Raw genomic sequence first — 109,157 nt, forward strand, 5'->3', positions numbered from 1 at the left:
GGTGGAATTAGGGGGTAGGATCAGGACAATCTCTTAAAAATTATTGTTCTGTATATAAATTAAAAACAACAGTTCCCCGTGAAGTAGGGGGATCGGCACCCTCTCCCCGTAGATACATGTGTCTTTTACCAATTAATACATGTATATAATTTTTAATCATCAATGAGTCCAAAATTAAGCATACTAGTATAATATCATACTATCAATGCTTTCTCTCATTAAATATCATAAATGAATAGATATTAAGAATACTAAACCCTATCGCCTTAAAAAATACAAACAATTAAAATACCTTTGCATTTGCGGGATTTCTAAAACACTGAGCCACATTGGTTCGTTTTTGCGTGTGAAACACGATTTTCATTAATACCTTTATCCGAGCAATATTCATTTTGGTGGTTTGAAATGAGATCCATGATCTTACAACTCCACAAGTCGAGACTTTGACACAGAATCAATGGAATCGATTGGAATTAACTCTCAAATAAGACAAATTTGATATCAAATGACAATAAGATAAGACTAGATTGTTGAAGTAAGAAAAACTAATTACTTGGCTTCTTTGTTCAATCTGATAGCGTTCTGTCAACAAACAAATGTAGAACCATTATGTCGACTGCTAAACTTTATTAGTGTTGTATTCAAGTGTACGTTGTTTGTTTGTAATTTTGTTTGTTTGTTCCATGCGCGGATCTATAGAGAGGGTAGGGGGTCCGCCCCCCCCCCCCTTGTGAAATTCATATTTCTTTAAAATTCTTTAAAATCACCAAAAATATGCCTCGGACCCCCCCCCCCCCCGGCAAACTCAAATAACCGTCGGACCCCCTATCTCCCCAGGAAAAAAATTCTGGATCCGCTCATATGTCGGATGAGCATTGCATGTTGACAACGTTTCAATTTATGTACACCTGGTACCGGTAAATGTACACGTAATACCCCCATCCACAACAATATCCTTACCATCATTCTATAGCTGTAGCTACGTTTGATCTTGCGTCTTGCAGTATATCTACATATAAAAGAGGATTAGACAGAAAGAAAAAGGCCAGTATGCAACTCGTTTGTGCATAATCTTATACATTTTACAGGAGAAATATAAATCATACATGCACATTCTAGCGTTGTATCTAGTAACTTCAAATAAATGTCATGTTTTTTTTTTTTCATTTTTCTGTAGAAAATCAAAAAGACACTCTTTATTTAATGAATTACATTAGATATTCTTAAACCATAACCAAGCGTATATAATGTATTTTTGGTGTATAATTAAATAAGTTATGAACATGAGACAATATACTCGATTGTGATAAAATTCGGCTGTTGAATATTTGGACCTTGTGAGCTGAAGCTCACTGTAGGAAAACCAACATGCAAATATATTCGCATTTTAAGTAAATATTTAATTAAGTTGTTTAACTGTTAAGATAAAAAAGGGATGGTTTGACTTAAATTTCTAAATGGCTGGATCTATCTTAAGTCTAACTCCTTGGCCATTTTCTGATATCCACAGAGGCAGTGAGCGTTAGACAGGGATCAGTATACTAGGTATATGTACATGGGAGATAAATTATTGGGAATATCTCCTACCGGAAAGCTGTCAGTTATCTTTGTTCAAAATAGAATACTAAATTCCCAAGGCTTTATTATGTCTCAAATCAGAAAATTGTAAGTTAAGTTATGTATCTTTTCATCTTTGTTTCAATTTCAATTTATTTATTGGCGGCACAATCAGACACCGGCATACTGGACTTCATGAATACAACAATATTGCGTGAGGCTAATTTCCTCAGACTCACAGTTTTATTGATATACAATACATGTAGATTATAAAAGAAACATAGCTGAATCTAAATTAAAAAAGGTCTTAAAAAACCAAAATCCCTAATCCAATAAATGATAAATCTTTCTTATAAATATTAATAAATCCTCCTGTATAGCCCGACGTAAAATGAAACAGCTTTAAAAAAGAACAAGAGTATGAGTGACAGCAATATACATATACGATTGGGTGATCTCTTTACCCCAATGGATCAAGGTATATAACAATGTCGTGCCACCTATTGGGAAGGTCTCGTAAACGTTAACATTAGAGGCTCGACAAACAGCTGATATATGGTCCCCGAGTTCCGATCAATGCTGAAGGGTTATCAGTTAGGAAACATTCAGAATTAATTTACAACATCTTAACATCGATCCAAGCAATACGCTCAGACAAGGTAAGGTCTAAGATGTTCATTTAATTATTAGGGTCTCTTCACCATCTCTCACTCTTTCTCACTCTATCCGCCCATCTGTCTGTCCGTCCGCCTGTCCCCCTCTTCCTCATGCTTATGTCCCCTCTCTTTAATTTATTCTCTCTCTCTCTCTCTCTCTCTCTCTCTCTCTCTCGTCCTTCTATCTGTCTGTCTGTCTGTCTGCCAGCCTTCTAACACTCTATATTAGATTTTAGATAGCTTTCTATTGTGAAAAAAACCTCAGAAAATTTACTGAATGCTGGGGCCTCTTATTGAATTTTTATTTTCCAAGGGGGGGGGGGGGGGGTCAGAACCCCCCCCCCCCCCCACCCGTGACCCCCTCTATATCCGCATATGGATTTGTCTGTGCCCGTCTATCATTTTTTGTTTGTCATCCGTCTTTCTCTCTTTCTTCAACAGATAAAAAGATAATATAAAAAACACTGCATTTCTTATACATTTCTTATATCTACATTCAACGTACATTTCTATTAACTCTGTTTCCCTTTTAATTTGTTCTGGGTTTTAATTATACTATGTTTCAATATAAAAGCACAATGGCTAGAGTGACGGCCTCATCTTTCCATCTATAGACTATAAGCTACATTCGTTAATAACGACTTTGAATAGAATAACTTCCTCCTTACAATAAAAGAGACCAGTTTCCGTTGTGATTCCAAGAGATCTTCGGATTTGCAAAGCCAATAACAATACGAAAAGTATAACTACTGTATGCCATCTCAATTGAAGGGTCTCATAACACACAACGCTTGTATCGGAATGAAAACAGTGTATGTTTTTGTTTGCTGAATATTTATTGTTTTATCATTTGGCTCATATTATCATTTTATTATTTTCTGTCTTTACCGAAGAGATAAGTAAGCAAATCTCAACCCACGTCAAGTGCATAATCAGACAAGGTTGTTCATGTTTCAGCATTTCCAATGAATTCTTTCAAAAGGATCCGAATTCCCTAGATGCACCTCAGAAACAGCTAGCCTCTAATTTTCCGGAGAATTTAAGCAAAATTGTACGTTTTAAAAAAATAGCTCAGGGACAAACTGTCGAAAGATGATACAAATTTATCATTAAAAAGGACAGATGCACCATTTATTAAAATTACATGTAATGGTATATCTATGAGAAAATTCTTTCCGAGTGAAAAATGCGGGTAACACCCCCTGCACCCTCCTTTGCAATATGGAGCGAGTGAGAGGCCGTTGGACTGATGAGAGAGAGAGAGAGAGAGAGAGAGAGAGAGAGAGTCATACTAACAATTGGCTCTAGAGAAAAATACAATTCAAAGTTTACCTATGTGTACATTTCAGTTTTCATAATGTCATAAAGTCACGTTTTAGAAATTCAAGAACTATTATTTCCACCACGGTAAAGTATCCATGCCGTCGGCGATGTATAGAACCTCTGAAATATCAGAAATGTAGATCAGTATTAATAGCAAACATGTTCTATGTATCGTTTACACAATGACAAAACGAATCCACAAACCACAGATCGAGTTACGTTATTAAAGTCAACAGTATCCTTTGCAAAAAAACTTAATAAGCAATAAAAGTTTTGCTGGTTAAAATCTAAAAATAGAGCAATGACGTCACAAAAGCCCATTAATAAAAAACTAGAATTAAAATTATGCATATTTCGATTGGGAAGAGCCGTTAAATAAAAACATCTCATTAATCATCAAAGTAGTAGTTTAGTTGTAGGAATTAAGGTCTGTTTACGAATAGAAAACGTTTCCTAGTTTTCCTGTTTGCTTGTCATATGAGACGAAACGACTTTCATTGTCCCAGGAGACAGAGTGAGACAGTATATGGGGCGAATTGTGTGAAATATGCAACGGGATTTAATTTGGGAAAAAAGCGGTAGTACCGCTTACGTGTATGATATGAAAAAAAATTCCGATGCACTTGACAACTGACGAAAGAAGTAAAAAAAGAAAAATGACACTCCATTGTAACTTTTTTTTTTAGAATTCGCGTCGAGTAGTGTTGTTGTATATATCTGGATTAAACACGCCGTACAATGTATGTATGTATATATAATTACAAGTACACATAAGTATCGGTGTCCTATGTTTACATTCAGTTACTGACTTCTAGATGACCCTTTAGCTACACCGGCTGAAAAATTAAAAACGCTTTCGTTTGATTAGATAAAAACCGCGCGAGAAAGTGAGAGGGGTTAGACGGTCAATTAATACAAGCTGTGGATTTTACCACGCTAGCTGTTCATAGTAACAAAAGAAAAGAATCTAATTAACAATGGACGAGCATCAACTTTCTATTCTATCTAACATGTAGTGTTTTTGTGGACACGGATAGAATTTTTTTTTCAAATTTCTAATGACATGCTTTAAAGACGTACATCGTAAACAGTGCACAAAGGTATGACAATGTGTGTGTGATTTCTAACGTAAGGAAACTAATTGGATTTTAATTCACCAGGATTCAAGTAAGTAAACAGTGTTATAGATTTGTGACAGGGGATTTTGAAGCAGGGTTTATGGGGAACAGCTATAGCTGGGGCAAATTTCTTGTTGGTGTCGGGTAAATAAGACTTTTAAAACTTTACGACTGTCGTTTACTTGAGAGGGGTCAAGTGTAACATTGGCGAAAAATTAGAAAGTGTTTCCACACAATTCTTATCAGTGATGCATTTCGAGAACCAACCGCGGTTTTTCAAATTGTGAAATTAAAAAATCAAATTCAAACATACTTGACGAAAAGAAGTTCATTAGTTTTGAAATTTGACTTAAACGCATGAAAATCTTTTGAAAGAAGTTAAATTAGTTGAGGAATTTGAATATTTTTGGGTGGGCATGAATATAACTGCGTTAACTACCTGTATGTTTATCTCCTTTTGAAAAAATAAGTTTTTGAGTGACAGCTTTCAGTCTGTGATGGATTAATTTCCCTTCCGTCTGTGATTAACTTTACAGGTGATACAAATTAATTCATTGACAACGGATATACAATATAATGAGATTGAACAAATAAGCTAATTAATATACAAAACGTGGGGGGTGGGGGGTGAATGGGGTTTGGAGTTGGATGATATACTTGTATTTATACACGTACATATGTACGTATCCTTTCTATATGTACAGTTGTTATCTGTTCTGTTCAAACTTGTTTATATAGTACAGTTGTTTATTTTGTACTGATGTACTGTTTGATGTACTTGACCACACGAGAGAGAGAGAGAGAGAGAGAGAGAGAGAGAGAGAGAGAGAGAGAGAGAGAGAGAGAGAGAGAGAGAGAGAGAGAGAGAGAGAGATCACACCCTTTCCAGAAATCTTACCTCCTTAGAATCCATGAATTTGACTCTGTAATTATACGTAAATGTATATCATTATATCCAGACAGTCATTTAAAAAATACTTTTGAATTGTTCAGATTTCTCATTATGTCATCAAAGTAATACATCCAGATCCCATTCCCTGAAAAACTGCAGAGTCACAAAATATTTGTCATATCATATATGATTTAGTACGCATACATTTGGAACAAACAGTTATACTATACTATGTTATGCTTTTGTAACAAAAGAAAATTTAAAACAGGAGGCGAGGCGTTTGCATATAGCTGAAATTGAGGTCCTGTGTTACAGGTATTCTATACAGGTATTCTATACATACACAAACAAGTATCATTCACATGTAGAAACAAACAAACACTATTATATAATAACTATTATATAATTTGTATGATTGGTGTCTTATGCAAGATGTTTAAGGTGTTTGTAAAAAAATAGATGCAAACCCTTTTAAGGTAATAGCATTTGTTGTGATGATGGATCTTATCGTGTCTGAGTTTTTTTTAAAGAAAGCCACTACAAATGATACAACTGTGTGTATACAAAAACACAACGAGATTAATTTTCGTTGCAAACAAAGCAAACGGGTATTATAATGAATGTCGTGTAAATGTTAATACTATATATACATAATAAATGACAGTGATTTTTTTTCATTTTGTATTATACACAAGACAATAGCAAGATAGAGTGTATCTAAGTGAAGCAGTTCTCTTGCAGTTGTCTCATTCATTTAAATGGCAAGTTTTTGTATGTTGCTGATAAAAAAAGAATTTGTAAGTGTTATCATACTGTTAAAGGAAGCACAGATGTAAAAGTCTCGCGAAATAGCAAGCGCTTTACAAATTCTGATGGGCACTTGAATTGAGGAGAGCATGTCGTTGTGTTTTTGCTACAATTAATTTTCCTTGTCCAATTTGAACGACTTTTAACAAATTTAAAACTATGTAGTGGCCAATAGTAACCTTGGTAACGGTAGCCATGACAACCTTAATTATCACTTTGTCAGACCGCTCCATAGCAATACAATAATGAACAGAAAGCAGTAATAATCAATAGGAATTAGAATTTTAAAAGTGATTTGTTAAAAAAAAGTTCATGCTGTGCATAACCTTACAAAAATGATCCCATGATGTTGATTATATTTGAAAGCTTTGTTTTAAAATTTCTTTTCTTTATTTTTGTAAAAGTTTGAACCACTTAAAACTGCAAACGTAAACAGTATTTGCGTACAAAGTTGTGAATTCCACACCGAATCGAATATTTGCGTGGTTCATTTGTTTCTTTGCCTTTGTTTCTTTATTTAACTCTGTCAGGTAATCACGTAGAATTAATTAACACTCCTCATTAACAGGGGGGTCTAGTCTCCTACCTTTAAGCCATCATTTCCGGGAAATGTTTTCTTTTGATCTGATGTTCTCTTTCTTATGGGTCTTACACGAGTTTTATTGTCGTTAGAGTATAGGTCAAGGTCATACTGTCAGGGTCAATGGCAAAAATAGAAACAGGATTATACATTGTCGCTTCTGTAAATTGGGTTAAAACTTGCATTCCCTACTAAACACCAAAGCTAATATCATAATTCGTCGTGTAAAAATTATACATTTTGTATTTTGTCAGCAGCATTTCTTATTTCGTCCAAGGTATGCCATTTTTTCTTATTTAATAATTTTTTTTTTTGTAATTCATCATTTGCTGTTTGGTTGCCATACATGTATTTCAATATTTGAATAAAAAAGAGTATGCCAAATATTTATTTTAGATATGTACAATTTTGATAACTTAAAGATGAATCTATCTCTCTGCACTCTTATACAATCAGGATTTTTTTTTTGATTTGCGTTCCTTAAAAAAATTAATGCATTATTCATTCCGCAATATTAATCCCTTCTCGGGGGGATTTTACGTCGGAGATTTGGTTACGGAATATTGTAATAGAAACAGAATGAATAACAAACAGATGTTTTAAGCTCAGGAAAATGGGTTCATCTGACTGCATACGAAGTACAATAGAGAGATTTCATTCTAAAAATAATTCCCAGATTCCCAGATTCAGACAATAATAAAATCCGATGCACGCGCGTACAATTATTGCAGACAAGAAAAATAAAAGCCATGTTGCATTCGAAATGGCGCTTAAATTGTATGATATCAAACACAATACTTTAAAACGTACAAAATCCAAATTGAGTTTTTACCGAAAATGAAATTTTCCTGTTATTTTTTTGTAAGCAAATTTCGTTTGTTAACGTTTCAAAGAAACAAGGGTTCCCTGGAGTGCAATACAATTCTAAGTGAAAATAGATATAGATATTAAAAAGGTTATTAAGTAAAGATCAGTAGGAATGGCAGAAAACATTACTCCAAAAGTTTGAAGAACCTTGCGATCTTTTAGACAATATTTTTTATATCCTCTTTGTTCTAATCGTTAGGACTAGATAGAATGTTTGAAGATTGGAAACGTGCTTATTATAAATGGAGGAATATACAATGAGGACTAAATAAATGTTTTTGACCAAAGACTAGATTGTCAGAATCAGGAGAATGACAAAAATAATCCAAGGCTAGTCCTATTTCGGCATAAAAGCTCAAAATGTTCTTTCACTTAGAACCATTTTAACAAGACCTTGGATTTTCAGTAGGGCGTAGCTATCAATTCCTTACGTCAAAACAAATTAAAATGACGCGGTTTCTAGCAAAATATGCATCAAATGCGCAGTCTTGGCTCAAAAGCCAGACAAATCTTGTTGATTTCAAAGAGCCATGGCTGAGTGGCTAGCAATGAAATAGACAGGTCTACGTCACATTGCTGTTTGACACAACTACCTAAAGTCCAAGCTCTTGGTAAATTGCCTCTAATATGAAAACAACCTCCACACAATTTCAATGCACATAACTATAAACAAGGTATAGTAAACAAAATAGAACAAGACTAAGTTGACATTTAGAACTATTGGAAGAACACGATAAATCAAAAACTGAAACGAAAACATAAAAAACAATATTAAGCTATCGTGTTTTGAACGGTTTGCGGTTTGCGGTTTTTAGCCGCCCCTTTAACTATGGCGTCATGTAGATCATGACCTAACAAATGAATAAGACAGATGACGAAAGACGAAGCATAATTAACTTGTCATATTTGGAAGTTTATTGTCAATTTGTGTTGGTTAAAAATCTAATGTCATCGTAGTCCTCCTATTAAGTAATGGGTGTAGGCTTTGTGTAAAGTACTGTGGAATCATTTGAATTCGTGGCGCTGTAATTTCGTGGATGCGTCGGTTTTCAGTTTCAGTAAGATAACTAAATCTTTCAATTTTCCGTCGAGGAAGTTAATTCGTGGGTGAGGGCTACCCACGAATAACACGAAAATTGAGCCACCACGAATTTTAAAGATTCCACAGTATGCATATGATTTTTGTAGCCATAAACTATTATATATTAAAAGAAATTCATATATATTTTAGCTTAGAAAATTAACATTTTTCCCAATATATTTCTATTATTAATTTCTCAAGATTATTAATACAGTCTAAAAATGACTACGATCATCCACATCCATCTAGAGGTTAATTTTTTAGGCAGCGAACCTTGTACATGTATTTACGTCAAATTGAAATTCAAAGAAAACTTATTAAGGAGGTTGGCACCTGAAATAATAGTCAATGTCAATCATCTGAAAACCACTTGGATATAAAGATGGGGAGCTAAAATGTTCATTTATTTTATTTGTGACCCATGTCACATGCCATTTTTTGGAAATATAGGGCCCCAAACAGAAATGATAATTTCTTGAAATTTTTGCTAAAATTTGACATGAAAATTGATAATTTGAAGAAATCAAACAAAATATTCATAGTTTGAATTACCGTATTATTCAAGTATGATTTTGATACAGTACGAAGTTGAACACATGTAGTGACTATAAAAGTAAAATACTTTACTGGTGGCTTCAAAGCCAGTACATAATGAACACAACAACAGATGTTACAAAATTCTGGAGTACATGTAATCAAATTATAACGCAAATAAATAAAAAATATAGCAATGAAATCTTTCCAAAACTTTGCATACAAATAGACATACATTTAATGTCTCATTTAAAAGTAAAACAATAAGGGGTCACATCTCTAAAATTTGAGATATAGCCTGAAATAAGCTAATTTTAGGCCAAGATTGGAATTAATTTTTTTAACTTCTATGAAATATAAGCTAAATATGCCAAAATATATCGAAAGAAATATCAAAATATATTGTCTGAATATGTTTTCTAGAACACCATGAATATATCGTAATACACAAACTATCTAGAAGTTTGGTCTGCGCTGAAAATTAGGAAGCTAAAGTAGTACTATAAAATTATTGAGTTATGAAAATTGTTCATTTCCCTCTTGAAAACCTTCCGCCACAAAAATATAGTTCCTCACTAAACTCTGTAAAAACGTAATTTTTTAAAAACAATTTTTTTCGATAAAGTTTATTTGGCACTGTAAAATATAAGTATTATACTAGAAATAATATGTGATGCAGAGTTTTTAGACTAGAGGTGACCCAAAATGGCTACCCAAAACCGAAGGAGCGAACCTCTTTAAAGACTCATAAAAGATCTTCAAGAGGAAATAAAAATATCTAATTACCGCTAGATAACTGTAACCCCTCCCGAAACAAAATAATAGAAAAGGAAGAAAAACCAAATGATCTTTGCTTTGAATAAGTGTGGTTTTCGTTTAATCTGTACAGTTTTAAAGTAGACCCGAAGATGATTGATTTGAATAATAAGATATTTAGTGGCGCCGGATAAAGGGGAAAAGTGGGGTTGGATAGGTGAAAGATGAACATCGCAACTTGCCGTGACTTACATGTAAGTGGCGACCTCTTTAAGAAATTGAGGCGTTAGGTGGTTTTAAAGTAGGTTAAAAAACTAATTCCCAATAAACTAAAGTTATTTTCCTTAAACTTTCTACTTAAGTAATCATGATTCAACGGATATCTCTTTTTTTTCGTTGCCGGAAAACAATCATTAGTGTGATGTTATCTAAAAATAAAATTTATATATAACATAAACACCAGCTTCAAGCGACATAGCGGACCTAAAAGAATATGATAACCAATGGTTATAAAAGCGTATCTGGTAGGCTTTATACATATTTATTATTATGACCTTACATCTCGATCAATTGATATTTGGCCGAGTTCAAAACTGACATGTTTCTTCCTTTTAATGTGCGTTTGGTCAAATTAAATTCAGCGATGATTTCTCTTTCCGTGCCAGTTCCATGATAATTTTCTAAGCGTACATTTTCTTTAATTGCTCCTGCAATTGGCGTGCTCGTTAGAACTCCTCTGTCGCCATTGCAAGCATATGTCTTAATCAAATGATTTCTCGCAATCGCCTTATAACGAGGACGCACCGGAAATGGGAGCGGGAACGATTCGAAAACTATTTTCACTCCATTTCATCTTCTACTGACATTAGAAATATGGACATCGGAATGGGAGCTTTTAACTCTATGTACAGTTTTCATTTAGTTCAAAGTCGTCCGCTAACATTAGTTCTTAGCAAAAATACATTTTATTACGGTTTTTAATAGATACACAAATAATTAAGGTTATATTTCTGTATGAGTAAGACCCGCAAAGCACCAAAGGATAGAACATCACTTAGATGCTACAAAAAGAGCTTATCAAATAAATTAATTTGTTTTGACATATTTTTGATCAATGTTTGTATGTTTTGCTGCTCAAATATGCGTAATTCATTGTTAAGAAACGGTACACCGAGTTTTTGGGAAGTGCAAAACACTTCGACGAGGAAAGCCCAGATGCAAAAACTCTCTCTCTCTCTCTCTCTCTCTCTCTCTCCAAAAATAAATATTTACATATATAAGATAAAAACAAAATAAGATATATTTTTTAGAAGACTTACTAATTTCATTCATTCGTGACAGTACTTTGGAATGCAAATGATTTATAGATATTCATCTTTACAAGTGGCGTGATAAAAATAAAATTTGAGCACATGATGGCAAACTTTTGATGGGTACCACCGGCTGAATGTATTGGTGCCGGCTTTACTCTGCGGGTATTACGCACGTAATATGTTGCGTTTCTCTGCAACTGAAGCTTAGCAATAAAACTGCAAACATTAATGGTTCTATTTGTTGTAAGATTTCAGATTAATGAGGCATAAAACCTGCACCTCTAAACCTGTTTTGTAATCATGCTCAGCATATTGCAATGAATTCTATATCCCAAAGAGCATATTAGAAATTGCAAGAAGGCTTTTCACCGATAGAAAAAAAAGCCAGAAAGAAATTATTGCACGCGATGTGAAAATATTCATTTCTCTTTTCAACGTTCAAAAATCTTGAAAATAGTGAATGGTATCATTGGTAAAGAAGGTTTGATGATGAAGAAAGTATCAATAATATTCGTCTTTGATGTATAGAATCTTATTGCTATCTTTCCTGCTGGATCCGACTCTATGTTTGTCCATCTTATCTCGACAGGGAGGAAATGTTCTTCCGAAACATACTAATGAGCACGAGAGAACAAGCTTGACAATGAAATATCGGACATGTGTACGCGGCCTGCCATTAAAACGTCTTGTCGACAGCATTCTAATCGTAGAAAAACACGAAATATACAAATCGTCAGCTTATCTTGTATTTACCAATTACTACGGTGGACGGTATATGGTTGCCGTTTAAAGTGATGTCGTGATTTTTTTTTAAAATTTAGTTCATATTAATTCTGAAATCGTTCAAAAATAAAACAACTTGTTATTAATTTAATTTAATTCTTCACTTATATTGTGACGTCATCTTTGGTGTTCTTTTTAGAGCAATGATATAAAAAAGTTTAAATGTTTCCTTACAAGCATTCTACGAGCGACTTAGCAGTATTCTGTGTTCAAACGTTAATTGCTAGAATGAAATTACGTTGACTACAGAAATAAGTTGGGTTTTAAATTTAAATCCATAGAAGACAAAGAGATACAACAATTATTTACAGCTTTTGTTCTGTAGTTTCAGTACCAAACTATTCTTTATAATAATTTAACGCAAGAAATACAATAACAAGAGAAAAGCTGTCAATGTGACAGCAAACCGGGTTTTCTTTTATGTGAACTGTATCCATAATCCATGTCAACCCGTATCCAGTGAAATAGAGAACCATATATACAATATTTTGCCAAAAAAAGAGTAAGTTCAAAAGCTGGTTTTTTTTCATAAATAATCAGAAATCAAAATCCTAGCAATATGCACACATCTGATATATGTACAATTAATCTGCACAAGAGCAACTTCCTATCTTGAAAACTGTAGGAGGAGTTATCCGTACAATGAGGGTACCCAATATGCAATATTTTTCTAAAAAATGACTAAGTTCAAAAGCTGGTATATTTTTCATAAATTATCGGAAATCAAAATACTAGCAATATGCACATCTCTGATATATGTACAATTGATCTGCAAAAGAACAACTTCCTAACTTGAAAACTGTAGGAGAAGTTATCCGTACAATGAGGGTACCCTTTTGGCAGCCGCCCGCCCGCCATTTTCACCATTTTAATTACCGGATTTTTCCGTTGGAAAACCCGGTTAAAAACGACGTTACGTCCGCCATGTTGCCATCTGTAAGCTGTTTACCGTCATAAATATAACGGCAAACCAAAACTTTGTTGCATCATTCCGAGCCCGAGGATACCAAACAAAATTTCGGCCCATACCCGATCGCTATACGCTACTATGTTCGGAAAATATCTAACTGAGTACTATGTTAATAGACAGATAAACGACAATACCCTTTTTTAAAAACCATCTATAAGCAGATAATGATGTGGAGTTTACAGGAAATATTCTCATGTGACCGACGTTATCCAATCAGAATTATCGGAGATAAAGTGAATATGCGTGTTTTTACAATCCGGATAGGTCGTTTTCCGACGAACAACTGTTTTGCTATGTTCAATTCCGATCATGTTCAGTAAAATAACGCCAACATTTACCATACAGATTAGTGAAAATACTGAATATTTCAGTAATTGGATGTAATATAGCCATCACACGCTTCCGGTGTTTCATGTCATTTCCCCTTTCGACGTTTACTCTTAATAGGGATGGATGGTCGTGGCCATTTTTTAGACTATATTTATCTCCTTGAGAAGAAGAGTTAAGGATACAGAAAAACATTCAAGAATTAAGGCTATAACATTTAGAGTTTTTCTTCACTGAGTGACGGTTTATCACGGCTAAAAGTACAAAGTACCATATCTGAAACTTTAAGGTAGATCTGATGGAAAATATTCTGACCATCCAGCCTCTATGCATAATAAAATATTTGTTTGAATAAAAAAATACCGCCTCCTTAAAAGCCAATACTTCAAAATAAAGTGTAACGTATATGGTTTAAGGGCAAAATTCACTATTGCCTCATTTTGTGTCAAGAGAGCTGATATCAATATATAACGACAACCACATGCACAATGACATGTAACTAGGATAGGCTGTTGTTGTTGCTGTTGTCTTTTTTTTTTTTGGCGGGGGGGGGGGGGGGGGGGGTGTTGTTATTAAGTATCAACAGAGAGCCCGAGGTCTTTCAATACTTTCATTTTCACCCAATTACCGATTGCGGGCATATTGTAGTGGAAAATATTTTGTAAACTCTGGATATTTTTCACGGCTTTATCATATTAACCTTACTCTTGCGTCTAGACTGACAGAACAACAGTGGAACCTCATTAATCCGGACAGCTAAATAATCCGGATAAATGAAGAATCTAGATAAAAAAGAGTTTTCACTTTAAGAGTGCTTTACAGCATTTTTAAGATTTGGTTTCATTAAAAGTCCATCCAAAAAGCAAAGCGTCGGGGTAAGTGGCATCCGGATTAACAAGATTTCGCTGTATGCAGGCTTTTTAGCTTTTCTTGATTTATTTGAAAAGATTAAAAACGTGATTCTATATCAACATGTTAATTCAGTTGTGATTTAAAAAAGAAACTTTTCTGAATTAATTCACTCATCTCTTTAAAACTACAAGTATAGACAAACGTAATGATGAAAAAATTGTCATTTAAATGCAGGTTTAAGAATTATAATTATATCATGCTAAACAAAATACAATCATGTTGATACTCGATAATTAATGATGTGATATGTGTACACGGTTATCATGTTTTACTGCAGAATGAAAATGAAACTTCTCTTATTTTACACCAAAATCTCACTCTTATATATATAAATGTATTAATACTCTCTCTCTCTCTCTCTCTCTCTCTCTCTCTCTCTCTCTCTCTCTCTCTCTCTCTCTCTCTCTCTCTCTCTCTCGTATTTATTAATTATGAATTAAGTATCCTAATTAATAACTAAATGAAAAGTTAAATAAATAAAGTAGTAGGTATTAAATTTACAGATTGGAATGCGACTTCTTTTTCAAAATGAGCCCTAGGCCATTAATTCTCCCTGCAATTTGCTCTAAAAATTTATAGGTCATACCAGCATTACTTAATCTCTCAATCTGGCAAATCTAGTTTTCGAACCAGCGTGAATTCCCAGGACTTTTCATGCACTTTCTCTGAATGAAATTTTTCAATTTTCGATGCCGGATAAATTCATCATCACTGCCATAACTCAGTTGATAAGGCGGCGCATTTATATTCGTGTCGCCACTGTAGTCGTCACAAACCATTTTTTACCCATCATTCCTTGCGAACCTGCGATGACAAACTGTACGCGGGAAAAAAAATTGTTTAGTTTAGCCATATTTTGCTGTTTTCATCACCAGGTCGAGCTCATATCTAAGGTTTGTTTATATATGTCTCTGTTTTTCCTTCAAGGCGTATACATCGATTGTGGAATTGAGAGAGAGAGAGAGACTGTGATATCCAAGCGCGCACACTGATCATAGTTCAGCAGACGACTCCATGCATTAACCCAAGACCATGTATTGGATAGCCCTTCTGACTTTAACACCAATGGTAGGTAAAGTGCTTAATTAATTATCTTAATTAGCATATCGAGTATGGTTAATTACTGTAGTTAGGGCTTTCAGCTTGAAATTGTCTTGTACGATGGAGAGTTTGGAATCAAAGTGTTTGGTATCTTAGATATCAATAAGGGTGGAATATCCGAAGACAAAGTTAATATTTATTTAATTCTTTTTAGAAACCAAATGTAATAAGTAAACATCAGGAACGTGTACTTTTTAAGTACATAGTTTAATTGGTTTGTTGAATGAAAGTCATATTAAAGTTATATTAAATATTTTAGGGAAAACATATAAGAACTAGCTTGCGTGTAAATATCTTTCGATGGATTCAAAACGGCCATTTTAAAATAAAAAAAAATTAGTGAATTGTTTTTTCAACAAATTAAAGGCATCTTTTTAAGATTTTATCATTGCAACAACTGTTATAACCTGTTCACGAGAGTTTTTATCGTGTTTTCTAACAAGGAAGCTGAACTTCAGTGTTTCATATTATATGGGGAAAAATGTGTTTTTTAACCCATGAAGTCATAAAAGTTTTAAAATCTTTACTTTGAATCTGTATTAGGTTGAAGTAAAATACAGAGATGCTTTTCCTTTTCAAGTTGTTTATATTACTCCCCAATTATGGCTCACTTTAATATGCACAGTTAGAATGAGTCCGAATACACAGTCATGTGCCGTCAGATTAAGTTCGAATATACCCGTACCTGCATTATAATATTCTGCAACGATTAAGTTATTCAATAGGTACATGTATGCTGTTGTTAATTAGTTTGCCTATAATTGACCACCAATTTACGTTTTGAAAGAGAATTGAACAAACCTACGACATGTGTTGCCTCGGTATATGTATATTGTATACATACTCTTTAAGTAATAGCTAGCAATGATTTTTATACATCAAGGTAAAAACCCGATGATAAGATATGTATTTTGCACCATGATTTTACAAACAAATAATATTCTAAAATCAAATAGTTAATGCAATCGGCAACTAGGTCCGTTGATAAAAAAAAATCTACAATCAATAAGGAAACAAAACGCAAAAATACAAAAAAACAACAACTGCGAACAAGTGCCTCCCGTGGTTCTTACATCAAAAATGTTAAAAAAAAAAGAAAATCTAACAAAAACTACTGAAGCTTCGCACTGATAACAAGCGATACAGAGCTCCAAGCCACCACATTCACACTTTAACTAGATTTAGATGGTTTCTGGTTTTGCGCAATGTTCCAGCTGATTTTTCCCTATATAAATGATTTGAAAAAAACCCCAAAATTCAAAGCTTTTGTAAAGAACTTCTCTAATTCCAACGAACTCTAATAGACTTCCTCCAGTATTATGAACCCAGGGTTTCAATTCGTAGCATAAAAATATGAGGTTTTTTTTTTTTTAACTTTTTAAACTTATTGATAAGGACACTTTTAAGAAAGTACAGGAAGATTTGTTAGCTCATCGCGACCTGGGGGTGGTCTCCATAGATATAATGAATCTGTGATGCTACAACCTTTAAGGAATTCAAAAGCAGAAACTTGGATTTTTTATATGAAGTTTGTCAATGGAACTATTTTGTAAACCCCCATTCTTGTTCTCACGAACGTTTTAAATGCTTGCATCTGACGTTTGAACAAGAATGCAAAACCATGTCCGTGTGTCTGTAAATACAGGAAAATCAGAGTAATAATTTGAATTGAATAATCCATATTTTTTTTCTAAAATTTGTGAGCTCTGTTATTTTCTTAATTTGAACAATATTTGAAACATTCAAACATAACCCTTTTGGTGTACAGAGGAGAGTTATTTGATGAAACAAACATCTTTCGGTCAAAAAACCATTGACATTAGTTCATTCATTGAAAGCGCCGGAATTCAAGTATATTCTGTGTGTACCAATCAAGACATCTTTTAGCCCTTCAGATGTTGCTCTTTGAACTTTGAGCATCTTTGAGCACCGCTAAGACATTTCGTGGCCTCAATTATTCCACTTTTTCAGTGATTTATTTATCTACTCCGTAACTCAGTAGTCTTAAGATGCAGGTCTGTGCATCGTTCAACAAAAGCCGAAAGCCACAAAAAAATAGAACACCCAGAGCATATCATTTGTTACACAACACTTAAGTCACTAAAGACATTTCTCACTCAATTCCGAAACCATTATTCAACCGACAAAATCCGGAAGAAGATAACATTTTATTCTCGGAATTTCTAGGACGGATATATATTTCGACTAGCATGAGGGCAAATTAAAAATGCAGATTTCACACAAACGATTCGACTGTAGCATGAGAGCAAATTAAAAATATGGATCTCACACAATTGCAATTTAATAGTTTATACTTAAAAAAGACAATAACCCCCACCCTTCCTTTGTCAATCACTTCCACGAATAAGGGGATCTGAAGAGTTCCGTATTATGTGCACATGGCGATCACAGCGAAGCCTCGAGTGTTACTGAGATGTGATGTAGATGGTAAGATTGTGACCTCTTGCCATCAAAATTGTAACACAGGTGCATTCCCTCTTGTCTTTGGTCGGAGATAAGCATGATAAATACACGTCAGTTCTCTCGCGTGTCAAGCATACTTTGCGAGCACCTCCGAAGATTAACACAAAACACAAAAAATGGTCGGCTTTCTTCGACTGTTTCGTGTTAATCGCAGAGGAGAGAGAGAGAGAGAGAGAGAGAGAGAGAGAGAGAGAGAGAGAGAGAGAGAGAGAGAGAGAGAGAGAGAGAGAGTCCACATATTTACCATTCCAAGGACATTTTGATTTGTTTTAGTGGTTTAAAAGTATGTAGGTCTTAATTAATACAGAGTTAATGTGAGTGGTGTACCATTCTCCTGCTTCCTATGAGTAAAAAAACCGTGATTTATATATACACGTAAACATTATTTGCATGATAGATGTTCCTTTATAAAAGACACGACATACTAGTGACCTCATTTTATCATTAAGAAATAAATAAATGCCTTTATCTCAGTAAAATTTTAACGAAAAAACCTTTAACATTGGAACCGTGTAGTTTTGTAAGATTTGATCATTAAAATTTTTCATACATAATTACATGAAAGCATTGCTTTGATTGAAAACAATGGTATTGAATAAATATAATTCGGTAAATAGACCAACTTCCGTTCATGTATCTCCTTCAAGAATGAATATGCCTACGACATTAAGGTATAATACTACACTGGTCAGTGAAAGCGAGGAATGTGGAATAAATGTGTATTTCCCTCAGTTTCCTCTTTTTTTACCCGGGATCATTAGAGTCTCTTCTGCTTGTGGATAACGACTCGTTTATTGGCTTTTTACGGCAAATAAAACCTCTTTGATAAGGAAACCGTTTGTCGAAAAAGCCATCATTTGATCCGTAAATATACCCCCAGTTTCCGAAAATCTCTTCCCAAGGTCAATCCATGTAAAAGGGCATTTCAAGAGGAAAATCAACACGGGAAACTATTAGAGAGGGAAAACAAATTCGTTCGTTAACGAAAAGTGAAATGGAATGAAATGATTTTTCCGAAGCTATTTGTTTTCATTGTCAGTGAATATGTTCTATTTGCATAAACTTGGGAATTAAGGTGGTTGAACACTATGTGATATCTAAATGCCCGTATGTGATACTCTTACGCGCGCAAAACGCACTTTCATAAACCTGTCCAGGAATCAAGTGATTAGGAGCGAGGTTCGCATCTTGTGACGTCATCGGAACACGTTTTGCATGATAAACAGAAATCGACCATCAGACGAGCATTGTATTTCGAACCTCTTTAAGAAACAATTGAAAATTCGTGTTGTTTCAAACCGTTCCTCCATCTCTCGACATTGACATTTCACGGTTTTGTAAAGTGCACAACTATTAAAATGTTAGTATAATATACAATACATATGCACTAGACAAATAAATGATATTTCTAAATTGATATACATTTTTGGGGGGAATAGTAATGATTGCATAATTTTGAGAGAGAGAGAGAGAGAGAGAGAGAGAGAGAGAGGGGGGGGGGGGAGAGAGAGAAGGGGGGTTAACAGAAAATTTAAAGACAAACAAAAAAAAATAATAGCACAAGTTTTGAAAAATACATTTGTAGTGAACACTTGCATATTATACATAGTGAGTAATAATGCCCACCCCACACCCACGAGATAATGATTCTGCCAATACGTACTAAATATCAAGGAAGTTTTGAAAATTACAAACCACTTTCAGATCCACAGAAATAAAACATCAATGGTGTCAATGATGTCTGGATCAGTTATTCTGAGGGAACCTAACAAGTCGGATAAAGACTTCTCCGACACACATCTTGATGTTATGGGAATTGGCAGAATCAGAATCTATCAAAAGATTTTATGGCTTTGTCAGAGATCGTGAAGTTGTCTTAACGATGGAATAAAATCTGAGGATGTACATTCTGAAAGAGCATATGGTGTTCAGTTGAAAGGGGCTGTAGAACAATGCGCGCTTTTACCCCCACCCCACCCATCCTTTTAATTCCAGCAACAATCTAAGACACGAATCAAAGTACTGCACAATTAGTGCTGATATGTTTGATTTCTTTATGCTTTCCTATCTGCATAGAAATAATTACTTCTACAATTAGTGCAGAGGCCACGAGTTTACACGAAACAAGCTAATTAAATTAATTTTGTATAATCATCGCTGGCGTTTGGTTGGAAATAGATGCTTTTAGTTCTATAGTGTTTATGTTAAAATTGTGGATGCAAAATTCTAGTTGACTCCCTTTTAGCAATTCTAAAATACGTTTGTGCCTTACAACTCTTTTTCGAGGCACAGATAAAAATCTTTCATAATTTTTTTCTTGGAAAATTTATCCTGACATCTTTAAAGTTCTTCTACATACATTACAAAATCAAAAAAAAATCAAATATCAATGAGGGGAAATATTTCAAAATGTCTCTTATTTTTGGATTTTCAACGAGTCTGCGAGACATTTACTTTAACATGCCGATGCTGTTTAAAGCATAACGGACGTTTTTATAGCACCAATATGCCCCTGTTCACAGCATGTTTGTCCCATCAGGATAAAATATAGCCCAACATCTGTCAATGGATCACTACTGCGAAATTTCGTAATATTTTTTTTATTTAAAAAACAAATCCAACACAAAATAAATTTTCAGAGAAGATTACACTGCATTTAAATTCTTCCAAATACATATGCTTGCGGTATGTTTTAAGACATGATAAGATGATATTTAGATTTTTACGATATAGTAGTGTATATATCTGAATGATTTTGATATCATTTAAATTTAAAGGTATACCGAGTGGAATGGATTCTCTATGCACCCATCAGTCTATAACAAGCTAGGGATGAGGTACAGCTATTTTCATGCATTCCAAAAACTTCACCCCCACCCACCCTCTGTTGTTCTAATTCCTTCCTTCGCCAATTGTAACTTTATTATGGATACACTTGTACGTTGGTGATATGTCACCTCAACCTTCATTCATACTTACACAAAAGTGTTTCCTCTCTGCAGCAGTGCAGATGATATCGGACAATGTTTACTTGTGTTCCATTAAGTGGAGATTCTGATAGCAGCTAGAGTCTCTCACACAGGCACTGCTCTGTATGATAGTAGGCGGTTTGTGTGGAAGGAAGACTTAATTTTTTCTGTTTCAAATTGACGACGCACAGTAGACTGTACGAGATAAACATGGGTCTATAAAAGTCTTTGAGAGGAGTACAAATAAACACAATCGATTATGCTTTTAAAGAAAAGGCAAATGCTTTTACTTCCGTTTCCGGTTGCAGCGGAAGTCTCTGACCTCTTTTGGTCGGGAATCATTATGACGTTGCAGAATAAAAATATACAGGTTTTGATTGCAGAAATTTTTATTGCAAAATTTAAAAAAATTAAAATTACCACCCACACCCCTGAATTGAAAAAAAGACCCATAACATTGAACCGATTTCAGTGTGCAAATATTGCTGAATTTCCACCAATTGTACATTGTATACTTCTAATAGGTATTTTAACTTTCGAATCGACACTAACCTCTCCTCAGGTTGACATAGCGGGCCCGCTCTTAATATCGTTAATGAAAAATATCCAAAAAAGAAAATGTTACAGTACATACAAATCTTATATTCAATTTGATTAAAGGCATAAACATATTTCTCTATTTTCCAATCTAATTTTCATATTGAACTACAAAAATCTTTCAAAAAATTGATTGATTTTAAAATGTTGTTATATTTTATCTGCTGCATTATTTCATACCGCGCTTGGTGCCACACTAACTGCAAAGCGTCCATATTGCGCTCATTCATTTTATTATTCAGTTGAGTTAACCATAAATTGTAAACTATTTCAGTTCTACAAACCTACGGGGTGCCGCCTTTTTGAATAATTTCAGCTAGATAAACTTGTTATTTTCATAATTCAAACTCACCAAGGGTCGTTATCAAAGAATAAATGATAAAAGAAAAATTGTTCGTTTATTTTCATGCAGCGACATGAAAAATAAGCTTTGGCTTTTATTTGTATCAAGAACCCTGTTTTGCTACAATTAAAGTAAAGCATGCAGCCAGAGAACCCATATGTACTCTATCTGTGTACATTGGACATGTGCTCTGTTTACAAGTTCTCGCCGGTAGTTAAGTATTTGACCTCATCAACGAGAGTTCAGGCAGTTCAACAAAATTTCAGAAATAAACCCCTCTCGGGATTGAGCGGCACCTTTCAAAGACAAGGGTTTCTGATCTGCTCCACTCTACACATCACTTCGGAGCGGATTATAAACCCTTGATTTGGGAAGATGGTCAATCAATAGGGTGAATTCATCACATTCACCTTAACTTACAGGCAACGGTGGTTTTTTTTTTATCATTGACCTATATTCGTCTTACTGGTGTTATAGCTTCTTTGGTATATATACTTTCATTTCAAACACTGAAATCTGATTGGTTTTGACGCAGTTGATAATCCGTTCTATTACCCTCAGCATTGGAAACACACTTCGCAACGGAAAACAACGAATTTTTACATGCGCATAAATTATGCGCGTACGGTTCGCTGTAGAAATCACGTAATTTGTAGACTAAAGCAGTAAAGATTTCTCTAAAATAAAGACATGCATTATGATAAAATAAATAGTGCCTGTTTGGGAGGATAACAGTTGAAATTGACACCCCGAGAAAACCAGTGTCAACCGACGCAAGGCGGAAGTTGACAATGGTTTTCTCGGGGTGTCAATTTTAACTGTTACCCTCCCAAACAAGCACTTTTTATATAGTATGTGTCAAAAGCACAAAGTCTGCTACTTTTACCTTAAATTGGGGAAACCAGATTTGCAAAATATCCAAACTTGTAATTTTGTTTATCATATAATTAAGTTTGAATAATTACAAATGTGCTCTTTAATTTTACTTAAATAATTTTAAAGAACTAAATAATTATATAAAAATCCTGTTTTGTACCGATATTATCACATTATACTCACAGCATGTTTTAAGAGGATTGATAATTACCAAATATCATTGCTTCAAGGCCACTAAATAAGGTGTCTGGTCTTGTTAAATTATTTTCTAGAACTAATTATTCTTACTCACCAATTTATCTATTTATTACTTATTTATTTATTTATTATGTAAAGATTTGAAATAGAGGTTTTAGACAGAAAAACACTGACGCATATAAAGCAGTTACTCGGTAACATCATTGCAGATTGTTCTTTGAAGCCATTTTCTGATATATACATGTAGAAATATGTATATTACATGTGTAATATATTTTGATATAACCCCTTTATTCTTTATAGATCGTTTCATACACATGGGCGGATTTGGATATTTATAGAGGGAAACTGTGCAGATCTCATCTTGGATATCATGAAAATGTCCAGGATTTCAGACAATATTCCTGTGCCTGGTGTTTCCGTTTTGTGTTTCATCTTAAATACCGTCCACTTGTAAACTCCACCGGTCCTACGCCAGTGGTGGATATTTTTCACAATGGCGGAAGGGTACGTTTTGAATCCATGGACTTCCGGAATCAGAGCGTTAAGGCGGATGTGTGTGATGTGCTGACGTCAGACGAATGTCATCAGTGGACTTCCTGTTGCGAGTCCGCTGAACGCTGTTGCCAGAGACAACTGTCTGTAGAGAAGAAGGGGACTAATTCTTCTTGCGGAAGGGTCTGGGATGGATGGTTGTGCTGGGACGATGCAGAGCCGGGAACACGGAGTTATGGGTCATGTCCATTGTTTATGCCCTTTTTTACACCATCCCGTAAGTTTAGAAAAATGTGATTTTTTTCTCTCTCTAGCTTTTTTATGTAAGAGCTTGAAAATCGAGATTAGAACAAACAAAACATTTTGATAAGGAATAGTTCACATTTTGAGACGTCACATATTATTAAGACGAACTTTTCTTAAAGATGAAAATGAATTTAAGAAAAATACCATTTGATCAAAAATTTATCTAAAATGTCATTTTTCTATTCATCATGCAATTAGAATTTAGATTATGTAATGCATACCTATCCTCTGTATATCAATTAAATAAAGTTGGTTTTTCAGAAGATCTAAACTAATTTCGAACATGCACGCACTTTCGGTATGCCTTGCCTAGCAAAGTCTTCTTAACTCCGCGTTTTCCAATTTGAAAGAGTTATTTATCATATTTGATAGTTATAGTACCTTAACGTAAATTTTAAATACAATAAATACATGCTGTAACATATTTCAGAAACTTAAGATTGCACATCAAAATGTATGGAAGTAAATACATTATTAATAGTGCCAGGTTGCAGGTGCCCATAGAAATGCACAGAGAGTTGATGAATGTTATTAAATTTTATATCAACCCCCCCCCCCAAAAAAAAATGGCTTTCGTTTATACCCTTTTTACAATAAAACCAAAATATTATAATTATTATTATCACATTTTTGTGAGTCACGTTAACATAATACACCCCCAGTATGTATAAATATAATATATCTCAAGGTCTTCTTGCTGATGATCCAATGTTGAATGTATGCTCTTAGTTAGCAACAAAATAAGAAGGATATTTAATTAATCATAATAGAACATATCAATCAAAACACAAAGAATATGAACCTTCTATCAAATAAATAGTTTGTTTGAAATACTCAAGATTCTTTCATCTTTACGTCAAAGTAATTCCAAAGGGAGAACCGTGCAATGGAGGGAAATTGTGCGCTTCTAAACAGTGCGACGAAGAAAAATTGATTCAATTTAGGCAATTTCTCTTCTTTTTTTAAAAAGAAAAGCAATGTGCTCTTGTTGGAAAGGTGAATAATAGAAGTTTATGTGATATAGGTAACAATATACTGTCAGTGAAATAATATATAGATATGGATAGATATTTACTTTAACCCTTTGTTGTTGTAGGACAGGCTTTCCGGACATGTCAAACAAACGGAGAGTGGATTACACGGACAGATTATAACCCGTGTATTAAAAAAGAGGTATGTCTTATCTGTATCATACTGGTACGGTATAAGTTAGAGAATAAACGAAACAATAATTGTGTTAGAACTAATTATGACATTCTCTCTGAGAAAGAAAAAAAACTTAAGATACTTAATGCTGTTCCGCTGAAATTGCTTTCAATCATTATTTTGTTGTGTACATTTTGTTTTTGGTTTACAATTCATCTCTGCTTGTTTCTTTTGATTTCGGGTGAAAATTTAGTAGAATAAAAAAACTCTCCCTTTTGACTTTTATTTGCCGAAAAAATAATACAAAATTGAATTTAGAATAAGAAAAAGAAAGAAAGAAAACACGTAAGACGCAGTATGAGTTTGTGATTAATGTTTTTAAAAAAAGCACGAATCGAAATTTAAAGAAAAAATTGCTATTATGAAATTAATAATTTTGTAACTTTTTAAATCTGGCTAGGAACTTGAAACGACGCTTTTCATTGGTCTGGGCTGCAGCATCGCCAGTTTGGTTGCCCTGGTGCCAGCATTACTTATATTTCTCAAATACAGGTGAGGGAAAGATATGCTTAGATTGTCTATATGAAATTTAAAATAAATTTTGTTAGATATTAGATATCCTCTATATTTACTTTGTGCGACACTGAATAAAACAGGAACATTTAAACCTTAGAGAATAAACTCTTTTTAAAGGTTTTCAATAACCTAAGCTTACCTAAGCTGAAAGCTCAAGGGAGCTTTTCTGGTCAGCTTTTATCCGCCTATCTATCCATCTGTAAACTATTAACATTTTCAACTTCTTTACAAAAATCAATTGAGTCAATGTTAGTCAAACTTAGCACATAGCATCTTAGGAGAAGGTGATTCAAGTTTGTTAAAATGGAGGGACAAGCCCTCTTATAATAGAATATATTTAATAATTGTTGAAAAATTGATGGCATTTTAAAAAAACCCAACATTTTCTCCAAACCAAGATGGCAAGAGAAAATCTGAAACATGGGTGCAGGCATCCTCAGTTAGTTAAGATTCAAAATTTTTCAAAACCTGATTCCCGGGGGTAGGGCGAGGCTATTTTTTTTAAATATCTTTTCAAAATATTGTCCAGATCTTTTAACTGATTTGATCAGAGTTATGTCTGATGTTGCTCAGGTGAGCGATAAACAGTCGTACTAAAAGCATTTTTATTATTTCACAGAATTATCATTTGAGTATGATAACTCTGTCAATGGCCTGTCGGATGTTTAAATAGGCGGAAAATAATTAAATTCACAGCGATTTGGGAAATATAAATCTAAATCAATTTGAAATTTTGTAACGGTTAACCAATTTACAGAAGGATAACAGTGTATAATATTACGTCTAACAAAACATATTAATTCTTTAGTTGCAAAATTTGATGTGGGTGTAAAGAGGAATCTCAGGGTAGGATATACAAAGAAAAAGTCTTAATCCAAAGAAAGTTTTTGATATAAGTTACTAGGTGCACAGTGAGATATTGGCGTACACTGCTTTACCCCCCCCCCCCCAAAAAAAAATATTAATCCTTAGAAAATGTTGATGTGGGTGTTTAAAAAGATGCCAGTTAATATACTGTTAAGAGTAATGTTTTATCTATTGCAGATCGCTACGTAAGCAGCATCGAATTCGACTCCATATCAACCTGTTCTTGTCCTTTTTGTTGAAGGAGGTCATGGACATACTGTGGGACATGTTAGTGACCTATGACAAGGTCACCAGTACGACCGTGTTCGAAACCACTCTGATGCAAAATGGCGTAAGTCTTGATAAAAAAAAACCCCCAAAACAAAAGTAAACTATAAAATAACGTAAGTCTTTGGCAACAAACGACAAACTATAAAATGGCGTGTAAGTCTATTCAAACGCAACAAGTAACGAACTACTATATGGAAGGTTCTATGAAAAACTACTCTGATTTTGACGTACAAGTCTTAGACAATGATACAATCAATTTATAAATTAGGTCAAATGTACCCACATATATATGCAGTTATAACAATCGGATAATGAAAATAGTTCAGGTAAAGAAGGACAGGCAACCTAAGAGCAGTGGGGTCGGAAGCAAATTGAAAGTGGGGGGAGGGGGGGGGGGGGGGGCTAGACTAATCATCAGAAATCTTGAACAAGAAAAAAAACACCTAATTCCCAAAATGAGGAAAATCCTACTCCGGGAGGGGGGGGGGGGGGGGGGCTAGTATACCTATGACTCCAATTTTCAAATATTTCAATCTTTTAAAGAAAATTTAGAAACAGTTTTGTGTGCTGCGAGAAAAATGGGGGGGGGGGGGGGCTGAACCATCCCTGATGCTATGTTCCTAATGGTTAGGTCTAACTTTACAAAAACCTCCCCATTTACGACGCCTGTATATGTAATAGTTCTTATAAAACATACACACTTTTCATGGTGTCATTACTACATGTACATACGAGTTTCAGAACTAGAAGGACCGTCCGTCTGATGCGTTTGGTCGGATGTTTAAGAACGTGTAAAAAAATAGACGGAGAAGGTGTTAAACTTTATGTGTTGACATTATAACTGATTTTTATTTTACCAACTATATATGTTCTTCTTTCTCTCTTTTTTCGAGGTAAATCTTGTTATTAATGTTATATTTCCCTATTGGTATTGAAGTGATAAAAGTGTTTTATTTTTCCCATGATAATGCATTATTTATTTGTATAATAAAAACGTTCACGGTTAAATGTTTTGATTTTGCTTATAAACGTATCCGATTCATAGAAAAATTTAGTTCCAGCGAATTTCTTTGAAATTTTAGTCGGGAATATCATGTTTCTATTATTTCGCTACGACATTTTCAAAAAATAGGAGTCATTCTATTTTGATTTGAGTTGAAAAGTATACATTCTGCTAGGCGTTAATAGCAATTTAGATGTGAAATCTAGACTGACAAAGCAAAAATAGTTACGCTACAGACAATATAATCACGTATATATAAGGACGGAAGCAATCAGGATGTGAAAATATAGCGTATCAAACGTTGTTTGTCTGTTTTTTCTTTAGTTTTAAACCAATCGTTTGTAGGTCAATGTCATTCGCGGATCTAGAGGGAGTGGGGAGAAAATGTGGGGGGTGGTGGGGGGGGGGGGGTGGAGGAGTGGTGAGGGACGCCGAAAAATACCTTGGACCCACCCCCGGCAATTTTAAATATCCCTCGGATCCACCTCCCGGACTATATATGGTATGGGCCTAATATGGCCCCCTAAAAGGAATATCATTATTTTACTGTAATTCTTTGTTTTCTTTGTACAGATATATATGTGATGTTTTAACTTAATGTTCATTTTGATTAAAGTGCCCACAATTTAGAAATACGGCATTGTGAAGACAGCCTTTTCCCGCCATTTTTGCATTTTAGCATAAAAAAGCTTGTTTTCAACAAGTTTTTCTTTCAGGAAACATAGAGCGCATGCTTGAACCAACAAAATATTTTAATCAGAGATGTATCTAGCCAAGACTAATAAGTGACAAAAAATTTGTCCTGGTTCAAGCATGCGCTCTATATTTCCCATTCGTAAAAAGATGAGAAAAATGTCAATTTCGACTGATTTTGATTGAATTTTTGAAATAGCGTCACTTCTGACGTCATATACTGCAAGTCAGTGCAAATAAATCAAACAAATATGTGAAAAATATATTTTATATGAACTCTTCTAAATTATAACATAACATTTTATTGTAACCGAAACAATTTAAAAAATAGTGAATTATGGGGGCCAAATTTAACTCTTATCATATATAGTTCTTTGTTCTGGATCCACCCATAAATATGTACTATGAAATTATCAGATTTTTCTAGGACTGGTATTGAAAGTTATAATTACATGTGGATATTTTAAAAGCCCTTGATGAGGAACTGCTGTCCAGACATATATGTTTGCACAGCCTTAATATGTGATAAGTGATCGTGTATCCACAAATATTAATACATGATACGTAAAATGGCGAGAAGCACCCCTCACGGAATTAAAAATCTCGCTCTAATTTTCTGAGATTTGAGCATTATAAGAGATTAGTATAAAAGTTCCCTTTTCGCGATTTTATATTCTCGCGTTTTGATACGGTAACCAAGCACCGGGATCGCAGAATTGAGTACTCGCGTAAAATTACGAATCAACAGTAGCCTATTGAACCTCAGATTTTTTTTCGTTCGAATGGAAAACATTCTCGCATGATTTCCATGTAAAATGCTTCCAACTGAAAGTCAAGCGTGAAATGCAAAGAACCACTTGAAAATGCGACACGATTTTATGAAATCTTACAGAAAATAAATCAGAAAAATGTTACACATGTTTAAGATACAAGTCATTTAAATATACTTCTCACAAATTTTTTCTAATAAAATCTCATTTTTCCCATTTGAGCTATACTTTTAATATTTAACAGATTGACTGCACGTATTTTTGTCACCGCTGATTAATTGATTTATTAATAAGGTACTTATCAATGTATTACAGGTGGGCTGTAAGCTGCTGTCGTTCCTGAAGATCTACTTTAAGTGCTGTACTTACACCTGGATGTTCTGTGAGGGGTTCTACCTCCACCGTCTCATGTCCAACGCCTTCTCCCCGCCCCGGTCACTCAAGGTCATGTACGTGTTCGGCTGGGCCGCGCCCCTCCTGTCATCGACGCTGTACGGCATACTGAGGGGAATCTTGAACAACGAAAGGTAATCAACTCATTGTACAACATTTTGTGACCTGTTACGTTATGTTTAACAGGACTTATAGCATCGCTTTTTTGTAAGCAAGAAGGGAGCGTGGGGTGGGTGTGGCAGACCTACCCAAACATCTTGACAAAAAATAATATCATGATAACAAAAAGAAAATTTTATTTCAGTTGTTGGACATTTAGTTATGAACGCTTAGAATGGATCTTCGATGCACCAAATGTTCTTTTCTTATTTGTAAGTAGAATTCTCATAATATGATAGCTTTCATTTACGCAAAATGTTGTGAATATGCATTTATCAATTTACTTTCGTGTGTGGCAAGTAATCATAAATTGCAATCATATATTTATATATATATTTTAAGGGTTTCAGCAGGGGAAAAACTCCATAAATATTTTTGTTCATGTGAGACGGACAGTATTTAAATAAATAAATATCATGTTAGTTGCAACACTATTCATGAAATGCCATTATATCTTTAATATTCAAAGGTAAGACAAGATGAAAATGAAATGTAATTTTTTATTTTCATTTTGCAGTTAAATCTTGTATTTTTGTCCAACATTTTACGAATCCTCCTGACTCAGATGCAAACTCATCCCAACGAGCCAGGAAACTTCAGGTAAACAACAACAACATGAACAATGACTATATGACAACAACGATGACATCACAATAACATCTTCACAAAAACAACACAACAACAATTACACCACGATAACAACTACACAAAACAACAGAAGAAGACAGCAACAACTTCACAACAAAAATAACAAAACAACAGAAACAAATACATCACAATAACAACTAGACAAAAGCAACACAAGAACACAGCAAAAACATTAGCTTTCCACAACCAAAATATCAAAAAGAACACAACAACCTTTATATCAACAGTAACACAGCTACACAACAACACAACAAAAACAAAGGTTACACAGCAATGTTTAAACAAAAAACAACAACACAATACATGTTATTACAAAACAAAAGATACAAAACAACTACATAACAATTTCACAGCAACAGAAAAATTACAGGAAAACTTTACCACAAAACAATTCTAACACCAATGAGAAACACAACAATTTCATAATAACACAAGAACAAAAAAAACCCCACTTAACAACAACGGTATGCATTGTAACAACAGTTACTGTAGCAAATCAAAACTTACACAACAGCCATATAACAATAACAAAACTTACACAACAGCCATATAACAATAACAAAACTTACACAACAGCCATATAACAATAACAAAACTTACACAACAGCCATATAACAATAACAAAACTTACACAACAGCCATATAACAATAACAAAACTTACACAACAGCCATATAACAATTACAAAACTTCCACAACAGCCATATAACAACATATAACAATAACAAAACAATTACACTGCAACAACATTAATATAAATAATTTTAGTGTTTAAAAAAGCGATATTTTATAACATGATTCTTGTAATCATACAGCCAAAAAAAATTTTAAAAAGTTTGAGACTTTGTCTGTGTAATTGAAACAATTATATTGACAGTCGATCAGTTGATGTTAACAAAATGGCTGATGATTTTCAACGAAAAGGCAGGCCAAATTGCATGAAATCAGACTAAGTATGATAATTATTTATTGAACGTTTTGTTTATATTTCAGGCGAGCAGTGAAAGCTACATTTATCTTAATTCCTTTGTTCGGAATCCATCTGTTTTTTACACTGTACCGCATACCGATAAGTCAAGAGGGAGGCCATGAATACGAGAAAGTCTCGGTGATAATAAGCCATACTCAGGTAACACATTTTATTAGTTATACAACTTTATGTTCACCATTTAAAGTTTTACATTGTATTTTGATTAAGGAGGCTCAATAGTTAACAAATATCTCATCAGATCTACCATAGATTTTATATTCAGACCATACCTAATTTAGAAACTTCTTAACAATTCAGCATGATAAAAAAAAACTTCACTATATCTTTAAACAGAGCTATTCTCAAAGAGATAAATTTTAGATTAAAATGACAACAACAATCCAGCCCTCATAATAAAAAACCCAGAAATTCTAAAAAAAAAAATGCACATATTTTTAATCATGTATTTAGTTTGAGTGGTCAAACCGGAAGTTGGACAGATATAGTGTAACGTTTTTACATATGTAACAGAAGAATTTAATTTAGACATATTAAATATTCAATACATTAATATACATATGATTGTCTCTTTAATCAGAGGGTTAATATTGAGAACATTGAGCTTATTATTTCTTACTTGAATGCATGTCACGAAGTGTGCATGAATACATGACACTATTACCAAAATGAATCTTCTATCTGAGTTCGTGTCATGAGCTCCCTATAGTCATATTCGAGAAAATTCAATTAGGAAGATCAAAACTCATCTTCGGCGAAAAAAAAATAATGTAAAGACTTGTCGCTTCAAATGTCTTCAGACATTGCAAAATATGGTTTGTTATTTTTCCAAGTCTGAGCCATATATATATTACCATAGGTTGTAGCTTCGCTGCGTCAGACCAAAGGGAAACCAACCCCACCCCTTTTTTAAAATAATAACACCAATCAAGCAGATAAACTTTCAATTTGATCACAATATTAATCTAAAACTGTAACAAAAATACATGTAACACATAGTACTGCGACTGTTCATTTGATGAGGATGAATAGTGTTGAATTTGCAATACATGCAATAAAGGGCAACAACATTTGTAAAAGGGAATATTAACACTTGCACATGGATTTATGGGATTTAATTACGTAACCATCCCGTATTTATATCCCCATTAACATTCATAAACGATTCTTTATTTGTCAATTACCTAGATAACAAATTTTTGACGAATAAAATATTCATTTGTTTTTAATAGAAAAGAAGAATTATTGTTTGCCAAAACAGAGACTACAATTATAATGATAGGGATGAGTAGTCAGCTGTTTGATCAAGGAGTCAACATAATTGGTGTAAAAAATTGCAGTGTTCAGTAGGATTGGTACTTAATACTGGCAGATGATACAAATATTCAAAAATAAATTTTCAAATTTGATATTTAAACCAATTATATAAGCGTATTTGAATAATATTTGAGTAATAACAGTCAATGCAGTGGCGTATTGAAACCTTTCTATACCTTTTCAAGGCTAAATGCTTGTCTGCTATCATTTACACGTCATGTTTAATTTCCCCATGACTATGAACGATATCAATTGACGCCCAAGTTATCAACAGAAAATAGATGATATTTCATGTTTACTGATCACAGAGAAATTTCTTGGATTTCAAAGCACCGCGTAAAAAATAATCTCTCCGGCACGGGAGAAACATTACACGCCCCGATAAATTCAAATCTTGCATATCAATAAGCTAAGGGGAAACAATGGAACAAGAACTATCTAATTACAATGATAAGACGACGTAGACGATTATAAAAGATTGAAAACAAATCAATTGATTTAACATTAAACGAATTTCTGAAAGTATCATCTTAGAGGTATTATCACAAAAACTGCAAAGCTGCTTCAGATGCCATTATTTATTCATTATTGTTTGAAATTTTCAGACTGTAAAAAGATTTTCTGATATTTTGTTCCAAAACAAATGTCGCACGCGCATGAAAATTGTTTTACAGCGTGTAGTTGACGTAATATATAGATAATCATATTTATACTATATTTATTTTTCTTGTTTTCAGGGATTATTTGTTTCCATGATCTTCTGTTTCCTGAATGGAGAGGTAAGTTCAAGGTCAGTCAATAAAACATGCGTAAGTCTTTATACAAATCTGCCATACATACCGGAAACATTAATCAGGGAACCTGCATATTACAGTGCATGTTGTCTGAAGAAAATTTCATTATAAATGTCATTATCATACATCATATCTACTAAGGATTGGGCAGTATACATTCTCCTAATATTCTAGCCATCTCCGTAAGCTGACAAGTGTGGTCAAATTAAAACAAGCCAAACGAGTTATAAAAAGTGAACGTCATGATTTTAAATAAATACTTTACTTTTTAAATATACATCAGAATAATATTACCCAAATATGTGAGACTTCCCTTTCTCCTTAGCACATCAAATTACAATCATTTGCCACTCTAAACGTGATGTGAAACGTTTAATATTTTTTTTTAAGTTGACAGAGTAATTATAATATTATCTTACCTTACGTCATATATTCAAGGTGTGATAATGAATCTGTTTACTTATAGTGGAGTTCTTTTTGTAGACAATATCTAAACATGATAAATTCAGACTTTTTCTTAAAAGAATTATGTGTTATTCAAGGTTGTTTTGGTCACTCTTCTACACAGGTTATTTCGAACATCAAGAGAAGCATACGACATGGACGAAGCCGGTCCCTTTCTACGTCAAAACGGCTCAACCAGACCGACCAACAAACGCTCTCTATCAGATCCGAATATGACGTAGGAAAAAATGGCGACCAGTGCTACAAATCACTGATAGTTCCTACCGAGGGAAAGGACGAGATGGAACTCAAAGAGAAATCCACCAATGGCAGCCTTCTACACAACGGTCCTCATGGAGAAACGTAGAACGTCAAACCATTGGCGATTCGTCCAATATAAACCATGTGATATAATGATATGTGACTCAGGGTCACGTGACGTACATTTACAGAAACCCGGTGATATCGAAATTACGTAGCCCCTTTTTGTACTCGTTGTTGGAGAAATGTTTCATGAAGCCGGTTATTGCGACAGAACTGATTGATATACTAGTATGATCTTACATTGTAATTTAGACCACAAGCAGAAAGTAAACCTTGTTAAAATTCTCTGTTTTGTGAATTATATCATAAAACCTTATTCAGTATCCGACATCAACTATGAGAACTTCTGTACTGTAAAAAATCAGCATTGTTGATGGCAAATCTTAATTACATGTAGGTGTTACAAGTTGAGTGGCGAATTTTTTATCGGGCGATACTGGTTGAGTGGCGAGTTTTGATTCATTTTGGTGATAGTATTGAATGGTGAATTTTGATCGGTTAATACAAGTTTAGAGCTGGCTCTTCTTATTTTATATGTCCTAGTAGACACCAACGAAATCTAATGCTTGAAAGGTATCAGCACATGATTTACTTAACAATTTGATATAATTATGATTGAAGACGAATTGTACATTACAATTTAATATAATTATGATTGAAGACAAATTGTACATTACAGACAATACAACTTTGTTATTTTGTATTTTTTGTGCAACAGTGATGCTAATAAGATGATGAAGACGTTAGATTCATTTTCATTACAAAAAATGTTTATATTTGTCATTATTAATCTAACATTATAAAACAATCGCAGAAAAATGTTTAGTAAAACATTTTGTTGTTTAGTTCCTTTTGATCTGTTACACCATTATAATGCAGTGAAGTTCAGCGTTCAAGTTGGCCAGCAACCTTTTCAATGATGGTCAACTCAACAACCTACATTGTTATACTTTCATGTTAAATACTGAAATCTGATTGGTTAAGACGCAGTTCATAATACTTTCTATTACCGTCAGCGTTAGCAATGCACTTAGCAACGGGTAACATTAAAAATTGTTACATGCGCGAAAATTATGCGCGTACGGTTCGCTGTAGAATTCACGTTATTCCTATATAAAAGCAGTAAATTTTTTAAAAAAAATTCAGCATTCAGTATACAGAATAAATAGTGCCTGTTTGGGAGGATAACAGTGGAAATTGAAAACCATTTTCGCGTCGTACAATTTTCGCTTCGCGTCGGTTGACAATGGTTTTCTCGGGGTGTCAATTTCAACTGTTACCCTCCCAAACAGGCACTATTTATATATTGGTTTGTGATTCAAACGAACCTCCCTTAAAACACTGTGGTTTATTTTAAGGGGATTTCTCATAATTTAACAATGTGGTTAAAGCCACAATGACCTTTCATTCAACATAAAAGGTAAGTGGTTCAATTGGGAACTCTGACTCAACACTTGAAGAAACATTTCATTCAACTCTAAAATTTTAGGTCATGCATGGGACTTATTGTTCAACACTGGGGATTCAGTTCAACAATCAGATATCATAGGCAATGGTTAATTTAATATCTGGGTTTAGTTCAAAGTAATCTCTTTTGCCATGTTCATTAAATATTTCTTGTACCATTCTGCATTGTGTTTTCGGGAATTTAATTGCTCTGAACACGCATTATACAAGATTTTACACATCAAAATAGGTGGTCTTTTTAAACAGAAATTTTCTGTATTAAAGTAGTCCGAGTATCGCACTGCGTCTTAATACGGGTTTTACAATATTAGTTCGACTTTTATAAAGCGTTTTAGATACCCGGTATTGATTTTGCTCTACATCGCTGTTGTAAACAATGGCAATAATAAGCAATTAGAACGGTAATATATGTATTCTTTGAGAGATAGAAATGATTAACGTTGAAAAACTCGATTCTATTAAAGTAAAATGAAAAACGAAGTGTCTGATTAACCAGGATCTCAGGTAAGCTTATATCTTCTTTGTTTTGATGCCCCCTCCCGAAATTTTATTTTTCTTTTACCAAAACCGGTTTAAATTTAGAGACAGAAGATATTTTGAATTTATTCAATCGTCAATTAATTAATGTTTAAATGATATCTAACATTGTTGACAGATCTCGGCAGAAAACTGTAGCGAAATGTGATTTTTATGAATTTTTTCGTCAGGGTCTACTTGGTTTAGAGCTTATAGCGTGAAAAGTAATCCGTCAACATATAATTTATTTTACCAAATCTTTTTTCTAAGATGTCAATCTATAGAATAAACACCATGAATTTAAGTTTGAGTCCATAAAATTGTAAAAAAATTACCAAACGCGATACTAGCATTGCATTTTTTGTATTCTATTTTGATACATCAGGTCCATAAAGCGTACTTATTTACAAAAATTTGCGCAAAATTATTGATGAGATATTGCTTAAATAAGTATTTATACTCTATTTTGTATGTTCAGTTCTAATTTCCCCAAAATTGGTAATTATTTTTAGGAAAAACGGACGTCTGACAAATTTCGTAATTGTCAATAATTTTCGCAAGGGGGTACACCCGTCTGAGAGGTGATAACAAACAAACTAGCATGTAAACATACATATTTTCTTTTGTATATGTATTGCTAGAATGTATATTTATCATTTAAAGCTAAGCTTTTAATGATTGAGCCCATTTAGTGCCGAGTATAGGACTACCTTAAACTCATGTTCAATCATAAAATACTTGTATATCCAAAGGTTGGCTCAAAGCAATTATTAAGCAAAATTTGCTTTAAAAATGATTACAGGGAAATATTAGTCTTCGTTTTTTTCGCTTACGTGGTCAGCTAGCGAAATAAATACTGGACGAATTAAAACCAATATTAAAATACTGTGTTGATAAAAAAGATTATTCATCATGCATTCTATTGTCTGGGCGAATTCACGTCGGGCAAAACACTTTGAAAGTGAAGAAGAATTACGCACATAACATGAGGCGAATATAACTGCAATAATTTTTATCAAGAGTGAGTTGACGACAAAATTCCTCCTTAACCTTCTATTGAGTTGTTCAATACAAGTTTGTATATTTTATTCAGTAATCGAGGGTACTGTACACAGGGAAATACCCCCCCCCCCATCTTATTATCGCCCTTTCTGCCCTCGTTTTCATTGGGCTTATTTAATACTGGGGCGAATTCCAATGTCTCAAATTATCTTTCTTGAAACACAACTGTGTCTGGGCGAATTAAAGACGGGGATACTGTTTGCAAGTGTACAAGGCCAAAAATTACACAAGGCCAAAATAACCCTGGATGATATTATATAAGTAGTGCCTGTTTGGGAGGGTAACAGTTGAAATTGACACCCCGAGAAAACCATTGTCAACCGACGCGAAGCGGAGGTTGACAATGGTTTTTGAGGGGTGTCAATTTCAACTGTTATCCTCCCCAACAGGCACTATTTATTTTGTTATACTGAATGTCTTTTTTAAAATTTTTAAGTGCTTTTATATAGGAATAACGTGAATTCTACAGCGAACCGTACGCGCATAATTTTCGCGCATGTAACATTTTTTAATGTTACCCGTTGCCAAGTGAGTTGCTAACGCTGAGGGTAATAGTAAATATTATTAACTGCGTCTTAACCAATCAGATTTCAGTATTTAACATGAAAGTATAACAAGATATAATATAATAGTCACAAACGAATTGCATACATACATAACACAAACAACAATAAATACAATATATACATTCTTGTCAGAGATGACCAGTAACTTAGGGATAATATCAGATCCCGAGCCTCAAAAAAAGGAACATGTTTACAAAAATATTACTGTACAAATTTTACACAATAAATATATCTTTTGGAACGAAACTACATGTATATAATGCCCATGGTTTTCATGCCATTGGTGTATGTAACCGCTTTGTTTTGGTCAGTCTGTACAGGAATTTAGACAGATACTGTAGTCCTTAAGATATATTTATATCCGCTAAGATATACTGGTTATATTGTTAAAAGTCCACTGAGATAAGGTTCATTAAGGCTCACCACAGGATAATTACGTTGTTATTTTTTTTATATAAAATCAAATGAACTAATCCGTAGCTTTTATGTGAAAATATTTGCTTTTGTTATCTTTTCATCTTCCCTGTCTTTGCAATTAATGCGTTGTGTCCACTTCTTCTATAGTACACGCTGTCATAAGACATACCAAAATAATCGTGTGAAATATAGTACAATCAACTCTAGAACTGTTAAAACGTAGTAACTATATACATATACAGTATAACATTAAATAAGATAATTATTGCAACCATTTACATTTAGTCATCTGCAAGACTGTCTCTAAGTGTTACATGTTTACAAATTTAGTATAAGTGTCAATTGTCACATACATGTATTTGAAAATAAATAATTTATTTTGTTTAGAAATCAAACATTATTAATGAAATACATAAATAATCTTGGAAATATTGCACTGAAAATCTACAACCGCAGCCACTCAATAGGTTACATATAATAGAACAATACAATACTGAAAGCCAAAGACAAATGCGTAGTAAACACAAGGTGTCCTCCGCCATACAAAGAGCTCATAGCATGATTATTGCCTTTCGAGTCAATATCGAAAACCTCCTCCTCAGACACGGGGCGTATCCCTTCATCTGGAAGAACAGCCTGACAGTCATAACTGTGCTTCAGAACATTGGTGTCTTTCAGAGGCGGGCATTTTTCGGTAACATTCCGACGACATTTGTTATTTGCTGAAGTTGCTAACACAGCAGCCATCTCGCTGTTGCATGTAAGATTGTTATTGGCGAATACCAAACCCGACTGGAAAAGAGAATCAAGTCCACAAAGCGTGGAGTTGATCGTATTCCCACGAAACTCAATTGCAGAAATGGACTGTTGATTCACTATAGGTTGTTGTTCAAACACGTTTATGTATGAATTTGTAAGCTGGAGTTGTTTGACATCTTCAAGCTCTGTAAAAGACGCGTACCTTAGGATATTCACGGTCAGCTTATCCATTGTTAATCTTCCAACATCTCTAATTTTGTGGAAAGCAGTCATTCTAATTTCTTCAATTTGGACGTTGATAAACTCAATATTCTGAACAGACTGGAGATCAGAAAAGGCATTCCGAACAATCATCTGCACTCTTGAGTCCTGAAATACTATCTGGTCGAAATTTGAAACGGAAGAGAAGGAACAACTGTGAATGTATTTGATAACAGACGACTTGATTTTGAAAACTCGAAGACTTGGGTATTTTTGAGTGAGAGTACGAAGCAGATCTTTCTGCAAGTTGTCTATCGTCGACGAAGAAATGTGGAGTTCAGTCATCGAGGGAGGAAAACCCTGAGGGGTAATATAGGTTTGGTTGACGCACGTAATTACGTCACTTCCGGAACATTTTGACGGCAAAAAGCCTTCAGTCTTTTTGAAAAATGAAACAACGAGAACTACACACATCCAAACAGTTATGTTTCCCTTAAAATAAAGAAATGAAAGGCGTAGTAATCTTCATAGCATTGGAACTATATGCACATTATTCAATTGTCAAATATTGAGAATATATAACTATAAAAGGAGGAAAAAGCCCATCCGTTAATTCATTTGCTCATTCATTCAGTCTCTCTTTAAAATATCTAACATAGATCGTTGCATGAAAAGCTCTATGTTACTGAAAAGCGTAATAAAACTGGAGAGAGAAGCGTTAAGAAAATATAACTGATAAAAACACTCACCATTTCTTATGTTCATATAGATTATGTAACGATGTTACCGAAAGTGAATCATGTCGAACTATTGATCTCCATAACACAAGATGGACGACAGATCTAGAATAAACCTCGCCTCCTTCCTTTCATTGAACAAGAGGTTGTTTCCGCTTTTCTCTATTTAAAACGTCTGTGTACATGTAGGCTTAAGCAGTTAAGTACAAAGTTACAATGCTCGTGTGTTTATGAATTACGCACTCAACATGTACTTCACCATCGCTGACTGACTCGGTGTTTTAGATGACATGTCGTTAACTTATTAACGAAAAATTAAATTCATTAATTTTGTTAATTATAGTCCATGTCTAATAACTACATGTTATTGGTAATTTCAAAAATACATAAAATGGCAATCAACGTGTGATAGTGCACTTCACTTCATACGAGTCTCTTTCTCTCAGAGAGAGAGAGAGAGAGAGAGAGAGAGAGAGAGAGAGAGAGAGAGAGAGAGAGAGAGAGAGAGAGAGAGTCTTCAAATAACACAGAATTAACCCTCAGCCCATACTGATCACTTTCACTTTGACATCTGCAAGTTGTCTGGCTTCTAATTTTTAGAGGGAGGGCTAATGTTCCAAATACAAGGAAAGAGTATTCTTTTCAATCTAAAGATTGTCACGCCCAAGCCGATATTGGCCTGCACAACTGAGTTTTTTATTTATTTTAAAAACAACAAAAAACAAAGACAAGGTGTATTATACGACGTTACTTTTATTAGTTTAACAATAAACTATGACGACAGTAGATATACACACAGTTGAAACATCTATCACTTTAATTCTCAAGTACTGATGATGACTCTTTTGAAAAGTGGACAGGCATAGTCTACATCTATGGATGTAGGCGTATTCTCTTTTTGAGAAGTTGACAGGCAATGCCTACATTCACGAATGTAGGCTATGCCTGTCCACTTCTCAAAAGAAAAAAGATGTAGACTATGCATGTCCACTTCTCAAAAGAGAATAACATATAAAAATATGACAATGTGACTGAAACCAAATTGTAACATGAGCTACGCTTTACACGTCCCTTTATTTAATTAGACGTAAACTTCAATGTTCATTTTGACGTCGCCGTATCAGCAACAACCGTTCGGCAAACGTACAATGAGAGTTGTGATTATTTTGATGACTGCTTACCTCACGGTTATAATTACGTCAAAAATGATGAAACTCATATCTACAGTAGATAAATTCAATTATTTTAAAGATTTCTGACTAAGTGCGAACGTTCTGAAAAGATATGATTTATATGATATGTTTTTTTTATGCGGCGTTATAATGGACACTGACTGCTGGTACTGCTGCATTTCTTGCCTAAAAATAAATTAAAAGCTTTTTTTACAATCAGCCTAAAGCCCATTAAAAACGACTATTTTTTTTTATTTCTGGCCTATAATTAACAAACTGTGTATAGTACGCAGATACCATACATGTAAGTTTGCTTAAAATAAAAATTACGTAACTAATAAAAGATGAATATACATGTACTATCTATCATCAGCGATTAATAATAATCTATATTATTGGACAGACATGTATTACAAAAGAAGGCAGCAATAATTTGCCAGGCACATTTACCTAGATTTACCTCGAACTTCCGGACTAGATGTCATCAGTCTTATCAGCAACCGGAAATGCGGTGTACTTAGAGTCCTTGCACTTCCGGTAAATTTTTACAGCGATTCCGATCAAAATCAGGCTCATGATCGCAGGAACGGTAAACAAAAACAACTGATACTTCAGTTCGTCGGTCATTTTGGAGATAAAAAGGGGCGTCTGAACTGGTAAAAAAAAAAAGGTAAAAACCCTGGATGAAGAACGACTTTCAGCTCGTTTTCTGCCTTGGAAGCTTAAAATTCAAAGTATATCTGCTCTTTAATAGAGGTCACTAAGTTTTTAAGTCCTTCACTGACCAAAAGTGTCTTGCTGTTCACGTCTGCGCAAAACGAAAGGTATTTCGCAAATCTCAGCGGAAAAGGTATGATTTCTCTCCGAAAATCACGTGGGTCAATCTTAGAGCTAGTATTTTTCAAAGATACCCTCCCTCGATCAAAGGTAGCCTTCTTCGTCGGTCATACAGCAAAATTAATTGTTTTGCAGTCTTTCAATTGGTACATGTATATACGTATACCAGCAGTCTGGAACTAGCACTGAACAGTACAATAAAAGACTGGATTGTAATAAATCTGGTTCAAGACGAAGTCTTCATAAACAAATCAACGTGTTAATGAGTGCTAATTACATATGTATATTGGCAAAATGTTTAACTGTTGAAATGAAATGTCAATCGTCAAATGTTCAATATTATAGGCTTACATAAGAATTACATGTATGTCCAAGATAGTTATACTTCACTTAGGTTTTATCTAAAATTATACTGGAGTGGTCATAAAGGACCCCACATCCCAAAATAATGATAAATGAACCTTTTATGCGGCGTATAATGTAAGAACAGGACATAAAGAGCAGTGTACTGTATTATATTGCAGCAATGTAAACAAATGCTTGTTATAAACAGTTGAAAGAAGCAGAGTTTACAAACAAAATACGTGTGATACACCGAGAGCCAGAAACCAGAAACACGGACGAAAAAAGAACAAACTGACTTCTAAACAAGTAACATAAATACTGAACAAACCAACCCGTTAAACAGAGGAGACAGATGCATTATCATGATCCCAAATACAAGATCTTCTTTGCATGGTTCCAAACAAAACAAGACGCCCATGGGCCTCATCGCTCACCTGAGCAACAATAAAAGCAAAATAAAATCACCTTTATGGAGTTATATATATACAAAATAACTGGACAATGTAGTAAAATAGACCCAGTATAAAAATATTTTCAAATTTTTCTCCGGATATTCTCATGTTAAATATTAAGCCCCTTTTGTAACAGGATGCTATCATATCACCCATGTGAGCATTCAAGTTCTCCAAAGAGATCTTAAACATAAAACTTTCAGCAAACTTTAAACATCAACCCCCTTGGGGTCCCAAGAATTGTCCACAGTCTAAATAATTAAGAATCTACGATATATCAACATACTTGTAAAAAAGTAACGACATATATCACCAAATTAGAGGTTGTTTTCATTTAAGTAACAACTTTTCTACGCATTGCCAAATATTTTTCTGAGATTTAATTTTTTTCTCTTTATATACCTGTGTAAAAACTTGACCCCCCATCCTCGCATTGTGGCCTCACCTTACCAACAAGGATCATGATATTGACAAACTTAAAACTAACGTTACACTATATGAGTTTGCTTTTTCTAAATCTACAGCTTTATTGGATGATTGGTTTTGGAGAAGAAATCTCTGAGAAGTTTTTATCTATATTTTCCTATGTAAAAATTAGACCTCCTATTGTGGCCCCACTTACCTCCGGGGACCTGGATCTGAGCAAACTTGAATATACACCACATGATAGGCTTCCATACAAGTTTAAGGTTTTTCTGGCCAAATTGTTTTTTAGAAGATTTATACAAGTTTTTTTTCTGTATAAATGCCTATGTAAAAATTAGTCCCCCCCCTTCCCCCCCTTGTGGCCCAACCCTACCCTTTGGATCATGATTTGAACAAAATTTAATCTACACTACCTAGGAATGCTTATACACAAGGTACAGCTTTTATGGCCTAGGCTAATGGTTTTTGAGAAGAAGATATTTAAAGATTTTTCGCTAAATATTCATATGCAAAAACTTAAATCCCTACCACCATTGAGGCCCACTCTACCCCTGGGAATCAAAGTGTCAACAAACTTAAATCTACACCACCTGAAGATGTTTTCATACAAGTTTCAGCTTTTGTAGCCAAATGGTTTTAAGAAGATTTTTGAAAAATTCAAATTTTCAATAACTTCTAATTATCTACCCTTGAAAGAGGGCGTTGTCCTTCATTTTAACAAGATTGAATAGCCTTTACCCAATGATTCTTTGTGCGAAGTTTGGTTAAAATTGGCCCTGTAGTTCTGGAAAAGAAGTTGAAAATGTAAATGTTTACAAACAGAAGGACAGACAGACGGACGTCTGACAATAATTGACCAGACAAGCTTACTTGCCCTCTTAACTCATGTGATCTACACAGATTACAGACTGATGGACATCGGACGAAAAGTCATCTGAAAAGCTCAGTTGAGATTTTAACTCAGGTGAGCTAAAAAAAAGTATCTTTGGAACTAGAACTAGTTACAATGTACCTGCAAAAAAAGGTACTTTGGTTAATGATTTTAAACATTGAACACTAAACGAGTTTCCACCGGGATCCCAGAAATTGAAAATAATTCTTGTCGTTTTACAATTCATCATAAGGTTTGAATATACTGGCATTTTGTTCATACAATGTAGTGGATGGCCAAAATTGATTTTTTGCATCATTTTTCAAATAATCCAATCATAGAAAGTAAAGCCAATATTCTCTTAATTACGAGGGTTGTCCAAAAAGTTCGTGGACACATGTAATTTCATTCTAAATAACGACGCTATATTTAGGAAAGTATTAAAATATTTTAATATAGACTATAATAATGCATGTGTATAAAAATCAGAGCAATGTACATTCTTATAATGTAGTTATCACTACAAAAACATTGCCTGTACAGGCCGCACGGCCCAGTCTGACGGTTACACGACATTTTTATAACGTCGTACGTATAGCACGTTGGTTTCTGTTACTTTTCAACGTAGTCACCTTTGCACTGCAAACACTTCTCACACCTTCTTAGCCATGAATAGAACACATCCGAATACCATTTACTGTCGATTTTAGATACAATGGTTCGAGTTGCATATTTAAGTTCATCAGAATCCTCAAATCTTACTCCTCTTAGCTGTGATTTGATGAAAGCGAAAATTGCAAAATCCATCGGAGCAAGATCCGGACTGTATGGCGGGTGTTAAAGAAGATCGAATCCTAGGAGTTCGATTTCCAGACAGGTGGAAGCTGTCGTATGTGCTGGTGCATTATCTTGGTGTAGGGTGATATTTCCAAGGTCCACAGCCATGGCAGGGCGTTCTTTCTAAATTGCCTTAACTAAGTCGCGGCGTAACACCTGTAATCAATTTAAAACCAATGTTTCGTTTGGTACACTGTATGTGGCTTTAGAATATGTGAATTTAATCATATATAGTAATTAAATAAATAAAAATTAAGATTAGAATGTCCGGGTATTAAATTTATGAATTACGATATGCTAAATGTAGCAAAATGGATGTTTTTAAATCTGATATTAAAATTTAAATGTTATGAAATGGGTAGTTCTCTACCTTGGAGTAGTATGCAGCATTCACCGTCTGACCGGAGGGTACAGCGTGGACCAAAATCATTCCGTGCCGATCAGCAAAGAATATATACATTTGTTTACCCACGGATTTCGCAACCTTTGCCTTTTTCGGTGCTGGAGAACCCCGGTGTTTCCAAATCCTGGATTCTGTTTTTGATTCTAGATCAAAATGATGCAGCCAAGTCTCGTCCGTAGTAATGATTCTGTCAACTGTTAAAACTCAATCTCGAAGTTTAGACAATTTTGACACTGGACCGTTCGTGCTTTTCGCGACACTTTAATACAGTAAAATTTAAGTTTAATTTTAATGAAAACATTCAAAACCACTTTAATCTGATTTGGAATTTTACGACAAATATTTTGGTATACAATATGCATATATAAACCCGTTTAAAATGACAAAAACGCGATTGTCCACGAACTTTTTGGACAGCCCTCGTATATGCAGAGTACTAAACAAAAAATACAAAGACGTCTTCCTGTAAATAATTTTAATTCTTTCTTAAATCACAGGCAATAGTACATTTGTACTGTATGTTGACATCAAAATTATGTATTAATTCTATAAAGAATCACTTCTTCTTACATGTAATTCTTGTATGTTATAAGAAATAACTGTCACATCATATGCATGATTTGATTCATAACTCCATGTAATAAATGACTGGAATATTGAAGATAGTTTAACAAAGGACCTCCACAAATGAACTTCAGAACAGGACTTTCAGAACATGACCTGGCACCTAAAGTGAGGCTGAAACTTGTTGGCCTTCAATCCCAATTGCATTCGCTGTCGGTTTTTCATCCTCTGCACAAAAGCCATGTCCTTTACTCTTGTCTTAGCAACTTCTCCTAGAATGCAGATTTAAGTGGCATTGAGTGTTCATGTATAAAATGTACATGTACATTAGTATGAAATTTAAGCTAAAATTTCTTGATTTTTGGTATGTTTCGTTTTTGCTAATTGTTGTTGTTAGTGTTTTCAATGTGTAAACAAAATACCAGATTTACATTTATGATTATCCTAATAATATTTGAAAAGGCATTTAATATCATTGACTGTCAAAGAACAAAACAATCAGGTTTGCAGTAATTGATAATAAATTTGATAATTTTGAGAGTCCTTTGCCATTGCAATATAAAAGAAAGGATTGCATATCATAAGCAATGGGGCTACATCACCAATAGCAATGCACTTTTATAAAAACCAAATACACTGGTCAATAAAATTGTACAGAATACATGTGACCATGACTGACAGATTCAGTCAAGCTTGATATCTGGGCTACCAATAAATAGGTACATATAATTATGTAAATTTTGTTGATAGCAATTAATATCAAGTTTATAGCAGTACCATACCTGTTACACCTGTCCAACCCAATGCCCTGTACTGAGCCAGCATTTTGGGCAGTACTGTAAATGACCCCTCTGATGACCTTTGAGGCAGATTTTGTTTATAGTATTTCCATAGCGATCGGTGTCCAATGGTGGCACCTGTGTAAGAAATGAAGTTAATTTAAAAGATGTGTCAATAAAATGCAGAATCCTTTCATCAAAAAAGTATTTTCTTTAAAAAAATGCACGCAATGGCTCATTAACAGAGTAATACATACGCATGTACTAGTATACATGTACGTTAAATTTTGTGATATTACACATAAGAAAAAATTGCTGCAATTAAGGGCATTGAAATCAAAGCTAGACAACACTAACATAAATATATATTGATGTAATAATTAAATACACTGGAGCAAATTATCAAAAGCAGCCATATTGTGAAGTCATACTCATGCAGGTTTAATACTCATTCTAATCAACTTTTGTTACAGTTTCATAAGAACAAAATTTTCAGTTTTAATTTCGCCTTGAACTTTCAATTCCTCTTGAAAACATACACCATTTTTTAATATTTACATTTTCAAAGGTCTTTGTCTGAGAAATAACTACAAATCTATTTTGTAATGTATGGTCCAATACATTTGATCAATGACTATTTCAATATTTAATTGTACAATTGCTGAAAATTATGTTATTATAAGTAATAAGAAATCATTCTTTGAATATTATGAAGTGATCAAATATGGTTGAGCGAGATCAAATCTATCATAGAGCCATTAGGGCATTATTAGATTTGATCACTCCCGACCGTATTTGATCACCTCATAATACTCGAAGAATGATTCTTTATTCCTTAAATAAATCATACGATTTTTGATGCCCCTAGCCCTGACCCCCTGTTTTCCTCACCTGAGGGTAGGACCAGTTCGTAGCCCTCCATGCCCTGACCCCCCGTTTTTCTCACCTGAGGGTAGGACCAGTTCATAGCCCTCCATGCCCTCCTGACCCCCCGTTTTTCTCACCTGAGGGTAGGACCAGTTCTTAGCCCTCCATGCCCTGACCCCCTGTTTTCCTCACCTGAGGGTAGGACCAGTTCGTAGCCCTCCATGCCCTGACCCCCCGTTTTTCTCACCTGAGGGTAGGACCAGTTTGTAGCCCTCCATGCCCTGACCCCCTGTTTTTCTCACCTGAGGGTAGGACCAGTTCATAGCCCTCCATGCCCTGACCGCCGGTTTTTCTCACCTGAGGGTAGGACCAGTTCATAGCCCTCCATGCCCTGACCGCCGGTTTTTCTCACCTGAGGGTAGGACCAGTTCATAGCCCTTCATTCCCTGACCCCCCATTTTTCTCACCTGAGGGTAGGACCAGTTCGTAGCCCTCTGTGTCCAGCGTGTTCTCTGTCACCTCTACCTCCTCCTCACCTCCCTCCCCCGTCTCCATGGGCATGCCCCCCTGGTCTGGATAACTACTCCTGTTTATAACATAAGCAACAGACTCATACTTAATGTTAATATGATAAGTACTCCTATTTATTACACAAACAATAGACCCCCATACAAATATACAGTAAAACATGGTTATAGCGAACATGCTTATTATTAACTGACGCCTACAGCGAAGTGATTTTAAACTTGACAATAATAACAAATTACGCTTAAATAATGAAGTAAAATTGCCTGTCCTTGGCACTTCGTTATAAGCGTGTTTTACTGTATTTTTCTGTTGGTTTTTCTTTGTATTTTTGCATTTTTTTAAGCAACAAAAAATCAGATTTAAACAATGTATTGAAAATATCAATACTGCATTAACATATAGGTGGGCATCAGTTTTCATTGGTTTTGTGAAAATTTCAGTTTCAAAGGAGAAGTAACTTTGTTGCCAGTGACCCTATCAATTCAATATGTTATAAGATAATGTATTTCAATGAACAATTAATTTCCTGATCAACTCATCAAAAAAATCCACGAAAATTAGTTTTCAATGAATATTGATGTATCTCCTACAACAAAAGTCTATGACCTTTGAGAATGAAAAATTTTCTTTAATGATATTAATTCTGAGTGTACTTGTAATTCTAGAAATCAATAGACACCATGAAATCTGGACCCATGGTAACAGATAGATATTGCATCTGCCTGGGTATGAACCTGGGTCTTACGTATTACAAATCCAGCATCCTACCAATCAAGCAAAAGGGTTACAGTGGAATCATTAGAATTCATGGTGGCTCAATTTTTGAGGTATTTGTGGATAGTCCTCGATCCCCAACAAATTTACATTGTCAACGATAAAAAATTTAAAAATATCTTTATAACTGAATCTGAAAACTGATGCATCCACAAAATTACATCCCTATTGATATGCACAAAATCCATGAAAATTAACCCACAGGAATTTATTAAAATGATTTTAAAGTAACCCATTATAGCCAGAGCTTGCAGGAGAGCCATGTATCTGAGTTTACCACACTATCACAATACAGAGTTGTGTTTTCCTTTATTTGTATTTATTCTGAGTATAACTGCAATTATAGGAATCAACAAACTCTGTCACCTGGACCTACATGTATCATGTTTTTATCTAAGGCCAAAAAAAAATATTCCTGTTTCCTGTCGCCCGAACGACCCTATCTTTTACCATGTTTACCCTCCGACCCTAAAAGTTTTTTTGTGATCATGGTGGTGATCGGGGTAACAAGTGAACTCGGCACCTGGTGAATTTGGCACCTGCGTAAATAGTGAAGTCGGCACCTGGTAAACTCGGCACCTGGTAAACTCGGCATCAGGAATCTGGTGAACTCGGCACCTCGATATTTTTTTCTTATCATAACTTTAAATAAACATAGAAGAAATACAAAACCTCCTTAATTTTTGATTATCATAACTCAGATATAAAAAAAAACATCGAAGAAACACAAAACCATGATGCAATTGTGACAAAAATTTCACGTATTCCGTGAATAAAAGCAGTTAAAAACAACTAACTACAAAGAGGATATATATGATTAATATAATAATTGAATATTAAAACGAAGAAATAAGGTAGATTTGTAAACATATTAATTTATTTCCTATATAGAACAGTAATATAATTATGTATACACAACATCAAAGGTACTGTACTTAAGCATGTGTTATCCAGTGTGTACCTTGTTTAAATTGCTAAAACAACAAGATGACAGCGGGGTATTCCTAGTATACATGGAAGGGGCTACCAGGTGCTATTAGACGGTGTATTACCCGTACACATAGAAGGGGTGAGATACTGATTATGAGGAGGTTAATGAAGAGACCCTGTCAACACATGGGCTTCCCAATGTCACCTTTTCTTGCGACTTCAAGAAGACAACAGCAATGGGTGGTAAGTAAAATATATTTTTTACATTATAAACACATATATTTAAAATAACAAATTTGAAAAGAAAGTAAATATGTAATAACTATGCATATATTAATTGTTTGTAGATTTATAATCCCCTATAAAATAATATCTACATGTATAATTATGAAACTAATTAAGATATTACCATTAGACTCTGACTATTTATGGAATATTTTAATTTTATGATCAAGGCACCACATCAATTGATTATTTTTAAATAGCTGACATTTATTAAAATAAAGTATATTAAATAAAAAAGAGTTTATATACTTTAAATATATACAATTATTGTATATATTTAAAGTATAGATGAATTTTAAATATAAAGCTTATACTTGATTCCCATATCTACATGTATGATTAATATGAAACTTATTAAGACATCACCAATAGATTCTTACTATTTATTGAATATTTATGAAATATTTAAATATTTTAATTATATGATCAATGCACTATGCAATATAACTAGTTAAAGATCACTAAAAATAGGAAAATATATAAATTTACACTGTATAACCCAACTTTCAATGCTACTTAATTTACACGTCTTGTAATACATTGTATTAACTTTCTACAATCAATTACACTTTTGGAAAAATACATGAAATTTCAAAACTATTCAACAATCAATGAAAATATGTTGAAAACAACTGATTCTCAATCTTCTATCTAGGAAGTTAACCTTTGTCTTGATACTTGTGCTGCAACACAAAAATATTTGTCAAAGTATAAATTCTAAGGATGTATTTTATCTCTGATTAGTGCAAGACTGCTTTGAACTCTCGCTCTCCCTCTCTCTCCCTCCCTCTCTCCCTCCCCCCCCCCCCCCCACCTCTCTCTCTTTGATAATTATAAATGAAAACACATATAGAATGTGGCATTAAGTTAAAACGTAAATTCACAAAGGCTATTGTTTAAATTCATGAAAATGTACTGTAACAATAAGATACCATATTGAATTCTGTTTACACCTGAAAAAGCATTTTACAAGTTATCCAACGTAAGTACCAAACAACATATCCTTTAATTGCCTGCAAATGATTTCCATGATTGGATATTTTCCCTGAAAGAAAAACTGGCAGTTCATATCATAAGTATAGTTTTATATAATTTTTTTGTGTCTTTCTTAAAAACAAGTGTACAAATGCTTCTTTCTTTCTAAATAATCACATTTATAGTGTGTATATATATATATGTATAGTTGTATGTATAGAATTTTAGCAAGTGTAGTGACATTCAGGCTAAAATTACACCAGTATTGATATTGATTTTACTTGATAAATGTAGTAATTTTAAGAAAGTTAATGTTATCTAATATTACATGTAGTATTACATGTATGCAAGGATGAACTAGATATATAAAATAAATAAAAATAAGCAAAATGTTATCAACAAAAATAATTAGATTTGTGACTATTCAAATCTGCCAGTATCTTGAATATAAATCAGAAAAAAAGTATTTATTTTCATGCAATTGTAGTTCGAGGAGACCTTCCGACGTCTAGATGGGCGTGCACCAGAGGTTCTTGCTCCAGTGATGGACTATGTCTACAGGACGTGGATCTGTTCTTCAATCTTCAAGATCCATCACTGGAGTGTGTTCATGACGTCCATCCGGACGAACAATGATGTGGGGGGATGGCACAACCGCCTAAACACCAGTGTTGTCACCAGGGGATCGGTTCCCTTTTACCATCTTCTTCTTGTTCTGCATCGGGAAGCGACAAACATCACAGTGCAGATGAAGATGGTATCTGAAGGGAAGATGCAGAGGTTCCAAAGGAAGAGGACATTACAGGTGGAAGGTCGTGTCTTCAAGCTTTGGAACAACTACTGTGAAAGATTGATCACTGCGAGTGAACCTGTTAACGGGCTGTGCTTCTATTTATGGACCACCAGCTTTGAACATGTGATTCGTTCAGATATCGTGATATCGACAGCTGTGCCCCCCTTCGTGAAATGTGCATCTTGTAATGTAAAAATGTCTTTAACTTATAAAGTATGTTTGTAATTGTCACTGCATTTAAAATATCTTGTTTTGTTTTATTGAGTTTTTTTAAATCAAAATTGCTATTACTGTTTTTGTTATTCGTTGTGCCTATGTTCATAATGAATAAAAAAGATGGCTGTAGCTAAGAATAAAATAATCGTTGTTGTTCTTGAAAGGATTTTAATGAATTCAATTAGACAAAATTGCAAAATGAGTTAATTGAATATACAACTACAAGCAATATTATAGTTCACACAGTATCAATAATTTCAGTGGCAAGTGAAAAATTTGCTCTTTAATGGTAAAAAAAAATGTAGTAAACATACTACAATGCAAGAAATTAAGGACATGATAAGAAAATGATTTAAAAAACCACAAAATAATCATTTCTGATATTCAATCTGTCTCCTTTAATAATTTCTGCCTATAGTAATTATTGTAAGTATTTTTACTACATTTAGCAATAATATGGTTATATGGATTAATTGTCTCAATTCATCTTTTAACTAGGCCTATTTTCTCCGACCGTAATTAGCTTGGGAGCGCCTCTGATATGCTCATTGATGAATGTGAAGAACATCGCGCCAAGATGAAACTAAACTGGTCATATAACAACCAAATGTGCAAATGTTCATAAAATTTTCATATTTAGAAAGATAAATTCTTACATAAATTATATCAATTCAAATATATGTTAAGCCAGTAGCTAGTGAATTATTTCGTATCTGTTGATAAATGTGGTCGTCAGTAATAAGTTACATTGAAAAACTCACCTTTCTTCATAAACAGACATTTCCATGATAAAGATACAGTCGTATACATTGTGTAATCAATTTTTTTTAAATGTGTGTCTAGAAACAAAGAGATAAATGAATACTATGCAAATGCCGAATTCACCGGATGCCGAGTTTACCAGGTGCCAAGTTTACCAGGTGCCGAGTTTACCGGATGCCGAGTTCACTATTCTCGGTGCCGAGTTCACCAGGTGCCGGGTTTACCAGGTGCCGGGTTCACCAGCATTCGTGATCGGTAACTTCGCCAGAATTTCCTCAGAAAGAGAAGTGAAGATGACCAAGTCTTCTGAGTTCATAATCGTGTAAATTAACTTCACTGGCGAAAGAACGATAGAAAATTAATCTACAGACATGTTTACTGTATAAATATACCTTGTGGTGAATAACTTGCGACTATCTTACCTTCAGGGGTTATAAATACGGGTGATGCAACAACATACTGTATATTGGAAATTACAAAAACGATGTTTATTACTTTAAATCCTGATATTGCAGTTAGTCAATAACCTGTTATTAGTTAATAACTGCAATAAATGTTAAAATTATCATAAAACTGCTTTCTATATTATCTTGAGAATTAAACACATCCTCTACATAACGTACGGTAGTAAGTGGGTCAAAGGGTTGGACTCATACCCAAAATACACGGAAGTACAGAGAGTGATTTAATTAATCATGTTGATATTGACATTAAGCTAATACAATACAAAAATATTTATCCAGAAAAGGATAAATACATTCATACACGTAGATTAAATTTTGCAAATAATATTAGTTTTTATTTTTAATTAAAAAATTAATCTATTTATTTTCTTTGCCTGTTGTTTTCTATACATTACATGCATCAACAATACAAAGACCTTTGGAAATTTTAAATCATCTATTTACATACTGAACACTGGGAATATATATCTCTCTCATTATTGCACACATGCTCCAAGTTTTTAAAAATAAAATATTTTTTAAAAATAAAACTTTTTTCCTACCTACCTACCCTAATTTTTTTGGTCAAGTGACAGGAAACAGGAATAATTTTTTTTTTTTGGCCTAATATATTCATTCTATATTACCTGTAATCATAGAAATCAGCAAACTCCAGGGCAGACTCCTTCTCAAACAGAATTTTACAGTGGCCCTTGTCCACCATATGTTTCTGTACTGCCTGCACCGTGTGAAACATCTTACTCTTCTCCCCACACCACAGGCACATGTGTCCCTCACCCACCTTCTCACCTAAAAGTAAATTAGAAATGATAAATACATGTATTTCATCTTTATTAAATTATTCATATGTAATGGATGCTCTACAAGATAAAGCCACAAAACATTACATATCAATCAACCTGTTACTTGATTACTGTCAAACTTGTAAATAGATATATGTATAATTTCACTGATTATTGTAAGCAAAAGAGGAAAAACTCTTAATTAACAAAGAGATAAGAAACATAATGCAAACGGAGTTACCTCCACTGTTACTCTAAAGGCATGTGATAAACACAGAGTATGAAATGTATGTGAAAAAAAATTAAGTCTTCCAAACAACAAAGTTTGCATTTACTTCTGATAAAATGAATTTCTCGAAAAACATACCAAGATAGGTGACCATTCCCTCTACATCGACCAGATAATCGGCATCGGGGAGGAAGAAGCCATGTTTGACGGACATGTGGTTGATGTTGTTTTCCAGTGAGGAGCTGATGGAGGAACAGAACAGACACTCCTCAATGCCCAGCCCCTCACCCTCCCACTCCTCATCATCTTCATCCTCAGAACCTATAATTAAAGGGACACAAGTACAGTGGCAGGGTCCATCTTCACTGACAAGTTTTGTCAAATTGGGAACATTGAATAAACAAATATTATCAAAGAATTCAAAATATATCATATTATTTCTTCATTTAAAAAAATTGAGTTTTAAAGCAGTGTTGCAAAAGCAGATATGCTATTGAAGCATCTTTGTAACCAAATTCTAATTATAAACAATATTGGAGAAATAAGTAAGAAGTTTTGATAAATTATGCAGAATTACTTGTAAAGTTGAGAGATTTACATGTTATATAATATAAAAGCAAAGGTACTAAATGAAACTTTTATATTTCAAACAACACTTCAAGACATTACAGAAGGGGTAAAAATACATTTGTTGTGAAGAGAATGATGTTGTAGAAAGAAATAATGAATGAGACCCAATAATTAAAGGAGATTAAAATTGGGGGGGAGTAAGGAAGATTGCAAGGTTTTACCCTCAGCTAGCCCTTTCTTGGCCTCCTCACTGAGTTCCTCAGCTTTCTGAAGATCCTGCTGTATCTGTGTGTTAATGGCATCCTTCTTTCTCTGGGCCGAACTTACCGGGGCTTGGGCACCGCTGGTAGACGTGTTCTCCTGTTTTATGACATCACATTAATACAAGAGTCAGTTGAAGAGTGCAATTGAGAATCATCATTCAAATCTATTATCTTGTTCATGAAAACATCATTTAATACACCGATGTTTCTGTTTTTTACATACATGTACAGTGGTAACAACGTTATTGTTGACAAGCCAATCGTGTTAAATAGTTCCTGCGTGTTCGTGCGTTTTTTTTCATTTTGTAACTTTTTTTACTGAATGACAGGATTTATTCTTAAAACAATAACAGGTAGTTTTTTGTAAAGCAATGTGAATTTTAAATTTTTTTTATAGAGGAACATTGACAGTTGTTAACATTCATTCTCTCTTTCCTCGTTAAATACATTCAGCAAGTATTTCCACTGATCATTCAATCCTTTGTTCGGTCGAGTTAGTTTTGCATAATTTTGTTTTCAGCCTATATCAATTAAGCATCCATTGTATCTTGACACATAATTTTAATCATATTAGCAAGAGCGAAACGTTAAATGAAAGCGGTCAAGCTTACCCCTTCCCCGTTTTAAACTAAACGATTATTCCAAACGTTTTTCTTTCAAATGAGAATACGATACGCATTCCTATCTGGAACATTGTATAAACAATTGTTTGAAATAAAATTTGTTTACACGCTTTAAAATTTAGAATAAATAGAAATAAATCAAGTATGTACTGTAAATTATGAAAATATTGCCAATGGATGTATACAATCGAAATTCTATGGAACAAGGTAACAAATTTACCTGTATCCCGCATAATTAAATCGTACGTGAGGGAATTGGATTACATAATAAGTCAACTCGTATGTAAATAATTTACTGTAGTTTATGCATTATCTTCATTTCTTATACACTTAAGTTATTATTTGTTATGGCGACAAAAAAAATAATTTGTGTATGAATCCTATATTTTTGTGTATGGATGTGTAAAATTGTTTACTCGTAAAATATAAAACAGTGCATGGCTACTGTACATGTCGCTTTTCAATAAAATACAAACATAAAGCAATACAAATTAATGCAATACGTTTCATTAATTCTAATCTTAAAAATTAATTTTGATTTTGCGTGTTTAATGGTGTAGAATCATTCGGTTGCGTGTTTTATCGTTTTTGTTCGTGTATCGTGAAAATTCAGCAAGTTAGTGATCGTCCGTGTATCGAGAAGAATCGTTCGTGTATCGTGCGTGATCGTTCGTGTATCAGAATCGTGCGTGTCGTTTGTCAACAATAACGTTGCTACCACTGTACATGAAAAAGCTGTTGACTAACTATGTGCCTTGTTTGTTTTACCTTACTGTAAAAGTGGTTATTCACATGTGGGGCAAATTTACACTAGTTACAGACGCAGTAAGCTTAAAACCCCGTAGTGCATATGGTGAAAAAAATAAAGTTTAGAATATAAAGTCACACATACCCATATTTAATACCCAATACATGCGTTATGTTTCACAACCACTTTTTAAGTAGTTATAAAGTATGGATTTTTTAAACAGCAATAAAAGTTTAGAAAACAAAACTGAGTTTGCTACTAATATTCTAGGGAATGAATAAATGCGATTATAATACAGAAACTGTAGATTCCTTATTTTACACGAGTACCTAATTCCACGATTCAACGGTTTTCCATCAAATCGAGAGAACATAAAATCGTGAATGGCAAAATTTTATCATAGTTTCATGTAGTTAACATATGTCTGAAAATTAAAAGCAATTTTTCGAGACAGGCTTATCGCGATTTTATGTGGGTATTAATTCCTCGCATTTAATTAGGAATTTACAGTAAGCTTTTATAGAATCTCTGTAGAATATTTTAACAGAGGGTGCTGTGTGGCTGTGTGTCACCTGTTGTTGGGCTTTAGCTGCCACCTCCCTGTGTTTCTTGGACTGGATGTGGTTCTGGTAGGCATTCTCTGTACTGAAGTGTTTACTACACAGCTGACACACCATAGACTGAGTTTTCTGCTCCTCCTCCAACTGTTCCAAACATAAAAGTTGTTGGTAATTAAACATTTATACATGTACTTCTAAGGTTGTCAGATTGGTAATAAAAAATGGGTATTGTATAGTAGCAAATTCTGTGGTCTTTTGTCAAAAAAAAGATTACTTTATCAGGCCAAGAACTTTTAAATAAGGCAGTCTGGTATTTCATTTTTTTTTATTTAGAAAAGAAAAGAAAAACCAATTTGATTTGAAATTTACTTGAAATTGAAAAAATGAGGATTTTTTTTTATTTTAAAGAAACAGTTATAATTATCTATGTGGCAGCATTCAACACTTGAGACAAAATTGAAAAGACAAAAAAAGAGTTATTTATCCCAGTGAAAATTATCTCTTTTATCAGAGGAACAATGTACCTTAATTTTAATTATATAAATATGTGCCCTTCCTCACCTTGGCCCTCTGGGAGAGGACTTTGTCCTGGAACACCTCAGCAGTCACAGGCCCCAGATCTGCCACTTTACGCTTCAGGTTGTACCTTTATTTTAAAAAAAACATATTTAATTGAATAAGTCAAAATATTAAAAAAAAAAGGTTTTACACCTAAAACTAGTAAGAGCTCCTCTCCTTACCTGTGCCAGTCTGTCTTGTAATGGTTTCTCTGAAGATCTCCATCCCGGAACCCAACCCGACAGGTGATGCAGGTAAAAAGTCCTGATGACATTTCACAGTCTGAAATTGTCATAGATATATCAGTGGTGTTTTTATTTTTAAATAAACATACAATTTGCCACACCAAATTTATTTTGGCTAATAAATGTGACAGTGTATACATTGTATATGCATATACGGTATTGTAGATAAATCATAGTTCAGGAGACTTATTGTATATACTAATCATATAGGTTTGTCCTCAGGGTACTCGAAAAAGCAGTAAAATGTAAGAGATTGAAATATCTTGTACCAGAGACGTAAATACATGTAACATTGTTATCTATGTCTCTGCTTGTACGGAATAAAACTAAAGAACTGAGCTATTTTCTTTAAACAAGGACAAAAAGAAAGGTAGGACTTTTTATCATTTTAAACAATATTAAATAAAGTCATTATACAATTTGTTGTCCTGCTAACCTTTCTTCTAAACACGAACAGATGACAAATTGATTACACCACACACACCACACTGTAATACCGGAAATAGGGCAATGTAGGTAAGGCACAAAATAAATTTCGTAAATCTCATAATTTAAAAAAATTAATATACCTGAAAATTAAGATATAAATAGATGTTTTAAAAATATGGATCATTTTAAAATTTGGTATCACATTTTCCTTTTCATAACAAATATATGTTAAGCATGTGTTCCATTTTTCCGGAATTAAAAAGGCCATGCTGTTCATTTTGGGTTTAGCTTCTCGTATTTTCTTCCTTTTAGTCTGAATAAGCGAGAGACCATGGTTAGTGTTTTGAGGCAATTTTCAATCAATAAAAATCACACTAAGTCGATGACATCTAATTGTGAAATCTATGAATTTGTTAAATGAAAGCCTAAATTTCAATTTGAAATCGTTCGCTTATTTAATTTCGTGAAGAAAGTCATGAAATGGGGAAACTATTTAGCTGGTTGATGTCGGCTTTCGTGAAATCATTCAAACACTTCGTGTTAATTAGAAAACTAGAAAGCATCTATAGTACAGATGTATCATTGGAGATATCACAACTTAAGGATGCATATTTACTAAAAGTTTAACCCAAATCTACATTGGATCTGTTTGGGTGTCAAAATAAGTTAAGAGTGACAAACAAGATGCAGGTGTTTTTAGCTGCTTGAATCAATGAATGATTCATTTTGTATTAAGTTGGATTTTCAAACTTTTCAATAACAAAGTAGGACAGATAAAATGTTTATAACACAGAAATTGGCAAATATCAAACATATCCTTCAAAGTAAAACATTCTATGTGAGTTTTTGAAGCATGAGGCGTTTAACACAATTTTGGTTATTACTGATCTTCTCCAAACAATAACAGGGTGCATTACACACTGTATGCATAAGTTTATATATATCCCATCTGATTCTGATAAATTAACTTCAGGTCTGTACATTCTAGCTCCCTATCTGAAAAAAATTGGTTGGACGACCGGAAAGCTACATTATTTGAGATTCCTCTGACTTTAACCCCAGCTTTTATATTGTGATGTGCGCACCCGCATGTCACAATATAAAAGTGGGGGTAAGAAGTGGAGGAATATCAGATTAGGAGCTACAGTGCATCCCATTGTAAAAAAAACTGCAATTTACCACGCACAGACCTGCAGCTATTGGTTAATATACTACCTCCTCTATATTCCCAAATCAAAGGTTTCTGATCTGCATCGCTCTACATAAACCCATGACCAAACAGGGAGAGTTTGGCCTGGTGTCAGTCATATTTTGAAGACAGATTCATTACATATTGACTTGCTGTTGCTAGTTTTAGTACAAATTGTTAAACAGATCTTTTTAACATTTTAAAAAATGAGTGAGAGGAGAGGTGGGATACATTGATCAGACTTCAATTGTGCTGCATGATGTTCTTTTTAGTGAAATAATTGCTTGTGCAGAATTTACCATAATTGACCATTGTAAAAAGAATAACTTAAAAAATTTATTTATTCATTGCAGGCAAAAAGAACAAAGAAGGTGGGAATTTGCGGGAAATACGGAACCCGATATGGTGCCTCTCTCCGTAAAACCATCAAAAGAATGGAAGTCTCTCAGCATTCTAAATACACATGTCAATTCTGTGGAAAGGTTTGTTGTTGATATTTAAAACTGAATTACAAGACTTGTGTACTAGCTGTAAAAACTTTATTTGTATGTCCTGAGAATAATGTTAAAAATTGATTTGTATGTCTAAGAAAATCGTAAACTTGATTTGAATGTACTGTATTCCCAGTAATTTTCTCGATGATCTAATTTCTGCTTTTTTCGCAATCACTTTTAAAATTTATTGAATTCGCAGAAAGTATATCCCATGTAACTTTCTATATGAAACTTTTTAATCGCTAAAAATGGCTGACACAAATTTAAAATGTTCCTTATTTTCCCAATTTTCGCAAATTTTGTGTAAGAAACTGACTATACGGTATTACAATTGCTGATTATATCTGTTGCCTGTAGGATGCCATGAAGAGGAAAGCTGTGGGGATCTGGAGCTGTAGTCGATGCAGGAAGACCGTGGCCGGAGGTGCATGGGTCTACAGGTACGCTGCACACAGTTTCACATGTGTAATTTACACACACTTGCACACATTTTGCAATATATATGCACTTGCGTATTGTGCACTCAGAGCTTTCAATAAGAGTAGGAGGGAGGCAGATTTTTCATCTTTTTAATTTAACAATCAGAATATCAATATTAGGGAAAATAAACTATTATAAATAATTGGGAAATAGCTCCTTCAAATGGGGAATTAAACTCTTCAATTCAAAATTATTACAGATCTCAGACCCCCCCCCCCCCCCCCCACACACACGCATATTTGTGATTCTCCAGATTTCTTGGTAGCTATTAATTATTAATGCACAATAATGTTGAATGTGATTTTTTAGCTTGACCTATTTGCTGTAGGACTTACTGCAAAAAGCATACATGTTGCTGACAATCATTTACAATTAGTGCTGGTTTTGAAATCAGTACAATCACCCCTGCGAATGTTATTGTCATTCAAATTTAGACCACGTGGTTTTATTTGACCCTTTCGGTTTCGCTGTAAAAATCGTGCCTCGTGTTTATAGTCAATATCCCAAAATTTAGGTACTTGTAGTCAAATATAAAATCTAGACGTTTATTCATTTTAAACTTTACCACCATTAATTGGTGGATACAATGAGTTCTAGATGTAAATGTGACAATAGAAAATATAGTTTTTTTCTGCTCTTGAAGCAAATAACATGGTTAGTAGAGATCTCCGCTAAGGTTTAATTTTCAATCCGCGCCTGACCTAGTAATAGCATCAATAGTGAAACAGATTATACTATTTTATGCAGAATGTTCCTTGAAATTGGCTCGATATACTAAGTTTTAATTCAAAACAGACACTCATTCATTTTTTAAAAAGCATGGTAATGCACACCAAATCATCAAACATGGCTATGATTTATATTTTCAACCACATGTACAGTGGTTGAAATCGAACAATAACTCTGTTCTGAATATCATCGTTTAGTTTAAATTACCGCTAGATGATGAAATAAGACATATCCTCATATATTTTCATGTTTTTAAATAAATTAAAGTATGAAAAAACTAACAGTACTTATGTATTTTGAGAATATTATCCGAACACTTATACTTCCGCTCGAAATTCCACAGGAACTGAACAAATCTCGGTGAAGTCTCGTGAACTTTCATTCAAGCACCTCTGGATTTATTACATACTTAGCAACGATAAAGAAAACATTCCGAACACATTCGCAGGGGTGACAATGGTAAAGCTACTATCGAAATACAATTTTCACAAAGTTCAAATCCCAACAGGTGAATATTGATTTCAAGGGTAGTTAGATCAGTCCGTTTATTACCAGTAACAAGTGTATGATTATGGGATTGAATAAGCGGGTACAGGTTTACATTTCATCATGAGCTTCACTAAAGGAAGTAGACCGTCATCTTCAACAAGCATGTTTATTTCTGCTGAAGTCACTAAAAAACAAGGAACAACATTGATGCAGATTGCTTTTAAATTGTAACTGTCTAAAAAAATCATAGTCCAGTCTGTGTAGCACATGTACTAAGTATTTCAGGAAGGAGGTGTTTTACTTGGGTGTGAGGCCTACATGTATTTTGAGTAATTTTACCTTGTGAATTTATTAAGTTTGAGTTTTCTAGGGAGGGTCTTGACCCCCAGGTCATGCATGACAATTCAACTCAGTGCATTATTTTTTTTAAAAACATACATGAGCAAGGTTTTTTAAAATTTAAATTTATTGATAGGAAATGTTTAAACACAACAATTGATTTCTTACACATAGAAAATAAAGTATCATTAAGGCATATGTACAATTATTTATGCTTTAGTTAGATTTTCATTGTAATAATTTTGTCCTCTTTTCATTTCAGCACAACTGCCGCTGCTACCGTCAGAAGTGCAGTCCGTCGTCTCCGTGAAATGAAGGAATCTTAAATAAATTTATATCCCCACAACGCCTACTTGTTCACTTGTCAATTTGCTGGAGTGTTTTAATGAAATCAAGGAATATTCAATTAAAAAAACTTCATATTTGGAGTAATTTAGAAGGATTTAGACAGAGGTTGTTATACTTTCATATTAGATTTCTTGATGTTTGATAAATGTGTGATTTTAAGAGCTCTTTTGGTCGCTCAGTAACAAACTTGTAGCCTGTAGAGAAATGTTCATACCACGTGGAAACAAAGAACTGCAAATGATAGCATTGTCTAACTCCCTAACCTAAAGTCATTTTTAGATAAGGCTAAATAAAATTGAAATTACGGTTCTCAGGCCCGCGCGCATCCGTTTTGAGGGTGCCGCATTGCAAGTTTTATTGCATTTTCAATAAAATAAAAAGATAATAATGCGGAGACCTATCCGGAAAAAAAAAGTTTCCGCTTTCGGTTTGCATTTAGTTTTACTTTCGTTTCTAGTACGCAGCTTCCGGTGCAGTCTTAATCATTAAGTCGCTTATTTTCGGAAGTAAAAACTTTATGATCCAAACCTCCCGATGATATAGACGATACTAGTAAAAATGGGGTCGATGGAAATTTTGGACTTAAAACGAATCAAAATGTCTGCTCTTTCGATTTGTATCCGTCATGGAACCCTGTTAATTCTACCGTGGAATATAATTGAGAGTTTTTCCGATGGATGTTGTCTGTTAAACCTGTACGAGGGCGTGAAATCGATAAAATTCGATTGGAAAAGTTGGACCTCCCCAGAAAAATTACTTGGTGCCTTCGTTTCTTTTGTCAGTTGGCAAACACAAGAACAGTTTGGACGCCGCGATTTTAACCATTATAAATTTGCAGGGTTTAACGATATCTACTGTGTATTCAGGACCTACTTCTTAACTCAAGTTAACTGTGAAGAAATGTGGTCCCAGTAACTGTTGGATATGATTGGCCCCGAGATTGCATAATGATATCTCTAGCCAGTTACACAACTTTCCTGATCCAGTGCCAGGTATTTTAGAGTAAACATCATATATGTCATTTTACGTTTTGTAAAGTGGATTGATATTTTTCTTTATTTTTAAATGACTGTCATTTATTAAAGGAGAAGAAGGGCACTACAAGGAGTTCAGTGAGGTGTTTGAACCAATACTACAGAGGAACACTGTCCTTCTTTATCATCAAAATGAGCACAATCAACTGCAAGCAGACATGGAATTCAATTTAGTTTATCTGCTCAGACTGCAAAACAGTGAAACAAATGGGAACCTGCATAGATTGCCCGAAACCCAGAGTCTTATAAATTATATAGTGCTACTAAACTTGGTGCCCAAGAAAGTACCTTGCTTACAATAATCATTGAACTTTATCAGTTTTCATGTTGATCTGAACTTCAGGAATTAGAACCTAATAATCCTGAGAAAGCACCCTCAATATGCGCCCCATTGTAGAAAGTTTATATGAGATCAAATTAAGCCTGTGCATCTCCAATTGAGACCCCCTACTACATGTACAGCTCTGGTGTATTTCCCCCAATATGCTATCACTGTTGGACACAAGACACAGATACAGAAGATGGACAGTACCCAATATGTCATGGTTGTGTTGTTTCACAACGACAGCTTTGTAAAAACGGAAGGATGTTCAAAGCTCCAGAGCAAAGAATCAGACAAAATGAAAACAAATAGTTCACTTATAACAAAAAATAAATGTTTTTTCATTTGATCTAAATATTAAATATCATTGTTGTACTTTGAAAGTTGGACTGTATTTTCAAACATACATTGGGGTGTTTTTATCTGTTAAAATATTTAATAGCTATTCTTCTTAAATAATAAAACAGCTGCTTGAATAAAGAAAATCTTGTTTTTTTAAAATTGTAGGTAGTTAATTTCTTTCCCAAATAAAAAGCCTCCCTCATCTGTTTTTTTTAACAATAAAAAAGAAAAAAAAAAGCCTCCCTCCCTCATCTAATAGACCAATCCACACTTTACAAAAGTTATGTCCCTTGGCCGCCATCTTTGGGGAAAAACCCATGTATTTCTCACAGTAGCCTTTGTAGTTTAGAGGGTTGTAACTTCGTCACTTGACATTAGAAATCCGTTTCCGCTGTGAATTTTATTGCCCCAAGTTGGGGCAACCCACACATCGAAGGAATAAATTAAAATCCAAGAGATTTCTTCACGGGACGCCCAAATATTTGGTTGCATAAAGAAGAGAAAAGTTGTTTTTTCCCTTTTGACCTTTGTGTTGACCCCGCAAAGGGGAACAACTTTTGCAAAGTGTGGATTGGACTATTTTGGAAAATTTGGCCTGAGAACCAGAGAATTAATTTTATGTGGCCTAATTGGCTAATATTTATTTTTTGTAAATAATGTAAAACATATTCATAAAAAAGGATTTGTTGTTTCACGGGGGTAACTGTTCTCTTTTGAGAAGTGAACAGGCATCCATGTAGATGTCAATCTAATTAAAATTAGAACTTCCATCCGCTCCCCGGTTTTCGATATGTCGCGTGGACGACATATCGAAAACCGGGGAGCGGATGGAAGTTCTAATTTTAATTAGATTGTGTAGATGTAAGCTATGTTTGTAACGTTTTTAAAATTAACGATATGAATTAAAATGAAAATTTACTTTAACATCTAACGTAAGCATGTGATTATTAAGATTTTATGCACATACCTACCGCTAAAAATATTTTCCTTACTCATAGGGACTGATTTCAGTAAAGAAATGTTTAAGGATATGTGAACCTGACAAAAACAAGTTCATTGCGCAACGCGAACTGTCGTCTGGCGACAAGCAATCGTATTTCACATCGACGGTTTATTTGCTTAATTTAAGGTTTAAAACAGTGATATAAAATGTGTAAGTTTATGAATTTGCATAAAATATAATTTATATCAACATTTACATCAAGAGGTTTTACTTTTTTAATCATTTACAAACTTAAAGTTTACGACATACTTGCGCCGATTTCCGGTAATTTCCCAAATCTCGATGTAAACAACAAGTCGGAATGACAAAAACTGATGGATATTATTAGTGTATGACAAATATTGCGAGCACAAACTGATGTCGGGTGTCATAAAAAGGGAATGGAAAAAAGGACGAGACCATACACCAGTTCCCTGTGATCTAAACCTGTCATTTGCAAGCAGTAAGCATGGTAGGTGTCTTATCATGACATGTGCTATATTTAGGTCTTTCCACCTTTCAGGTGAAAGACCTTTTGTTTTCTTTATGTTTTTTATTATTCTTATAATTTTTCTTTTCTATTTTCCTTGGGACAACTTTTTTATTTCAAGAGATATTGAAACAATTTTTTCTTTATGTTATTGGCCATTAAAAGTTATGGTACCAAATGACCCTTTGCTTGATCACTCCCAGAACTTACAAAGTTATTGCCCTTGTGTACGAAAAGCTTGTTTTCGCTACTCCTCTGAAACCATAAGAGATAGAGACTTGGAACTTTTACCAATGTCTTCAGTACACTTAGAGGGTTCTTCAATCTACTAATACCGAAAGGATCCGAGCCCCCCTTCTATCAGTTATTGCCCCTGAAAGTATTTGAATTTCCATAAAATCACTTCCAACTTTTTTATTATTTATCATAGAGACATCGGAACACTTGGGATGGAAGCGTCTACCTTGGCCGATCAAAATGACATAAAGGTCAAAGGTCAAGGTCATCTGCAAATCTCTTAATTAATGAGTTTTTATATCTCTTTTGTTTGGGATGGTAGAGAAAAACTTTTTCATGGATGTAGTAGGACATCTTAAGACATTTCAAAATATATCCTCTTGGCTCCTTCTTATAAATAGTTACAGAGTTATTGCCCCTTTTGTACGAAAAGCTTGTTATCGCTACTCCTCTGAAACCATGAGAGATAGAAACTTAAAACTTTTACCAATGTCTTCAGTACACTTAGAGGGTTCTTCAATCTATTCATACCAAGAGGATCTGAGCCCCCCCTTCTAGTAGTTATTGCCCCTGAAAGTATTTACATTTTTATAAAATCACTTCCAACTTTTTCATTACTTATTATAGGGACTTCGGACCACTTGGGATGGAAGCATCTACCTTGGCCGAACAAAATGACATAAAGGTCAAAGGTCAAGGTCATTTGGAAATCTCTTAATTAACGAGTTTTTGTGTCTATTTTGTTTAGGATGGTAGAGAAAAACTTTTTCATGGATGTAGTAGGACATCTTAAGGCATTTCAAAATATCACCCTTTGACCCTTACCATGTAACAATTATAGAGTTATTGCCCCTATTGTACAAAATGCTTGTTATCGCTACCCCTCATTAACCGTTAGAGGTAGAGACTTGAAACTTTTAATAATGTATTCAGTACACTTAGACGCTCGTTCAATCTATCATACCGAAAGTGTCCGAAGTCCCTTTTATAGCAGTTATTGCCCCTGAAAGTTTGAACAATCAATAAAAACACAAATAACTTTTGAATCAATAATCATAGATAGATCGGATCACTTGGTATTGAAGCGTCTACCTTGTCAGATCAAAATGACATAAAGGACAAAGGTCGAGGTCAAGCAATAAAAAATTGCAAACTTAATCGTTTGACACTTTTTATAAAGTAACGCAGAGAAATACTCTATTCTATCGAAGCAATCTTATGTCGAAAAAAAAAAACAAAGAGGTGGAAAGACCTCTAATTGTTCGAGAACAATTAGTCTACTAGTGTATTTATGTATTATGTTAACGTTACAGATTATTATGCTCGTATATTATCCACGTGAAAACAATATCGCCTAGCCTATATGCAGAATAGCTACACAATAATCCTAATTTGTTCAAACATAAAAATTATTCATGGTTAATTCAGTCAGTGTTTGTAATCAAAATAATCACAATTTTAGTTCGAATTTCTTAAATGAAATTAACCATCTGATGATAAATGGTAAGGTTGACCGCATAGAGGGCCCTGAGTTTACACTAGCATATGACAAGCTTATTTACCAACATTTACTCACAAAATATTTTTAGTCTAACACTTTCATGCACATTAGCTTGAACAGTATATTTGTAAGGAATAGATTATATGTTTGTATTGATGATTTTTTTAGCACATACTGGCGTGCGACCAGTTCTCGCCGAGTACCATTTCTCGCCAGTACATTGTGACGTAATTTTTCGTCTATAATTTTATGTGTTGATAAAATGACGTCACAATGTACTGGCGAGAAATGGTACTCGGCGAGAACTGGTCGCACGCCAGTATAGTTCATAACATGAAGAATTAATCTTTTATTCACTAATATGTAAACGGTGTGACCGTTGGACCGAGCGCAGATTTAACACAGTGCAGTTTGATTTTTGTAGAATAAAATTTATTTGAAACGCACACAGTAGGATCCGCCTGGTTGCCTACTCAAATCATTAGCCAAAGTTTTACTAAACGTCGCGTGCTCAGTCTTCACTGTGACGTCATATTTCAGACGTAAACGTTCAAGTTTTGTCTTCGGAAATAGCCGAAGAGAGTAACGTTATTCCGAACTATTTTTTATTTCTTCTTTCATTGTTTATCAATTTAATTCATATGACTGCCGCTGTAATAAAATTAAATACTTTATTCGGTATCTAAAAGATCAGTTCCTTGACCTTATCGTTTTTATTTTCCATCTGATAATTTGATAAGACATACATAGAACATGTCGTGTTTCTTGATTGAAGCACTATTGAAAATTATCTGGTTTCCTTTTTAATTTTGTTTAATTCGAATTACCCTCTATTGAAACACTGGAACTTATTTAATCGAGTTTAGGGGCAACAAACATCGATAAGTAGTGATCAATCAATGATCGAATTAACTTTTTAAAAACAAAATGGCTGCCAAGATGGCGGCGCCCAGGGTTGGAAGAAATTTTTTTTGGCCTTAGTACCCCTGATTCAACTTTCATTTTTCACTGATTTTCTTATATATACGTGTTACCATTAATCCTCGCTTCGCGAGGCGGGCTTCGCCCGCCTCTCGCTGCGCTCTGTATCAATAACTGATAATGTTGATTCTCTGTACTGTGAAAACATTTGAACAGCTGACTGATATTCACCTTTATTGAACTGTAAAAATCAAAGTACATGTACAGTTGAAAGAAAAATTAGTATATCATGGTTTATCGGTTGATAGAATTGCTCACATCATATTTAGATTTCATGTGCTGGGATCATTATTGTTACAAATTCTTATTTTTTTCCCATTATTTTCAAATCATTAAAACGCAAGATTTCTAAATACACACAGTTATATAAGATATGAAATTGTCAAGTTAAGTAACATTAATTTAAATTTTCAAGATTAGAATAAAATGTTGACAAGTTTCACATGATATCAAATTTTTATATAGAATAATCCATTTATATAAGGTTCTGTCTGTCTATGTTGCATACACTTTCATGATATGCCTATATGAATTTTATATATTTTTCTACATGTAGATTCTTAAAATCATCCTTTCATATAAGTCCTTCTTATATGTTATAAGTAATAGTACCAGTAATATCAGGGTTTTTTTTTTAATACAGACTTTTCAAACCTCCAAGAGATGAGAACATCACTGGTATGTGTTAACGAGGTCATTCCTAATACAAAACACAATGCGGAAAAATATAAGACTAATGTAAAGAACTGAAACCATGAGTGATGAAGAGAAGAGCTGATAATCAGATTATTGTCTCTGTTATGTTCATCCTGATAAAGCCTTTCCCGATTGATGCCCTGGATCATTTATTTGGTAATTTAAGGATGACAATATTTATTTCAACATTTATGATATAATATTAAGACAATTAATAAGCAGCACAACATATCCTGAAATATGAAACTGGACCAAACCAGTGATAATCTACCATTTATGATTTATTACATTTACTTGGATTTGAAAACCATTTCTGAAACTCCAAAAGTCATGAATAATTTGGACATATAATGCATACAATTAAGAATTAGTATTGTAAAAGAATATATATTATGATAATGCATATGCTATAAGAAATACAATTGATAGATATCAATTCAAAAGATGTTTATACTGACCAAGTGCAGTAATGAAGTTTGTAATGGCTATATACTGTTCATGTGGAGAAACTGGTTTTTGAAATATATGTCTTATGTTTATAATTATGTTTAATTTGATGATTGCATAGTATATCAAATCATCATTTCTGTCTATTAGTGTCTGTCTGTCCATCCATTTATCTGTATGAAGTCTGTTTTATTTTATAACCCTGATGAGGTTACTGATGTAGATCAAGTTGAGATCATCATTATGACACTTATATACAACAAGCCTCACAGAAAATATCAGTCCTCTTAAATTACAGAGTTTTTGAATGAGTTATGAATGTATGGTTGAGTAAAATTTTTATTTTAAATATTTTTTGAAATGATTTTTGTGAATAAGAATATTTTTTGTTATAACTTATCCTTATCTATATTTTTATAATTTTTGCATGGAAAAAAATATACATATCCTAGTTAGGCCACACCAATATAATTTCTTGCTTGTCGGACATTAAGTGGAAAAGGGTACAAGCGGGCTAGCGATAAAATAATAAGATTATTATTTTTTGTAGCCAAAATTTTGAGGCGGTCCATAATGATATGATTTGTAAAGTTTTATTTAAACACGAGCATGCAGGATCCGATAAAAAAGAAATTTAATTGGTGTGGCCTTCCACATTTTCTATATTTTAGTTCAAATTGAGGCTGAACCATTGTAATATATTACCCTGCATAATCATTCTGATAAAGTCTCAATCATACATTATAAATAGCATCAAGACCAATATGGGGACCAAGGAAGGGTTCAAAGTTCAAAGGAATTATAGGATTGCATACAATCATGTATATACATAAGGACAAATCATAAATCATTTCAGAATCTGCAGTGTTGTTTAGTCCAATCAGATAATATGATTTAAAGAATTATCATGATTAAGTATCAAATTTCATTTTATACCTGTAATCATTTGAAAGATTCTCCTATTTTCAGACACCCATTTTAATGCAATACCTTACAAATCAGACAAAACTTTTAAAGATTGATAGAGGAAATTCAAATTAATTACAATCAGTATATGATTTTTATGAAACCTGTGATTTATTTGGTTTGATTGTATTTTAAATCTTTCAACAAAGGCTTAATAAAGATTGTGTGTATTAAAGTTTTCATGCATGTTTTTCTTTTTTGTGTACAGAGACGAGTTTCTTGATTATATCAGATGCACAACTATGACACTCTGTTAATTAGCCTACCATTAAAATAAACTCTTTAGGAAGTGAAAAAATTGTTAAATTAAAGAATCATTTTCTCTTTATATGATTGGTTTTTAGAAATACTACCATTTATGGCAGTGTTGACTTTCATGAAGCGCGCAGAGTGATTTTTTGTAAAAGTCAGATCAGAGGAAATTCGGATTTTCAGCCTTTTTAATTCAATTAGTTGTAGTATTTACAACACAACTCCTTTAATTTTGTTCGACAAGAACTTATGCAGGTTCACAGTATAACTGGTTGAAAGAAATCGCCATTTAAAACTGAATTATACAACTTTTTTTAACAGCATGTAGGGTTTGTAGCATCTATTTCAATAGAGGTCAGAGGAAATTCAGACGTTATTATCTTTTTTTCTAATTCACGAACATGCCAATTATTGATTACTAATTTTTTGCTATTTATCATATCTTCAAAATTACATTAAAAAAATAAGAGTGTAATTATAGGAAATTGTATTTTTTGCAATTTTTCTAGCTCGGGTCACGTCAAAAAATGTCACTTTTTTAGTGGTCAGAGGAAATTCAAACTAAAATAGCGGATTAAATAAAAGGAATTCTTATAATCCATTTTCAGATAAATAGAGTATTTTATTAACCTTTTTAATATTTTGGTGAGAAAAGTTTTCTAGTTAATTGTAAATATGTCTTTTATGACATTTTAAATTTGCATTTAAGGTTTTTTGTCTCGTTCTAATTTTTTGAACATGGGTAAGTTTGAAGGTCGTTGCCATGGAAACGAACTCACGAACATATGCTTAAAATGTCTTTTTTGACAAAAACAAATGGATTAGAGTCTGTTTAAACAATTTTTTCAATTATTCAATTAGTTTCATGTCAGGTTCACATGTCCTTAAACCCCCCGTAAGCAAAACGTTCGTTTAAAAAATAACTACATGTAATTGACTCTAAATTTAATTCAATATAAATCAATTGGGAATTGATTATACTTTTTAGTAGATAACTTTGTTTTTGGATATCTGACAGAAATTCAGAAATATTTTTAATGTAAAATGTAGGAGGGAAACGTGCGTTGGTGTTCACAGTCCCTTTTATTGAAGTTGATGCATATTAAAACCAGCATCACGGAGTGGACTGAAATAAAATTGGAAGTTCATGGTCCATTGCATTTAGAGTCGAAGCTAAACACCGCCTGTAATTTCTCTTTCATCACCGCTATATCCCTACAACCCTTATATATATAAGCCGCAGACCTTTTTATGCTTGTATATTTAGAATATAACAAGGAGAATAGTAAGACGTTATATATGTTAAACTTCATCAGTAAATTTTAAATGATCAACGAAGACCAGGGTTGTGTTCAAGATCGTAGCTGCTAGGTAGGGCTACATGTACGTAGCTGAACGTTAAGCTAGCCTAGCCGCTACGTAGATATTCGTAGCCTAAATATTTTATGCTTTGCGTTTAATTCAAGATGGCCACCTTAGTTACCACTTTATAACAAACATGAAATCTATTTAGTTAGTGATATTTTGTTTATCCCTTAAATTATATTAAATTTTAATGTATATTTTCGCTTGAAATTAACAAATTTTGTCAATGTAATCAGTCTTTAGTTGAATATTTCCAACTTCAAATCTGAGACCTATAGCGGTCCGTTCAATAGACCTAGATATCTACGACCTAGCGGCGAGGCTTGAATGCAGCCCTGCATTTATGATGATTAGCAGTATAGGAGGCAGTAAAGCTTTTTATAGGAAACTTTATGCTTTGGTTTTTAAAACAGGAAAATGAAAATTAGAGTTTTTATCTATCCGTCACCAAAATAAATCGTATTAAATTAATATCGTCTAATAAGAATTAATTGATCTTGAGATGAAGCGCTTGCATGTATAGATCTGATGGGAAAAATTCCAAGGTTGCGAGTACAGTTAATGTACATTAATTCATTTATGATGTTTTTATACAATTATTATAACCGAGGTAAAGTCGGGGAACGAAGGGCAAAATTAATAGGGCTGAAGATGTATCGTAGAACAAGTATGCGTCGTACTTTGATTTATATGTTAATTTTTTCAAGATTTAAGGGAAAAATTTAAAAGAGTTACAAAAAATGGGGGGGGGGGGGTGTTAAAAATTCCGAATCATTTAAACTTTGTTTGAATTAAAGACACAATAAAGACAGCCCCCATCTCCCCGATTGTCACTTCTCTGAAACTGATTGTCACATGTTATCAATGTTACAATGTACACAGTGTTCACCTACTAATGTACACTTTAGATGTTTTCTCCCTTTATAAATGACTCTGAATGTTAATTTGTAAAAATAAAGACCTAAACCCTTTTTAAAAGGGGATAATTACAGGCAATGAAAATAGAAAGTGTCTTAAAACAGAGACATACGTTATTTAATTACGTCTCTGCTTAAAATCAACTACAACAGAAATGCCAATATATAAAAAGTGCCTGTTTGGGAGGGTAGCAGTTGAACTTGACACCCCAAGAAAACCAATTGTCAACCGACGTGAAGCGGAGGTTGACAATGGTTTTCGAGGGCAGTCAAATTCAACTTTTAACCTCCCAAACAGGCACTATGAATTTTTGTTATACTGAATGTCTTAATTTTAAAGAAGACATCATTGCTTTTATGTAGAAATGACGTGAATTCTACGGCGAACCATACGCGCATAATTTACGCGCATGTAACAATTCTTTGTGTTACCCGTTGCCAAGTGTGTTGCTAACGCTGAGGGTTATACAACGGATTATCAACTGCTTCTAAACCAATCAGATTTCATATTTTATATGAAAGTATAACAATTATGGTTCTTGAAGGGTGTCAAATTCAACTCCCTCCCAAACAGGCACTATATATTTCATTATCATGAATATATTAATTTTAGAGAAAATTTTACTGTTACTCGTTGCCAAGTGTGTTGCTAATGCTGATGATAACAGTATATAAATAGTGCCTGTTTGGGAGGGTAACAGTTGAAATTGACACCCCGAGAAAACCATTGTCAACCGACGCGAAGCGGAGGTTGACAATGGTTTTCGAGGGGTGTCAATTTCAACTGTTATCCTCCCAAACATGCACTATTTATTTTGTTATACTGAATGTCTTAATTTTTAAGAAAATTTACTGCTTTTATATAGGAATAACGTGAATTCTACAGCGAACCGTACGCGCATAATTTTCGCGCATGTAACAATTGTTAATGTCACCCGTTGCTAAGTGCGTTGCTAACGCTGAGGGTAATAGAAAGGAATATGAACTGCGTCTTAACCAATCAGATTTCAGTATTTAACATGAAAGTATAACAAAACTGATTATCAACTGCGTATAAACCAATCAGATTTCAGTTTTTGATATTGTTTTTATAAAAACCACGACCCCTAGGTTAACAGAGGAGGGATCCAAAGCTAAACATTGCAGTATATACTAAGTTAAAACTTTTAGTTGGTTAATCTTAGAACCTTATAATCTTTATTTAATAACATATCAAAGTATAAAAAGTATTAAAAGTATACGTACATTAGGTCACAGTAATCTACTTTTAACATTTTTAAATACAGTGTATTGTAATATTTGATACGTTGAGGCCTATAGGAAAATAAATGTAAGATCGCACCGTTAATTTAACTTGGAACTAAGGAGGTCAAATAATCTTTTTATGTTTTGGTTTTGTATTGTCAAATCATTGAATATATGAGATTTTTTTTCGTTTTTTTTTCGGTTTTGCAAGAAACTAGAGTTTCGTTTCATATTTTAAAATATTTCAAAAGAGATCATTATAAGAACTGTTGTTCAGGTGAGTGATTTGGCACATGGACCTCTTATATTATTATCAGCTTATTATAAGCAAAAATTAGTACATGCAATGCGTGTTTTTTTAATCAACGTATTTATATAATATACAACTTGATAGTATTTACATGTGGTTTTTCCAAGGTCCGGTGTTAATTCATCATTGACCAGATTTTGAAGATGGAAGTAGGACAATCAAAACAGATGGTTGGCCAAGGTAAAAAAAATTTTACGATTTGAACTTTCAAGAAAAGATGTAGAAAAAACAAACACATTTTTGCGCCAAAACTATTAGGATGTTTAGTTACTGGATAATTGTTTACCGCTATAAAAGTCACACGATTTCACATTTTTTTTTCTTGATGTGTGATTTTTTAATCAGCATACAGCCTCCTGTGGAAAGACGTGATTTTGAGTGACAATAAACCGGCTATAAACTATGACACATTTGAAAAAAAGTAAATCTAGTTTGTGGGTTTTTTTTCTTCAAAATTCTAATTCCCACCATGTTGACACGTTGCTGAGACCAACTGAGAAAATAAGTGAATAAGGGGGGAAATCGTCTATTTTTCACTGAAATAGGATGCTATTGATGATACACCTGTAAACTAAAAATGACACCTTTCTTCAGAGGTGATATGCATACATGTACGTATATTACATGTATTTTAATGCGATTTTGTGTTGCTTTAATACATGTACCGACAGAAATAACATTTTTGTCGACTGTATTAAATATAACAAACTGGAATAAAACAAACCTATTTTTGCTAATATGCATGTATCTACAAGGTCACTGAAAGTTCAGAAAAAAATTATATATACCAAATTCATTTTTGATTGTTTTTCTTGTCATGTGTATTATAGACCTTCAGCTCTGCAATCACCATAAATTGATTTCATAATATTTCGATGTAGGTGAATTCATACTGGTGGAACTACGAAAATAGCGATCGTATATTACAGGTGCCACTCTAGATCACCTCAATCAGGACAAAGAAATGCATATTACATACATATACTGTCCTTGTATAATATGTGAGTGGCGCGTGGCGATAAAAATAAATAGTGTATATATGGGTCTGCTTAATATTGATAATAAATACATTCTATCAGCAGACAGCAACAAATGTATAAACATCCATAACAACTCGGATATCTTTATTGACTGATAAACTAAGTAAACATTTTGAATATACATGTATGTATAATGAAATATACTATCACTCGAGTAGATATAGACGAAATGTTTTAGACTTTGAATGAATAGTTTTTTGACGAGTTGTAAAGTTTTTCTTTTTAAAATGGATAAGGTCTTAAGCTTTGTTTTCCTGTCTTTGATGGCGGGGTGTGTTTCGGGTTTAAATTCTGAGAGGTACATCCCTCAACACTGTAAGATGGTGAACCCCAACACGCCGTGTGTGTGTAAAGACGAGAATGGTAACTATGTGGACCTACGGCCTCTCGCATGGAAAAATAGGACCGCAAGGTAAATGAAAGAAATAAGTTGCCGAATCTCTCTCTCTCTGTCTGTGTCTGTCTGTCTCTGTGTGTGTGTGTGTGTGTGTGTCTCTCTCTCTCTCTCTCTCTCTCTCTCTCTCTCTCTCTCTCTCTCTCTCTCTCTCTCTCTCCAAACTCTGATCCTGTTGACAGATTCATGGACCATCCACCAGCAGACGACGATGGTCACGTGTATTCTTTTAATCCCTGTTACGGCTTCCTGGAGAAATCCCTTAATGATACGTCAGGATGCCTCAATGTCGCGGTAATTAGGTCATATAGATAGATTACCATGCTTACGTAAATATAAATATTTGTTCAAGAAGTTTCACTGAATTTTTTTTTTTATAGATTAAAGTTAACGTCTGTAACTGATTATCAATTAAAAGTTAACAAATCATTACATAGTTTGCCAAGCAATTCTTTTATGATAACTTATGAACAGAAATTGATTCTTAAATATTTTAACAGAGCTGTCGTGTTAACAAAGCAAGGACCGAGTTTGTCGACATTGGAATTCAACAAGGTGCAGTATTTGGCCATTTTGACAATGGCAACCTCTCGTTAACTTACATTTCCAAAGATAAGAAAAGGTTGGTAATTAGATCACTTAAGGTTTTATAATAATGATATTCTTAATTCGTATGTATTGTATTAAACACAAAAATTTCAAGAGACAAACTTGTTTCAGTAAGGAAGGTATAAAGTATTATAAACAGAAATTACACAGTGGATTAAATATGTACTGGTATTGTACGCATACCGATTCTAATCAATTGACCTGTAGTGCACACTTATGTTAAAAATTAATAATTACCATTAGTTTCTTTACAATTGATGGATTTTTTCCGTTTGTTTATCTGTTTCTTTGACAACAGGACCACAATTCTGTCTCTTTATTGCGATTTGAATCAAGAGAAGAGCACTTTGCGAGCAGTGGGGGACATGGGCAGATTTTATGTGAGAGAACACAGTCGCTTATGCCTCTGCAAACATGCAATGTGTATATGATGTACTAAGTAAAATTTAGTTGAAAAATGGTATCAAACAATTGTCCGCTGTTTTTTTCTGCATGTTAATAGCATTATTTCTAGAACCATTCCAATGCAAATGAAAATATTGTCCCAAATTAAACGCACTTAAAAATATTCAAAGTGCGTTGATTTGGTCTTTTATTCAACGCAGTTTAAAATAATCAAAAACGTTGATTTTTATTCAATTGCGCATGTGTCGTCACAGTGGTGATTTTCCCCTTGTAGTGGTTGCAGTTGCGTAGTAAACATTGCTGTCCAATGAACGAGTCATCTATTCGAGCTTATCTGGGAAATGACCTCACGCTGGGTGCAGACAAAGCGGGAAATATTACCGTGGTGCCCCAGCCACCGACCGTGCCGTCCCCAGGGGTCGTGACAATCACTCAAGGGCCCAGTCCCGACACCAGAGATCTACGGAAAATCACGCTCCTCTTGACAGGGATTTTGTATGTACATGTATATCGCATCAATTAAGTTAAACCAATAAAACCATAATTATAAACAATTAAATTGTCTAAACCCCAGTAGGAAGTGCCATGTATCAACGGCTTTTAGATTATATGTACACATATTATATATTTTAATTACATGTATGTTTACAATAGAACATTTCAGCTTAATTTGTTTTTACATACTAGACTGAATATTTAATGTAACACATGCATGAATCAGGATATTGACATTTCAAGAATAATTGTTCTTAATAATTTAAATCATGCTAAACAGATTTTTTTCAGGATCAGTATATAGTTCATTCTACTACAGTTATCGCCGAGATCAAAGAGATGCCGCGGACATTATTCTCCAATATACCACGAACGTCATCAGTAAATTATCAGATCAGATATACCTATTTGTCTCGCACTGATCATGAAAGTACAACTTCAAACCGTCAAAATTTTTAAAACCATGTCAATTTCACGTGTTAGTTCCAGTCAAAACGATGTGTATTGCCTCAACTGTTTATCTATGAGATCTATGCGGCTGTTCCTAGGACCTCCCCACCACATTTTCACTGCGTGTTTTACATAAAATATATAAAGTGTAGTAGTAATAATCTTATTAAATTGCCCTTAAAATATTAGGAACATGATTCAAAGATATTTTATAAATAAGTGAAGAGTATTAAAAATCCAAACAAAAATCTGTCGTCTGCATGTGATTCCTTTGATCGATACACATGTAAACATTACTAACAAAACCGTTGGGGTTACACGGAACAGCCGTCAAAATGACCTAGATCGTCTCTCTATAGGAAAAACGATCTGTAGAAATACTGGGCTGTTAGTAGAATAGAAATAAAGTTCTTGTTATCGTGAATGTTGCAGGATAACCTCCTCGGTCTCGAAATGTTGTTTGAAATATAAAAGCCTCGGCTAACGCCTCGGCTTTTATATTTCAAAACAACATTTCTCGACCTCGGAGGTTATTCTGCAACATTCACGAAAACTCGTACTTTATTTCTTAAATAAAAGCAATAACTGACGCCTGACCTTCTAACTTTATTGGATTTGATCACGTGATATCCAAATCAAGTTCGAAGGTGCCCTATTACTTCGATGATCTTTTTTTTGTAGAATCATGTGCTCTGTGATTCTGTTGGTACTAGTAGGAGGACTATTCTGGCAGTACCTTAGGAGAAAACCTTACTCACAGTACACTATGATTCCAGCGGAAGACATATTGGAAAACCAGAAATATCCGTACTAGATGGGTGTTCTAAAACTGATGTATCTGATAGAAGATTGTAAAATATAGACTACTTGTCTCGTGCGGATTAAATTGAGGATATTTTCCACTATTTGATAATAGGTCTACTACCTATGTTGGAATAATATTAATGATATTTTAACTTTTTTTTCTTCATAAAAACCATTTGTATATATAAGCTTTGATCGGAAATTGCATTATTGTAATACAGTTGTGTAGCTACCATTGTTACACTTCAACATTGCGAACTTTGTCTCCAGTAAACGCACTTTAGCAAGTTATCGCAACAACCATGTCGATCGTATTTCTCACAAGATTATTTTGTAACGAACAGTTGACTGTAAATGATTTTCTGTTTCAAATTTCACCTTTCGATATTTCTATATTTACGTTACATGTATATTTGATTGTTGTTTGGATGTGAGTAAACGATTCCACCTTATGTCTCTGTTACCACGAAAAAGGGACATCAAAAGCAACAGTTTATAGCACCTATTTACATATGTAAATTACTCTGTTCCATGCTTTTGTTTGTCGTAGGGCCATTACATACACCGCGGAGAAATAAATGGATATTTTTTTCAAAAGACATCAAATATTACGACATACATTTACAATAAAAGATATTCAATGTAATATTGATTCAGTTTGCCTTAAGTTGGAATAACACATCATCACAAAATGGCTGACATCTGATCGAAACCGTAACGACATTTCGTTTCATTAAAAGGATTTTATCGACAGCAACTTGTATCTTACTCCATAGCCAAGTGGATAAAGTGTTTGGTATGTGATCCGTACATTCTGAGTTCGAATCCCGCCGTGGATTTTGTTGTTGCTTATTGAATCGAACTATTTAAAATATTCATTTTTATCCCAAAACTGAAAATTTTCGTATATTTGATATATGTACGGTTTATTTATCATTATATCTTTTATAATCAAATACCTTACCGTTATTTTGAGTGACTTTTTCCAGGTGTGTTATTCCACCTTAAATCATAGACAGCAATGAAAACAAAGTTTTTAATGCTCTGTACATTCCCATTGGTCGTACCATGATAACAATATTGGTTTATTTAAACAATAAAACGCTTTCTTTGGAGATTCATTCGGGATATGAAGGCAGCGACATTGCAGAAATCAAAGTACACAAGTACTAACGGGAGTTGATTTTATCGATTATCATTTATTTTAAAATCAACGATATGTTATTTTGCTTGGCAAGTAGTTTATAATCTGTATTTATGCACATTTTTTAGAATATGAATTCTCGGACCTTTCCGACAAGAATTTCGAGTAAACCCCATATGAATCATGTTGTGTAATGTCTAAAGATAAAATTAACTCCATCAAACTTCCTATCAGTTATCAAAATATTCCAAAAACTGTATGGATCCAAGCAATTATATTGAACTCAAGTCTCGTTCAACCAGACGCTCGGACGTCTCCGCTAATCTCCGACAATATAAATAAGTTTCCAAGAAAAACAATGCTTTATCATAAATTACATCGAATTTATTGATTATTTTCAAGAACTAAGTCCTGTCAGCGGTGATTTTTTCTTTTAACTAATTAATAAATTGATTGTAAAAAGTAAGTAAAAGTCACTAAATTAATGTTAATGTACATAAGTACCTTAGCTAAAAGAAACGGCCAAATCGTCTCCTATGAGAAGTTTACTCTGACATCATCATGATATTTCGTGCAGTCCGTGATTTTTCTTAGGTCGCTGTAGATTTCGTCCAATCGATAAACAGGGCGTGTCAATTTTAGTCCTGTCAGTTTCTTGTCAGTTTTAGTCGCTGTAGATTTCGACCAATCGATAAACGGGGTGTGTAGATTTCAGTCTGGCAGTTTCTATAGAGCTATGAATTAACTATAAGTTTTTGTAAGAAAAAAGGGAATAATACTTGGTAGATGTTAATATATTGAAACATATTATCAAACATAACATTTTATTAGATATCTGACATATAAAGGATTAAATAAAAACAGAGTTAGTGTTATTTTGAACGACCTTTGCAAATTAAGGACAATAAGGAGATATTAAAGTGTAATTGTGTTTCAAAGAAAAAAAATAAAGCTTAGGACAGAGTGTTTTTCAGACTTCTTTTTCCAAAAAAAGATATTAAAACAAAATACTTTTTTTTAAAATTTTTATTTTTTGTAAACAACAACTTGATTTCAGAACATTACATAGAGAAGTTTGATAAAAAATTCTATATAAATGTCAAATACAGCCATACAAATACGATTCGTCCACATTCCTTGAATAAGTTTTGATTTTAATTAGTCAAAGGCGCAAAAATCATTTTATGCAACATCAAGTTTACAACAACACTAACATTTTACTTCTTAACCATAAGTCGTTATAAATAAAATGTACTAACATTTGAAAGCAGGCAGAGGTTTAAAAATCTATTCAAAACACTTAATTTAATATGAACATTCACAATGTACATAAGAACAAACAACAATGAAAACAAATAATTTTGAATATTAATTTTACAACGTATGCGGTACTGTGAAGTCATCATTTTTCGTGGGGGACCAATGTCCGTGGCTTTCGTTGGTAACCCTTGCCTTAAAATTAACATCCTCACGAACGTTTATACATTATACAAGCATGAAATTAATATTTATTTACGAAATAGAACTTGCTACATATACCAACGAAATTACGTCCCATCGAACCAGAAAATTTTCGGAAACCCACGACCATTGACCCCCACAAATAAAAATGATTCCACTGTATTCTTTTAACACAATACAGCTTAAAATGGTCATGGTCACCAAGCCTTCGTAAATTCGTTAAATCTGATAAGTAACAGAACAAGAACAATACACAATTATTAAACAGGTGATGCATGTCAAACAGAGTACCGTTTTGTCTATTCCTTTGGGGGGGGGGGGGGGGGGGGTTGATTTTAGCATAAATCAGCGTATACTGTGGAATCATTAAAATTCGTGGGGGCCAATTTTCGTGGATTGCTGAAATTTAATAGGTTCGTGGGGATGTAATTTCGTGTATTTTCTTATACCTACAAAAGAAAAAATGGCTTTATACCCCTATTTTATTAATTTGTGGACGATGTTAATTCGTGGTTGAGAGGTACCCACGAATTCAACGAAAATGGAGGCACCACGAAATCTAATGATTCCACAGTATGCAACGCAATTACTCTGTATCCTTAACTTCCATTTTGTTTTCCATTGTTTGGTTTATATCGCTTCCTGACGAAGAATCCTCATTGTTTTTTCTCCAACCGCAGACATGAGAGGAACAGCAAAAGGCAAGGAAAACAAAACATCCCTGTGTCGACACCATCAAATCAATCACGAAGGTATAGTCGGATGTATCAACAAACCATTCGGTGATCTGGAGAATGGCGAACATGCAAACAAACATTGCAAATTTTAACAGTATGAAAAACTGGGCCTTTTTCTTTTTGATTATTTTTCCCTTCACAGTGATGACCATCTTTAAAGCCATTCCATTGAAAAATGATATCACGATGACGGACAGTATCAAAGGAGAGAGGAAAGTCACAATGTATGACAGGTTATGATTTAGGAAACATTTGTCAGTGCTGTAATAGAAAGGATCAGATAGAAACACGTGCAACAGTATAGCATTGAGACCCACAATTAGCATTGGAGTGAAGAGGCTGAAAATCAGATGGATTAGAGTTATCCACTTCGTTGTGTCTTGCAATTCTTTGTCCTCCATTTTGGTGTTTCGAAAAAGTGAAAACTGATGGCAGGCTGTTACACAAACAGAACAAGAAATAGATAGCCAAAAGTAATGAAGAGCAAGCCCAATAACAAAGCATGCTAGTTTGACATGTTGAAGGAGTTTCACTAAAGAACTCACTATATGAAACCAAGACAGAAAGAGGGAAACAAAAATTGCATTAACACCAGTAGGTGTTCTTAGGATTTTGAAATAACAGTAGCTTATAAATACTGAAGTCATACACACTGCACTGATACCGTTAAATACAGTGGGCAAGTACTTGACCTCCACAACAATACCATCTAAGAGGTATTCTGTAGAACTGTCACCGCCATCACTATACATACAAACTCCAATTAAAGCTCCAAAATCCAAAACGAATTCGCCTATCTTAAATCGACGCATTGTTTGATTTGAGATTATTTCTAGGTTTTCATCATCGAAGAAAAACAAGCTTGAGTTGAACTTTTGGTGAATGCAGAAGAGTAAGTTACCCACCAGGATAACATCGGGGGGCAATTTAAAGTAGGCGTTCATAATGTCTTTCAATTTCAAGGTCGAAATTGCATCTGGCATGCTGTTTTTTATAGAATCGGCAGGGTATGAAAATCCAAGGCTTTTGATTTTGTATTCTATTGATCCATCATCTAGGGAGGAAGTCTGCTCAATTAAACGTGGAAAGTTTAGCAATTTGGCCTCCACAGAACGTCTATCAAAGTCCATGAACTGAACTTCAAAATACAGATCCACAAGTAAATGAACGTTGCTCATGGCGCTTTCAACTGGCAAGTTTAATGAGGAATTCTTGTTCAATAGCAATAAAAATTGTAAAAATTCTCGAGTATTTTCAGGCAAATGTTGTAAAAAAATGGTGCCAAGAGACTGCTCAATTTTTTCCATTGTAACAGAGGCATTCGTGTAAGTAGAATTGACGGTTAAGGCAAGAGAAACATCAACACCGTATATTGCGAATTTTGCTTCAGATAATAATAATTCGCAGGTATTTCCAATCAGTGCTCTTCCCGGATAGCATCCATAAGTTTCAGACTAAAATAGAAATGTAACATTCCTTAATTTATTGTTCCACAGTTTTATAGGATTACTAGTTCTATTGGTTGCGGAAAAAATCAGAGGTTGAAAACTTTTTCTGCGCTTATTTCGTTACTCAACGAACTGGGTTTCTTACGTTTGATTCCAGGATAATAAGCTCTCTTAAAACCTATTTTTTCCGTTTGCGAATCAATGCTTTCTTTTTACTTTATCATCCCAATCGCGAAAACTTCATTCCGAAAGCGAGATTGTCTAACATCACCATAAAGTTTAAGCTTTAGTTTCAATTCAAAAATCGAAAAATACAGCAAAATATTGAAGCGGCATTTGTTCAACAACTGTCCTTTTTTCAAATAATTAGACAAATATTAAAAATGACAAAGTCATTTAATAGGAAGTTTGACATCTGATTAGTACAAATATAAATCACATGGCATGCCTAAACAAGAGGTGTGTTAAAATTCAAGCATCTGAGATTGACGAAAATTTGTTTGAAAATTTAAGCTTAAAATAAACAAAGTCGTCAACTTTCAGGAAGTTGAATGAAAAATGAATTGCACCATATGGCATATGGCTTGCCTAAACTAAAAGCCACTAAAATTTAAAGCATTTGCAATGCATAGTTGCTGGGGAACAATGCGACTAAAATTGTTGTTACGGACGAGCAGACGGACGAACGGACAGACAGACAGACAGACACACAAGGGCAGTACAGTATACTCTCTCTCCTTCAGAGCGGGGTTATAAATATATACCGGGCATGATAAAATCTTGATCGATGAGTTGTATTCATAAATATTCATAGTTTCCAGTATTATTCATCTACTATTGTCTGAGTAAGAACTCTAAATCAAACTTTGTTTTCATTTTCAAAATTTTTAACATTGTTTGACTTTTGACTGAGGATATCATTTCGGTTGTGGCTTGATTCAAATCCAATTAAGATCGACCGAAATTACCACGAATTAATTATTATTGTTTTAATAAAATAACTGATTTCCGTTGTGGTACATACCAGAAATATGATTTCGAGTGTGAAATGTTTTCTTTTTAATATCATTATGAATATAAAAAGGACGGCAATTTCTAGAGAGTTAAACAAATGTTTCTAAGCAAAGTTTGATAAATAAAAATAGTTTAATAACGTGTTTCTGCTACTCTTCAGTTTGTAAATGCTGTTGAATGTTTTTGTCGTTCAATTAAAAGTTTTACTTTTGCATAAACAAGAATCAAGATGATAAACAGAATTTAAAAAGAAAGCATACCTCTATTTCATCCTTTGGAGAAGAATAGAAATTCACTGATGGTGAGTACGTCGACAAAACAAATTGGTCGCGAATACGGAAGTAACTCCCCATAGAACTTTTACAGTCCGAAGCTTCAACATCGAAGGATGCGTTTGGGAAGCAATGATCGTGTAGACAATTCAGATTGTTACAAGCATAGCAAAATGCATTCTTAAAAGGCGCAATTTCAGAAACACTCGATACGTCTGGCAGACTTTCACATCCATCTTTGTAAATTTTGAGATAGTTTGAGCTTGATGGTTCGCAGCTTCTATTAACCTTTTGTGCTGTGCCATTTGAATTGCAAAGTAAACAATACTCATTTTTGAATCCGGGTATTGGCGGGAAAGCTTGATCACTGATGTTCTCGCATGCCCATCGAATATTGAAGTCAATGTCATGAACAACATTACCTGTGCTGTTGCATACATCAATCGTCTTACTTTCTTCGCCAAACTCTGGATATTCATAGAAACTATAAAACCCAAATCCTACACCAAAACCATCGTCGTCCTTTTTCCTGCATTTTGTTGCCTTGTCAGTATCAAAAAATACTGCACACCCTTCGCTCTTTGCTAACTCGATAACATCCTTAATTGATCCGGCATAAACAAAATGGAGAAACTTAGGACATATAATGTTTATATCAATCGGTGTAAAAGGTCTGTGAAGAAGCTCAGTATTTAATCGGTATAAAGGTGAATTGCAAAAGAAACAAAACACGTTTTTGTAGGTTGACGTCCCGTTTGTGACAAAAAGAGAAGAAAACATTCCTGTGTCCTTTTCACAGAGTTTCTTATACTTGAAATAGAACAGATAGGATTCCTTAATGGAACATCCGTCGATCACTATAATTTCCGTTTCCTCGTTACGTAGACTCGACTCGTAATGGACGGCATCAGACAAACAAGTTGCTGCACTTATCAAAGCAGTGTCAACACAACAGGAGCAGACGTTTCTGAAGACGCAATCAATGTTGCACTCACAATTGGTTGGCACCAAGCTCCGAACGGAAAAAGGAAGAAGGTTTTTGTTGCAAATTCTATCAGGATACATGGCTACTTTGGTCTGTACGAGGCTTCTTACATCAATCTGAATGTCTTTATAAACATACCACCCGTCACTTATCAAGACTTCCTCGTGAATCTCGAGTCTTGTTTGACTAATTTGTTGAAACATTTTATTATTTCGGAACTCAATGTTTTTGAGTTTTAATTCAAGAGTCTCCTTCTGTCTCCAATCAACGCTGTGTCGCTCTTCATATTCAAAGACGGCATCGTAAAAATGGATGACATTTTGTTTTTTAATTGCAAACAACGTGGCACTTTGATCAGACATTGGATTTGTTACTGTATTGCAAAGAAAGCAGTAAAAGTTTTTGTACGGATGAGTCATGGGAGATGTTCCGCCGTCGCTGCAAGCATATTTAATCGACGAATCTTCTACATCCCAATGACCCGTGTAGTTACACGAGTTGATCGATGGATTCTGTTTAGGTAAGTTACAAATGTAGCAGAATACATTTTTGTGGAGGCGAAAAGGTAGAAAATAGGATGACTTACAAGCCATTGCAATGTCAGGATCGGCATCATCCGGGCATGTTGAAGGCACTAGATATTTTACGGGCATCTTCTTCACGAACATGCCCACTCTTTGAGGTGGTGTAAATAAAAATGGTATCTGCATCATTTCTCCCATTTTTAACATTTGCGTAAATGGGCTTATAATGTTTATCTGGATTGGAACATCTGCTTTTCCTATGCCCATATCCCAATAGACAAGGTTGGTTGCTCGTTCGCCATGACAGTACGCACAGTGGCTGTTTGAGTATGACAGATTTGTCGCTATAGATGTCAGTGGTGGGTTCCTGATCAACGTCTTGGGAGACATTGAGGACTCGCATTTTGCTCTGATGCTTGCACTAGCTTCCATAGGACAGTGCGCAATAACCTCAAACATGTCGTACCGCTCCGAACCATGATCAGAGGCGGATCCTATGACAAAGTTAGTAAACACTTTGTATTTGGCACCAAAGAACACATCCGGGCAACAGTTGTTTAATTCGAAGCAAGTCTCGTTACAGGAGCATGGTGGACATCGGTGTAACTCATCATGGTAAAAGACATCGGATAGGGGACTGTTACATAGCTGATATTTTCCACAAGCAAGTTCATATTTCTTGAATAGGCCATCGGTGTTAAGGGCGCCGCTGGCACACGAATCCAAATAATAACCCACAGCGTATATTAACAAAAGACTAAGGAACGGGTTCCTCATTTTGCTAAAGTGTGTTCTTTCTACAATATGGACATTTCCAATCTTTCTGAAAAATAAAATATACATCAGACAATCATTATTTCTTTACGCACTAGTTAATTTTTTTTTTTATAAAAATTCTATTTTTTAATATTCTCAGTTTAATAAATACCAATCTATCCAGAAATGACAACAAAACTCTTACTTTTTTAAAAGTTATTACCACAATACGAAATTATTACAAATACTGTGTTTGAAATTCTTCCAACTGTTCTCTTACATACACTGCACAAAGAGCTTTTGATAGAATCGATCGCGCTCCGACATTATCACCTCATTATAGAATAGAATGATTCCTTATTACTAATTTTCAGCAATTACACAATTAGTTGTTAGAATATGGACATATTTATTTGATTTTCTTCTTTTTTTATTATAATTTTGCAGAGACCGCTTGCCCCACCACACCCCCCCCCCCCAAATTGTTCGAATATTTTGGACTGTATATCACAAATTCGTTTCGTAGTGTTATCGCTGACAAAATATGTTTTCCCAGGGACTTCAAAATGGAGAAAATGGAGTAAGGATGTAATTTCCCATCATAAATATCCTTTCAAAAATATGTTTTCCTATCTGTGATTGTTTCTCTGTGAAAATTGACAAATGTATGAGAAAAAGATTTAATAAATAGAAAATTCATGAAATAAATAATATCTTTAAAGAGACAGTACAGCTTCAGATTTACACATTGTTTCGTTAGGAAATAAGAAATAACGTTGATTGTAACAGTTGAAATAGATAAAAATCCCTTTCACGTAGCTAATTAATGTAATTATGAGCTTCCGGAAATTTAAGAGTCGTACAAACCAGAATAATCTGATATCGTTTATTTGTACACTGTACCACGTGGATTTTGATTGACAGTAATTGACACGTGCTGAAAACTACAAGATATTCGTCCGACTCCGATCATCGTGGTATACGAGGTATAAAGGACTCTCTAAACGCAACACATGATCACTTTCTCGATAATCTATTCATGGTTTTACAATTTCGGTTCATTTTAAAATGAACAGACATAGATGAGTCAAATAACCCCTCAAGGGGCCTCACTTAAAAAAATAATACTAGCTTGTAGTCATCTCCTATGATAAAAACGCTAATTACATGCTTACAAAATAATAATTGTGATTATTTTAAAAACTTTGAACAACCATTACCTTGGAGAAGTAGAAAAGAAATATTTTTATCAACAAACATGTACAGGAGAATCTTCGCGAGCCCTGCATGTGTTTTGTTTACCCTAAATACGCATGCGTTATAGTATAGAAGGCTGACCCCGTAACACGTGTGATGTATTTATGTGATATGTTATACGTAATTATTAATTTTAATGAAATAATTAGATTAATTTAATGGAGAACTTTGTAATTCTCTGAGAGTTTATACATTCATGAGTAGTACAAAAATACCGAACCTGATCGGAAAATTTTTCAAGTCGGTTTTTAGCTGGGCTCTGCTGAAAGCAGAGTCCTGGCTGTAGGCAGGCAAATCGCCAATGTTACTATAAATAGCACAACTTCAAAAGTAAACAAAAAACCAAAGAGCGTCAAAGTAAAAGCTTCCGCTATACCAAATAGTTACACAAAGAGCCAAGTTTTGTCAAAAGTGTTGGCATTTTGGTTTTTTTTTTAATTTTGATAAAATTGTTTATCTTTTTAAGTTTTCTTATTAATAACGTGTTTTAAAAACAAGACTATGCATATTGGACACATACAATGCGCATGAGTTTCCATGAACTACTTTGCTGCGCGTAGGAGAAATGGGGATTGAATATATAACGCTTGTTGCAAAATTCAAGGCAGCAACTGTTAAACTTTTTTCTACTAGACAGTAGAATATTTTTGTTCATAGCCGCTTACAAAATCTGGTCGCTATCTAACGCTTTGCCGACATTAAAAGCATGAGAGAGAGAGAGAGAGAGAGAGAGAGAGAGAGAGAGAGAGAGAGAGAGAGAGAGAGAGAGAGAGAGAGAGAGAGAGAGAGAGAGAGATATTTTCAGTCTTTACTAAACAGTATGCATAAAGACACACCAAAAGAGTCCGGCTTTTAGTACTTTAGTACTTTGATTTGATAAGATGCGCCGTACTGTCTCTTTAAGAAGTTCGTCTCAGATGCCTTCATAATACACTAAAGGCTGTTTAAAATTGCAATTATCTCAGATTCAGACGAAAGATTTCTTATAAATAATCAATTAGAGAATCTTTAACCCGATCATAAAATAACGCATCGTATCTTCACAAGTCGATTGTTTTTTTTTAAATATTCATTTCACGCGAGTAAGAGCCCTTGTCTCTATGCAGTCTTCATTATCAAGATGGGACCAGTGCAAGGTATACAAAACTATCACTCTTTGGAATTTGAGCAACAGTTGCAAGAAAGTATTAAAAATACAATAGCAGGGTCAATAAATCTGTTTATTTTAAATCTGATTGACTTGCAGAGCCTTTGATTGGCATTGTATATGCTGTGACAGTATTTAATAGCTAGGTTGCCCATCATTTGTATGCGTGTTATATTATTCACAACTATATTTTTACCTTTTCCAGTGTCTTTGTCAGTGCTAACACTACAATTCGATTTTGTAACGTACTGTCCAATACATTTTATCAATGACTGGATTATAATCTTATCGTATAATTGCTGAAGAAATATTAAATGATCAAGTACACTTTTGTAAGGTGTAATCTAGTCTTTTACAATGATTTTCAGTCTTTATTGGGTTTGAACACCCAACTCAAATAATGATTCCTTATTCCCTCGATAATGTCGTTTTATAATGAAGTCTAAACCCTGTGGAATATTTGTAAGTACAAAACTGTTGAACTTGACATTGCTATTCAGCGCACAATATAGTATACTTATCTACATACTCGATAAGTTAGGAGGGCTGTTTATTTTATTAATTGTTTTATATAAATAGTGTGACAATCCGGAAATTGTCGTTCTGCCTCTAACAGTTTTTCTAGTTAGTTTTTGTCCGCCAGGTGGCGTTGTTTGAAAAGGTTATATAAGGAAGTGTTTCGCGCGTTAAGTCAGTCGATGCTAAAGCTGCGCTACAAGAAGGTTGGAAAATAATTAGGTAACTGTCTTTAGAATTACAATTGTGTTTTGTTTTTTTTGTTTTTTTATTATATACGAAGTCTAGACGTGACTGAACAAGTCTTTCCTGACGTTGTGTATATATTTTTTTTTTTCTATTTAATTTATAAACAATAATTACCGTGCTGTCAGAGCCGGAGCTACGAAGAGCAGGAGCCACGAAGAGCCGGAGCCGCGCTGAAAGAGCCGGACACATAAGAGCCGTGCTATAAGAGCCGGAGCCATAAGAGCCTAACCTGTATATTAGAGCCAGCGCATATATACCTGAACATACTTGATTCTACGAAAGGCAGTCGATTTGTTTTTAAAATCAGTATATGTATATATTGAATATTTAACTACTAGTCCTCAGAAAGATAACTGAGGGTACCTATCCGCTTCCATATTTTATATTCAAGAGGTTGCACGCTACAATAGCATACATTCCAAGATTAATTAACGGAGAAGGATACTGGTATTGAAATAATAAAAATGTTCCGTGTACGTATATTTCAAAACAACATATTCTGCTGGATTTTTTTCTTCCATCAATTCATTATTTTAAGTTAAGTTGTGTTTCCTTTGGGGATTTCTCCTTTAGAGAGTCATATGTCAAGGGTGATACCTTTGTTTTGTTCATTTATATGGTGCTTCAACTGGGTTGCAGGCTTACTAACGTTTTTTTTTATACCTTTTGTTAGACCATAATTAATCAATCACCTAATTGTCGACGGTTTTTACCGTTTTCCCGATTACAACAAAGAACACACGGCGGGTTTGTCGGACAGCAGAGGATGCTCACACCTCCTTGTTACCTGATCCTACCTGTAATCTTTTAAGAGGTCCGTGTTTGCTCTTCTCCTATTTTGTATTTTTCATCAGGACTTTTGATTTTGAACACTGTTCATCATCACCACATGTCACGGCACTGGTTTTTAATAAACCAAGGTCACGTTTTTTTTGTAAGTGTTATTTAATATGTATGTAAGATAAACCCCATCAATGATTGATGGCTCAAACAGTGTATGATTTGAAACCCTTTACCAATGTTATTTGATTATTAAAAAAATGCAGAACATGTTGTAAAAAGTAAAGAAAATAATCATTAATCCAGATTAGCAATATGAAAAATACATTTAGTTTACTGATTGATAAGTTAAAAAAAAAATTCAAATGAATGATTTACAAAAATAAGATACTAAAATTTATAAATATTGTTGTTTTGTTCCTCGAACCCTTTTTAAGGTTGAAAAAATGCAATTAAACAGACATAAAATCCTTGAAATTATATTGTTGAAGGAATATAAGTATAACAAACGCTGCTTACCTGTAGAAAGCTCTTAGGAAGCTATTTGGTTTGTCTATATGTCTATGTATATATATGGAACAAATATCGATCGAATGCCAGGGTCCGCTCCGCTAGATGGTGTGTCCTTTCTGTGCTGTTGACGAGAAAGTCATTGTCATCCAAAGACAAGAGAGACAGCTTATGCATGTAAACACCTTCTTCCCAATTATCTCGCAGGTTCAAATATACAAAGGTATCTTTTTACATTTACAGATTTTAACATGATGGAATGGAACGTGTTTAATATATCATATATACAATTAGCTTATAAAAATATTTCTACATTTCTTTGAAAAGATTGTTTCCGAAAGTATACTACATGTATATCGGATAACACAATTTCACCGTTTTAATATAAAATCTTACCTAATTAATCACCTTCTTTTTTTACGTCATTTTGGACTCCATGCTAATTATAGACGCCGCATCAGCAATAAAATTACTTGTCTTATCCGATCGTTCTGCTGATGACCCATAATGTATAGGTATATGTATATATATCCCACTAGGTATCTAATCAAAGTACTGATAGTACTGAAAAGCGCTAACCCAGCTTCTGTTTGTAAAAGATATATGTATATAACATTTTATTTTCTGTATACGCAATATATTTCCTCATCACTGCGTGGCAGCCCCTGCAATGATGTATGTAAGCCCTGTACATCAAATTCACAGTAGCCCGTACTAGCCCGTGCAGCTCCTGAAACTGGTTCCCTCACCAGTTTAAATGATGTAAACTTCTGCTCATAGGGGCGGTTATTCCTTGCACCGGAAGTAGAAGTCTAACGACAATAAAGCGCTGAGCTATGCTTAGCGCTTTAAAAATGTTAATAATATCTGCGTATTCGTCAGATATATATTTTTTAATCAGAAATAAATGCCGATGATGCAGTGTATAAAAAGAAAGGCCAACTTTATTTAAACAAGGCAAATGACAATTTTTATGTCAATTAAACCTACCGTAGAAACAACACTGCTCATGTAATTAGTAACCACATATAAGTCGATTTAAGAACATGTCATAAACTAAAGCAGAGACAATTGCTTAACATACTACGTGTATGAACATTATTAATCTAATCCATATTAAAAGGGGAAAAACACTAACATATACTAATATTCTTATTCATATTATAAATACGTCGGATGGAAAATACTTGAACACTGCCCATCAATGTTATTTCGTTACCATAAGCAACCCTAGAAAAATATTCTCACCTTAAATTTTTATCTTATTTTGCTCACATATTTTATTGGACAGTAGTCACAGTTTTTTTTTATTCAATTAGTAATACAAATAGTTAATTTATATATTGATTCTCAACATGTTCTCATTCTTATTCGTAAAGTTAACTGAATCTTTAGAAATGGCATGATTAGTAATGATAACATTTTGTTTGTGTATTTTATTTAAATATTATGTTTGTCCACCTGGATTTAATTTATGGCCAATCAAAAAAAATCCTTTAAAACAAAAAAGTTCTTTTTTTTGGCTGTTTTCAACCGAATTTGGGAAACTTGTTTGATTTGGCTTTGACCTAATTTCCAAAGGGAAACTATCAGAGTGAAATATATCTTATAACACCATAAAGTGCTCAGGTATTCAATTGTTAATTTGTAAGGCCTTTAGATGGTTCGATGATCGTGGCCAATTTTTTGCTGCATTTATATCCTTTCAAAGAACTCCATATAAAAAAACCCCAGGAAAGTACCGAAATTTAAAAGATTGAAAGTGTGGACGTTTCCTTTACCATAGAAAAAAAGTTTGTCGCTAAACGAATATCTTAATTTTATGTTAATCTTATGATTGATTTGTTGACGATCTAGATTCCTTAGTAAATAAAATACAATAGGGCTAGAGACAACACGTATGTTATAGAACCCATTCGGATCAATGGGTCTAAATGTACGAATACAATACGAGGAGGTAACTCTATGTACATGAATCATTAACGCCCTTGTACTGTAGACTGATATCCATCTTAATCTGTGCAGCCATTTTCTATTAATAACTTAATCTTAATGGTATTGACTTAAAACAGGGATAACCTAATGAAAAAAAAGTATCGCATTTCAAAATGCATCTAATTCAATCGTAATTTAAAGTAAATATTGCGTAATTTAAAATAAATATTGCACAAAGATAATTATATCGAATTTATATGTAAAACAACAATCAATCGATCCATAAAAAATAATTTAGTTTCAAAAACATTATCGGCTTCCTGGCAATAATTTGCATTATATCCTTACTCAAGTTTGAATACTATCAAAAATATCCACAAGGTATGTGCGTCATTATTAAGATTTTTTTCTTCCAATTAATCTTCTCACTTCATAGCAGGTTGCTGATAGCGGATATTAGGTGTTAAAAGTGATCTCTGAGTCGATATATATTTACAAAGGTCGTTTTTGGTCTGAAAAAAAAAAGGATTATGACAATGTGAAATTTAATACATTCATTTCCTGTGATATTTTGCAGCCCCACCCTAGTACAGACACAAATGAAATTCAACGTCGTCTGACCCGCTAATAATATTGCCCACATTTTTTTTTATCAATTTTATTTTCTAATTTGAAGTTTCACAGTTGTTTTCAGTCTTTTCTAAATGTTCCCTCTTTTTCATTCATTAAAAATACAACATCGGATTAGTTAAAAAATACCCACGAGAAAATTCCTTGACAAAAACTAATTATAGATAAGGGAAAAGAAAACACAGTCATTAATGTCCAATCTAAAATCAGAATAAAAAAATAACAAATATGCACAATTCATCCACTGCAGTAAAAAAAAAAAAGATTTACAATTGGATAGGTTTAATTATCTTCTAAATACAATTTTCATTGTTCGTGTCGTTAGCCCATGAGTACATACATATAAGTTACCGATTCAACAACGATACTACTTGTATTCCTTTATACATGTAGGAGCATGGTCACGATTTTGGTGAAAAATTATTTTTCCGATTTTGATGTTAACAATGCTTTAGTAAGGCACTTTTAATAGGCAACCGAAATTTGAGTGTCATTTATTGAGTTATAAGCGAGCTACAGAGTTTGCAATTATTTGCTCTGGAAACAAAGCCTTTGTTTACATTCTGAATGTTGAAGTAAAAAATTCCAGTTTTGGATCTAAAATGAATGTGTTAAACGCTAGGAACTGTTTAATTATCCTTAAAATGATCAGAAAATAGACAAATCAGCTTGAAACACATTTTTTACTGGTAAACATGTATTGAACCTTTGTAAACAAAACCAGGGCACGAGCCTTGTTTACATGACAAAGAATAGTAAGCCCTGTATCTTGCTTATAACTCTACGATTAACTCTCAAATCTCATTAAATTACAAAAAATCCATTCCTAAGCATTGTAAATATTAAAAACACCCAGAAAAATAGAACTTGACCAAAATGGTGACCATACCCCTTTAAAGATTAACGCAAGGTTGAACTTAAAAAAAGATGGAGGAATAAGCAAATGCCCATTCGATTAGTCGTAAAATGCATTTTCAATTTTTTTTATTAAATATATTAATTTTATTTTGGTTATATTATAATACAAGTTTACATAAGGACAATTTTTAACTATGTTCAGTCTTGAATATTTGATCAAACGATAAGAAAAAAAAAATTTTTTGATGATAAATTAGTATACCAGGGTACGTACATATCAGACATATTGAAACATCCGCTTGTTTCTTACCTATCCATTATATTTACAGCAATGAAAAAGCTTATATCCTACCTAAAAACAATCTTGGATATCATTAAAAATACGTGCCCTAATTTTTTTTAACAGCTATACTGAAAAATAGGATTTGAACAACGAAATGTTGTTATTGTTATTACATGTATACAGTCGGGTATATATGACGGTCGGGTATATATGACAATCAGGTATATATTATATATATTTATCTTTTAATAAATATGAAAAGTTGCTAGATAATTAAAATGGCAGATGAGATCATTTGAGACCTATTTGTATGAATGCATTTTCTAATTAAGTTTTAATGATCAACATAGATATATTTTCAGATTACAATTGTTCTTTTTTTATTCAGAGATTTGTCTTTTGGTTTGTGTAGGTTTGCCTTCAACTCTTGTTCACGAATCACTAAATTAGGTTAGTTTTCTCACCACTTTGACTTCATCGACCGTCTTATTATATCTAATCGATTCGAAAGAGACATTAAGAAAATAAAATCACACAATATTGTTCGAATCCCACTTTCTATAAATCTGTCAAAAAAAAAAAAGATCATGTAATACTGAGTCCAAGACTGTTTTCACCGGCTAATATCCCTACTTGGTGGTTAAATCTTAATGCCTAACCTTATATAATAAAATCATAAATGTTTGCCATTTCATAGTTTGACTTAATAACAACCTCTGTGGTACAAGTTTCTTAATGTAGCTTAAAGGATGTAATCTTACTAGGAACCATTTTATCAAGGCCTTGGACTTTCCGTAGGATGTAGCTATCTGTTTTTTACGTCAAAACAAGTTAAAATGACGCTGATTTCAAGCGAAATATACACCGATTGCGTAGTCTTAACTAAAAAGCCACAGACAAATTGTGTTGATCTTAATATTCATGGCTAAATAGCCAGAGATGAAATAGACAGGCCTACTTACATTGCTGTTTGACACAACTACCCAAAGTCCAAGCTCTTGTTAAAAAGGTTCTGCTTGGATTAGGGTGCTCAAAGATAAAGTTTTAACGCATATATGGCCATGATCTAGTTCCATCTCTGTCGTAAGAGTGTTTTTTTTGTCTGAATATCGTCTACCATTAAACTGAATACAGAATTTTATGGTACATGTATCCGATTTTATTGCCGTTCTTCGTTCAGGCTTTGGTGATATTAAGGAGGCCTGGAGGGTTGTGAGCATTTTAAACTATACTAATCTCCTTCTCTTTGAGAAGAAGAGTACTTTATAAAAAATATAGGAAAATATTCAAATTTTAAAGATTAAATATTTGGAATTCTTCTCTACTCTCTATGGCAAATTGCCTAAAATAGTATTTAATATATAAACATTAAGTACATCTTATTCATACTATGTTGACTACATGTATCAAACCTCCTTAAATAGGCAAAACAGGGGTAAACGTTAGACCTGCAACACTATTTTAAAGTAACGATCTATGACGTTCGACAGACACAATATTTTCTCAAAAACATATAAAACATCTGCATCGAGAAACCTTATAATTACATTAATGCATAAAATTAAGGGTAATACGGTTAATTCTCCCTTACGAAAGGAGGAAATTGGAAATATTGATGGAATATGTTTCAAACATGCAAGTTTCTAATTTATTTTATTAAAAATAAGTAAAACACGTAAATGGGATGGAAAAGAAAATCATGTAGCTAAATGGTATTTTTTTTCATCTCACCCATTTTACTGCACTACATTTGTTCAATTACTACCGGTATATAATTAAATTTTCTTTTTTAAAATAGTCATTAAATCTTTGACCAACTTTGATGGTGAGCATCTCTAATTTGAGACTTGTTATGTTTTTACTGACTGCTTCGTTCTGGATTGTATATGATATGTCACTTGATCACGTTTTGTGTTTGAGGAGTTGTTTCCCTTCACTGATGGTGTGTTTGGCTTGAAACCCGTGATGTACTCAGACAAATCCACATCGTCGGATTCGGACACAAAACTCCTCTCCGATTCCATTCCTTCGATACTATTCAAGTCGTCTTCTATCTCTTTGGTAAGTCTTGAGAGTTGCCGAGTGAGGTTTTCCGAATCTTCTGAACTTTCGATATACCTTTGCATTTGTTGTTTGATTTTTTCAGTGTTTGTTTTCAGTAAGGCCAGTTGCTTCTCGAGTTCCTGTTTTTCTGTCTGTTTACCTTTAATTACTGTTTTGATATCGTCTATCTGTTGCTTCATATCTCCAAGAAAGTGAATGAAATTTGGCCGTAGCTCCAACTCAAGCAGATAGTCTTCCTGGACAACGTTCTTTTTGTATTCAAGAATTTTCAAGGCGGACTGGCGTTTTGTTAACTCGGCGTTGAACTCATTCGCTCTATGCACCAACTCGCCATGTTCCTCGGACCCTCTTCTGACATTGTTCAAGTTCTCCATCGTCCGTTGACGTTCGTAAAGAAACGTGTTGTATTCTTTTTGAGCGTGAAGAAGTTTGGAATCTACTTGCTCGAAATTATTGGTGAGTTCGTCGATACGACCTTCCCGTGATTCTAAAGACTGCATTTCTTCATTCAAAGTCTCCAACTTGATTTCGTTTTCATGAATGACTTCACCTATATCTCGTATATTTTGTTTGATTTCTTTCGCTTGCTGTGCGTACTCGTTTGCTACCTTCATCCTTTCTTCAGGATCAGGAGATGGTTGCTTTTTGGGCGCTTCTGGGGTTTTAGGTGGTGGTTCTTTTGGAGAAACGGTGCTCTCGCGAGATTGGGAGACCATGCTGGGCTCACGAGATTTTGATAATGTATTTTCGCGAGATTTTGGCAATTGTTCTTTGACTCTGCTTTTCAGTGGAAGTCTATCCCCGTATATTGATTTAGCTAAATTTAGCCACTCTTTCGCCATATCTATGGCATTGTAACACTTAACAAATGCATCTGGAACCAGTCGCAACAAAGGTTCAAACGCTGAATAATTACTGAAGGTCATAAGTTCATGGCTGCTATCTGGATCAAAATCGTCCGGGTTTAACTCACGATCTTTCAGCAACCCGGCCCACTTTCTTTCAAGTTCTTCCAACTGCGTAACAATTGCAAACAATTTCTGCATCTCGGCTGTTTTGGTCTCCTCTTCGGTTGGCCGAGAACCTCGTTTTGAATTTTTTCCTTTGATATTTTTGGATGGCGGGGTTACTTTTTTATCATTGCTGTCTGTTGCGCGGTCCTTTAAGGCTGAACGTCTAGGTCGGTCGGCAGGATCAAAGTAATCCTTGAGCAATACGGAGTGAATGTTATCGTCGAAGTGGCGTTTCAAGTTGCCAAGATATTTGTAGTCATTCTCAAAAGTCTCCAGGTGTTTTAACGCCTGCCTTTCTTTGTCGCTTAGTTTAACGTTCTTTTCCTCTCTTTTCATCAACGGTTTTAAAGACTGGCGAAGCTGATCCATTGACTTGAGTTTCAGTGTCGGCGCTGTCGATGGCTTCTTTGCCTCCGCTGCCGTCTTGGCGCCTCGAGGCAGGCTTGGGTTGGCAGCCCTCTGTTCATCAGCTGCTACTTGTAACATACTATATAAGCGTTCCTTTGAAAAGCGGGAGATCGCATGGCGTAGGAGTTTCTCAAAAGCTGTAATTTGGCCGAGAACGGACTCCGGAGAATTGGTCCCTGCACCCTCCATTCCAAGAATGTGGGTCTGAAAACGAGAGAGAATGTTCAGTAAGTATACAGTTCTTACTCAACGAGCCTTAAGGAAATATATAAGTACAAGTCATGTGTATGAAAGAACAGTGATTATTAATAGTAACTGGTGATTAATTCTTACTTTGCAATTAATATTGCAATGAATTTATTTTCCAATGCTTATTTGCAGTATTTAAAGCTGAACTGTGACAACGCCCGAAAATTATGACTTTCTTTTTTACAAAAAAATTGTTAATAATAATATATGAACTACACTTTTCTGATTTTATTTCATTTTTCAGAGGAAATTGGATAAATCGTTCAGCCAGGGCAGTAGACAAGATATAATCATGATACCGCGGTAACAAGCATTCAATTTTTTGTCTCTATATCTATACATAATCGAATATTGTTTTCAAACCACTGACACAACTCCTCTCTCTCTCTCTCTCTCTCTCTCTCTCTCTCTCTCTCTCTCTCTCTCTCTCTCTCTCTCTCTCTGATTTAACTCAAATATTTGCACGTTTCAACAGTCAATAAATTGTTTTTACATGTATAAAGCGTCAAGTTTGTCTTCAAGATGAAGTCTTGTGACGTTTAAGATGTTTACATACACTTTTAAAACTCTTTGACAGCAATAGAGAAATCCCCACTAACTAATCAAACACAGTCCTATTGTTGACGTTAATTTCTTTGTGTTCAAACTGAATCTCATAAGGTGTACCTTTGGTAGAAGCGCCCGTAATAATGCCCAAACTCATTTCATATTTCTCTCTTTTTTTTATCCAAAAAATTATTGAAAACTACAAATTCTATGCATATGATCCGAATTAATGTTCTCTTTATCAACTAATATTTTGCAATTACATGATTTAATAATCTTATAAAATTGTTTCTTGCACTTCACGCTCTGTAATACTAGGGTTTTGTTCTTTCAATAATTCAATGTTGAAGCCTTTAAGTTCTTTCTGTATAAGTATAGATAAGTATATTTTGTTGATATGTTGATAACGTTCTTGTTCTTACAATGATGTTATTTGTTTTATTATGTGACGTCACAAGTGTCAGACAGTATATATAGCTTCCGTTCTTGATTCTAATTATGATCAGTGCACAAAGGTCATTGGATATGGCGATTAAACATTGTAAGACCTCTAGCTGCTTTCATATCCTGAAAATTCATGAATCGCGGTATACAGCGGTATACAGCCAATATGTGTGTGTTTGTTTACGACTAGTTTGTTAAGTACACAAAAGTTGTTTGTTTTATCATTTATTGTGCTTAGTGTCATTGAATTGTACAAGCACAAACTACCGTATATATAAGTTTTATTCGCGTGTCCCTAAATTTGAGAAATTTGGAAAAACTGTATCACTTTTTGACATTTACGTCATTTTTTCCGATTTAAAAAGTTTTTAATAATGAAAAATTCCGTTATACTTTCTTCGTATTGAATTTTTTGCGGTGTGAATTTGCTTGCAAAAAAAGCAAAAATAAGAAAATTGCGAATCTCTGGACCAACGATATAACTGTGATTCTAAAACATAAAGGATAAAAGAATTTACATGATAAATGGCCAACGATGGGTACTTCAAATTAAAAATCCATGGTGTTTCAACATCTTTACACCAAAATTAAACATTAAACTGATGTCGCACGCTTGAGTCTATAATCTAGGATATTAATAGATTAATAATGTCTGAAGATTACACTCAGGCCCATTAAATTCATATGATCACGTTTTCTATATGAGATTTATTTTGTTTTGTAACGAAGTAAATTTAATTTGTGTGGGATTTGTGAAAAAAAAAATAGAGACATAAGAGCTTGTCATAATTCTTGAAATAAAACCTTATCAAATATCTGTTTACGCTCTCAAAGCAAATTGTAAGCTTCTTATGCTTATAACCTTGAAATTAGATATTGTACTGTTTCAAAACAAAGAATAATGCGAAACAGAGACCAGCATCTCTTTCTATATAATTCTCATTGTAAATTATGCGTGTGTAACGCATAATGTATTAAAATTTCTGCATATCGCAGATTATGTTTTCCTTGCCCAAAACCCTACCTCCAAAATCAGAACGTTTTCAAAAGTCACGAATTGCAAATAATTAAATAGTATGCAATAATTCACAAACATTAAAACCATTGATCTCAATTCTTTTCATATAAAGATTGGATACTGAAAAAAGATAAAGACCATGCGCGGATCTAGTTTGGGTTTGAGAGGGGGGTCCGGGTCCCGAGTCCACACTCGGACTCCCCTCCCTCGAAAAATACAGTTATCCCTCAACCCCGCCCCCTGGAAAAAAATTCTTGATCCGCGCATGTAAGCTCCCAGCCTTCTCGAAATAAAAACTCTTCGTAAACCGTAAACCACACATACATGTACACGCAACACCGAACCTAAAAGAGCCAGTAGTTGAACAGAAATCTTTCAAATAACCTTATTATCGTCCACGTGTATTCTTAATCCTTTATATTCATGTCTCTGCATACATACCCTAAGAACTAGTCAAGAATATCTGACTAGATACAACCGCTATAAAAATTCACGTAGATTTTAAATTCATTACACCGTGCATTATAAAAAATTCTTCGGAGGAAATGGTGGCAACAAACAAATAACATCTTTTTTGATCACAAATCGGTAAAATACAATCGACAAAAATCAATCTGATTACCTCATCCTCTGGATCAAGATATTCACTCATTGTTTTAGATTTGTTTATCAAATCATTCAATTCGTCTTCATTCACATGTCTCCATAATGGTCAAGTATTTCTTCCCCGTTATGTTGAATATACATGTATGTATATCACTAATTATACAATTTTCCCCACTAGACCAACTATAAAGAAACGGTTAGGGTTTAGATCCCTTATTTGTTTATGACAAGATCTCCATTAGTGTCATCACATTAATCCGAAATTTGAAAACACATGGTATTTCTTTAAAAGTAAACAAAGCATTGTTCGGATAGCTTGTTTACAAATCTAATGTTCCTTAATTGTCAACAACAAATTGGCACTCGAAGTACTTCTGTAATAATTAATTAACATGAATCAACTGTCTTTTCAGGGCCGAGTAAATCAAAACGTCCTTACATGTACTACGAGAAAAATATTTACTAATTTTTTGTGGAAATCTTACGATCACTTCCCGCAGATAACAAACGTTTAGATGACTTTAGCGGGTTTGGTTTTTTGTGCAAACTCATGCGCCCACCTATTGCCTGCATACGGTATTTAAAATGTTAAGATATCAAAGGCCCGCGACCAAACGTCTTCCATGCGTTTTGTCCCGATCAGCGGTTTTCAAAGCGTTTGAAAGAATGCGTATTGTTGCAGAGAAAAAATGATTTACTCGACAGTTGATCTTTGAACAATGGGCATCGTTTTATCGTCCAAGTGTCATCTGATTAAGTTATACGTGACTGCAGTGTGTGAAAATGTTCGTGGATTGAAAACATTTCAACATATTTTTATGTACTGATAGGTACAAACTTTGGGCCCGATTTTATGCCCCCCTTTTGCATTCAGATAGATAGATCAGCCTATTAAATTTTATGTGAAAGCGACGTCCTTTGCAAGAGTATGCAGAGGTTAGATACATTTTTATAGCCTCGATCGTAGAATAAAAATATATTTTAAAGGGGAGTCAAAGTAGAATAAAAAAGATGATATGGGTATTAGAACGTATTATAAAAGTCAATGAATTAAACGATAATGACGTATTTAAAGGTGTAATTGATACCCCCATAGGCATTTAAAAATCAAATTCACATATACAACCGAAATGGGTGGATAGAGTTGTTTACGAATTTAAAAGGTTTGCATAAAATGGCTTAATGATTTATTTTGCCCCACCCCCTCGTTTTTCTAGATCTAGAACACATTACACATCTCCATACTAATTTTATTCTTAATTTTAGAAAATCTACATGAATATCCTACCCAAAAGCAAATACATCATTTCTTGCAGAAGTGCATAAGAATTGACAAAACATTGTGGGCAAGCTGAAATTCTGCTCTTTGTTAACAAAGCTGGAAATTTTGAAAACATGCTTGGAGGCTAATGGTTTGAGAGTATTTTGATGATACTTATAGCTTGGTGTCATAAAACTATCGGGGTTGATTTTAAGGTAAGAATTTATCACGATTGGATTAAGTGTCACATAAAAACAGTAACTGATACGTTTTTAACCTGTTTTAAAAATATTAAATTAAATAAAGATATCCAAATAACCCTTTGAATCAAGCGTAGAGGACCAATTTATTTATACATGTATTTCCCTGACGATAAAAAAGTAGGAAACATAAAACAAACCGATTTAATTTTTTTTTTTTTGTGGTGCTGTAAAATCACAACGGACTTGAAAAACTTCACCGCACACTTTAGAACATAAAGGAATTATTTATGTAGAAATATAGATGAAAAAAAAATTCTGAATGGAAAAAAAGAGGGGGGGGGGGTGCTTTGTGGCAGTCAACGTCATTACACCTATACACGAAACAGAGTCAAATCATGAAAATGTATGTAGAGATAATCTACAATATTTAAAAAAAAAATCCAAAGATTAAGTGTATTAAAAATGTGATCATACGAACGTAATTTTGATAAAGAAGAATTATATATATTTAAATTTTGATGATTTTTAAATTAATTCCAAAATGGAGATCCTCTTACCTGATGACTTTCCTTAATCTTAAAAAAACGGATTAAAAACGGATTAAGAAGTTCTTGTCCATACGCTTATTGGTGTTATAGTTCCATGAAAAGAACAAAGGTTTGATTGACCTGAGGAGAATTAACACTTCTTCATTAAAAGATGATCAACAATTAAATTGAGGATCATGATACTCTAAAGTACGCTGGTCAACCTATATATACTGACTAAACGAGATATCCTTTATATATATTAATATCTCTCTGGGTCATTTCCCAAGGGCAACCTCATTTAAATTTTTAAAAAAACCCGCACGTGATGACAAACAAGTGATAATGAGTTAAATACCTGCAACGGTGTGATGTCTTATTTAAATATTCGACCAATAATCGTAATATACACAGAGATTGATATCAGTTTTCATTTTACGATGATTAATAATGTTTAATCGCTGCCATTAAGATTCTTTGGGTCTATAAGGAAAAAGGGACCCCTTCGAATTTCGTAGACATTAATAGACCTATTTAATTACATTGCGTCTAGCATTATAACGGTTGCCTACAATGCTTCTCAATCTTAAGCAGTTCTTTTCAAGTTCTGTCTTATGCCAAAGCCCATTTCTCGAATCAAAATTTATATCTTTATATGTCTGTCGTTTGATACCTATAAATCGATCTAAAATGCGAATGTTTCATTGGTAAGCTATAAATCACACTCAAATGGTTTTATTTTGAGAAATGCATGAAAGGAAAAGCTCAGACGTAATGTTATTAATTCTGGTATTAACAGTGCTATAAGTTACAAAAGAAAGAAAACAAGAAAATATCGGAAAAAGGAAATGATTAGAAACTATTAAAGTGAAATTAAATATGTTTTTAGGTACGAAATATTATTCAACAAAGATGCGGTGTAGATTAGTTTTTTGCAATATCCGTTGTGTTGGAACGCAACAAATTGGAATTGAAAAGATATTTTTACGCACATATTTCCTATTTAAGAAAAAAAGATAAATCATAGTTCGATTTAGCAGGAATTTGTAACTTTTCAAGACCTTAAATACCCCGCATGCTTAATATCGATATACATGTACGCTATAAAATAGATTCATTTGCTATATTAATCAAATGTATGTTTTTGAATTTTAAAATTGGATTAGGCTTCATCTGGTATTAAGACAAACTAGTTATACAAAAGCCAGTTTTTTACTTAAAAAGCAAGAATTATTGAAATTTTTTCAACATCTATGATTATCGCAGATATTAATAGTTTATCATATGAACATTTTCAAAGAATATTGGCCATTTTTCACTACAATATTATTTGGTGAAATCCATTCCTTATATTTACAAAATAAAAAAAAACAACAACAAAAACTTAGTGAACTTAGAATGTATAATAAAATAATTTAGCCATAGAAAGTGGACGCCCTAGAAATAGTTTGCGTAATAACAGAATATGTGTGTTTTGCAGATCCGAATGTGAGGATGAGTATCACTTTGTCTTAATATGTATGTAGTACTACGTTGTTAGCAGTTAAGAAATTAAAAAAATACTATTGGGAAAAACCATCTATGTCTAAACTTATACAGCTTTTTTATGTGTAAAACAATGTAAAAAATATTCTGAAACTTAGGAAAGATTTTTGCCAACATGCCCTCACATTACGTAATGATTGACATTCTATTCAAACAACCGCTGTTTTAAATTAATGTGTTGTACATTCTCCATAAATATTGATATTATACAATTGTACTTCATATCTATTGTTCCATGCACTATTGCCAGTATGCCGATTGTTACATGTACCAAAGTCCTTGCGCTACGCTGTAAATATTCTGTTTAAAACATTTAAATAATGCAATAAGATGTATGTCTTACGCAATTAAGTGAATTGAATTGAACTGGAATCCAGAGGTCGCGTTATTGATTTTGCGTGTATGATGTGCAAAATTTTCAAAGATTATACTTACATTCCTTGTCTGCATTATTTGAAGTGATTTTATGACGGGAAAATTAACGATACGTGTAATAATTGTTAATGAAAAGGATTGAAACAGGAATAATTTATTATAGATTAACATGGAATCGTTCGATTTAGAGTAGTTACATATGTACATTGTACATTGTAACTGTATCTATAACATAATATTATGAAGGTATAGTTCCATTTTGGTTTGCTTTGGGAGGTCAAAACACAAACACATACAAATACTGCAGAATAACCAGAACAAATGATTTTTTCATTGTTCTCTCACATGGTGAAAAATCTACAAAAGTCATTCAGCGGGATCGATAGAATACAATAGTAAAATCAATTTTGTAAAGAATGGCAAACGAAGGTATAGAGAAGCAATCGATTCGTGAAAGAGCTTTAATAATGATTGCGGGACCTGACTTGCCGTGTCAATTTAAACATTTCAGTAGAAAATAAGGCACCGTTATAAAAGTCTTTACCAATTTATGAAGGAGAAACATATACAATGTTACTCTTGACTGCATTTTCTTTTGATTTTTTAAAGTCACAGTTCAACGAATATGTTTTGAACAGATAATTGATGGGATTAAATGTGCGTATGGGGTATATCATGATGACATATTTTTAAAGGACTGTTGAAATTTAAAAAAAAATGGCATTTCGTTGATCACTTTTGTTGTAGTTTTTTGTTTTAATATTTCGTGTCTGAGAGAGAGAGAGAGAGAGAGAGAGAGAGAGAGAGAGAGAGAGAGAGAGAGAGAATATCGACTTTTACCTGCAGGATTTTCTCCACATCCGAAGATACATCGTTGGTGAACATTATGTGTCCACAGCTTTTTGTATAAAACACGACACGAACTCAGTTCTTTTTTTCTCCCACTTTTTCTCTTTTTTTGTCCTTCAGAGCGTTCTTATCTAATCTTCAACCCGATATCTGAAGTTTCTTAACAGTACAATCAATTCATCGAGTCGTAGGCAATGTTTGCTTCATGTTCACTAATCTCGGTTAAGAACGTTCTACGGGAACCACGCTAACCTTGCATATACTCTCTTTTTTCAATTCGGTGAAATCGAAATTCCAAACAATAAGCCTCAATTGATCGGACACATGCAGAGTTCGAAATTTCCAAATACTCAATTGTGAATTATTACATTCATTCTCCAGAAATCCATGTCAATAATTCAAATCCTTTTCCAGACACGTTGTGATTAATTTTTTTTTCCAGGACCCGTCTAAAGAATCTAACTGTGTTACAAAATATAAGATTGTTTCCTCAAATCCAGACTGTAATATTGCTCTCCGGGTTCGTGTGTTTGAAGTTTACCCTGTGTTGTTCCGATAGAAATGGTGAACCACCATGTGTACTGTACTAGTTTACCCTTACATGTAATTGTAACTTCTGTGAAATATTCCGTTTGTCAAGGCCCTGTTATTATCCTATCGTGTTTATTTAATTACTGCCTTGTGTATAGACTGGCTTTACTTAAAGTGTATATTTATCATGTTAAGCATAAAAAGTGTAATTCCGTTTAATCTTTTAAATACCCGAACGTTTAAATGTCCTCAGATGCAGTGTTAACAGCTGAGCAACGGTATTCGTCTTTCTTTCTTTCTCTCTCTCTCTGTTTCTTTCTCTCCAACTTTCTTTCTTTCTTTTCTAATATTGGTAGGTTTGAATGCATGTTGGTAGGTGTAAGTAAATAGTACGAATAAACTGCATCAATAAGTCCATTTTCTAAATATTAATATTTAAACTCACTGTACCTGTTTGTATTGCACTATGTAAATACATAGAGCGAATACACAAAGAAGAGATATTTAAGGTCATAAAATATTGAACATTGTAATATCTTGAGAAAAACAAATACATGTATATCCATCTTTCACAGTAGCCCTTTAAGCTTACGGGTATAACAAGAGGCCCACAGGCTACATCGTTCACCTGACATAATATTGATTAAATCAACTTCATGGAATCAGAACAAAATATCTTGTATTGAGAATCAAGTAGACCATATCTTGTTTAAAAAGACCTAAAATAGTTTGCACATATTCTTATATTAAATATAAAACCCCCCTCATTTCAGTTTTGGAAAGGAAGATCTTCATTTTTATCTTATAGTCCTAATTATGTAAAAATTACCGCCACTTCCAAATTGTGGCACCACCCTACCCCCAGGGATCATGATTCAACCAAACTTCAGTCTACACTATCTGAGAATGCTCCCACACAAGTTTCAGCTTGTCTGGCAAAAAACTTTGTCTAAGAAGAAATGTAAGAGAAAAAAATCTCCATTGATTCTTAATATGTAACAAATGAACCCCCACTGTGCCGACACCCTGCCCCCCCCCCCCCCCCCCCCGGAAACAGAGGGTGCTTCCACACAACTTTCAGTTTTCTGGCTAAATGATTTTTAAGAAGAAAAGTGAAAAAAATATTTATTTTTATATAATTTTGTGGTCTACTCTACCTCTGGGGATCATGATTTAGACTAACTTGAGTCTACATACCTCATCAGAACCAATCGACACAAATTAATTTTTTTTTACCAAATTGTTTTCGAGAAGAAGATTGAAAAAAAAATCAACCCCCATTGTAGCCCAACCCTACCCCTTGGGATCATGATTTTAACAAACATAAGTCCATGCTATCTGATCAAAGATGCTTCTACACAAGTTTCAGCTTTTCTGGTTAAATGGTTTTTGAGAAGACGATTTTAAAAGATTTACTTGAATACTATTTATTTAGGGATGCTTTGTGCCAAGTTAGATTAAAATTGGCCCAGTGGTTCAGGGGAAGAAGTAAAAAATGTGAAAAGTTACAGACGGGCGGACAGACGGACGCCCGACAAAAAGGTGATCAGAAAAGCTCACTTGAGCTTTCAGCTCAGGTGAGCTGAAGAACGAAAGATTACTTTTTTGGTCACTTTTTTCCTCAATTAATGTACATTTTCCTAACTATAAACGCATTTTAACAATGCCGAATTTGTTTATCCATTGGCGGTAGGTGCAGACAAACAAAAAGACAGAGAACTGAGGATGGACAGAATCAACAAAGTTATCCCCATAGGGAAATACATCATAGGTATAGTGGCCATTGCATTGTATTAAATGAATTTGATCGATGAATACAACATACAACAGCAAAAGTGGAATAACTCTTAAGTAAAAAATGTACTTAAAAAAAATAGTTTGCTAAAAAAACGAACTTAAGTTGTGTTCTCCTGGGGAAATGTTTCTAGGATTGTCGAATCAATTATGATATCAAATTGGTGCCTAATATTAGATTTAAAAAGAACAACCTTTTCTGATTTCTTAAAATAATGTCAAATTACCAAATTCTCACCAAAATGAATATAATTCGATTTCTAGAATTTATTTTAAAATCCTTACAAAGCATTACATAGTCATGACATACATAAATTAGATGAGTTAATGTAAATAAGATATTCAAGCAATGTTTTCCATATTGCGTTTGATCAAGCTTGCTTTTAAATGTTATTGTATTTTTTTCACTATAAGTTATCTTTCTTGTAACGTTGCATATTCGATGAAGAAAAAGCAAAGAAAATCAATTTCCACTTAAAGGGACTTGGACACGATTTGACTTAAAATGTTCAAATTTTATTTTTCCATTTTCAATATTTACACTGATAAATATAGAAGTTTATAATGTTATGTCAAAATTTGAAAGTCAAATATCAAGTTATAAGCAAGATACAGAGT

At 33.8% G+C, this 109,157-nt stretch overlaps 5 protein-coding genes and 2 long non-coding RNA genes across 16 annotated transcripts; 3 read left to right on the top strand and 4 right to left on the bottom strand.

Moving 5' to 3' along the window:
* The first annotated feature begins 2,056 nt into the window (after positions 1 to 2,056).
* Positions 2,057 to 35,057, top strand: LOC105329080 (calcitonin gene-related peptide type 1 receptor-like). Of its 7 annotated transcripts, none has more exons than XM_034452520.2 (12): positions 2,057 to 2,216; positions 15,404 to 15,544; positions 23,348 to 23,816; positions 24,942 to 25,018; positions 25,452 to 25,543; positions 26,612 to 26,765; positions 29,486 to 29,697; positions 29,868 to 29,934; positions 30,240 to 30,322; positions 31,363 to 31,498; positions 33,412 to 33,453; positions 34,037 to 35,057. In XM_034452520.2, exons 2-12 carry the CDS (start codon positions 15,509 to 15,511, stop codon positions 34,277 to 34,279), a joined length of 1,611 nt encoding a protein of 536 aa, XP_034308411.2. In that variant the 5' UTR covers positions 2,057 to 2,216; positions 15,404 to 15,508; the 3' UTR covers positions 34,280 to 35,057.
* Positions 35,058 to 39,415: 4,358 nt separating this feature from the next.
* On the bottom strand, positions 39,416 to 42,292 carry LOC105339169 (uncharacterized). Of its 2 annotated transcripts, none has more exons than XR_010710455.1 (3): positions 41,584 to 42,292; positions 39,974 to 41,319; positions 39,416 to 39,716 (listed from the first exon to the last, which is right to left on the bottom strand). It is a non-coding gene; the product is annotated as an uncharacterized lncRNA (long non-coding RNA). The 2 variants fall into 2 exon arrangements; XR_010710454.1 differs by having other exon boundaries at positions 41,594 to 42,290.
* A 3,472-nt stretch (positions 42,293 to 45,764) lies between these two features.
* On the bottom strand, positions 45,765 to 58,351 carry LOC105319572 (cytoplasmic 60S subunit biogenesis factor ZNF622). Its single transcript, XM_034452744.2, has 10 exons — positions 58,256 to 58,351; positions 57,757 to 57,856; positions 57,578 to 57,662; positions 57,029 to 57,160; positions 55,044 to 55,182; positions 54,391 to 54,573; positions 53,868 to 54,030; positions 47,982 to 48,100; positions 46,651 to 46,785; positions 45,765 to 46,140 (listed from the first exon to the last, which is right to left on the bottom strand). Exons 2-10 carry the CDS (start codon positions 57,846 to 57,848, stop codon positions 46,013 to 46,015), a joined length of 1,176 nt encoding a protein of 391 aa, XP_034308635.2. The 5' UTR covers positions 57,849 to 57,856; positions 58,256 to 58,351; the 3' UTR covers positions 45,765 to 46,012.
* A 119-nt stretch (positions 58,352 to 58,470) lies between these two features.
* Positions 58,471 to 62,316, top strand: LOC105319573 (large ribosomal subunit protein eL43). Its single transcript, XM_011417169.4, has 4 exons — positions 58,471 to 58,582; positions 59,791 to 59,919; positions 60,289 to 60,371; positions 62,231 to 62,316. Exons 1-4 carry the CDS (start codon positions 58,580 to 58,582, stop codon positions 62,292 to 62,294), a joined length of 279 nt encoding a protein of 92 aa, XP_011415471.1. The 5' UTR covers positions 58,471 to 58,579; the 3' UTR covers positions 62,295 to 62,316.
* A 13,248-nt stretch (positions 62,317 to 75,564) lies between these two features.
* On the top strand, positions 75,565 to 79,052 carry LOC105319574 (uncharacterized). Its single transcript, XM_066074002.1, has 6 exons — positions 75,565 to 75,855; positions 76,020 to 76,131; positions 76,338 to 76,459; positions 76,745 to 76,826; positions 77,126 to 77,346; positions 78,478 to 79,052. Exons 1-6 carry the CDS (start codon positions 75,629 to 75,631, stop codon positions 78,608 to 78,610), a joined length of 897 nt encoding a protein of 298 aa, XP_065930074.1. The 5' UTR covers positions 75,565 to 75,628; the 3' UTR covers positions 78,611 to 79,052.
* Positions 79,053 to 80,856: 1,804 nt separating this feature from the next.
* On the bottom strand, positions 80,857 to 92,176 carry LOC109617544 (uncharacterized). Its single transcript, XR_010710249.1, has 4 exons — positions 91,797 to 92,176; positions 91,410 to 91,524; positions 84,665 to 87,008; positions 80,857 to 83,396 (listed from the first exon to the last, which is right to left on the bottom strand). It is a non-coding gene; the product is annotated as an uncharacterized lncRNA (long non-coding RNA).
* A 4,567-nt stretch (positions 92,177 to 96,743) lies between these two features.
* Positions 96,744 to 106,848, bottom strand: LOC105348265 (probable DNA double-strand break repair Rad50 ATPase). 3 transcript variants are annotated; one of them, XM_011457606.4, is made up of 2 exons: positions 106,206 to 106,848; positions 96,744 to 98,795 (listed from the first exon to the last, which is right to left on the bottom strand). In XM_011457606.4, the coding sequence occupies exons 1-2, from the start codon at positions 106,248 to 106,250 to the stop codon at positions 96,957 to 96,959; spliced, it is 1,884 nt and encodes a 627-aa protein (XP_011455908.3). In that variant the 5' UTR covers positions 106,251 to 106,848; the 3' UTR covers positions 96,744 to 96,956. The 3 variants fall into 3 exon arrangements, with proteins under 3 accessions (XP_011455908.3, XP_011455910.3, XP_011455909.3); XM_011457608.4 differs by lacking the exon at positions 106,206 to 106,848 and adding an exon at positions 103,476 to 103,677; XM_011457607.4 differs by lacking the exon at positions 106,206 to 106,848 and adding an exon at positions 101,471 to 101,890.
* Positions 106,849 to 109,157: the final 2,309 nt, after the last annotated feature.

The sequence above is a fragment of the Magallana gigas genome, chromosome 10 (genome assembly GCF_963853765.1).
Source record: "Magallana gigas chromosome 10, xbMagGiga1.1, whole genome shotgun sequence".
Taxonomy (NCBI): Eukaryota; Metazoa; Mollusca; class Bivalvia; order Ostreida; family Ostreidae; genus Magallana; species Magallana gigas.

Excerpts from the sequence above, each read along its gene's own strand:
- LOC105319572 (XM_034452744.2), bottom strand. The coding sequence starts at position 57,848 with ATGTCATCAGGACTTTTTACCTGCATCACCTGTCGGGTTGGGTTCCGG. Across the intron at positions 54,574-55,043 it reads CAAGAAAGGGCTAGCTGAGG|GTTCTGAGGATGAAGATGAT; the intron begins GTAAAACCTTGC and ends CTTTAATTATAG. Across the intron at positions 46,141-46,650 it reads GGGTTGGACAGGTGTAACAG|GAGAAGTTGCTAAGACAAGA; the intron begins GTATGGTACTGC and ends TCTGCATTCTAG.
- LOC105348265 (XM_011457606.4), bottom strand. The coding sequence starts at position 106,250 with ATGTTCACCAACGATGTATCTTCGGATGTGGAGAAAATCCTGCAG. Across the intron at positions 98,796-106,205 it reads ATGTGGAGAAAATCCTGCAG|ACCCACATTCTTGGAATGGA; the intron begins GTAAAAGTCGAT and ends TCTCGTTTTCAG.
- LOC105329080 (XM_034452520.2), top strand. The coding sequence starts at position 15,509 with ATGTATTGGATAGCCCTTCTGACTTTAACACCAATG. Across the intron at positions 25,544-26,611 it reads CTTATATTTCTCAAATACAG|ATCGCTACGTAAGCAGCATC; the intron begins GTGAGGGAAAGA and ends TATCTATTGCAG. Across the intron at positions 30,323-31,362 it reads AACGAGCCAGGAAACTTCAG|GCGAGCAGTGAAAGCTACAT; the intron begins GTAAACAACAAC and ends TTTATATTTCAG.
- LOC105319574 (XM_066074002.1), top strand. The coding sequence starts at position 75,629 with ATGAATAGTTTTTTGACGAGTTGTAAAGTTTTTCTTTTTAAAATGGAT. Across the intron at positions 76,460-76,744 it reads ATTTCCAAAGATAAGAAAAG|GACCACAATTCTGTCTCTTT; the intron begins GTTGGTAATTAG and ends CTTTGACAACAG. Across the intron at positions 76,827-77,125 it reads GGGACATGGGCAGATTTTAT|TGGTTGCAGTTGCGTAGTAA; the intron begins GTGAGAGAACAC and ends TTCCCCTTGTAG.
- LOC105319573 (XM_011417169.4), top strand. Across the intron at positions 59,920-60,288 it reads CATGTCAATTCTGTGGAAAG|GATGCCATGAAGAGGAAAGC; the intron begins GTTTGTTGTTGA and ends TGTTGCCTGTAG. Across the intron at positions 60,372-62,230 it reads GGAGGTGCATGGGTCTACAG|CACAACTGCCGCTGCTACCG; the intron begins GTACGCTGCACA and ends TTTTCATTTCAG.